At 37.6% G+C, this 144179-nt stretch overlaps 1 protein-coding gene across 2 annotated transcripts; it reads left to right on the top strand.

The window, feature by feature from the left end:
- The first annotated feature begins 41551 nt into the window (after positions 1–41551).
- Positions 41552–139047, top strand: smyd5 (SMYD family member 5). 2 transcript variants are annotated; one of them, XM_051928483.1, is made up of 13 exons: positions 41552–41691; positions 48413–48521; positions 54738–54877; positions 62763–62884; positions 68182–68251; positions 74449–74553; positions 79737–79799; positions 86959–87029; positions 92495–92601; positions 93293–93349; positions 99545–99639; positions 102059–102129; positions 138503–139047. In XM_051928483.1, exons 1-13 carry the CDS (start codon positions 41599–41601, stop codon positions 138624–138626), a joined length of 1227 nt encoding a protein of 408 aa, XP_051784443.1. In that variant the 5' UTR covers positions 41552–41598; the 3' UTR covers positions 138627–139047. The 2 variants fall into 2 exon arrangements, with proteins under 2 accessions (XP_051784443.1, XP_028657305.2); XM_028801472.2 differs by lacking the exon at positions 138503–139047 and adding an exon at positions 116245–117068 and having other exon boundaries at positions 41555–41691.
- The last annotated feature ends 5132 nt before the right edge of the window (positions 139048–144179 follow it).

Here is a 144179-nt window from a genome sequence, read left to right as displayed (position 1 = left end):
TGAAGCCACTCCTTAGTAAAAGGCACATGGCAGCCCACCTGGAGTTTGCCAAAAGGCACCTGAAGGACGCTCAGACCATGAGAATGAAAATTCTCTGGTCTGATGAGACAAAGATTGAACTCTTTGGTGTGAATGCCAGGCGTCACGTTTGGAGGAAACCAGGCACTGCTCATCACCAGGCCAATACCATCCCTACAGTGAAGCATGGTGGTGGCAGCATCATACTGTGGGGATGTTTTCAGCGGCAGGGACTGGGAGACTAGTCAGGATAAAGGAAAGATGACTGCAGCAATGTACAGAGACATCCTGATGAAAACCTGCTCCAGAGCGCTCTTGACCTCAGACTGGGGCGACAGTTCATCTTTCAGCAGGACAATGACCCTAAGCACACAGCCAAGATATCAAAGAAGTGGCTTCAGGACAACTCTGTGAATGTCCTTGAGTAGTCCAGCCAGAGCCCAGACTTGAATCCGATTGAACATCTCTGGAGAGATCTTAAAATGACTGTGCACCGACGCTTCCCATCCAACCTGATGGAGCTTGAGAGGTGCTGCAAAGAGGAATGGGCAAAACTGGCCAAGGATTGGTGTGCCAAACTCGTGGCATCATATTCAAAAAGACTTGAGGCTGTAATTGCTGCCAAAGGTGCATCGACAAAGTATTGAGCAAAGGCTGTGAATACTTTTATGTGATTTCTCAGTTTTTTTGTTTTTAATAAATTTGCAAAAACCTCAAGTAAACTTTTTTCACGTTGTCATTATGGGGTGTTGTGTGTAGAATTCTGAGGAAAAAAATGAATTTAATCCATTTTGGACTAAGGCTGTAACATAACAAAATGTGGAAAAAGTGATGCACTGTAGCTAAGATAAATGAAATGAATGTCCGTGTAGAATTAAAGAAAATGAACGCCTTTTATTAAACTTACACACACGCACGCGCACGCGCACACACAGACACACACTCGCATATACATTCTGTGTATATGTATATATATATATATATATATATATATATATATATATATATATATATATATATATATATATACTTATTTTACAATACATGAATGAAAATTGTGTTTTGATTTAATAATGCATAGAGTCTAAATGTCGTTATGCTTGTAGTAGTTCAATTCGTATAAGTGAACAAGTTTATTTTGCGTTATTTTGAGTTTAACATTGTCGTATGGGAAACATATAAAACAGATATTTTTTCTGATGTGCGGTACACGCAACGTGTTTCTAAAATGTAACAAAAATAACAGCAAAACCCATTTAGAAAATAAAAAATAAATTTTATAAAAGTCTTTAACAACCTGTCCAAGTATAAAAAGGTGTGGGGATCCCTCAGTAAATGTTGTCAACAAAAGGAACGGATTTTTATGCAAAATATAATACTTTATTCAAATATGGGATTGTAATACATAACATTTGGGGAAATCGGAATGCCATGTTTTGAAGATTAAAAAAGTATTAATTTTGAGCAAGATTAACATAAAATACGTGTGTAATGACACCCGTCCCTGCATGAGACTGAAGAATGAAAATAATTTCATGGCTTTGTTTCAGCATAAGTTAATTGTGCTAGTGGGACATTTAACAAATTAAGTCAATGTAACTAGAAAAAGGTAAGTAAAACTTAACAGCAAACATATGTTATTTTAAGTTTAAGTAACTTGAAAATAGATACATACATTGACCATCCTCAATAGTGAAACGTATGAGTGCGCGAATGAATGAATGAATACGTCAACTAAATTTGGACGTAAATGAATAAACGTACGAAGTTAATTAAACTTCGCAAAAACAGACTTCATGTGCGCCCCGATCTGTTTTAACAAGACATCGTATTGAGGTGTGAAAATTCAAGCATCACTTGAAAAGCGGGTGCAGTAAGTGGATGGATGGCTGAGTGAAAAGGTGAACATTGTCTGATTAGATGTGCACCTTTATTGATATTCTAGAGGCCTATTAATGCTTTTCTCGATTAAAAATCAGAGAGTTGTACTACCATAATCACATAATGTGTATTTTTAGTTCAGCATTATAAGGACACCTTAAGTACTGCAGCATGATGTGTGGTCACGATAAAGTGCACGCTTGAATCTTAATTGAACTGTTGCTGTTTCCGTTAACTCCGATTTTAAAACATGACAAAGACATTAGGAGTATAATAAACAAATTGAGTCATTACTGGCAACCATAAATGAAGATTCTTTTGGTTATTCGGTCGAGATTCTTGTGCTTCTTTTTGTTTAAGCATTCTTTTTTGCATTCTTTTGTCTCTTAACTAAGTTCCATGTCTCGGGTCCCATATGTTAGCTGTATAAAACCTGGACACCGGAGATGAGTTGCGGGAAATTAGTAATGTAAAGTAGATTTTCCTATTATTAGTTCCTAATTAGGGACCTTAAAAGGACAAGATGAAAAGAAGCGCGGCGTCTTTAAAGAACGTTTCTGCTTGTTTACACTATTTTAAGACGCAGCGTCCTCTTTTCTTGGAGGTGATTAAAGTCAGCTCTGCAAACTTTCGACTTATTTCCATCTCTGTGAATTACTGCAAAAACCACCTTCACAGACTTTAAATAACCGTTAAAACACGTTCAAACATTTGCAGGAACAGTAATTCCCTTTAACTTCTGAACTTTCCAATTATTTGCCCTGCCTGACACCGCACTGCAGAAAGGATAAAGTAAATACGCACTGTTCTGATGCGGTTAGTTAGACAAAGACGACCACAAGACACACGGTCCCACCTCTTCCCCTAGTCTAAGATCTCTTCTGTCTCGCTCCCCTGTTTATTATCAGAATCCCCACCTGGAGGTACTGCCTCAAACACCTGTGTTTGGCAGAGCAGTTGATTACACACATACACAAACACACGCACGCACACACACAAAGGATGTCAACAGGCAAAGGTATTCTTAGATAGTTATTTGACTTTATATTCAACTGCATGCAAATTAGAAATGCAACTATTGAGTAACTTTTTGCTATTGATATGATGAGAATTATCAGCACAAAAGAAGAAGAAAGAGAAGTAGTATCAGTACTGGGCAATACCTTGAAACATTGGCTAGAATTCAATTTTAAGAAAGTGAGTTCAAATCTAAATCAGTGTCTATGTAGAGTTTACATGTTCTCTTTGCATTTGTGAGGATTTTTATTGACAGGTAAATCCTGACCTGCTGGTGTATGAAGTAAATTCAATGGTAACTCTAATCCTAGCCAGATATGAAGAAATGTGTGTGGATATGTGAATGAGTCCTTGGATGGATTGGCACCGTTCCAGGTTTGGTTGCTGCCTTTTGCCCATACTAGACTCTGACTCTCTTTGAGAATATAATTAGATCATGTGGGTTTTAACAATGGATGGATGTAGAACACTAGAGGAAAATAGCAATGCACAAGCAATCTTTAAATTACTTTGACAAGATCAAAATTAACAGTTATAATAGTTGAAATGGCAATATCTAATGCCATATTTAGGAGCAAGTACTTTTGTCATACAATATCCATCATTTTAATTTCTAGCCTTGCAGATTCACAAAGTCTTGCCATTTTGCATTCTATCATATTTATTTCAGCTGCTGAATATTCATCATTTGTGTAAAAGTCATTCTTAAAGACTTAAATAGGATAGTATATCTTGTTTTGTAAGAAAAGTGAGAAGAAAATCCATCCCACTATTGGGATCAAAGATAGTGCCTTTCCTATGTAGTGTATTCAGAAAGTATTCAGACCCCTTCATTTTCTGCAGTCTTTATTGTGTAGATTGAATTTTAAAGGCAGATTTGCCATTTTTGCCCATCGATCTTCATCAAATAGATGGTTCTGGTTTTGGCTATCTGGCTCTGACCTCTGTCTTATTTTCTGATTTGAGCTCCATTTAGCCCTTTACAAAAATATATTTCTGGTTGGAAAACTCCTAAATAACAGAATAATACACATTGTAACTCCTAACAATCTGTCTCTTCATGTGCTCAAATCCCTTCTTTGAACAATGTGGCTTAACATACACTATACTTGTGTTATGTTTGAAATTATAAATTTTATTACCTTTATTCCTTTTTGTTTCCTATTTTTAAGTTATTTTCCTTCCATAGGTTTGTAGTCAAAGTAGGCCAAACAAATTCTTGGTGAATAGAGGATCATGGGAGAAGCAGTTTGGACTTTTGAATCTGTATTTTAAATTGTGCGTTATTATGTTTGTTGAAGTCAGTTGTAATTTATTGTATGTGTTTGCTTTTATTAAATTCATTTCAGTTAGCTTTTTGAAATTTCAACTAAGGATGAAAGGTTGAATGCTCAAGACTATTTAAACCTTCTGTTTGGTCTACGTAGAAGAGAATGTTAGGAAGAGAAGTGAAATTTTTTTTCTCCCTCGTCCTTCCAAGTAAACCTCACAGTTTATTGAATGTCCTGTGGTTCTTGAATGGGTGGACATTCTACAGTCTTAGGAATTTAATTATTTGATTTAAAGTTGAACATACATATTTTTTTATTATTAATATATATTTTATATTAAACATTTTTTATTTAAAGTCACTGTGTCTGGTCTGGTGTCAGCTCTTGCTGCTCTGTTGACATTACAATCAGACTTCCATCACTCATAAACACACTGTTCTGACTAACAGAATCTTTTGTTGTTTTTTTTTTTTCTGCTCACCTTACAGTATATTTAATCGAAGATGGCATTTTTTAATGATTGGAAAGGCACCAATTCCAGTAATCCTGAATAGAATTAAGTAGGTTTAAAAATTGATATGTTTTTTAACTTAAATTATGTTAATATTGACCAACATTATGAAGTTAACAAAGTTAATATAAATCTCCAGATTTATTTTCATTCCTTTCCTAGTTCAATGTGAGATTATGGTGCCTCTGGTAGTAATAAACTGAAGTTAACTGCCTAACTGAGCCTCCAAACAGCCCATCATTACACATACATGATAACTCTACTTCATTAAAAGGCTGTTTTTTTTCTTTTAGAATGGTTCTTCTAATTTACTCAGTTTTGTTAATTTAATAAACTGATTAATCCTAAATCTCAGTTTAGACAGCAATTCTCAGTTCTTTATATCTCCAGTAGCGCATGTGCCTGCAAAATTTGTTGAATAGTCAAAAATTGTTATATCATTGAATTAGCACATGTCAATATACAACATAGATTATTCCAAATAACAATCAAAATAAATGCAGTTAAAGCCAAGTTATATATAACAAAATGTAAACACTTGAAACAGTCAAATTAATAAAGACAATGAGAAATAAAATAAATAAATAAATAGAGGGTTAATGGAAATCATAACATCAGAATAACACTAACCATCTAATAGTAGTAGTTTCATGGACTTGGTCCTGACTTTGTGTTATGCGTTATGAGTATTGTACTGGGAAAAAATAAAAAGAAACCATATTTAATTTAATTTAAACTTTGCTTATACACAGTGAAAGAACATGCCTTGTACTTTCATCTCATTAGCACAATATTCCATTGGTTTAGTTTGCATCTTCTCTTTGTGCATCCTCAAATTACTCAAACCTTTTATATCTCATTGTATGTTTTAAATAAGTCTTTATAAGCCAAGCTAAGTTATTTTATAAAAACTGTACAGTGAACAAATCACAATGAGAGGGAAATGCATATCTGCAAAAGAAATTCTCACCCACCATAACTGAATATTAAATACATATCGTATGATGGATGTAGGTTAGCTAGTCATGTGTTGGCTCATTTTGATCTCATTATTGTTTGGCTGCTAATTAAGAAAAAAGGAAGCAATTAGAATGTTTAAGTTTTAAATAGCAACTCAATTAAAATTAAGACAAAATATGTTAATGAGCAGCTAAAACTGGTCATTAATTACAAAAAAAAAACTGTTAGAATGAAAATTTTCAGTCACAATAGTGATCCAGGGTCGGAGTTGGACACCCCTGCTCTATAGTGTTTACTATTTTAGATAATTTAGTTCTGTTTTAAATTTAGCTTGCAGGAGTACCTGACACTGCCTATGGTGGAATAAAGTGCAGATGCAATCCATAAATAAATTCCCCAGGGGATACAATTTTTTTCTCTAAATCCAAATTTTACAGACTAATTCCACGGTGGATAACAGCTTTTCATAACTGTGCCAAGTACCAAAACTGGCTTCTGGGCCACTTCCCTCATAAAGCGCTGGTGCCGTCACTTAATATGTTTCACAAGGGGAACAATTTCAGAATGAAACATGGGCTATGGTCCTCCCCTGTACGAATGTGGAATCTGAGTAGGAGGTGGAAGAGACAGGATCAACAGTGTTGATTTGTATACCTGATAAACCCACATTTAGCTTTACAAATTAGATAAAAGTTAAAAGTGACCTAGCACCGATCTGATCTGACTATTTATATCACCAAATGCAGAAATAAAAATTTACTTCATATTTTATTATTATATATATGTAAAACCATTCTGAATCCTGCACAACACACTCATGGGTTATTGCATTAAAATTGTTTTGCAGGTTAATGCAGGTAATGTCTTTCTCACTACTGGTATTGAATAAAACTGTTTTGCATAGAATCCAGTATATTCAACAACATGATCTCTGCCTTTCCTGTTTAAACACATGTTGGCTGTCTAGCACACTAGTACAGAATAGTTTATATTTTGCAATCACCATCCATTCACGTATTTACTAAATGTTCACAGTTGTGCTAACTAGCCAGTAACTGACAGAGCAGCACATTCACCTTTTTAATATGTCATCTTCCTGTCCATTACACTGTCCTGTCACATCGATATTATTGCAACAACTCCAGAACACATGATGGATCGCCCAGGTAACTGATTTGTTATTAGCCTGTTTAATGTTTGTTGTGCTTAGTTCTATATAATCTCCAAATTATTTAATGTGATTTTAATGTAGCTGGAAGTGAAAAGGTGAGGAGTTTCACAATTCTGGAATGTCCTTGGAGCACAAACACTGTGTGGATCAAGAAGAGTCAGATGTGGTGGTTTGGGAACCTAGTAAGATGGCTTCAGGGTGCTTCCAGTGGAGCTTTACCAGCTGTAATAAATAATATACAGTACAGTAACTATTATTTTGAAATGCACTATATTTGTGGCTGATATGTTCTGTTAGTTTGTTGTAAGACAATATGTAAGTGCTGGTTAACTTAGCCTTCTATACTGTGTGGTAATACAGTAAAGAAAAAACCTTCTTTGGATCTCCTGTTGTTGGATGTGTAAATGTGTAAAGATGTGTTAAATGTAAATATTGCAATAGTATCATTCTCATTTTAAATGTTATGATGTCCACACATTAATACAAGGCTGAGAAAAAAAGCCAGAGCATGCTGGAACAATCATATATTCTGGGATCTGCTTGAGGATATACACAGTTGTTGAGGATAAGCTGGATAACTCTCTCCAGCTTATCATGTTCTCACTGAGATCCTCAATTGGTCAAACAGCTCAAAACTGAGTGAGTGAGCTGCTGGCATATGCCTAATGTCTTTACAGCTGAACAGTTTATTCTGTTTTCAATTCCCTTATCTTTTTAAATTTTATTTTCCTGATATTGTTCTCAGTAAAACATACAGTAGTTCCCTGTGACAGTTCTCTTACTGATAATAGCTTTTGCTATTTGTAGTTGCATTATTAACAGCATTTTTCCAATCTTGTTTACAGGATTTCAAATTTTCTTTCATTCATGGGTCTTAATTTTATTGCTGAATTAACTGTTCTTATCTGTCTTACTAGCTACATTACAGGTAATAGAAAACATATAAAAATATTTAATATCTCTTGCCCTACATGTACCTTCAACACCTTTCCCTTCTACCATCATGTGTCTGAAACTCTCTTGCTCGGCGCTCCCTCACTCAAGTGCGTTTCTGTAAAGCCTGCTTCTCTGACTGTCATTTGGGGTGCTTTGCTCACCTCCTGTTTGCTTTTATACTTCCCATTTTTTAGTATGCCTCTTTCACCTTTACTCCTTCTTGGGTGTTTCACACTTGCACTTCCTCTTTCAATTGCATCACCAAAACCAAACTAATCAGTCACATCCAGGGGCTTTCTGACCACTCAGATTGCTCAGAGGATCAGGACACACACACACAGATCATATTATTATTTATTTTATTATATTTATTATAATTTGTTACATATTTCATTACATAGTAGATAAAGTTGCCTTTTCTTTGTTGTTGTTTTCTCCTGGTGCATCTAATGTCAACATTCAATTTATTTTATCTATTATCTATTCAGTTCATGCTGTCTATTAGTTATCCTACTGGTTCTAATTCTTGAAATAAAATTACCTTGCATTATATAGGACTATTGATCCCAGTGTTTCTAAGTGTCACGCCAACAAAAGAAAAAAGAAGCCAAAAAAGGTTTGGGGTAGCTGCCCCGTATATTGTAGGTTGTTCTGTTAAGGCAAAGAAATTAGTTTTTTGAAGTTCAAAATAGAACTGGTTTACAGGATGCAAAATTGGTGATTTTATGGTCAGGCAGAGGAAATGAGGTAATTGGGGCTAGAACCGGAAGTGGTGTCATTGGGTCCGGAATCATAAGTGATGTCATCAGGGCCAGAACCAGAAGTAACATCATTGGGGCCAGGCGGAATTTCCCATAACTGGTCTGCAGAAGAAAGAGAGAAAGGGTTAGTGCAATCTGCCACCACCTGGTCTGGCATGTAATTACCCTCCTTCGAGCTGTCTCCCAAGAGCATGTTTGTGACACAAAATAATGCCTGTTTATTACTTTATGAACTTCTGAGTGTAACTTAAAATTCAAATTATTTGTGAAATTTTAATTTAATACATTATGTATTTAATTTCTCTGTATATATATTGGGACTCACCCTCCATCCCCACAGATATGCATGTTAAGTTGATTAGTACTTCCAAATTGCCTTTGTCGGTATGTGTTCAAAGCTGCCCTGTGTCCAGTGCTTCTGAAGTAAGTCTAGCCTCTTGGACCCAAAAGTAGATTAAACAAGTTTGCTCTTTTATGTTTTATTTTTTCTGTATTAATTATCTGTATTCACCCTTTTGTTTTTAGTTGACTAGATTACTGTAACGCACTCCCCTCAGGAGTAACAAAAAAATACATCAATCGATAGCAACTAGTGCAGAATGCAGCTGCCAGAATCTTAATTAGGAAAAGAAAATCCAAGCACATTTCTCCAGTTTTGATGTCACTACGTTGGTTACCTCTGCCATTTAGAATTAGAATACTGCTTATGGTTTACAAAGACTTAAATAATCTCGCTCCATCCTATATTTCGGAATGCCTCTCACCTTAGCTCTTCAAATGAGTTTCTGCTTATAATTCCAAGAGTGAAATTTAAAAGAAGTGGTGAGGCAGCCTTCTGCTGTTATGCACCTAAAATCTGGAATATCTTACTGATAGAAATTCGCCAGGCTAATACAGTGGAACACTTTAAAAAACTATTAAAAACCCATTATTTTAATATGGCCTTCTTATAGCTTCATTTTAGTGTAACCCTTTAGTGTAACCTTTATATTCTGTATATGCATTTAATTATCATTTTTATCATGGTTCCACAATCTGTACTAACCCCTACTTTCTCTGGTGTTCTTTTTCCGGTTTTCTGTGGTGGCAGTCTGATGCAGTCTCTACATTAATGGATTGAAGGCCAGAGGTTCACTTGACCATCGTCAGCTAATTCTTCCATGTGAAGCCTGAAAACCGTGAGGACTGATTTAGATCATTTATGTTAGGTAAAATGCCCAGGGGGAGCTGGACGGTCTTGTGGCCTCGGAAACCCTGCAAATTATTTTTTTTTTGTCCAGCCCTCTGGAGTTATGTTTTTTATGTTTTTTCTGTCCTCCTAGCCATCAGACCTTACATTATTCTTTGTTACTTAGCATTGCCCAATCTTTTGTTATATCTTTCTTTTTTCTTTCTTCATCTTGTAAAGCACTTTGTGCTATATCATTTTTATGAAAACGTGCTATATAAATAAATGTTGTTGTATTCTAAAATCTGTGTTAATTATTACAGAATGTCAAATGAAAACAGGCATTTCCACTTGCTAAAACTCTGATCTTCTTCTTCTTTCGGCTGCTCCCATTGGGGGTTGCCACAGCGGATCATCTTATTCCATATCTTTCTGTCCTCTGCATCTTGTTCTGTTACATCAATCACCTGCATGTCCTCTCTCACCACATCCATAAACCTTTGCTTAGGCCTTCCTCTTTTCCTTTTCCCTGGCAGCTCTATCCTTAGCATCCTTCTCCCAATATACCCAGCATCTCTCCTCTGCACATGTCCAAACCAATGCAATCTCGCCTCTCTGACTTTGTCTCCCAAACATCCAACTTGAGCTGACCCTCTAATGTACTCATTTCTAATCCTATCCATCCTTGTCACACCCAGTGCAAATCTTAGCATCTTTAACTCTGCCACCTTCAGCTCTGTCTCCTGCTTTCTGGTCAGAGCCACCGTCTCCAACCCATATAACATAGCTGGTCTCACTACCGTCCTGTAGACCTCCCCTTTCACTCTTGCTGATACCTGTCTGTCACAAATTACTCCTGACACTCTTCTCCATCCATTCCACCCTGCCTGCACTCTCTTTTTCACCTTTCTTCCACAAACCCCATTACTCTGTACCTTTGATCCCAAATATTTAAACTCATCCATCTTTGCCAACTCTACTCCCTGCATCCTCACCATTCCACTGACCTCCCTCTCATTTACACACATGTATTCTGTCTTGTTCCTACTGACCTTCATTCCTCTCCCCTCTAGAGCATATCTCCACCTCTCCAGGGTCTCCTCAACCTGCTCCCTACTATCGCTACAGATCACAATGTCATCAGCCAACATCATAGTTCACGGGGACTCCTGTCTAATCTTGTCTGTCAACCTGTGCATCACCATTGCAAATAAGAAAAGGCTCAGAGCTGATCCCTGATGTAATCCCACCTCCAACTTGAATGCATCCGTTATTCCTACCGCAAACCTCACCACAGTCACACTTCCCTCATACATATCCTGTACAACTCTTACATACTTCTCTGCCACTCCCGACTTCCTCATACAATACCACAGCTCCTCTCAAGGCATCCTGTCGTATGCTTTCTCCAGGTCCACAAAGACGCAATGCAACTCCTTCAGGCCTTCTCTAAACTTCTCCATCAACATCCTCAGAGCAAACATTGCATCTGTGGTGCTCTTTCTTCGCATGAAACCATACTACTGCTCACTTATCATCACCTCACTTCGTAACCTAGCTTCCACTACTCTTTCCCATAACTTCATGCTGTGGCTCATCAATTTTATTCCCCTGTAGTTACTGCAGTCCTGCACATCCCCCTTATTCTTAAATATCGGCACCAACACACTTCTTCTCCACTCCTCAGGCATCCTCTCACTTTCCAAGATTCCGTTAAACAATCTGGTTAAAAAATCCACTGCCATCTCTCCTAAACACCTCCATGCTTCCATAGGTATGTCATCTGGACCAACGGCCTTTCCTGGCTGTCCTTACTTCCTCCTTGATAATCCGTTGCACTTCTTGATTCACTATCTCCACATCATCCAACCTGTTCTCTCTCTTGTTCTCTTCATTCATCAGCCTCTCAAAGTACTCTTTCCATCTGCTCTATACACTCTCCTCGCTTGTGAGTACGTTTCCATCTTTATCCTTTATCACCCTAACCTGCTGCACATCTTTCCCAGCTCAGTCCCTCTGTCTAGCCAATCGGTACAGGTCCTTTTCTCTCTCCTTAGTGTCCAACCTCTCATACAACTCATCATACGCCTTTTCTTTAGCCTTTGCCACCTCTCTCTTCACCTTGCACCTTATCTCCTTGTATTCTTGTCTACTTTCTGCATCTCTCTGACTATCCCACTTCTTCTTTTCCATCCTCTTCCTCTTTATACTCTTCTGTATTTCCTCATTCCACCACCAGGTTTCCTTTTCCTCCTTCCTCTTTCCAGATGTCATGCCAAGTACCCTTCTTGCTCTCACCCTTACTACATCTGCTGTAGTTTCCCAACTGTCTGGTAACTCTTCACTGCCACCCAGTGCCTGTCTCACCTCCTCTCTAAACTCAGCCTTGCAGTCTTCCTTTTTCAACTTCCACCATTTGATCCTTGGCTCTGCCCTCACTCTCTTCCTCTTCTTGATCTCCAACATCATCCTACAGACCACCATCTTTTGCTGCTTAACTACACTTTCCCCTGCCACCACTTTGCAGTCTTCAATCTCCTTCAGATCAACTCTTCTGCATAGGATGAAATCTACCTGTGTGCATCTTCCTCCACTCTTGTACATCACCCTATGCTCCTTCCTCTTCTTAAAATACATATTCACCACAGCCATGTCCATCCTTTTGGCAAAATCCACTATCCTCTGACCTTCTTCATTCCTCTCCTGGCCTGGCCTTACTCCCCTTCCATTTAGTCTCTTGCATGCACAATATATCAGCCTTCCTTCTCTCCATCATATCTACTAACTCTCTCCCCTTACCAGTCATACTGCCAACATTCAAAGTTCCTGCCCTCAGTTCCACTCTCTTTATTTTCCTCCTCTCCTCCTGCCTCTGGACATGTCTCCCCCCTCTTCTTCTCCTTCTTGTTCTTCTTCGGCCAACAGTAGCCCAATTTCCACCAGCACCCTGTTGGCTAACAGTACTGGTGGTGGTCGTTGTTAACCTGGGGCTCAACCGATCCGGTATGGAAATTTGTATTGTTGTCTGCATATTGATTTGGCAAAATTTTGCACCGGATGCCCTTCCTGATGTAACTCTATCCATTTATCCGGGCTTGGGACCGACACAAAGAAACACACTGATTTGTGCATTCCCTGTGGCTGGGTTGCTAGAACTCTGATACCCAGAGTTAAATATCAATCTATATGTACAATTATGAATTCATAAACCATTTTTTTGTTTTCATCATCTGATAGTTGGGTGATTATTGTTACTCGTAACTATGACATTCCTGCCAAATCTTGCTTATTATTAAATTCTTTTTTAACCTTGCATTCCACAGAGTATACACTGCCACTGTTATAGCTCTGTCTTTGCAGCTTTATAATATAACTTAAATATCTTCTCTGCTACTCATTTTCTATTTACAATTGCACAGTTAATGTAAATACTGAGTGATCTGTAAAAATTTTCCCTTTTATTATAACAGGAATGGTGAATGATGAGTGTGGAGAGGATATCTGGTGAACATTGTATGCAACAGCATACTATTACTGTATTAAGGCATTATAAAACTCTTTACTGTGTAAAAAATGAGCATAAAAGGTGAAGTTAATGGAATGTTTGCTTTGGTCAGACCAGGAGCATCAAGAGTTGGCTAGAGTTTAACTGTACTTTGACACATTGGAGGTTTTTCTGGCCATTTAGATAAATACAATGACATTTATCACTACTGCCTGTAATGAGTTTGCATAAAGTCTCATCCATGCAATGACCTTTTAAGCAGAGGTGTCTGAGCTCTGGAAGGACTGGGCTGGTCAAAATTGGAAACAGAGCACAGCTGGAACAATGGCCTCATGTTGTAGGGCGTGACGGCCAATCACCATACCTTGACATGTAACGACCTGTCTGGCTCGAATACACATTGGGCTTGAATATGTAAAAGGTGGGGAGCTGGTTAGCCTAAGTTTGGACTCATTAGCGCTCAGAATGACTGTATGTTTGCATTTAAATGTCTTGGCATTTACAGTGAGGTATTGTTTCTTTTCAGCTGTGATTCAGTTTGAAATAAGAAGACATCAAGTGGCTTCCATGTGTATAATTCAAATAGGGCAGGTGTCCAGGACATGTTTGGTGGGTCTGTCCTTATGAATGTTTTGTGAAATTTGGGTGGAGATAAAAATTTCAGAAGAATTAGCTTATACATAAATATTTCCTATATTAGAATCTCTAACATATTGCAGTATATTGAAAAATATGTTAATGCATAATTAATAATTACTGTAAAACATATTTGTTCTAAAATCACTCTTCCTTAAATATACCTGAGGTATAACTAACAACAGGTTTCCAACAATATAATGCAAAAAGTATAGGATTGTTTTTTAAATTGTATTATATGCAAAAGGATTGGCTTTTATTTAATATGTTTTTGCATGGAATACTAAACTTAAGTTAAAAATATAAACAAAAACAACACATGGGAAACTTTAGGTTATCAGTTGAAATAAATAAGAAGATTCCACAATGACAACAATGTTATTCTTCAAGTGGGCAATATTAAAAACATTGTTTAGTCACTTAGTTGTGTTTTGCCAAATACATTTCTGGCTCTTTTGGTAATATTGTGCAATTTAGTTTTTGATAAATTCTGTATTTGGAAATACCAGGAATGTAGCATCATTTTAATTGTTTCACAAAATGACAGAAGTACTGATCATCCCTATGCAAAATGACTGAAATGAGGAAGATGATTTCAATTTTTATTATTTTAATTTTTATGTAGTAGTATTCATTTATGTCTTAAACAATAGACTAGTAACTTTCACTGCAAGGGTACATGATTTGTCACATTTTGTTTGGTGACAGACAATTTATAGATTTATTGCCATGTTTGCAGGAAATTATTACTTTAATTTAGTAAAATAATAATAATGTAAATCTGAGGTGACTTTGTCCTTATTTATAGTACATTAAAAGTACAGGATTTGGTGTGAATTTACTGAAATATAAGGAAGATACGTTACCACTGAAGTTTATTTTTCACATCTCAGTTTTCACATTTAAGTACACAAAAGGCAAATATTTTTTTAAAATACCATACCATACAATTTTCCCAACCCGCTGAATCCTAACACATGGTCACGGCGGTCTGCTGGAGCCAACCCCAGCCAACACATGGCGCAAGGCAGGAACAAATCCCAGGTAGGGTGCCAGCCCACCGCAGTTTATTTAAAATATTAATTCATATTTCATGTAATTAAAAACATGAAATGTTTTGAATGAAATTTTTCGTCTTAAATCTGAAAAATAATTAATAAACCAATTCACCAGTAACTGTTTACATTTTGCATTAATCCCTTTATTCACAGTGTGTTTCATTGAAAATGTTAAAAATAAGCACATACGGAGTAGAAATCCATAAATCTGAGTGGTCTTGGTGCTAGCACCCCAACTCACCCCAACTTTATGGTATAAAGTTGAAAATTTGGAGTGGAAATTTTTTTGTAAACAAACAACTACTTGTCACAAACAGATATTTTGATAATTTAATAATCTCATCCAATTAATCAATCTTAATATATACTTTATACTTTGAGTTTAGTTGCTGTGATTACCCTGTATGAAACTGAATTTTAAAAGCTCAATGCTTAAGCTTTGGAGTAAACTCAAAATTCACAGAATTCTTTCTTTCCATATTCTAAATATGTGTGCCAAATATTATGATCTTCTGAGCAGTGGGCTTTAACGACTTTAAAAATTTGAAACCTCAAAGCGGAATAGTTGTAATACACCCAAAACCTCTCCACAAATATTATGACAGACACACAAACACATTTCCAATTCTGAGCAAAACAAAACATATTTTTCTATTGAAAAACCGAAAGCTTTCATGAAAATAATATCTCATCCATTTATAAAATATAGAGCAAATAAAATTGTCTAGTTCTATTGTACATCATGGAATCCAGGGCCATCTGTTTTTGAGCAACATCTACGTCTTTTAGTCTTTCTATAGATTCTACATTACGAGATTCTGTAAACAAATGTCCAGTTTCCATGGATAAATAGAAACACTGATCAGCCCTCTTCAAATGGAGATACTTCAAGTTTAGTTTCCACAATGAATGAAAAGTTATTTCCCTCATGAATTCCAATCTCACATATGTTTTCTTGTACAATTTTTGATCTCTGGTAATCTTTAACAAGACATACAGTACCTACAAAAATGCCTCATTTCTTACTACACAGATATGGGATGAATATCACAACTTTAGATATTTGTAATAGCTAAATTTACATATACAAACTATTGTGGATGGGTTAACGTGTTTTACTGGGGCAAACCTATGGAATGTGTGTGGCATTTAAATCATTTGTAATGTTTTTTAAAACTAGTTTCTTAACTGTTTTCTTTTGCATCATGCAAATGAATGCACTGATTACACTTGCTTAAGTGAGGTGTCATTTGTAGATGTATGCATTTAAAATTAAATCTACAATGCAATAAAGTCTGCAGAAAATGAAGGGCCCTGAATATTTTCTAAATCCACTGTACAAAAAAGGCACTACATTTGATAGATAGATAGATAGATAGATAGATAGATAGATAGATAGATAGATAGATAGATAGATAGATAGATAGATAGATAGATAGATAGATAGATAGATCATTTAATCCACTTATAGTGAGTAAAAATTAGACTAGCCAATAGTAAGTCACATTCTGTCACAATTTACTGTATATATTAATATGGTAAGGGTGCAGAGTGTCAGATTTGGCATGTTTATACTGCACTTGGATATTTCAGCTTTCAATTGTGAGGCCAATGTTGTTACTGTTTACAGAGAAGCCTCTAGTAAGCATCATTTGCTTACTATCTACCAAGTCTGTACACACTATGCATGTAGAGATGACTGTGGTCAGTCTTGGTGAATCCTGTATCCTAGCTGTTGCCTCACTTGTCCGGGAGACTGAATTAGCATCCAGGCCTAACACTGTTTGCATGCAGCTTGCAGATTCCTAGCCTGTTCATTTGGATTTCATTTGTGTGCCGTGGTATCCTTCCGCATCCCAAAAATATGAATGTTACGTTACTTGGTGAATCTAAAGCACCCTTGTATGTGTCAATATGAGTTGATGTCCAGTGACAGATTGGAACCTTATTTTTGGCCAGTTTTTGCCTTCTGTCCGTTGAGGTGGGACAGGCTCAGGCATGAAAAGCATTGTATACTGAGCTGATTGACAGAGTGGTTTGTGCTGACTCTGTGTAAAGTGAATGATTTCTACAATTAATATACAATAAAATGTATTCATGTAGATTATATCTTTGTGCATACTACTCATAAACACACATACACACAATTAATCAGTTTAATTTGATTACATTTTTCTTATTAAGTGCATTTCTGAGCTCAGCATGCTATACAAATATAGTCTGAATAAAAGATAAACTAGATAATCATACTTTTTGAAGAAAGAATCATGCAATATACGCAAAATATGCATTTATCATGCATAAAGATTTAGCATAAGACTACTAACATAATTTTTGCAGTCCAAAAAATGGGACTATTATTTTATTTAACTGAATATAATTTTTGTGTTACAGTTTAAAATGGATGGATAATTAAAACCAATTAGAAGAAGATGGAAGTATAAATTAAGATTTATATGCTACCTGTGAAAAACTTTATGCCTATAGCAGCACACATCTAAAAGTCACAGTGATGAATATAAATGGTAGATCAAATAAAAGCCAAAGAAAAGCAAATCCAGTGTACACACAGAGACTTGCTGCTTCCCCCCGACCTCTGTGGCAGTGTTAGAATTGCATTTCCTGGTCACACAATGAGTCAGTAAATGAGAGTTAACTGCTAAACACATCAGAAAAGCCTTCTGTTTACTTTGCACCACAAGTTTACTGAAGAACATCCTGATCACTGTGTTGCTAACAGAACCTCAATTCTATGAAATGTCCCCTTTTACTGAAAAAGTCTACTTTTACACTGCCTTTCCATTTCTGAAAATGGTTTTTGAATATTCAAAGGAATTCAATGGAATTGAAGTTCAGAATAAATTCCAAAAAAAAATGGAATAGAGATTAGCAATAAATACCAAATATATAAGAGATTAAATAAACAATATATACAATAAACAATTTTTTTTAAATTGAGTAACTGTTTGACATTTATAATCTACAGATTTTTTTTTCTTTTGATATGGTAACAGTAAAATAAATCTGTATAGAATGTCTAGATTTTCCTCCCTTTACCCATCCAGGCTGCAAACAGGCTGATTATTTGAATATTAGAACAATCTAGACAGGCTATTCAGCCCAACAAACCTCGATAGTCCTATCCATTTAATTCTTTTAAAATAACATCAAGTTTAGTTTCGAAAGTCCCTAAAGTCCTACTGTCTACCACACTACTTGGTAACCTTTCCATGTGCCTATGTATGGTTTTCTGTGTAAAGAAAAACTTCCTAATGTTTGTGTGAAATTTACCTGTAACAAATTTCTAACTGTATCCCATGTTCTTGATGAACTCATTTTAAAGTCTTGATCAACTGTACTAATTCACTTCATAATTGTTAACACTTCCATCATGTCTCCTCTTAGTCTTTTTTTTGCTTAAACTGAAAATGCTCAGCTCTGTTAATCTTTCCTCATAATTTAACCCCTGTAGCCATCGAATCAGCCTAGTCACTCTTCTTTGGTCTTTTTCCGGTGCTGCTATGTCTTTTTTATTTCCTGAAGACCAAAACTGCACACAGTACTCCAGATGAGGTGTCACCAGTGCATTATAAAGCTTGAATATAACTCCCTTGGACTTGTACTCCACACATTGTGTTGTATAACCTAAAATTCTGTTAGTCTTCTTAATGGCTTCTGAACACTGTTTGGCAGTTGATACTAGTCCACTATGACTCAAAAATCCTTCTCATAAGGTGGACTTTCAATTTTCAGACCACCCATTGCATATTCAAACCTGACATTTTTACTTCCTACATATAGTACTTTACATTTATTTACATTAAATTTCATCTGCCACAAATCTGCCCAAGCCTGTATTCTATCCAAGTCCCTCTGTAATGATTTAACAAATTCTAGATTATCTGCCAATCCATCTATCTTGCTATCATCTGCACACTTAACCAGCTTCTTATTTACAGGTATATTCCCATCCAAGTTATTTATATATTAAAATAGCAGCAGCTCTAGAACTGACCACTGTGGGGCACCACTCTTAACATCAGCTAGTTCTGTTAGGGTTTCTCGCACCATAACTCTCTGCTTCCTGTTTCTTATGACTTGATACAGCCACCCACTTTATCCAGCACTAGGACACAGTGTCCAAAGTCTGCCCCAGCAGTACTCAACACAAGATCTTAACCAGCTGTTTAGAACTCTTGATGGAACACAAGTCCATTGCAGAGTATGCTTAAAATACCCCCATTCACATATACAGGGCAAACATAGAGTCCCCAAATTTAACCTAAAACATATCTTAAGGATATGGAAGATAAGACCAACATGGATGCTTTGTAGATCTAAATTCTTCAGATCTCATTTCATATAGTATACATAGCTTTACTTACTAATAAAACCGAGATCACCAACCATAGCAAAGATGGTGTGGAGTAATGGCTATGGCAGTTACCACAATTTTCAGATGCACCTTTTCTAAGCAAGTCACTTAAATCCTCTGCCCTTCATTTGTAAAAATAAATACAAACAATTATGCTGTTTCCTAATTGTGTAACTCTACATAAAAGCATCAGTCCAATATATGATTTTTTTAAGCAACAGTCTAAAATAAATCATATGGACAAAAGGAAACACAGTAACCATAGAAGAAACCACTACTGTAAACCACAAAGCTATCAATAGCCAATGTGCACTACAGCAAGTCACTTAACCTGCCAGCACTGCAGATGTAGAAATATGGAAACATTTTTACTGAGCATTTGTTTGATGTTATTACAAAATATAAATAAAATAAACACAAAGTAACTGTAGTGGTTAATAAATTAATCTTCCTTATCGTTCATGGCTCAATCAGTTAATAGGACATATCTATAGATCTAGAGGAAACCATTCTATAGACTATTTCCTGTAGGGGGCAATAGAATAAGTTCTTTTGTAATTGCGGCGTTTTAAGTAACTCAAAACTATATAGATATAATGTAAAAAGGCAATATCCCTCCCATAGTGATACGGCGGTAAGAAATCATATAAGAGAAACTTATATATAACTTAGCTTTCTTTAATGATGATTTAACATCATAACAGACGAACGGAAGCCAAATGACAAACCCTTGTAAGAGTCTGCCATTTTCGTCGCTGCGCTGAAAAGATTTTCAAGATCAGATGATGTAATCTTTCATCCGTCCATCGGCTTCAAGGTGTTTGGCTGCTGTCCAAGTCTTTTGTACTGTTTTCTCCACGTGCAGGCCCTTACTTAGGTAAATAATGCCATTCCAAACAAGGCAAGGAGAGGATTCAATTTCATCTCTAGCATACAGAAATAGAACAATGCCCATTTTCGTAGTTGTCCCTTTCTAATGCTTACCTAGCAATTCTAAATGATGAGCCCCTGTGTTTATAAAATTTTTTTGTACAGAGCACAGCAACATTAAACTTATTATTCTAATTACTTAGTCAAATGCTGAAAACAAAGACAAATTACAATCTGGTATATGTACTGTTTAATGGTATCAATGGGATCTTTAAAAACAGGTCACAGAATTTCAGAACAAAGTTCATAATTTTGAATTAGGCTAGATACATTATTTTTACACATGTACAATATTTTCAACAATGAGCCAGATTATTAGTCAGTTTTCAAACATAACTTCACAATATCGTGCTTACTATGACCCTTTCTGTAATTCATCAATTGATTAGTAATTTGGAATTAGCCCTGTATGAATTTGCGTTTGTGCATAAATAGAACCAGCAATAGACTTGCTGCCTGTTTAAGGGTTGGTTTCTGTCTTTCTGACTTGTATCCAGCTCTGCTGACACAGCAACTCCCCCATTTAAGAAAGTTATTATTAAATGGAATTTGATTGTGTATTGATGTACTTCCTTTTAAAAGAACACAACAGTGAATTATAGCATATACTGTATATTGTTCAAATGCAATAAATAAGAATTTAAAAGTAAATTACATTTGACAATGAAGATTTTTCTTCCCCAACACCTTTTGGTGTGTCTTATGAATTGTTTGATCTCAAAAATCAACTTTAAAATTTCCTATCATATACCATTTTACTTAAATCACCTATTTTTGCAATTTCCTCTCATATTATAAGTATACATTTACAATACACCAGCTACAACTGGGACATCTGTGGTGATGTAAGAGTGGTGGCACTGCTACTAGGCATAGCGTAAGGCCTCCATCAGTCAAAGATGACTTTGGAAAGTTGGGCTCTAGTTTCCCTTGCTGTTGTTGTTTTTGTCATTTTTGCAGTGTCGTTGCGGGAGTGGCAATCTCTGTTACAGAGGTCACACTTGTGGGTGGACTCAGTTATGTCTGTGGAGCAGCATTGCTTCCTGTGGCCTTGCTTATCCACTGCTGCTTTCCAGACTGTTTCTTCTCTGGACTTGAGGTGCTGCTTCATGATGCCTCTCCACTTTGAATGATTGGCTGCAAAGTCTTCCCAGGACTTGGTGCTGATGCCCAGGCCCTTCATGTCCCACTTGCAGATGTCCCTATACCATAGCTGTGGGCAGCCTGCTGTTCTCTTGCCTGATGCCAGTTGGCCATAGATGATGTCTTTGGGGATGTGACTGTCATCTATGCGGCGGACATGACCAAACCAGTGCAGTCTGGATTGTCTGAGAAAGGTGTACATGCTGGGTAAACCAGCAAAGAACAGAACCTCAGTATTGGTCACTTTTTCCTTCCAGGTGATGCTCAGGATGCAGTGGAGGCATCACAGGTGGAAGATGTTAAGTCATTACTTCCACCTGGCATTTGTTGTCCAGGTCTCTGTGCTGATCACAAAAGCGCTGTAGACAGCTATCTTAGTATTGATTATACATAAGTTTGGTGTTCTCCTAGATGTTTGTAGTGAGGTGGGCAAGAGTTGTTGCGGCCATCCTAATGCATTTGTTGATTTCATCATCAAGGGAGAAGTTGTCACTGATGCTGGAATCCAGGTAAATGAACTGGTGAACGACCTCCAGTTCGTAGCTGTTGATGGTGATGACTGGCCATACCTCAGAATCCTGCCCCATCACATTGGTCTTTTTTTAGACTTGTGGTTAGACCAAAATCCTTGCAGGTCTGGATAACGTGAACCATCAGGCTCTGGAGGGCCCACTGTGAGTGGGTTCCAACTGCTGCATCATCAGCGAACAGCATGTCTCTGATGATGGACTCGTCCACTTTGGTTTTGGTTGTAAGGCAGGCTAGGCTGAACAGCCTGCCGTTGTTGTGGAGAAATCTTCAAAGACATACGAGCAAAGTCTTCAGAAAGGCAGTCAGAATTTAGAATTTTTTGCATAGCATAGGAAACAATTGCAGAGCACATAAAGCTGTCTCAGTTCATGAAATGAGGCCGTTGAATTGGGCATGGTTCTTTTTTATTTCAGTTCTAATCACAAAACATCCCTGTTTCCTTCATAATTCTCATCATCCACTTTACATATTGTCTTCATAATAATGACCTTGTGCTGTACCCATTTTCATAACAATTACCTAGCCTTGTAAACTTCTTTTCCCTAATAATCATCAATCTTTTCATAACAATCATTAGGACTCGAAGGTCATACTTTCCGCCTGGCTTGGAGATGACCATCACTTGATCATGTTTTACATTCTTCATTCCTAATCTTGATCTAATAAAAATTGGAGGCCTTTTAATTGATCAGTCCTTATCATTAAGTTGGAAACGGGGTGACCCACATATGAGAAACAACTGTTCAATTAATAATTGCTTGTTGCACTAGCATTCAGTAAGGCTAAAATCATAGCCAGTTCATTGATAAAGGCTAAGCTGATGGAGCTGAATGCAAATGGCTGTTTTGATAATCAACTCTTAAACTCCTATATAGCTCAATGTTAGCATTTAGAGATATCTCAAAATGAAGTTCAGATATCTTAAAATGTACAGTAATTTACTTTTTCAATATCTGAAACTTGCTTTGAGATATCTTAAAATAATTTCCTTCACATTTTAAGATATCTGCAATACATTTTGAGATATCTCAAATGCATTTCAAGATATCTCAAATACATTTTCAAATATATCAAAATAATTGTGTCTGCATTTCAAGATATCTCAAATGAATTTTCAGGTATCTTAAATTGACCTTTCATGCATTTTAAGATATCTTAAATGCATTTCAAGATATCTCAAAATCATTTCCTGTAAAACTGCCTATTATTTCAATGGAACTTCTTGTTTATTATAAGATATCTTAAAATGTATTTGAGATATCTTGAAATGAGCAGGAAGTGATGTTGAGATATCTAAAAATGTATTTGAGATATCTGAAAATGGACAGGAAGCTGTTTTGAGATATCTGAAAATGTATTTCAGATATCTTTAATTGTATTGTAGATATCTGAAAATGTGAAAATTGAGATATTTTGAAATAATTGAGTGTCCTTTTAAAGATATCTTTAAATACATTTTAGATATCTTGAAATACAATTTGAGATATCTTGAAATACATTGTTAGATATCTGAAATGGAGCAGAGACCCATTTTAAGATATGAATTTAATTTTAGATATCTAAAAATGTATTTTAGATATCTCAAACAGTGAATTTTAATTTATCTTAAATGCTTTTTGAGATATCTTAATTATATTTCGAGATATCCTAAAATAACTTCCCACTCATTTTAAGATATCTCAAATTCATTTTGAGATATCTTAAATGCAATTCAAGATCTCGAAATAGGTTCCTGTGCATTTTGAGATATCTCAAATACATTTTAAGATATCTTAAAATAGACAGGAAGTCCAATTGAAAGAACAGGAAATTTTACAGGAAGTGATTGTGAGATATCTCAAAATGTATTTGAGATATCTTGAAATGCACAGGAAGTTATTTTAAGATATCTTGAAATGTATTTGAGATATCTCAAAATGCGCAGGAACCTATTTTGAGATGTCTCAAATTGCATTTAAGATATCTTAAAATGCATTTCAGATATTTCAAAATATCATAAAATGCTTTTTAGATATCTTAAAATAGATGCATTTTTAGATATCTGTAATTCAATTTGAGATATCTAAAATGCATTTCCAGACATCTTAAAATTCATTTTAATAATAATAATAATAACATTTATTTGTATAGCACATTTTCATACAAAAAAGTAGCTCAAAGTGCTTTACATAATGAAGAACAGTAAATAAAAAAATATAACAACATAAGAAATTAAAATAAGACAATATTAGTTAACATAAAAAAAAGAGTAAGGTCCGATGGCCAGGGTGGACAGAAAAAACAAAAAAAAAACTCCAGACGGCTGGAGAAAAAAATAAAATCTGCAGGGGCTCCAGGCCACGAGACCACCCAGTCCCCTCTGGGCATTCTACCTAACATAAATGAAATAGTCCTCTTGTGTCTAGGGTTCTCACGGAAGGACTTGAGGATGATGGACATGCAGACTTCTGGTTTTTAATTCTTCACTGTTGGAACATCATGGTGCTTTGAGTAGATGGTGGTAAAAGGACACCGGAAAAAGAAACAGAAGAGAGAATAGGGGTTAGTACAGATTTTAGAGCTACCATGGATAGTTATTATAATGAATTGGATATACAGAGTATCAGGATTAAATTACAGTGAAATTATGAGAAGGCCATGTTAAAATAATGTGTTTTCAGCAGTTTTTTTGAAGTGCTCCACTGTATTAGCCTGGCGAATTCTTATTGGTAGGCTATTCCAGATTTTAGGTGCATAACAGCAGAAAGCCGCCTCACTATTTCTTTTAAGTTTTGCTCTCGGAATTCTAAGGAGACACTCATTTGAGGATCTGAGATTACGATTTGGAATATAAGATGTCAGACATTCCAATAAATAAGATGGGGAGAGATTATTTAAGGCTTTATAAACCATAAGCAGAATTTTAAAGTCAATCCTGAATGACACAGGTAACCAGTGTAGTGACATCAAAACTGGAGAAATGTGCTCGGATTTTCTTGTCCTTGTTAGGATTCTAGCAGCTGCATTCTGTACTAGTTGCAAACGATTTATGTCTTTTTTGGGTATTTCTGAGAGGACTGCGTTACGGTAATCTAGTCGACTGAAAACAAACGCGTGAACTAGTTTTTCAGCATCTTTCAATTATATAAGAGGTCTAACTTTTGCTATGTTTCTTAAGTGAAAAAATGCTGTCCTAGTGATCTGATTAATATGCGATTTAAAATTCAGATTACAGTCAACAGTTACCCCTAAGCTTTTTACCTCCGTCTTGACTTTTAATCCTAATATATCCAGTTTATTTCTAATAGCCTCATTGTATCCATTATTGCCAATCACTAAGATTTCAGTTTTCTCTTTATTTAGCTTGAGAATGTTACTATTCATCCATTCTGAAATACCAGTCAGACATTGTGTTAATGAATCAAGAGAATCGGGGTCATCAGGTGCTATTGATAAATACAGCTGTGTGTCATCAGCATAGCTGTGGTAGCTCACGTTGTGCCCTGAGATAATCTGACCTAACGGAAGCATGTAGATTGAGAAGAGCAGCGGACCCAGGATAGAGCCTTGTGGAACACCATATTGGATATCATGTGTCCTTGAGTTGTAATTACCACAACTAACAAAGAATTTTCTCCCTGCCAGGTAGGATTCAAACCAATTTAAGACACTGCCAGAGAGGCCCACCCATTGACTAAGGCGATTTCTAAGAATATTATGATCAATGGTGTCAAATGCGGCACTCAGATCTAAGAGGATGAGAACAGATAAATGGCCTCTGTCTGTTTTTACCCGCAAGTCATTTACTACTTTAACGAATGCAGTTTCTGTGCTGTGATTTGTTCTAAAACCTGACTGAAATTTATCAAGAATAGCATGTTTATTGAGGTGGTCATTTAACTGCATAATGACTGCCTTCTCTAAAATTTTACTTAAGAAAGGTAGGTTAGAGATGGGTCTAAAATTTTCAAGAGCAGAGGGGTCAAGATTATTTTTCTTAAGTAGGGGTTTAACTACAGCAGTCTTGAGACAGTCTGGGAACACCCCTATATCTAATGACGAATTTACTATATCAAGAATATTATCAATTAGAACGTCCAATACTTCTTTGAAAAAATTTGTTGGTATTGGGTCAAGGGCGCAGGTGGAGGGTTTCAATTGAGAAATTATTTTATGTAAATCTATCCTAGTGAAAGAGTTTAATTTGTTTACAACGGAATACTGGGGTTTAGGAGGATCCTTAGTGTTGGGGAGATAAACTATGTTATTTCTAATATCAATAATTTTTTGATTGAAAAATACAGCAAAAGCCTCACAGGTTTTACTGGAAGTACTTAGGAGGCATTCCTTTGAGTTACCTGGGTTTAGCAAATGATCAATTGTCGAGAATAAGACTCTGGGATTACTAGCATTGTTATTTATAATCTTAGAGAAATAGCAGCGCCTCTCAAGACGGACTGTGTTATTGTATTCTGTTATTTTAACTTTTAATATTTCATAGTGGATAGTTAGTTTAGTCTTTAGATTTTGAGATATCTCTAAATGTTAATTTGGCTTGCCATAAGCTTCTTTTTAACTTGACTATCTGGAATATTCATAAGCCTTAAAATATTAAATTAAATGCAATTTAAAAATGTTTATATGTTAAAAGTGTTTATACACTAGTGGGCAAGTTTACTTAGTTTTTTTTAAATTTAAGGGCCTTGAATGTTTGCAGAAACTTCTTTAGACTTTGGTTAGTCAAAAGGCCCAGTAATGTCGGAGCAAGGACAGAGCCTTGCTTCACTCAACTGTGGATCTCAAAGGGCTCAGAGGTGCTTCTGTCATACTGCACTGTCCCCTCCATGTTGATGTGGAAGGATTTTATCATACTCTGCAGTCTGGGCGGGCAACCTATCTTGATGAAGACCTGGAACAGTTCTTTTCTACTGACAAGGTTGAATGTTTTTATCAGGTCTGTAAAGGCAAGGTAGAAGGGCTTCTTCTGTTCTCTGCACATTTCCTGGAGTTGTTGGAGGGAGAATATCATGTCTACAGTTGATCGGCTAGCATGGAAGTTGCACTGTGACTCTGGGTAGATGCAGATGTGTCAGGAGGACGTGAATGAAGACAATGACACCCAGCAGAGAGATGCCTCTATAGTTGTTGCAGTCGCTACTGTCTCCTATTCTTGTACAGGGTAATGATTCTGGCATCTCTCATGTCCTATGGTATGGCTCCCTCTTTCTAGCACTGGCATGGGACCTCATGCAATGGCTGCAGTAAGCTGCTCTTGCACTCAATTGAACTAAAAAAATGTGTCAGCATCATTAAATGACTGAACAATTAAACACTAAATTTTGCAAACAGTAATTTCAGGTTTTTCCAAATTCCTACATCACACAGTCAGCCTGAAATTATATTTGTGTTCAGTTTGAAGCTGTCTATCATAGTCACAAAATTTTTCAGAAAGCAAAACGTTTCAAAAAATGTGTTATCCAGTGTCATAGATATGAGAATAATAAATACAGTGAGTACTTTATATTACATTATGCCTTCGATATTGAGCACCATAGCAAGGTACTGTATTTTATGAATATTTGAACAAATGGGTCATTTGGTAACTCAACATGTTATTAGATTTCTGATTTGTATGAACATTCATTATGTAGGTGTTAACTTCTCATTGAGTGCTTATTGTTGTGCTGTGTGTTGGCATTTTAGATGCTAGGAAAAATGCTACATAAAATACATAAAATCAGTCTAAAAAGAGAGTAAGAAAATACACTTAATAAAAACTGATTTCATTGATTCAAAAGTAATTTTATATTGTGATTTTCATATTGTATATAACTAGAAAAGTGTCCTGCAGAGCAATCTAGAGCTTTATTGAAAACCATCAGTAAGCTCAATAGGACAAGTTAATGGGTTAGGGCTGAGGAGAGCCTGGTGTTAATTGAAACTTTTTTAGCTCTTTGAATAACAATAACAGGCCATCAGAGTCCCTACAAGAGCCAAGAAGAGGGGTCATTACCAAGTTAATCACAGCTTAACCCACCTCAGATCCTGGATACAAATAAGTGTGTATACATACAAGGGTGGAGGACTTGGGTTGCAGATTTTGTGTATTGACTGTCTGGCCTGGAAGAAAGACAGCACTCTTATTCCATGTCCACTTACATTTTCTTGTTTGACTCAGTAATTTAGAATTGTGAGCCTGCAAAGAGAGTTTCTTTATGAACTGCAGGCAATGCAATGTTTAGTATGAAAGGCTTTAGAGAAAATGAAGATTAAGACACCATTACATAAAGTAAGGTTAGGGTTAGGGTTTATTACAGTGGTTTAGTTTTTCCAATGTTAGTTAGGCCCCTACACGAACTACTTATTGTATGCAAGCAAATTGATTTATCTGATAGTGCTTCAACTATTGAAATATACACATTTCTGTGCTATACTGTGGCTGTACAGTTGCCAGGAATGGTGTTTTGGAAATAAGCTATGACAAGTAAAGTCTTACCTCACAGTATCCTTGGTTCACTGTCCTGTGTTGACATCCTGCTCATTGTCAATTTGGAGATTGTTTGTCTCCCTGTGTCTGTGTAGGTTTTTATTTAGCATCCTAGACTCACATGCTAGGGTTAACCAATGACTCAAAATCGTTTTTGTGATATACTGGCATCCCATCCATAGTGGCTCCTTTCCTTGCACCCAGGGTTGCCAGAACAGGCTCTGTCTCTTACAAATCTGAATTAGATCATATAGGCTTAAAATGGTATGTCATTTACTTAAGAATTTTGTAACTGCCACAGAAATTCTCTCCAGTCCTTATCAGGGAATGCAGCTAAATCAACCTAAAGTTTTCTAATGATATTCCATAGACAGCCATACAAACGTCATAGCCAATTTCAGCACTGTATGTATGGAATGGCATTATAGCATAATGTCAATACCAGGAATGTGGATCCAATTTAACGTCAGCTCACTATCAGCATGAAGTCTGCATGCCCTACTTGTGTCCGTGTGAGTTCTCACATCTCAAAAATTTGTATTTTAGTTAATTATAAACTCTAAATTGGCCTAGTGTCAGAAAATATCTGTTTGTGCATGCATGTGTACACAATGATTGGCAGACATCCCAGTCAGATTTGAGTCCTACCTTATGATTGATGTTGCTGGGGTAAACAAACTCCACACAAAACTATAATGGAAGATCAGGTTTATAAATTAGGTGAACAAATTTATGGGTACGATAAAAATGAATAGATGCTGGTGTGTGCCTGAGCGTTCCTTATGATGGACCTTCCACCTTGTACATGGATGACTTCTTAATAAATGTGGAAACATTTCTGGAAACATGCTGTCACTTAGTCATTATAGGTTATTGAGTGTAGACTGATGGGCATGAATTGGAAACTTTATCCATTTAAAATTAAATCTATGACACAAAGTGTGCAGGAAGTGAAGGGGTCTGCTTAGCTAGCTAGCTAGCTAGCTAGCTAGCTAGCTAGATAGATAGATAGATAGATAGATAGATAGATAGATAGATAGATAGATAGATAGATAGATAGATAGATAGATAGATAGATAGATAGATAGATAGATAGATAGATAGATAGATAGATAGATAGATTAAAACAGTTAAATAGGCAAAAGAACATTGACATTGGATGGTGGATTCCTGGAAGATCCCAAACTTTTACCTGTTTTAACTTTTTTCTTTTTATTTGCCAATTCCAGATACGGCTTTCTCTTTGAAACTCTGCTTCTAAGGCTAGCATCTTGGAGTCATCTTTTCAATGTTGGTATTTTAGGATATAGCCAAGTGAAGACCTGTAAGACATCTGATTCTCAAACTACAGACTCTAAATGTGTAGTTGTGCATGTGAACTTTCTACTTCATTTTCTGCCTTGGTTTGAACCAGTTTGCCCCCTTCTCTCAAAACAGTAGTAAACAACTTTGTATGAAATTTTCTGTTTCTTGGCAAACACAGAATAATCTTCATTTCACAACAAAACGATAGTCTGACATTGTTCTGGGACAACTGCTTTTTGGCCATTTTTAACTCAGAATTGAACTTTAGAAATGCCAGCATCTTGAAATCAAAGGAAGGTGATTTATTTACTTTAATAAACAGAACAAAAGGCTTCATCGGTACTAACAACATTTAAAAGGTTTATCTAATAACCAGTTAGCATTTAACATTATTAAACAAGGATGCACTAAGAGAGTATTAGGGCACCTCAAAATGGGGCGTTCCAGTACTAAATGAATGGAAAATTATAAATCAGTCACTTCAAACAGTAATAGCCATTTGAAACATCAGTAATGTCTTGACTATATTTTTAAATCATTTTTAGGGTACCTTAATATAAATTGTGTATTAATATCAATTTCTGTGAAAAATATGAACATTTCTTGGTGATTCCAAACTTTTGAATGCTAGCAATAATATACCAAAGCAGCCAATGCAATTAACCATTTTCTAAACCCGCTTAGCGAACATTGGGCACACAGCAGGAATAATCCTTGGGCAGTGTACCATTCCATTTCACCATGAACACACATACTCACTACAGCTAATTTTGGATCACTAATCCACTTAACCTGCATGTCTTTGGACTGTGGGAGGAATTAGGAACATCCAGAGAAAACCCATGCAGATACAGGGAGAACATGCAAACTTCACATAAAGAGGACTCAGGATGTGAACCCTGGTCTCCTTTTTGTGAGGCAGCAGTATTACCACTGTGCCATCATCACTAGAATTACTTTCGGCAAAAAGTGTAATCTAAAATAAACTAAATAAAAATAAAATAAATAATACTATACAGTGATCCCTCGCTATATCGCGCTTTGCCTTTCGCGGCTTCACTCTATAGCGGATTTTATATGTAAGCATATTTAAATATATATCGCAGATTTTTTGCTGGTTCGCGGATTTCTGAGGACAATGGGTCTTTTAATTTCTGGTACATGCTTCCTCAGTTGGTTTGCCCAGTTGATTTCATACAAGGGACGCTATTGGCAGATGGCTGAGAAGCTACCCAACTTACTTTTGTTTCTCTCTCTCTCTCTTGCGCTGACTTTCTCTGATCCTGACGTAGGGGGTGTGAGCAGGGGGGCTGTTTGCACACTTAGACGATACAGACTCTCGTCTAAAAATGCTGAAAGAGTTGCTACCTTCTGTGTGCAGCTGCTTCGTGAAGCGACATGCTGCACGGTGCTTCGCATACTTAAAAGCTCAAAGGGCACGTATTGATTTTTGACTGTTTGTTTTCCTCTGTCTCTGTCTCTCTCTCTCTCTCTCTCCCTGCTCCTGACGGAGAGGGTGTGAGCTGCCGCCTTTAACAGCTTTGTGCCACGGTGCTTCGCATACTTAAAAGCAAAACAGCCCTATTGATTTGTTTGGTTTTCTCTCACTTTCTGACATTCAGTGCTCCTGACGCGCACTCCTTTGAAAAGGAAGGTATGTTTGCATTCTTTTAATTGTGAGACAGAACTGTCATCTCTGTCTTGTCATGGAGCACAGTTTAAACTTTTGAAAAAGAGACAAATGTTTGTTTGCAGTGTTTGAATAACGTTCCTGTCTCTCTACAACCTCCTGTGTTTCTGCGTAAATCTGTGACCCAAGCATGACAATATAAAAATAACCATATAAACATATGGTTTCTACTTCGCGGATTTTCTTATTTCGCGGGTGGCTCTGGAACGCAACCCCCGCGATGGAGGAGGGATTACTGTATTTAACAATGACTGACTGAATACCAGAATTAGTTGGGAAAGTTTGCAGATTGAATAGTTTCTAGTATTATCAACTGGATTTTACGAGTCTCTTCTTGTGACACCTGTTGGTGAAGGAGTTAGACTGCTAGCCACAAGGCTACAGGCCAAATTCCACTGTTGACTATAAGCAACTCATCCATCCATCCATTATCCAACCCGCTATATCCTAACACAGGGTCTAACTGTAATCCACTTGTGATGGCATGGATAGAAGTATTGTGGATTTTGAGTTGGGCTTCACCTTTAGAGGTGTTGTATCCTTTACTTTATTTGCTTTTAATTAATGCCACTGGCTTTAATTATCAAAAAGTAAGTGTGACCTTGTGCTATGAATGCATGAGCACTCTTGTGCCATATAATTACAAATTGTTTACACAGGTTAAACTTACACTTTCCAGTACAAAGGAAGCAGGTGCACCTATGGAAAAGAAGCCATAACTTGCCATAAGAACTGAATGTCTGGGTAGTCCTAAGAGTGGAGAAGCAGATGGACACCTGATCAAAGGAGAAGTGTTTTCCATGAACAAAAGAGGACTTTCTTTTGCAACAAATTCAGCTGTGTTCAGTTTAAGTATCTCATTAACAAGGCAATGGCTCCGGTTCTAAGCTTTAAAGGTACACTTGACTCACTGAATGAAACAATGGGCTTAATTAGTGCAATGTACTCTATTGTAGACTTTGCTGTTTATAGCAGAGGACCACACAGCTTGAGAATTGTTTTTCTAGGATCTCACTGGGCCCTCTAGTGGAGGCCCCTTGTATGCATCATCCACCTGACCTGCTGTACAAATCGGTGTAGTTCAGAGAGTAAATTAGTTGACTGTGATAGAGTGCAGGTGGTCCAAAACTCAGGATCTTGAATGTTACTTCATCGCAATGTCTGAAAGCCTGCCATGTGTGCTGTAATAAAACGTATGTTTAATTTTCTCCAGGGCAACCAGCCTTTGTTGTTTTCATTTTACAGCAAGACAAAACTGAAAGAGGCAAACCAAACATGCCAATATTCTTTTAAACTAATAGTAATGTGGTGAGTCACAGTGGGAAGGAGGCTTTGAAAACTGGTGTCTCTCTAATGACAGCATCACATCTCTGGCATTTACAAGCAGTCAATGAGCAAGTCAGACATTTACCATGTAATGAGACATACTTTTCAACTGATTGCTATTTGATCCTCTGGAAGAATGGCAAACCAGACAATATGAGAAAAGAAAAAAAAAACCACCAAATAGTGATCTAAATGTTTTTGAGCTTTCACTAACAAATGACAAAAGTATAAGGTAATTGTTTTTATATATTGGCAAACTGAGATTTTGGAAGTGGAAGGTCACATGCAATGAAGATATTACTATGTAGAAGCACAAACAACTGCATGCTTTGCAGTTTAACACATTTGAAAACTGGGGGTGAGGGACGGGTCTGCTTGACATAAAAGCTTGAAACAAGGGTTTTATATAGTGTCTTCTCATACTGAACAAGCTTCAATGCTGATTTTACTTCTTTTTTTAAAAATGAGTATAATACTACTAGCGTCATTATTTCTACCTGGTAATTTACTATGTATTCAAAGATCCCACCTCGCAAATCAAAAATTGGATTAAGCATGTTAAGAAAATGGATGGGTGGATTAATGATGCATTTTTCTGCTGTTTTCTGTATACAATAACTTATTATGGTTATAGAGATAGATAGATAGATAGATAGATAGATAGATAGATAGATAGATAGATAGATAGATAGATAGATAGATAGATAGATAGATAGATAGTACTTTAAGAAAGGTACTTTATAAACTTGATTTATTTATCAAGTTGACTTTCCATCAGGCTCAAACACCTGAGTTTCTTATCTATATTACTAAACCACAGTTTTAATTTATGCATGGACGCACCGAAATGCATGCGCACTGCGCTCAAACGCAGCGACATCCCACAGTCAGTAGGTGGCGCCCACTTCAGACACACCAGAAGCAAACACGTCACGGCTCCACAATGAAAGAGCTCAACTAACGGAAATACAAAATGAGCCCGTATGGATAGACACAATGAACGAACGCAACAACAATGAACGAAGGCGCCCACACAAAGAATCCGCTGTAGTACAAATGTGCCGCGGCGCCCCAGAGTCAAACGCAGCGGCTTCCCAGAGTCAGTAGGTGGCGCCCACTTCACGACCTGTGAACTAAACATGAAGTAAAGCGTGCATGCCAGGTTCTACAGCCGCCCGGACACGACCGCCCACACCTAAACTTCCTGTGCTCCACTCTTCTGGCAGTCGGTGTCAGCAAAGGCAGCGGAATCACGTCTCCACAAAACGAAACCACCTTAGTACGGATGCGCTCAAACGCAGCGGCTTCCCACAGTCAGTAGGTGGTGCCCACTTCAGACACACCAGAAGCAAACACGTCACGGCTCTACAATGAAGGAGCTCAACTAACGGAAATACAAAACGAGCCCGTATGGATAGACACAACGAACGAACGCAACAACAATGAATGAAGGCGCCCACACAAAGAATCCGCTGTAGTACAAATGCGCCGCGGCGCCCCAGAGTCAAACGCAGCAGCTTCCCAGAGTCGGTAGGTGGCGCCCACTTCACGACCTGTGAACTAAACATGAGGTAAAGCGTGCACGCCACGTTCTACAGCCGCCCGGACGTGACCGCCCACACCTAAACTTCCTGTGCTCCACTCTGCCTGCAGTCGGTGTCAGCAAAGGCAACGGATTCACGTCTCCACAAAACGAAACCGCCTTAGTACAGATATGTTTATTTAATTAAATGACATTTCCCCAGACGCACCCACCCTCCATGATATGTCATCCATCCAAATATCGGATGGAACAGAAACTGATTGCCATTCTTGGATTTACGATTCTCTAGAGAATCGCGGGCTTACTTGTTCAGAGCAGAATCCTCACAGTGCATTTTACTCATTGAACAGCCATGTATGTTAGCTTAAACTAGATCCATGTTCTTTGTCTCAGGTCAAAAGCTTAGAAGTTATTGTCACAAAAATCCTAAAGATTGTTTTAAGTTAAATTTTTGCAATATCATGAAAAGTATTAAACAAAACATTAATAAATGTTCACTTCTTCATCTAACTTTACCCTGGACAATTAATACTGATAAAATGAACATCTTTCCAGGATTTGTATTATTTTTCTCACATTGTTTAAATATTCTTCTTCCTCTTCATCTTCTCTCACTTCTATGTAGGGTTGATATGTTTGATCAACCTTCTCCATACAGCTCAGTCATTCACCTCCTCCTCAGTCAGACCATTTTCCTTCAGATCTTCTTTTACTCTGTCCATCCACCTCTGCTTTGGCCTACCTCACTTTCTCTTCACCTGTACTTCCATTCCCATCACTCATTTGTCCACATATACACAGTCTCTCCTTATCACATGTCCATACTACTTCAACCTACTTTCCTGTACTTTCTTAAATAGCTCTCCCAAACAGATATATTTCTAGGACCTTCCCTGGCCAGGAAGAAAGGGAAAAACAGGGAAGATCTGTCTCATGGGGGTGTTAATTCACCCAAGTCACTAAATGACAGCATCCCTTGATACCAGTGCCCATTTGGGAACCAGCAGTGAATGCCGGGAATTGTAGTCCGACAGTGCAGCCCTGCTGGGGTTCATGTGTGCTGCAAGAGGGTGCTGCAGGGAAACTTACTCCCTGTTATGTGGGAATTCTGTGTGACCTAGAAGTGCTTCCAACGAGCAACAGCTCTGACACCGGAAGTACTCCCGGGTCCTTGATAAAAGGGACCTCACTTCCTAGTCCAGGTGAGTCAAAGCTGGAAGAAAGGAAGGCAACACTCAACTGGAGGAGGGCAGTGCGCAGGAGAGAGGAGAGGTGATTGAAGGAGAGATGGCTTGTGCTTGTGTATACAAATTATTTGTAATAAACACACCCTTTATTTGAACCCATGTGACTGGTGTGGTCGTATTTGGGGTTCTTTGGCGCCCCCTTGCCTTCACAAAACGTGATTCTTACTGGTAAGAAACTATTAACAGATTTTCAATGTGAATACATGAACATAACTAACTCTAAAATAAAGTTACATTATATAACACCCTTCTGTAGAGAACACCACACTAAGGCACCCTTCTGGTATTTCACATTTGCTCACATACAGTATTTGCATGTGGAACATGGGGTGATTAAGTGCCCTGGTTCTACTTCACATAATGACTGATGGATGGCACAAAATGGTGTTGAAAGATGTAGTAATACTTTCTGATTACGGTGCCTAAGAGCTGCAGTATGTTGCATGTTGATCAGAAATGCAAGTAAGAATTTCATTCCACTCTGTTGAGAAAAGCCAAGCAAAATGACCATCTATAAAATAAAATGAATATAACCTAGAGGTCTTTTGGGCTCTATTCTTTGTAATACTGAGACCTCATCCATCTATTCTTAAGGCAGTGTGGCTTTAAGTCTTTGGATTTCAAACCCAGAAATTATGGGTTTAGATCCCGCTATTGATACTGCTACTGCGACCATGTTCAAGTCATTTTAACTGCATGTACTCAAACTGGAAAAACAGAAGAAAATGTAACCAACATTATCTTAAATGTTTTAAGTCACCTTGAATAATGGCATCAGCCAGATAAGAAAATATAAATCTATTGTCTAATTCACATATCCAGTTCAAGGTAGTGGAGAGTCCCTGTCCTGACAGCTTAGGATACAAGGTAGGAACCAATAATTGGTCAGGGTGCCAATGCACTGTAGTGCACACATGCTCACTCATACTGGACTGGTTTACAGTTACTAATTAGCCTACACTTCATGTTCTAGGGATGTTGGAAGAAAGCCAGAAATTCAAACAGAAGATACAGTACATCACAGAAAAAGGCTGTGACTTTGGGAATATACTGCAGATGTTCTGATATCAGCTCATGATATCATAGTAATCGTCACTTCTTTATGCCAAGAGTTGTGGGACTCTGGACCAAACTATCGAGATATGTAGTGGAAGCAGAAACCTTGACAACCTTTAAGAAGAACCTGGATAAGGTACTGAGACAGCTTAGCAATTTGCTAAACAAACAGGCTAAATGAACTGAATAGTCTCCTCCCGTATGTCAGATTTCTTATGTTGCATTTTCTCTTTTGAGTTATGCATGTTGTAGAGCAAAGACAAAAGGAAACAGAAAAAGGTTTAGGGTAGCCACCCAATATACTTGAAACAGTGATAAATGATCAAAAAGACAACAGGGTCTTTACAGACTGGAGTCCACAATAGAACTGAAGTGATAGAGTAAAAATGGTGTTTATATAGGAAGGCTGCTAGAAGTGACATTGATGGGACCAGAACCAGAAGTGATGTGAATAGGACCGGAACCAGAAGTGACATCCTTAGACTCGGGCAGGATTTTCTTTGGCTGGTCTGCAGAGGAAAGAGTGAATGGTCCATGAACACTGCCATCACTTGGTCCATGTACATGTGTGTGTCAATATAATCAGTTTTAAGATCAAAATTACCAGATAACCACATTACTGTTACAATATATTGGAATTCAGTATTTGCAGTTGTACGGCTGCACTTGGATCTCAATGTAATCAGCACATTCCCAACTATCAATAATATTTGGAAAACAGATTGATTGGATAAAAATGTTAGTTCTAAATTGTTTTAAATCTGTTAAACAAGCTTTCAGTAATGTCACTTTCAATGTACTGCCTTGCTCTTTTTCAGCCCCCCTATAGGCATTAGTAATACAAAAGAGAAACAATCCAAATCTGTCCAAACATACAAAAGAGAAGACCATTTTGGAGACAGAGATGGTTGGATGGCACCAGCTATATAGTGAATGAAGCTTGAAACATTGCAGGTAATTCAGATTTGGGGAATGGAGAAGAGGTGGAATGGAATTTAGCTAGTACTGAAAAAAATAGTGATGACTGATCAGGATCTGAAAAAAATGGACATCCAATTAAATGACTATGAGCTGGGCCTCCGTATGAATCAGTTTAAAAAGTAGTGATTTCCTTCATAAATGATTCCGATAAAAAATTTGCATAGCTTTGAACTGACCTAGGCAATTCATAAAGAAATTGGAAAAGTGAAGTCAGCAGTATTCCTTAGTATTGGAAGGGAACTGATAAACTGCACTGATCAAAAGAAACAAACATTAAGAATAATGTAACAAACATTAACAACGAAGATTCTTAATAGGAGTAAGGTTATATGTCCAATGGCCAGAAAGGTACCAAAAACTAGAGGTGTTATTGTAGGAGTCCTTATATGTGTTTCTTTAGGAAAAATTGTGAATAGTTTAAGGAGAGCTAAGGCAGTACTAGCCAAACAGTCACAAACCTGGAAGGAAGGTAAAAAATGTTACATACTTTCAGCATTGTTGAACTTTTTTGAAGAAACAATTCTATCAAAATTATATGTTGGATATATTTGTTTCTCATTTTGAGATTTTGAACTATTTCCTTTGAGATGTTTTAAATGTCAGCGTACAGGACACATACAGTTGTGAAAAGGTAAGCACACTGCATGGAAATTGTTGTCAACATAGTTGAACAGGTAAACATTAGACCTTTATGCAAACAGTGCCTATAGATAAAGGTGATGTACTGTACTTGAAAAAATGACATATAAAATTGACATAGTGTATTCATTGTCATATTCTAAAATTAAGAAAATGCAGATTTTGCATGTTGAATAAAAAGATAAGTAGATCTCTGCATTTATCACTACTTCAAATCCATAATATTAGAATCAGGTATTTCAGATTAGGTAGTATGCAGATAGAACCTAAGTTATTTAAACCAGAGATTCCAAGATTCTGGTGCTTTTTTTGCTATTGAAGTGTCTGATGTCATCAAGATCAAAAGAGCTCTTTAAGATTTTCAGAAAGACGTTTTTGAATAACTATGAGTTCGGCAAGGGATTTAAAAAGATTGTGTAATTATTTGAAACCTATCATTTCTCCGTGAGGAAAATTATCTACTGTACATGTAGTGTAAATTTTAAATCACTGCTAATTTTTTTTAGGACTGACCAGCCCAACAAATTCAGCCAAAAAAGCTGACCATTCAGTACTAAACGAAGTTTACAAGAACTCCAACATTTCATGGAAGAATATGCAGGTAACTCTAGCAAATGTGGGTGTAAAATGTGCATTAATATACCATCAGAAACAGATTGCACAAATGTGACCTGCAGGTGAGGTGTACCAGGAAAAAGAATTTGTTGTCCTAAAAGAACATTAAAACAAGACTACAGTTTGCAATTGAACATACAGGCAAAGACCTGGCCTTCTGGAATAATGTGCTCTGGACTAGTGAATCAAAGATAGAGTTGTGTGGCCACAGTAATAGTAGACATGTTTGGCTCAAACCGATGACAAGGTTTCATGAGAAGCCTTATACCAACTGTGAAGCATAGTGGTGGAAATGTTATGGTTTGGGGTTACTTTTATGCCTCAGGGCCTGAGCAGCTTTCAATCATCGAGTCAAATGTGAATCATATCAAGAGTGCTTGAGGAATATGTGAAGCCATCTATTCAAAAGTTGAAGTTTGACTTGAAAATTGACCTTTAATCATGGTAATAATCTGAAGCACATTAACAAATCCACCCAGAATGGCCTTAAAAGAAAAAAATGGAGAGTTATGGTTTGGCCTAGTCAAAGCCCTGATTTGAATCCCATTGAAATATTGTGGGAGGATTTGAAAGAATACAGTACATGTACATGAAAGAAGGCCCACAGACAGGCAATTGAAGATATTTTACATGGATGAGTGATCAAATATTTCACTGCATCAATATCAGAGAGAGCAGACAAGTGCATCCTAGAACTTAGGGACATGTTGAATGTTGACAGACTTAGAAATTAAATTGTTTAGTCACAAGCAGTGGACACTATGTGGAGACCTAATCCAGGTTTATACAATTCTCAAACACATTGATAAAATAGATCCAGAAGAATTCTTTCAACTTAATGGTGAAATGCATACTCAAGGACACCAGTGTAAATTAAGGGGTAAAGCACTTAGGATGTAAGCCAGAAAGCACTTCTTTACAGAAAGTATTGGGGGAATCTAGAGCAAACTACTGAGACATATTGTTGAAGTAGAAACTCTGAGAATTAATTATTAGAATAACACACAAGGTTGATGGACTAAATGGTTTGTTGTTGTTTGTCAAATTTCTTATGCTAATAATAATAACAATAATAATAATACATTTTATTTAATTGAGCTTTTTAAAAATAAAAAAAAACACACACCTATTAAAAATACAATAAAACAACGAGTAATCAGAACAATTTAGAGGATAACATGTATGGCACTAAGAAGGCAATTTTGAAAAGGTGAATTTTAACATGTTTTTTAAATAAAGAAATGGAACCAAGATTCTGGATATAATGAGCAACGTAACTGAAAGCCTGATCTCCCAAGGAAGACAGGTGGACTGAGGGGACAACAAGAAGGCCAGAAGTAGAGGAGCACTGGTGTATAAGGTGTTTTAAGTAAGTGGGAGTTTTGTAAGTGAGGGCTAGAATCTTAAGGTCAATATGTTGATTAACTGGAATGTCAATGAAGTTTGTATAGAATATGTGCAATGTGGCTATGAGCTTCAGTTTAACTAAATAAGTGTGTAGCAGACTGCAGCTTCTTTATGAATTTAGTCGGAATAAAAGACAATAAAGTGTTACAATAGTCTAGTGTGGATATGATGAATGCATGAATTAGTGTCTCAGTCACAGAGATGGACAGTGAAGAAGAAGTCTTGAAATATTACAAGGCTGATAAAAAGCAGCATGGGCTGTAGTGTTAATGTAAGATTGTATTTAAAACAATAGCAAGGCTCTAAATTTGAAAATGTAAAGGAATAGGGGTGTCATCGATACATATGTGAACATTACCAAATTTTGAAAGGGTAGCTTTAGAACCTACAAGGAGTATTTCAGACTTGGCACTATTATTCTCGAACAGATAATGCACCATCCAGATTTTAACATCATGGAAACAACTAACCAAAGAGGACAGAGAATAAGCCTGAGATTATCTGGTTGAAATATAAAGTTGGATGTCATCAGTATAACAATGAAACTGAACACCATGATAATGCATAATTCAATGTTCTTATCTTATATGTCAGAGACTGGTAGGCAGTCATGCAAAATGCTTACAAGTCATACCAGCTTCTGACACCAAGAGTGAATCTATTTTTTCCACAGTAGACCATTATTGTTTATTGATATTTTAGTTGAATGAATGATTAAAGAGTCAGTTTTTCCTTGTGCTTTTATTCAAGTATATCACCTATATATGCAGATACTGTGTGCATGGAGATCTACTGTTTGCCTGCTCAAATATGTTGAAAAAGTCAACAATTTCCATGTACTAATCTTTTCATAACTGTATGTGCATATTGTAAACTTACTTTAGGAAGCGTGAAATATGGGGGAGTAATGAGTATGGTAATTTTATAGGCCTGGAGAAGAAATTGCAAAGAATTAAAGAAGACGCAGAAGTGGTTAGTGTAAAAGATATTCTAGAAGAAAACATATGGCCATGTCTTGCGTTGTTTAAATTTATCATTAAATCATTGTTGAGTGAGAGAGTCTGATTACGCCATTTCTTTTTCACACTCCGAACAGTAGGTGTCGATAATGCACCTTTACGTTAGGCGCGATCCGCCAGAAATGAAGCTTAACAAAAATAATAAGAACAAGAAGGGCAGGCGGGTGGCGTGCGACACGGGAGTTAAGCACGCATTTTACATAAAAAATAACCGATTTTAAATCCATATATATTGGTCGATTCAAACTAAAACATGGGATCAGTTTTTTCGACAACCAGTTACTTTGTCCAAAGTGTTAATTAACATGCACATGCACATGCACAGAGACACACACAAGTCTCATCTGACAGCGACGTTGCGACTTTTCTAAGCCACAGACTGGCGCGCTGTGACGTCAGTGTCAGAGATCAGAGGGGAAAGGCAGCGAAGAGATGGCGGCCCCCGTTGGCGACGTGTTTCGCTGCTGCGTGGACCCGGCTAAAACAAGTCAAACGGTAGAGGTTCGGCTTATCGACAATGTTAAGGTATATGAAGGACAATCTTGTTGGCAGAGTGTCGAGACGCAGAAAGATTACAGGATGTGCTTGGCACTACACTACCTCTAGAAACGGTTACTGAAACGGGGTGTCCTCAGCAATCGGAAGGGTGGGCGTCGTTCTTTTTAATGGGCCTTGCTTTGTTGTGTCCTTGATTTTTTTTGGCTCCATAATAAAGAATATCAAATCAAATAATAATAAAAATATATATCACTGTACCGACACTAATTTTGCTTGTGTTTGGCTTGTTGGGGGAGTGGTCGCGGTTATCTTTTGTTTTTTGGGCTCCTTATTTTATGATGCAGTTTCAATCTAGTTTGTCCCTAGATGTACATGACAGACAGATGATTACCGTTATACCAGGTGTCGTGTTTTAGTGACTTTTCATTGATTTTAATTCCATTTATTAAATCTCCGTGCTCTTATAGGTGGGTTATTGTAGCACATTGTCTCATGAAGTAGGATCCCTAGACAATATATTTATGTGGATTGATGACCTAGTTATCTTTTTTTTTTCCTGAGGGGATTTTTTACATTGAAATTTCTACTGACATGGGAGGTGTACCACGCATAACCTAAGGGAAAAAGATTTGATGAACAGATTCGGGACATGCTGAAGAGGTTTTATATCGTGAGTTTTTGGGGAGGCTCGAGGAGATTGCAGGGATAGGAAGGTCTCGTGAGCCCACGTCAGAGTCGAACAACAGATTTTAGAAAATATAACCGACTAAACACCCCCGATTTGCTTCATATGTTCTGGAAATAATGTTATACCCAATAACAGTGTGCAACATTTTTGGCATTTACCTTCAGTAGTTTCCGAGATTTATTTTATTTTTTTTCATTAGCAACAACAAAGTACAGTATAGACGAGAACATGTATCACAGATCAACTGCAACCATCCATCCATCCATTTTCCAACCCGCTGAATCCGAACAGGGGGTCTGCTGGAGCCAATCCCAGCCAACACAGGGCACAAGGCAGGAAACAATACCGGGCAGGGTGCCAACCCACCGCAGTACACACACAAACACACCCACACACCAAGCACACACTAGGGCCAATTTAGAATCGCCAATCCACCTAACCTGCATGTCTTTGGACTGTGGGAGGAAACTGGAGCCCCCGGAAGAAACCCACGCAGACACGGGGAGAACATGCAAACTCCACACAGGGAGGACCCGGGAATCGAACCCAGGTCCCCAGATCTCCCAACTGCGAGGCAGCAGCGCTACCCACTGCGCCACCGTGCCGCCCCATTGCAAACATAAACACAGAAAAAATATAGTTTTTAAAAAAAATTTTTTTAAGCAATTTAAATACGAGTAAAGTCCCGATTGCTTGCGTATTTTTACATTCTGAAATAGTCCCAATGTGCCCTTTGAAATTTTTGTAATGGATGTAAAACACTGGTTTTATTTCAAGTTCATTTTGTGTATATAGTAACATGCCAATATAATAAAAAAAGATAATTTATAAATGTCATGTTCTTATTATTTTTTTCACTGGGGTTGTAGTTTAATGTTAATATTGGTTTTCGAAGAAATATATACGTTAAACTTTTTAAAGGTACTTGTGTACTAAACGGACAGCAGTGAAACCTCCCCCACAGAGCCCAACACTAGAATGGGTAGGGGGAAACCTTCCAACCCCAAAAATTCTGTGATGAGGAGCTCATCATGAACGGAAAACAGTAATAATAAGTTCCAATTGTACGTATGCATTTCTATAATATTCCAATTTCTGTAAATTTCTATATATTTTTCTTTTATCCCAATAAATGTTATGAATTCGTCAAAACATTGTTTTCCATTGTCATGCCGTTCGTTCGTTCTTTCGTCCGTCCGTCCGTCCATCCATCCGTTTAGTACACAAGTACCCTTTTTAATGTAAGTTTATCCAGAAGTTTTTTTTTCTAAATATACTGTAACAGCAGTGTGGTTATCTTGTAGTAATGACCTTAAATTTGATTACACCCATAACTCAAAAGAGAAAATCGAACATAAGAAATCTGATAAACCAAAGCATATGTTGGTAGTTCATTCCAGATTCCTGCAGCTCTTGCTTAATGAGGTGCTTTCTGGCTACAGTCCTAAATGCAATTCCCCTTAATTTCCATTGGTCACCATTAAGGTAAAATTTTTCTGGATCTATGGTACTTTATGAATGCCTTTGAGGATTTTGAAGATCTGGATTAGGTCCCCACACAGTCTCCTCTGCTTGAGACTAAACGGCTTGTCAGAGTGCAACATGTCCTTAAGTACTGAGGTGTTCTTGATTGGTCTTCTCTGTACAGCTTCAAGTGGTGCTAATTATTTCTTGTGCAGTCTCACTGGTGAATTATATAGTTTTGAACATGGCATCCCTTGATTTTTGTTCACCAGTTTTAACAATATATAACCTAACATTTTATTTGCATTTTAATAGCTCCTGCACATTATGTTGTCAGCATAAACTCTTAAATGCTTTCCAGTGGTTGCTTCCTGTTGGACAGTGTCTTCCATCCTGTATTTATAATTGATGTTCTTTTTGTCCACTTGTAGCATTTCACAATTTTCTACATTAAACTGCATTTTCTAATTATTTACCACTTTCTAAAGCTTGCTCAAGTCTTTTTGATTTTTTGTTTTTGCTACGTCCTCAGTGTCTGCCATTGTTGTACATTTAGAATCATATGTGAATATTGCAAGTTTACTAACTGTACTGGAGTCAATGTCATTAATATAAATCAGAAAAAGTAATGATCCAAGGACAGAACCCCTGAGGGACTCCACTGATGACCTCGGTTCATGTGGTTAATTTTCCTATCTGTGTTCTTTGTCTTCTGCCAGTTAACCAACTTGAAATCCAGTTTTGTAAGTTACCTTTGTGGAAGGATCATTTTGAGGTGTATTGTCACAAAAAGAAAAATAACTAATTTATTTTTATAGAAAGTTACCATCAATTCACATAAAGAGTCACTTTTAGAAAGGTTGTTTCTCAAGTGGCTATAAAAGTGGATAATAACTTGAAGCTTGTTGGGTTAGTCATTAGTGTGCAATGTTGAGCAAGGCACTTAACTTGCCATTACTCCGATTTGTTTTAACAATTTTCTGTACCTGTACTTGTAAAGTGCTTTGGAATGGTGTTTTTTTTTTTTTTTTTAAGAAGGTTGTTACAAATTAAAGCGTTGAAAGTATCTTTCAGTGTGCTATACATATATTCACACACACACACACTCAGTGTCCACTTTACTACGTACATCGTTTTAGCACTTTGTAAGGTCTGGTTTGCCTCAAGAACACCCTAAATTTATAAAGGCATGGACTCTAGCAAGATGCTAGAAATATTCCTTGGGGATTTTGGTCCATGCAGTTATGCAGGTATCACACAGTTCTTGCACATTTTTTGTCCACATATTCCTGCTGCAAACCTCTACTCTACCTACTTCCAAAGGTGCACTATTGGGCTAAGATCCAATAACTGTGTAGGCTGTTGAAATAAACATGCTTTTAGAACTATGCCTTTGAACATTCTACTACTGAAGTATCCATTTGAAACAGATACTGTGGCTAAGGGTGTTCACATGATCAATAACAATGCTTAGATATGTTGTGGCATTCATTTAACATTTTCATTAAGATCATTAGTATATGTGTTTACAGGATGTGTTTTGTATGAGTATTCCTGTCTAGTGGGTAAGATGTTAAACTGTGAACCACAGAATTACTGGTTAAGTCCCAAGCACCGAACCTTAGAAACCCATCTCACTCGCTACACTATCAAATGTTAATATATGAAGAACATTTTCCAAGCTGCTTTGGATTAAAGTACTTATCTAACAAATAAATATGCCTGCAGACAATAAAGATGCCTGGCCCATTAGTAATTTGTAGATTTATAAATTAGACCATAATATAGTAAATTATGCCACATACAATGTGATATAATTTCTCATGTAATATGAGATTGTAAATTTTGTTTTTCAATGCGGGGTAAATTCTTTGTGCCTAATACACAGCCTTAGCTGTATTTAGTATCTCTTGTGAGTGGTTTATTCACATTCCTGGCTGAATTATAGTTATCACATTGTTGCTAAAATATTTTTAACAGGATTAGGTACTACATATGTGGTCAACACAACCTAATCTTTAAATGCCTTTGTTATTTTATCATCATTACGGTGTCATTTGTATTTGACTTGGTGAAGATGAAAAAAACTATTCAAGTTAAACAATTCAGCAGGTGAATAACCATTTCTCAAATGTCTATATTCAACTATTAAACAAAAACATGCTTATACATGTTTATTAAATTAGCATTGAACACTTTTAAAGTCAAAATAGTAAGTTCCACTAACTTGTCATGGACATCTATCTGCCTATCATTAAGGATTTTTAGACTGCAGCACTCGCAGTCTTTTTAGTCATTATTACAGTTACATTTAAAATAACTATCATTATGGTAAAAGCACAAGAAGGCAATATTTTTTAATGGTACCTCTAAAATATAGGCTATGCTGATGTTTAACTCTGAAGAAGTGTGTATTGTCACATTTTCTTTTTCAGTCCATCAATTTCTTTTTATCCTGTTTATTCTTTTTATAAAGCTAAGAACCTCCCCTTGCAGAATTTAGCACAAGGCAAAAACCAACCCTGGATAGCACTTCATTATAGGCCATACTCATGGGCACATCCTTTCAGGCACTAAACACAGCCATTCTTAGTGTTGCCTATTAAACTGCACATTCATAATTAGGTAGGAATCTGAGGTGCCCAGAGAAAAGCCATATTGACATGGGAGAAATATAAGTTAAATCTAATAGTGAGTAATCCAAAATATAAATCCTACTTTCTGAATAACAGTAACGGCAATTTTTGTTTACCTGTTTATTTACTGTATTAATATATTTCTTATAATATGTCCAGAATGTAATGTAAAATGTTGTATTTGGTGTTTTTTGTATTATGGTACAATCAGCAGTCTATGGAAGAGATGCAAGTAAGAGTCTCAATGTACTATATATATATATATATATATGATGATAAACTTGAACATGCATATGGATCTCAATTTTCCTTCTCCATACAACTGCAGGTATACCTTGTTTTGGAGTTTTTAGAGGTGCTTTTACTTAAAGGCAAGAGTCTAGTGGTAATTTTATTGAAATTGGTACCACAAAACTGTGGTTTTAATTCCTATCTTTCTTACATTGACAGCTTTTCTGTAAATAGCTCTGTAACTTGTATGGTATATCAAAACTTAGCACTTGGGGTAAATAAAAACAAGACATGCTGTTTTGTAATTCATGTGTCAATGATAATTATGTCATTCTTTCTGAAACTCTAATGCTCTATAGTTGTTTTTATTAAACTGATTTTATTTAACTTGGCTCCTCTGTCTGTCTGTCTGTCTGTCTGTCTGTTTGTTTGTTTGTCTGGATCAAATCTTGCAACTGATTTTTAAACTCACTTTTGGCAAAGCGAATTTCTTCAAATTTTGCATACATGTTCAGTATTGATGACAATACAATAATCCGTCAAAACCAATGCAATTATGTAACAAATTTTGCCGTAATTAATGGCTATGCTATTCCAATTAATGTACACACAACAATGACGGAGAGAGTATATAGTGAGATATAGGAGCATACAAGTGCGAGACCCATCAGATTGTGCCCACTTGCCACTTCCAGTGAATAGAGTGGGTAAATATGCGTGCCGACCAGTATCTATCTTGGTGAGGAGCTATTGCCATAAGCTTGCCGTTCTGTCGTCGATATATTTTTTTTTTCCACAGCGACCAAGCGCTAATCCCATAAGAGCCTGAACAGAAAAATAAAGAGGAAAATAAAATTTTTTTTAGTATTAAAATAATTCTGCAAAGAAGATGTATTATGTAATACATTTAAAGAAGCCTCCCGTTCATGAAAAATGATTAACGAAAAATCATTTGCAAAAAAATTCAAAACTAAAAAGTAAAAAATAAAATATATAAAAAAATTTATTTACTTTAGTTATAAATGCACTAAAAAGCAAAAAAAAAAATTCTTTAACCACAATTTTCATGGTTGTATGTGACTAAATAAAATCGTGGGGCGCACATAAATTCATTCAATCAATTAATAGAATAGCTACTTTCATCATAAAATATAAAAACAACCAACATTGGTAATTACCCATCCTGCTAAGCAAGTTTCAAAAATTGTTTGAATCAATTTATTTATGTATGCCCCACAATTTTATTTAGTCACATAGAACCACAAAAATTTTGGTTAAAGAAATATTTTTTTTTTTTTGCTTTTGAGTGCATTTATAACTAAAGTAAATAAAATCATTTTATATATTTTTACCATTAGTAAGGCATTATCCTTCATTCTGTCAAAAGTGAAGTTTAGGTGCCCGTTAAGGGGTTATTACTGTGGCCTCACAGCTGTAGAAACAACTACCAAATTACAGTCTATGTTGCGTTTGTACATTTGTCCTGTGTCTTTGGGATTTTCTCCAGATATTTTGTTTTTTTAGGATATCTCAAAGTTCTGCGAACATTTTTAATGGTATACTTTCTGCTTGTGTGCGCATTTTTTGGGTGGATAAAGTATTTAACCATCAGATCGCATACTGTATATTCCTGTATTTTTTTCCAATCATTATTGTACACTCCAGTTTAATTTTACTTATGTTTGAAGAAACAAAGCCCTTTGCAGCTAATCCTTGTTTTAATTTACAGGGTAGAGGTTTATTTGCCAAGAAAGCCATCCGAAAAGGTGACACATTGTTCATGGAACGCCCTCTGGTGTCTGCTCAGTTTCTGTGGAATTCACTGTATAATTATAAAGGTGAGATTCATGCTTACATAATGATTAGTATTATGTGTTTTATATGCATAAATCATCTTAACGTAACTGCTTTCATGGTGAACAAAAGTGCAGTACAAACAAACACAGCATGGTGAACATAATGAACATTACAAGGAATACATATACAGTTGAGATCACTGCTTTTGTTAACCTTGTATGTACAATATCTTTGAAAAAGGTGTGCAGTGAAACAGCTTTGACCTACACAAACTCATTTGTCTGATACAGAGCAGCATAGTAACAAACAAAAAAGGAAATGTGTGGAAATAGTATAAAAACTCTACTACAGTTATTGAGTGGTTAGTGGGTCTGCACCTATATATATATACTAGTCATTTAGCCCGTTACAATAACGGGCGCTAGAACAGTAGTGCATAAACATTAGTAGGAACAGTCTATATTAAATGGCAAGAGACTTTGACCTCATTCTTTTTGTTGCTCGTATTTTTCTTTCTTTCAGCCTTTCTTTTGTTGATGTTTACTTGCTGAGCTGACCGTTCTTCGTGGGCTGCCGCCTTGTATTAGGTGTCTTTAATTTTCTGTGACAGTAATACTGTCTTGTACGTCCGCTGGCTTGTACGTCCGTAATATACCTTTAATTTTCTCTGGCGGTAATACAGGCGTGCGCGTCGGTAATATGCCTTTAATCTCCTCTGACAGTAATACTGGCTTGTATGTGGCTGTAATATGCATCACTGTATTGTGTACCTTTAATTTCCTCTCGCAGTAATGCTGGTTTGTATTTCCGTAAAACGCCTGTAACTTTCTCTGACAGTAATATCGCGCATCGCACCGTGCCCCGCGCATGCGCACTTCACCAGAAGACACACACACACGGACACCTGGACGCACACAGGGATTTTATTAAAGAGGATATATATAATGAAGACATTTCTGAGGTCCTATGCTCCTTCTCGACTACTAAGGTCTGCTGTGGAACAGCATCTGGAGATGCTACCTATGATTGGTATCAACTCTCAGTCTAGACTCTTCATGTGTAGCTCCTAGCTGGTGAAATGAGCTGCCCCTCTTCTCCCAAAATGCTGACTTACTCAATGTGTTTAAGAAGTGTTTGAACACCGTTCTGTTTGGTAAATTTCTTTATCTTTCATGTTAGATTTTTTTGAATCTAGAAATTAGGGATTCATCGATACCATTTTTTTCAGACCTAGTACAACTACCAATACTTTTTTTTTAGTATTCACTGATATTGATACAATTGTAGTGAGACTGAAGGCTGGAAGATAGTATTTATTTATTATGTCCATCTACCGTCAGCTTCACTGTTAACATCAAATATAAGACTCATATTTTGAAATAAAATAATTCAAAATTGAGCAAATAACTCAAAGTAGGGTACAATGCATAGAATACAGCTGCATTTTTAAAAGTGGCAGATTCCTTCTGATGAACAGAAGCATCTTTGCATGTTCAGCTATAAGCTTATTTCTGGTTTCATTTACAATATATGACAGAGTAATCTGTCACTCTGTGTACTACTGAATGAGGCTGAAAGGTATTCCATTGAAATCTGAGACAAAGTGAGGATCCACACTTTAAGTGTTGTCTTTTTTTCTCCAGGCTAACAGGAGGTTTGTTTTTTTTCTGTTTTCCTGACCATCTGACCTTACCTGTTTTGTTACCTAATTGTTTAATATTATTGCTTAATTGTTTTCTTGTAACTTTCTCATTATTATCTTGTAAAGCACTTTGAACTGCATTGTTTTATGAAAATGTGCTATATACAGTAAGTAAATGCTGTTGTCTGAATGAAATACTGTGGTCTCTCCCAGGTATGTTTCCAGCTGTATGGCAGCAGGTACTGGAACAAACCTCATTGATGCTGCTACATGTTCATCTACATTCACATTAAACATATACTCCAAACTACTACTCAGCTGGTCCTTCCAGGGATCCTGTCCAGCTGCATCTAGGCCACAAAATTCCTGTACTTTCAGCAACACCATCTCTTTGACTTCCTAGGCTGTATTGGTGTTTGAAAAGTACCAATCCTTATACAGTATCTATAACAGGAAACATTTTGTTTCTGATTATATGATGCCAGTTTTATCTCCAATCAATAGACAATTTTTGATACTTAAAAAGCATTTTATTTAAGTAATTTAATTAGCCACCCTTGAAAAGTAATTCATAATAAATTTGTCACATATATGTACACAGTCATGGTAAGGAGTTGGGACAATTTGTGAAAAATCTGTTAATAGTAATAATAATAATAATACATTTTATTTATATAGTGCCTTTCCCATGCTCAAGGCACTTACAGAATATAATAAAGAACGGCAGCGTATACAGTATATAGCATTGTACAAACCAGATAAATAAATAAAGAAGATTAAGACAGTGAATTCTGAAAAAAAAAGAAACAGACAACATAATTGATGGTCTAGCACACACACACAGGTTACATTAGCATCTTGACAGAGAAGTAAACTGAGAGAAGGGTAATAAAGTCAAATAGAGCTAAAAGCCATCCTGAACAGATGAGTTTTGAGTTGTTTTTTAAAAGAATTCATGGAGTCAGCTGACCTGATTAATTTTGGCAGGTCATTCCAGAGTCTGGGCGCTATACAGCTGTCACCCATGGAGTGTAGATTAGTGAGGGGCACAACAAGATTGCCAGAATCAGAGGACCTTAGTGGGCGGGCAGGCACATAGTGATAGAGAAGGTCACTGATGTAGTTTGGCGCAAGGTTATTTAAGGCTTTGTAAGTTATTAGTAGGATTTTATATTTGATTCTGTAAGACACAGGGAGCCAGTGGAGACGGAGCAGAATGGGTGTGATGTGCTCGCTGCTGCTGGTTCGAGTAAGGACTCTTGCAGCTGAGTTTTGAATAAGCTGGAGCTGTGATATAAGATTAGAAGGGGCACCTGCCAGTAGGGAATTACAATAATCGATGCGGGATGTGATAAAAGCATGGTCAAGTTTCTCAGCGTTAGAAAAGGAGAGGAAGGAGCGAACACGGGATATGTTATGGAGGTGAAAGTAAGAAAGTTTCTTAATGTGATTTATGTGGGCAGAATAAGAGAGGGAGGAATCAAAAATGACACCAAGATTTTTTACAGTAGAGGCAGGTCTGATGAGATCACTGCCAAGATAGACTGGGAAGAAGCTCATTTTATTAAGTTGCATTTTAGTCCCAATTTGCAGGAGTTCAGTTTTATTGCAATTTAATTTTAAAGAGTTCTGCTCCATCCAGGTTTTAATTTCACTAAGGCAGGTTGAGCTGAGAAAGCTCTGATGAAGTTCCACTTTTAACATTGAAATAGAGTTGAGTATCATCTGCATAAAAATAATAAGCCAGTCCATAGCTACGGATAATATGACTAAGGGGAAGCATGTAAATACAGAAAAGCAGAGGACCGAGGACAGAGCCTTGAGGGACTCCTTGTGTTACTGGCGCTGAGCTGGATCTGCTCTTGCCAAGACTAACAAACTCTTGCCTATCAGTCAGATAGGACTTGAACCACTGGAGGGCAGTGCCAGAGATAAGATGTCATGTCTGACAGTGTCAAATGCTGCACTGAGGTCTAACAGAATTAATATGCTGGTTTGTCCAGAGTCTGCTGCCATAAGCAAATCATTGGTTACCCGTAGCAGAGCAGTTTCACAGCTGTGCCGCGCCCTGAAACCAGACTGAAAGGGTTCCATCAAATTATTAGAGGTTAGGTAATTGGTGAGTTGGGAAGCTACAACACGCTCAACAACTTTTGACAGGAAAGGTAAGTGGGAAATAGGCCGGAAATTGTTAAGATTGTCAGCATCAAGACCAGACTTTTTTAACATTGGGGTTACAGAAGCAATTTTAAAAGTGAGCGGCACAGAGCCAGTGTCAAGGGATGAGTGTATTATTGTTGTAACAGTTGGGATTATGGCATGAAGGCAGGATTTAAGTAGTGTGGTGGGGATGGGGTCCAGTACACAAGTAGTCAGCCTCATCTTACAAAGCAGGTTATTAACAGACGCAGATGTGACTAGTGAGAACATAGAGAAGGAGCTGGATGGAGTGGGAAAACAGGGAGAGATATAAACAGATGATGTATTTATGTTAGTTGAATTATTTAGATCATTAATTTTGTTACGGAAAAAGTGGAGGAATTCCTCACAGACTTCAGTAGAAGAGGTAGTTGGGCCAGATGCGGGTTCGAGTAGTTTATTAACTACATAGAACAGAACCCTTGGGTTATTGTGGCCACTTTCTATTATTCTGCCGTAATGGGTGTTCTTGGCAGAAGTTAGTATTTCTCTGTAAGCTCTTTGGTGGTCAGAGAAAGCCTGGATGTGCACTGTTGTTAACATATGCAGTTTGGAAAGAATATCAATCGGTCTGTCTATCGCTCCATCTCTCTATCTAGATATATACATAAAAGAATGTGATATATGCCACTGAACAGATTTTTAATAGTGAGTATATGGAAAATTAAAACAATGAATTGGGATTGAATATGTGAACTTTCTTAGAGCTGGGATGTACTTGACACTATGTGACGTATCCCCTTGTGGATGCTATGCAAGCAAAGTACTGAGTATACTTGTTCATCAGGTGGCAGTGTGAGATACTGTTGGAAGGTGCATGAAAAAGATGGCAGCAATGAAACAGAAGATAGTATGCAAGACCTTTAAATGTATTGCGTCATTATGATTGGGAATATGTGGCACTTATATTGTTGTGCGAGAAATGGATGAAGAAAAGCACCATGAATACTTTGGTATGTCAGTATTTAAGTTTGATGATTTGCTTCACCACATCAAACCATTCATCAAACATTGAAGAATGCACATTGATCTGGTTGGATCTGCAACATGGTTTGATGTCACACTGTGTTATCTTGCAGCGGCTGAATCCCTACAGTCGTGGCTAAAAGTTTGGAGAATTACACAAGTATTGGTTTTTACAAAGCTTGCTGCTTCTGTGTTTTCAGATCTTTTTGTCAGATGTTTCTATGGTATACTGAAGTATAATTACAAGCATTTCATAAGGCTTTTATTGACAATTAGATTAAGTTTATACAAAGAGTCAGTATTTGCAGTGTTGGCCCTTCTTTTTCAAGACTTCTGCAATTCACCTTGGCTTGCTGTCAATCAGCTTCTGGGCCAAATCCTGACTGATGGCAGCCCATTGTTGCATAATCAATGCTTGGAGTTTGTCAGAATTTGTGGGTTTTTGTTTGTTCACCCCCCTCTTGAGGATTGACCACAAGTTCTCAATGGGATTAAGGTCTGGGAAGTTTCCTGGCCTTGTAACCAAAATTTTGATGTTTTGTTCTCCGAACCACTTAGTTATCACTTTTACCTTATGGCACAGTGCATGTTGGAAAAGGCATTGTTCATCACCAAACTGTTCTTGAATGGTTGGGAGAAGTTGCTCTCTGAGGATGTTTTGGTTCCATTCTTTATTCATGGTTGTGTTCTTAGACAAAGTTGTGAATGAGCCCACTCCCTTGGCTGAGAATGTGTGTTAATAGTATTGGTTATAGGCATTGGTGCATTTTTTCAAGTACAAGTACATGAACACTGTATCGGACCAAAACCCAAAATTGGTATTGTTGCATCCCTTCTAGGAATGGTAACTAGCTTGTATTTTGTTCTGATGTATTCACTCGTATTAATCAATGTTGCATCCTTGCCCTGTAACACTTGTTTCCCAAACAGTCCCAGACTGATATTTATTCTATTATGTGGACTTCCTTAATAAGTTTATTTGGATAAAAGCATCTTCTAAGCAAAAAAAATGTAAATGTAAATGGCTACATTCACAATGACAACATTTCATGCTTTTTATTCCAGTGAAATATAGTATTTGAAAACTGTTGAAGTATGGTTATTTTTATTTTTAGATCACACTTTCTGTTATGTAAAATTATTTTTATTCATAATTTATTTAGTACATTTGACATATTAAGGTTAAATAAACAATTTCTTTGGGAAGCATTCTGGGTGATAAAATCCATATGTAGGGTCTTTGATATACAGTTCTGTCTAGTTGCCCTGAATAGCCATTTGCTACTGACTCAAATTTAAACACATACATCTGTCAAAAGTCTTCTTTATTGATCACACACGTTTTAAAAGATACTCACTACAAAGGTGCTGTATAAAATGAAAACGGTCTGAATCCAGAACATGTGTTCTTATACTTGATATTAATTTTGTTCTCTCCCTTTCATCACAGCTTGTGAGTATTGCTTGTGCTCCTTGGAGACAGCTGAGGAGAATGCACGAAGGCTCAGTGGAAATACATGTCTGTCTCTTCCGCATCCTGAACTATGCAGAGTTCGAAGAGAACTTCATGATTCCTGTCCGCAGTGTCAGGTTGTTTTTTTAACTAGTAGCAGGCATGTTATTATTTTTTTAATTGCTAAGATTCCCATTCTTACAACAAGTTGCTGGATTTTGTATATATTATTAAAACCGAAATACAAGTAAAAATACAATCAATTTTGACATGTTTAGCTTTTTAATTATCGAAACAACCTGTCAAGGTCTGATGCTTACACAAGTCAGTATATATTCCCCTGCATTTCCTTGTTCTGAAGTATACCACATAGCTAGTCATATGAGAGGCATCTGGCAGTTGTCAAAATCTGCCCTACACGTTGCTTTTAATAATAATGAAGCAGACACTTAACTGCTGACATTTCAACTACAATGTGGCATGTTGTTGGAATATTAATTTAAGTTTACTACATTCTTTTCAAATCTTGACTGCAGTCAAATTTTGATGGAGTGTTGTAAATGCAATTATAAAGGGTTTACATTGCTTAATAAGATTATCAGGTGTCGCTCATACAATTTCCCTTTCCTGCGCCAAGTAAATGATACCAGTTACAGTTAATTTTAAACCGTATGCAGATGAGAGGTTTTTATATGCAGTATGTGTGTGTTTATACATCAGTGTATGTTAATGTGACCTGCTAATGAAGTATTTTCTTTTTTTGCCTTTGTTGTGAAATAATGACTACCTCAAGGTTTTAGGATAGGGGACAAACTATTTTAATAATCTTTGGTTCCCCTCTATATGCATCATATAGAAAAATAAGTATTGTAAAGAAAAATTAAATTAGAAGATTAAATACATTTTGGGTTATACAAGTGAATTTATGAGCTTCTGTTAGAACATGTGCAAGACTGTTTTTGGCATACTGTAACTTCTGAATGATCTTTTTCAGGGACAACAAACAGAGAATTATAGTAGTCCAGACAAGATATGATGAAAACATTAACTAACTTCTCAGTGGCATACATTCCTAGAATAGATCCAATTTTTGCTATTTTCTATAAATTATAAAATGAAGTTCTGGACAAGGATGCAATTTGAAATAAAAGTGTACTATCAAATTTAACTGCAAGATTTGTAACCAATGAAGAAACAGGAATTAAGTGACTGTCAATACTGATATGTTTTATGCTGGACTTTTTTTTTTTTTTAAATAACCTGAAGTGCCCATAAGTATAACTTCTGACCTACTGCTATTTAATTGCAGGTAATTATTATGAATAACTAGCAAAATCCCCGCGCTTCGCAGCGGAGAAGTAGTGTGTTAAAGAGGTTATGAAAAAGAAAAGGAAACATTTAAAAAATAACGTAATATGATTGTCAATGTAATTGTGTTGTCATTGTTATGAGTGTTGCTGTCTTTTATATATATAATATACACACACACACACACATAAACATATATATACATATACATATATACATATATATGCATATCTACATATACACATATCTACATATATATATACATATACACATCCACATATATATACATATATATATATACACATATCAACATATATATACACACATACATACACACACACATATACATATACACATACATACATACACACACACACACACATATATATATATATATATATATATATATATATATATATATATATATATATATATACACAGACATATATATACATAAATATTTACATATCTACATATATACACATCTACATATATATATACACATATATATACATATCTACATATATACACATCTACATATATATACACATATATGTACATATCTACATATATATATATATCTAGACATACATACATAGATAGATTGACACATATATATACATATCTACATATATATATGTAATTGTGTTGTCATTGTTATGAGTGTTGCTGTCATATATATATATATATATATATATATATATATATATATATATATATATATATATATATAGCAAAATACCCGCGCTTCGCAGCGGAGAAGTAGTGTGTTAAAGAGGTTATGTAACCATATATATACATAAACATATATACATATATATATATACATATGTACATATACACATATCCACATATACATATATATACATATACACATCCACATATACATATATATACATATATAAATTTGCATATCTACATATATATATATATATATATATATATATATATAGATATAAATATAGACATACATATATACATACATACATTCACATATAATGTATATATATATATATATATATATATATATATATATATATATATATATATATATATATATATATATATATATAATCTACTTATTGGCTCCTGTATTTAGGATATAGCGGGTTGGATAATGGATGAATGGACATCTGTGTGCATAGCCCTATTTGCCCGTTTTCGTTTTTTTTCTTTCTTCAGTAATATTTCAGTAAACCCGGAGCTTGTCAGTTCAAATCCTGGTACTGACACCACTGTGTGACCCTGAGGAAGTCACTTCACCTGCCTGTGCTGCAAAAAACAAAAGTAATGTAACAAATTGTACCTCAGATGTTGCAAGTTGCTGGAATAAAGGCATAAGTAAAATAGATAAATATGTATTATACACATAGGAACTATTCATTTATTTTCAGTGAAGTCATCTGCAGCAAACTTTTATAAATGAGGGTTTCTCATTTTTAGATAGTGCAAACTGTTTCTTCTTCATTGACGTTTTCTCTTGGAGAGGTTTTTTCATTTCATTGAAAATTAAAGCAGCAGCTGCCAAAATATGCAGCTTTCTTATTAATTTTTCAACATTGTGTAAAATAAATTTATAAAGTAACATAAAAGGTTTAAATACTGGTTATCCTTTTACACTAAAATATTACTAAAGAGATACAAAAAAAGTAAAATGGATATGTTCTTTTTCTTTAAGGAGATTAAATATTACTGAAGAAAGAAAAAAAAAAAAATTAAACAGCCAAATGGGGCTATGCATACGAACTTAAAAGGTTTAAATAAAACAGAAATATATATTTTATTTTTACTTGCTTAACTTGTGGAGGGTGTATCCTGTAGCAAAGCCCTAACTTTTTTCGTGAAAGCCCGTTTCAGTCAATAAGTCTTAAAAAAAGGTGTAAAGATATTGACAATAAGCTAAGCAAACCCAGGAAGACATGGAATCGTTTAAATCAAGTATCATTACATCTTCCTTTCTTAAAGAGAAGTAAGGCAGTACTTATAAGCTTACATATTTATATATAGACATACATACATATATATATATATATATATATATCTATATCCGAAGCCGTGCAAGCACACTCTTGAGAATGCAACGTATAGTTGTACAGAAGAAAAGCAATCTTGCCTCAAATGAATGGCAACCTTTTGTAGGTCTATGAACTTAATTTAAACTTTAGGTTTACACGGTGCTTTCTTTCCGAAGTACCTGCACTCATGAATATGTCTGTTTGTGTCAGTCGGTCAAATCCACGCGCTTAGCACCGGCGAAGTGCCGCTTTTAAATTTTTATTAAGAAGAAAATAAAACCTTTTTAAATTGAGGGAAAATATACTAATAACAGCTTGTTAAGGATCTGTTTTTTTGTGAAGCTGCCTTTACTCGAGTGATCACTTCGACCTGACTTGGTGGCCAACTATAAGCGATACCTGGTAGGTAACCACCCATACAATCAGATTGTGAATCAGACTACGAATGCCGTGAATGTAATTACACACTCACTGCACTTGCTTATGGTAATCGAACCTCGGACGTCAGCACTAGAGGGGCTTAGCAGCGGTGAAGTATTGCTTTTAAATTTTAATTAAGAACAAAAGAAAACCTCAGAGGTTCGATTCCCGTAAGGGTGTGAAGTGAGTGGCTGGTTACCTACCAGGTAACACTTATGGTTGGACAGCGAGTGACGTAACATCAGCCACGGTGCCTTCAGTTGTGGGAAGCAGATCATAGAATGATTGAAAATAGTTTTGCATTTACCTTTTTAGTAAAAGGCGAGCTTTTAAGCCTGAGAAATCACCCCGTAAATGCACACGTTTAATTGTGGCTGGTTACCTACCAGGTAACGCTTATGGTTGGACAGCAAGTGACGTAACATCAGCCACGGTGCCTTCAGTTGTGAGAAGCAGATCATAGAATGATTGAAAATAGTTTTGCATTTACCTTTTTAGTAAAAGGCGAGCTTTTAAGCCTGAGAAATCACCCCGTAAATGCAGACGTTTAATTGCACATGTGTTAATATGTATGGTTACACAGTATTAAAAGACAGTGAACAACGTCATTTACCTTTGTTCCCGCGTTTGATAAAAGGCGAGCTTTTAAGCCTGAGAAATCACCCCGTAAATGCACACGTTTAATTGCACATGTGTTAATATGTATGCTTACACAGTATTAAAAGACACTCAAAAATTAACGTCATTTACCTTCGTTCCCGCGTTTGACTCTTGCTGTAAATCTCTTCCTTGTTTTTAGTTCACGTGATTACGTAGGAGGCGTGATGACGCGATACGTGACTCCGCCTCCTCCATTAGAGTATATGGACAAAAAACATGTTCCAGTTATGACCATTACGCGTAGAATTTCGAAATGAAACCTGCCTAACTTTTGTAAGTAAGCTGTAAGGAATGAGCCTGCCAAATTTCAGCCTTACACCTACACGGGAAGTTCGAGAATTAGTGATGAGTCAGTCAGTCAGTGAGTCAGTGAGGGCTTTGCCTTTTATTAATATGTATAGATAAAGACAACACGTGACTTGAGTTTGTTGAACTTGGGCATTTTGAATGGTCTGAGGATAAATCTGAGTATTGTCAGTACAACTGTGGAAATACATGTTATGATGATGCAAGACTTTACCAAAGGTAGCAAATAAATAAAAAAGGGGAAGAATACGGATCCCTCTGGATCTCCAGAAAAAAAGCACAGATAGAATTTGACTGATGTTTCCCAATAGCAACAAACGCCTTATGACCTGTATGGTAACTACTGAACCACTTCAGTATAGTACCAGAGACTTCAGCATTATTTAAACGATTGAGTAAAATGCCATAATCTGCAGTATCAAAAGCAGCAGTTACAAACAGCAAAATTAAAAGGCTTGGTACTTTTGAATCTGCAGCCATGTTACAACCCAAAGACAGTTTCTGTGCTGTGAAAAGCTTGAAAAGCAGAATGACAAATCTCATACCACACATTCAAGTCTAAACAGGACTACAACTGAACAGCAACAGTGTTTTCGAGCACTTTAGATAGAGAGATGTTAGAAATATGATGGTAATTAGACAATACTGCAGGATCCAAATTAGGCTTTTTTAAAATTTTAGCTTTATAACAGTAAGCTTAAAAGAGAGATCTTTGCCAGAACTCAAACTAACTAATAGTGGCTAGAAGAGGAAAGACTGCTGTAAGTCAGAATGGTTGCTGTAAGTCAGAATGATTCAATTTGAGACACAATACGCAGTACATCTGCCTGAGAAAAGCAGAAGTCATGGAAGAGCACAATAACATGTGTTACAAAGATATCATAGTTTATACAAAAATGCAATGTGCACCTTGTATTTATGCAAAGCCTTCAAATGTGTCAGTAGTCTGTTTGTTACTTTGAATGCTTATATATTTGTTTTAAAATTTCTATATATACAGTTCTGTCCATAAATATTTGGACAGAGACAACTTTTTTCTAATTTTGGTTCTGTACATTACCACTATGAATTTTAAATGAAACAACTCAGATGCAGTTGAAGTGCAGACTTTCAGCTTTAATTCAGTGGGGTGAACAAAATGATTGCATAAAAATGTGAGGCAACTAAAGCATTTTTTTAACACAATCCCTTCATTTCAGGGGCTCAAAAGTAATTGGACAAATTAAATAACTGGAAATAAAATGTTCATTTCTAATACTTGGTTGAAAACCCTTTGCTGGCAATGACAGCCTGAAGTCTTGAACTCATGGACATCACTAGATGCTGGGTTTCCTCCTTTTTAATGCTCTGCTAGGACTTTACTGCAGCGGCTTTCGTTGCTGTTTGTTTGTGGGCCTTTCTGTCTGAAGTTTAGTCTTCAACAAGTGAAATGCATGCTCAATTGGGTTAAGATCAGGTGACTGACTTGGCCATTCAAGAATTTTCCACTTCTTTGCTTTAATAAACTCCTGGGTTGCTTTGGCTGTATGTTTTGGGTCATTGTCCATGTGTATCATGAAACACCGCCCAATCAATTTGACTGCATTTAGCTGGATTTGAGCAGACAGTATGTCTCTGATCACCTCAGAATTCATTCGGCTGCTTCTGTCCTGTGTCACATCATCAATAAACACTAGTGTCCCAGTGCCACTGGCAGCCATGCACGCCCAAGCCATCACACTGCCTCCACCGTGTTTTACAGATGATGTGGTATGCTTTGGATAATGAGCTGTTCCACGCCTTCTCCATACTTTTTTCTTGCCATCATTCTGGTAGAGGTTGATCTTGGTTTCATCTGTCCAAAGAATGTTTTTCCAGAACTGTGCTGGCTTTTTTAGATGTTCTTTAGCTAAGTCCAATCTAGCCTTTCTATTCTTGAGGCTTATGAGTGGCTTGCACCTTGCAGTGCACCCTCTGTAGTTACTTTCATGCAGTCTTCTCTTTATGGTAGACTTGGATATTGATACGCCTACCTCCTGGAGAGTGTTGTTCACTTGGTTGGCTGTTGTGAAGGGGTTTCTCTTCACCATGGAAATGATTCTGCGATCATCCACCACTGTTGTCTTCCGTGGACGTCCAGGTCTTTTTGTGTTGCTGAGTTCACCAGTGCTTCCTTTCTTTCTCAGGATGTACCAAACTGTAGATTTTGCCACTCGTAATATTGTAGCAATTTCTTGGATGGGTTTTTTCTGTTTTCGCAGCTTAAGGATGGCTTCTTTCACCTGCATGGAGAGCTCTTTTAACTGCATGTTGTCTGTTCACAGCAAAATCTTCCACATGCCAGCACCACACCTCAAATCAACTCCAGGCCTTTTATCTGCTTAATTGATAATGACATAACGACGGACTTGCCCACACCTGCCCATGAAATAGCCTTTGAGTCAATTGTCCAATTACTTTTGAGCCCCTGAAATGAAGGGATTGTGTTTAAAAAAAAAATGCTTTAGTTGCCTCACATTTTTATGCAATCATTTTGTTCACCCCACTGAATTAAAGCTGAAAGTCTGCACTTCAACTGCATCTGAGTTGTTTCATTTAAAATTCATTGTGGTAATGTACAGAACCAAAATTAGAAAAAAGTTGTCTCAGTCCAAATATTTATGGACCTAACTGTACAAATAAATGCCATACCTATTGAATTAACATTTAATGGAATTTGTAACATTTCATTGTACTACCTCAGAAACAGTATTTGTTTTCTGCAAAGTAAAGTCAAGCAAAATGACACCTTTTATTATTTTAGCCAATAAAAGGTGTCATTTTGCTTGACTTTTCACTACGTTCATGGTGGCTAACACGGTACAGCACCCTAGTACTACAGAAATATAAAAAAAATTGTTGACCGGAAATAAGCATCTTTTTATTGTTTGCAAAACTTTACTCTTTCTTACCTTTTACAAATGATTGCTGTACTTTTAAGTATTTCCATATGACTAAAATGTATATTACTATATATATTTGTTTTATAAATGTAAAAATTTTTGCATGCAGAATTGCAATTTATTTAAATACTTTTTTTTATCAAGTTGAATAATATACTGTATTGGGGATTGAAAATGGTATTGAATTAAAGTACTTATCTCAGTATCAAAGTTTGAAATTTTGGTATAATGATAGCCGTAATCCAGAGGTAAGTACAATAGGTAACTACTTGTTACTATTATTTTTATTTGAAAGTTCAGCATTTAAAAAAAGCTGCACTTTTTTTTGTTGTTTCAAAAGGATCTCTAACTGAAACAGTGTCTATTTGTTTACTTAATGTTTCTTTTTCCAGGTGATGTACTGCAGTAGTGATTGCCGACGGGCTGCTTTAGAACAATACCACCAGGTGCTGTGTCTTGGTCAGTCTCGAGAAGATCCAAAACACCCACTGAACAAATTAGAAGAGGCTTGGAGGTTAGTGGAGGACTAAAACACATAAATTATAGATGTATAGACAGAAGTACTGTATATTTGTCCGTAGGGGGACGTTTGCCTTTTTACAGAACCTCAATAAATAAATAAATAAGGAAATACATACATACATGGATTAATAAACAAATATACATACAGAGAATCGTCTAAACACACACCAGAATGACAAAAAAGGAAGAAAATTTAAATGAAAGAGAATTTTCTGACTTGGCTGTTACAGTCACAGTGAGACATTATGCGGGCATGTTGTGCTTGGTATAAAGAAGCCCCAGTAGTGTTTCTTGACAAACTTCTGCTGAATAATTCATTGCCTGAAAAGACCTCAGTGTTAGTTTGTCAGAAAGAGAATGTGCAATATTGTTGACAATGGCAACAAGCTTTGTTTATTTTTTCTTCTTTGCTACTACCTCTATGGGTTTCACAGTGCATCACATAACTGAGCCTGCCCTTTTAAATAGTTTGTTGATTTGGTAGGCATCTCTTGAAGTGAAATTACCGGTCCAGCACACAACAGCATAGAGAATTTCACTAACCATCACAGAGTTATAGAATATGAAAGATATTAATTACCACATCACAGGAGTGCAGTCTCTAAGGAAAAAGGTCCTGCCCTACCCTTTCTAATTTTATCCATTGTTCAGCTATAGCAAGGAAAGGAATACAAAATACATGGCACATTATACTCTCAAACCTACATAATCTATTAAGGAACAAAGTGTTTTATTAATATTTTTAAAAAATAGAGGTGCAGAAATTTATTAATTTCATGTCAAATCTTGAATATACAGCAAACAAAAAAGACTTACCTGTACCAAAACGTATGGAGAATATTAGTTACTGGCCAACCCGTGGCGTAGCATACGCCGCATAATTATGTATTGATGGGTGAACACTTCCTGAAAGACACAGTTGTCCAGATGGGGTTGGTTTTGAGGATACGACTGTAGGTGAATGAAAAGATGTAACTCTGGAGAGGGCAACATACAATACGGCGTTTTACATGCTGCATACAGCGATTCACATCCGCGACAAATATGATTCTTCTTAGATGGTGCTGTCGCGTCCACCCTCGCTCTCGAAGCATACACACTGCCTGGTCATGTGCCCGCTCGCAAGAGCAACTAACAGAGACCCGCCCACCAACTGTAAGACCATGGGATACCCCTCGCAAACTGTTCTACACACCGCATACAGTGATTCACATCTGCGACAAACAAACTGTTTTACACGCTGCATACAGCGATTCACATCCGTGACATGATTTTTCTTAAATGGTCCTGTCGCGTCCACCCTCGCACTCGGAAGCATACACACTGCCTGGTCATGTGCCCGGTCGCAAGAGCAACTGACAGAGACCCGCCCACCAACTTTAAGACCATGGGATACCCCTCGGAAACTGTTTTACATGCTGCATACAGCGATTCACATTTGCGACAAACAAACTGTTTTACACGCCACATACAGCGATTCACATCCGTGACAAACATGCCTCTTCTTAGATAGTCCTGCCGCGTCCACCCTCGTTCTCAAAGCATACACACTGCCTGGTCATGTGCCCGCTCGCAAAAGAAACTCACGGAGACCTGCCCACCAACTCTAAGACCATGGCGTGTAAAACAGTTTGCAATGGTGGACGCGGTCGTGCGTCATAACCGAAAAGAATACAGTGGAACCTTGGTTCACGACCATAATTCGTTCCAAAACTCTGGTCATAAACCGATTTGGTCGTGAACCAAAGCAATTTCTTCCATAGGATTGTATGTAAATACAATTAATCAGCTCCAGACTGTACGAACTGTATGTAAATATATATTTTAAGTTTTTAAGCACAAATATAGTTAATTAAACCATAGAATGCACAGCGTAATAGTAAACTAAATGTAAAAACATTGAATAACACTGAGAAAACCTTGGAACAACAGAGAAAACTAACACTGCAATAGTTTGCGCTGTAGCGCTACCAACCGCTGGCTACAAACACTTTTTTTTAATGAGTTTTAAGCACAGGGAAAAAAATGAACATTTGAAAAAATCCGTAATTTAATAAACCACCAAGAAAAGTAACATTGCAACAATGCACACTACGAACCGATCGCTGTAAACAGAAGTGAAAACAAAATCAAGCCCAGTGCATTCTTTAACTGCCTTCCTACCTTATGAATCCAGCCCCCTCTCTCTCGTGCTACCTGTGTGTGTGCGTCTGTCTCTCTCTCGCGCTGCCTGTGTGTGTGCGGGTCTCTCTCTCGGGCTGCCTGTGTGTGTGCGTCTGTCTCTCTCTGGCACTGCCTGTGTGTGTGCGCGTCTCTCTCTCTCGCGCTGCCTGTGTGTGTGCGCGGCTCTCTCTTGCACTGCCTGTGTGTGTGCCTCTGTCTCTCTCTGGTGCTGCCTGTGTGTGTGCGCGCACGGCTCTCTCTCGTGCTGCCTATGTGTGTGCCTCTGTCTCTCTCTGGCGCTGCCTGTGTGTGCGCTCTCTCTCTCGCGCTGCCTGTGTGTGTGCATCTGTCTCTCTCTGGCGCTGCCTGTGTGTGTGCCTCGGTCTCTCTCTGGCACTGCCTGTGTGTGTGCCTCTGTCTCTCTCTGGCGTTGCCTGTGTGTGTGCGTGGCTCTCTCTCGCACTGCCTGTGTGTGTGCGCCTCTGTCTCTCTCTGGCGCTGCCTGTGTGTGTGCGCGGCTCTCTCTCTCGGGCTGCCTGTGTGCCTCTGTCTCTCTCTGGCGCTGCCTGTGTGTGCGCGGCTCTCTCTCGCGCTGCCTCTGTGTGAACTGTGGTTTCACTGAGGTTGACTAATGAAAAGTCAACGTGGCTCAGAGGTGCATGTGGAGTCTAGCAGAGACGAACGTGAATGACGCCCGGTGTTGTGAGTTGCTGCGTCCGAGTTGGTGGGCGTAGCTCTGCGAGTTGTCGTCGTATCCAATGGTCTTAGAGTTGGTGAATGTGGCTGTCTTGCGTGCTTTCCATGGGTTGCTACTTGTCGGCGGCTTAGTGAATTATATACGGTGGGCGTGGCTGTCTTGCGTGCTTTCCATGGGTGGCTACTTGTCGGCGGTGCGTGCATTCCATGGGTGGCTACTTGTCGGCGGCTTAGTGAATTATATATATAGATGTTAATCACTGTGTATATTAATTGTAGATATAAGTGCTTTTTAGTAGAGAGCCCTCGACAGTCATGTTGTGTGATAGTGTCTTTGTAACATGAAGGTCCTAAGTTTACAATTAGTGGGCACTGTTTAGCTGCAATGCCTCAGAGTGAATTCCTGAGCAAATCCACTACATAAATTTCAAATTTATACCTTTTAAAAATAATTTTAATTGTCCCTACTGATTTTCTTTTTCTGATAGTTTTTAACTGCTGTTATTTAGTTTAAACCATTGTGCTGGTTGTTCCTCTTATTCCCTTCATGCCAGAAAACATCTTTTAGTGAAATTAAATACCTGTACTGCAGCTGTTCTAATCCCAGTTTACAGGCTTAATTCTCCACTCTCCAATGATAATTTTATCAAGTACTGGTTTGAGCTGTGATTGTAGCCATGTTTTCACCCCTGTGATTTTATGTAAATATTATGTTGAATTAAAATTTTCTTCAGTATACAATACATTATGGAAACTGCAGCTGTTGGTACATTTTAAGAACTATTGGTTCAAATCTGAGGAAATTGTGTCAGTCTTTAGTTAACAAGATATATTTTGCAATTTCAAGTTATACAATTTTATTTTCACTGTTTTATTCTGCAAGTTTCCAGCATGATGATTTCGTCACAGAGTGTTATGGGTACACAGCTGCCTTCCGTTCATGACATTTGCAACACTTACTACCTAGAAATATAATCATTATTATTAAAGACCTCAGCCATGCTTTACAGCTGCTTCTCTCACCCCTGCTTTCTGGCAAATGGTACAATCTTGTTGGTACTCACACTAATAGATTCAGGGATTGTTTCTTCCCAGAAGTTGTTAATGAACAGCCAGTCATAATATCAAATTTTGAAACATAACTAACTGTGTTCATACAGTATGTACAGTATATGTGTGTCTGTCTGTGTGTGTATGTATATATTTCAGTTTCACCTTATGAGAAGGATTAGGTGTCATAGTGGACTCTGCGCTATCAACTTCCGGACAGTGTTCAGAATCCATTAATAAGGCAAACAGAATATTAGGTTATATAGCACAATGTGTGGAGTACAAGTCCAAGGAGGTTATGCTCAAGCTTTATAATGCACTGGCTAACCCTCTTCTGGAGTACTGTATGCACTTTTGGTCTCCAGGCTACAAAAAGGACACAGCAACGCTAGAAAATGTTCAGAGGAGAGCGACTGGGCTAATTCTAGAGCTACAGGGATTGAATTATGAAGAAAGATTAAAAGAGCTGAACCTATACAGTTTAAGCAAAAGAAGATTAAAAGGTGACATTTAAGTGTTTAAAATCATGAAAGGAATTAGTACTGTGGATTGTTATTTTAAAATTAGTTCATCAAGAACATGGAGACACAGTTGGAAACTTGTTAAGGGTAAATTTTGCACTAACATTAGGAAATTTTTCTTTACACAGAGAACCATAGAATCTTGGAATATGCTACCAAGTAGTGTGGTAAACAGTAACACTTTAGGGAATTTCAGAACTAGACACAAGTGGATAAGACTGGCAAGCTTTGTTGGGCTGAATGGCCTGTTCTCGTCTAGATTGTTGTACTGTGAACAGTTTGCTTTAATGCATACTCCTAAGCTTGTTAGTGGTCTGTGCATTACTTTTCTGAAGAATTGCAGTTCTTTTCTTACTATCACATTGAAGTTTGAAATTTTGGTATTGAGACAACACTGTATCAAAGTAATAATTTTTTGTTTGTAGTTCTGTAGCACAGTCATTAGTACATCTACTTGACAGCTTCAGGGAGCAGGGTTTAATTCTCCTAGTTTGAACATTATTCTGTTTTTTTTTTTTCTTCTTTTTGTCCCCCCTAGATGCTGTAGTTTCAAGGTTGGTTTGTACTATAATTAAAGGGAAAAAATTAATCCCTTATTTTAAAGTTGCATGCATTTCACTGGATGTTCCATTCACTTTGCAAATCAATTTCTAGCAAAAATATCAAAATAGACAATGTCATTTTATATAATAATACTTAAATTGTAGTGTTAAGTGTTTACTTATTAACATTCACCCCTCCTTCCAATTTGATGTCTTAGCCTTTCCTTTATTTTGATTTAGTATCCGATGCAGAATCTCTAACTTTTGTGTATTTACCATTGGACTCCCTCTTACTCAAGGTGTCTGTCTCTTTTTAGAAACATGCATTATCCCCCAGAAACTGCCAGTATCATGCTTATGGCTAAGATGGTTGCCACTGTGAAACAGGTATTATCTCTAATTTTCATGAAGTATGTATTTATATGAGGCTTTCTTATTCTACTCATTATCTGCTAGTTCATTTTATTCTCTTAGGCTTTGTTCAGTGTTGTAATTAAACTTGTAGTGAAACATCATTTGTATTTCATGTAGTTTTGTACTCTTGTTAATTTCAGTTTTCAGGAAAATATATATTTTCAAAGCAAACTGAATACCACGTTTAATACCAATTTTGAATGAATAATGTCTAATAAATGTGAACAGTTTACAGAGTATTATAGTATGTTTTACTTCTGTTTAGATTCTGGAGCAGTGTTCAATGTAGAATTTATATGTCTCATTAAATGTGAAGAACTTTCCTTTACTGAATGTCTTAAATATTTGTAATATGTTAATTACTTGGTTGATTGGACTTTTTTTATAGAAACTTCATTATTAATATATACGAATGTACAGTTTATAGAAATATCAGATGAGACAGAAATAGGGATGGTTATCAGCTCCTAAAGCAAGCTGCTTCCTGAAGAGGAAGCAACCAATGGGCAAGTAGGCATTTGGTCCTTCACAAACTACACTGTCAGAAAGAGCTGAGAGAAGTTTTTCATTGTAAAGTACCTCCTAATACTTTCTTGGTACAAGTACAATTTAATAAAATCTCAGAGACTTTGTTTTACTGAAATCTTCACAATATTTTTTTTATGTTCACATAAAATGTGCTAAGTAGGTTTAATTATATTGTGTACCCTGTGGTAATCTGAAACCCAGAAACGCTGAGATTTTACTGTCATATTTTAATCAGGGAAACACAAAATAGCTGTGTTGCACTTAATTGTGTTTTTTGAGCAAAATGTTACTACATTTTCAGTAATGAAGGACAATCTTTAAGTTTGTGAAATATGAATGCCCCATATTGCTTTTTTCTCAGTTACTCCTCATCTTTATTGCTTTGCTTTTTTTTTATTAGCACTGTTCAGTCATTTACATAAAAGCACTAGGGTATATTAAGTACAAATGAAAAAGTAAGATGTATAGTAAATTAAATACAAATGTAAAAGTAAGTCTTGTTGTTAAATGGTGTGTGCGTCAAACTGATGTGTATGTGGCATCAAAGCCTAATCTCCGATAAAACGGATGAAGCAGACCAGAATTAATGTAGAATAACACCATTAACTGCTGAACATTGCAAAGGAAGGATTCGTTGGAATGGCTTTGTGAAGCTAAATATTATTTGCAGATAAATGTGTGTGTGTGGTTTCGGAAAACGGAACAATTACAATAACATTAAATAACTGTCACAAAAATAAAAGCCCACAGAATGCTAAAAACATGTAATGTCCAAAAAGATCAGCAGATGCCGGCAGAAATTAACAGAGCGCTATGACGTGCCATTGTTGACAAAGACCCTGAATAGAAGTTAGCACTGTACAGACCTGAACAAATCACTACTTAAACAGCCATTGCCAAGTCTGTTTTCTAGAAGCTCTTATATATTAATAAAGAAATAACATTTCTGAATGTACTTTATACAGTTTTAAACATTAAACTGTACTGAGAAGTCAAGCAAAATGGCAGCTTTTTTTGGCCAACTAAAAAGATTACAATATGCAAGCTTTTGAGGCAACTCGGGCCCCTTCTTCAGGCAAAGATGTAAGTTGTCATTTTGCTTGACTTCTCATAATGGCTAACACGGTACAACACATTACTTGCAGAAAAATTGTTATATTTCAAATAAAATCAACAAAGTGTATAAGCTACATCAAATGGACGCACACAAAGTCACCAAACAATCGAACAAATGTGGCAGACTCCTGGAAGTACAGTGTTTCTGCGTGCCAGGTATATAACTAAAACATGTGCATGCTCACGCATAACCTATGAGCGTGATAACGCAACTGACAGCATGCTCAGACTTTTGTACACTTGTTTAAATTAAAGTGACTACAGTCTTCTCCTGTGCTGTATTTTTACACTATATCATTAGTTGCCAGTTGTGTAACATTTGAAGAGTGAAAAGAATAAATGAAGTACAGATTTATGTTGAACGTGTTAGTGGTTCTATTTTATTTTATTTTATTTATTTTTTTAAAAAGTTAGGTATTTTTAAAAATGATATTCAGGAATAGTGGAAGGGGTTGGGGGGTGCACGCTTACATATTAAGTGTTATGGCAAAAGCTTATAGGCTGTAAACAGCATACAAAATGGCAATTAGCTTTGAATGGGCATACAGAGAAAAGTAAAAATTTGATAATGGGATGGAGAAGTCACATTGACTGCAGTGACAAGAAGATTCTGAGCTCTCTAAGTCATCAAAAATATTACTTAGGCATTTTAATACCTTGATGAACCCAGGGCAAAAGGGAAATAGAGCATTAACTAATTCAAAGCAATTATATTGAAGTATGCAAGTCTAAACTAGTACAAACCACCCAAGTGTCACTCAGTGCATTGCCACCCCCTTAGTGCTTAAAAGTCAGAGGACCAAGGAAAAGATTTCCATTTCTGGAAAGGAAAAAAAAGGGACTATGGGGTAACCTAATTATGTTTGGTAGTAAACCAATATAGAAAGCTAGTGTACACCCTGTAAAATGATTTGCAGTCAGTAAAGATCCTCCTCATTCCCAGCCATGTCAAAGCTGAATGCTTTTTATAGAGTATTTTTGTTTCCAAGGGTAGAAGGGATCTGATCTCAGGCCAGTATTGGATAGGATAAGAGAGAGAAGAATCAAAGTGCTGACAAAATTAAAATCGGGAAAATACTTTTTAATAACAGGTAATTATGAGCAAAAATTAAATATATGGGGGAGATCTGCAGAAAATTACCAAGAAAGAAAAACAGAATAGTTATTGGTATACAGTGATCCCTCGCTATATCGCGCTTTGCCTTTCGCGGCTTCACTCTATCGCGGATTTTATATGTAAGCATATTTAAATATATATCGCGGATTTTTTGCTGGTTCGCGGATTTCTGCGGACAGTGGGTCTTTTAATTTCTGGTACATGCTTCCTCAGTTGGTTTGCCCAGTTGATTTCATACAAGGGACGCTATTGGCAGATGGCTGAGAAGCTACCCAACTTACTTTTCTTTCTCTCTCTCTCTTGCGCTGACTATCTGTGATCCTGACGTAGGGGTGTGAGCAGGGGGCTGTTCGCACACCTAGACGATACGGACGCTCGTCTAAAAATGCTGAAAGATTATCTTCACATTGCTACCTTCTGTGTGCAGCTTTTAAGTATGCTGCCGGTGCTTCGCATACTTAAAAGCTCAAAGGGCACGTATTAATTTTTGACTTTGTTTTCTCTCTCTCTCTCTCTCTCTCTCTCCCTGCTCCTGACGGAGGGGGTGTGAGCTGCCGCCTTCAACAGCTTTGTACCGGCTGTGCTTCGCATACTTAAAGCCAAACAGCCCTATTGATTTGTTTGCTTTACTCTCTGTTTCCTTTGAAGAGGAAGATATGTTTGCATTCTTTTAATTGTGAGACAGAACTGTCATCTCTGTCTTGTCATTGAGCACAGTTTAAACTTTTGAAAAAGAGACAAATGTTTGTTTGCAGTGTTTGAATAACGTTCCTGTCTCTCTACAACCTCCTGTGTTTCTGCGCAAATCTGTGACCCAAGCATGACAATATAAAAATAACCATATAAACATATGGTTTCTATTTCGCGGGTGGCTCTGGAACGCAACCCCCGCGATGGAGGAGGGATTACTATATAAGTAATTTTTGCAGTATGTATGTATAGTAGTGATCAAGCCTAATTTTCTTCAATTTAATGCCAAGAGATTCAGCAGCTTTTGTAAATACTACATTTTTGAGAGATATACAAATTAGTTAAAACAGCTTGGAATAGAGGTGTTAATCATTTCAATAAACTTCCTACCAATCCCCATTAAACTTCCAATCTGGCAGAAAAATCCACAGTTCATTTGTTCACATGTATTTTCCACATCACATGAGAGACAAGCAGTTGGACAGGGTAAAGTTGGGGCTACATCAATAATCCTCTTTAATAAAATCCCTGTGTGCGTCCAGGTGTCCGTGTGTGTGTGTGTCTTCTGATGAAGTGCACATGCGCGGGACACGGTGCGATGCGCGATATTACTGTCAGAGAAAGTTAGAGGCATTTTACGGAAATACAAACCAGTATTACTGCGAGAGGAAATTAAAGGTACACAATACAGTGATGCATATTACAGCCACATACAAGCCAGTATTACTGTCAGAGGAGATTAAATGCATATTACCGATGCGCACGCCTGTATTACCGCCAGAGAAAATTAAAGGTATATTACGGACGTACAAGCCAGCGGATGTACAAGCCAGCAGACGTACAAGACAGTATTACTGTCACAGAAAATTAAAGACACACAATACACGGCGGCAGCCCACGAAGAACGGTCAGCTCAGCAAGTAAACATCAACAAAAGAAAGGCTGAAAGAAAAATACGACCAACAAAAAGAATGAGGTCAAAGTCCCTTGCCATTTAATATAGACTGTTCCTACTAATATTTATGCACTACTGTTCTAGCGCCCGTTATTGTAACAGGCTAAATGACTAGTATATAATAAAACACTAAGGTCTGTGTGTCTAGTCCCTCAGAGCAGTCTGATTGGTCAGTTTAGCTTTGGTATGATTGGTCAGTTTTGCTTAGGTGATGCGACGAAAGAGGAGGTGCGAGTGTGGGATGCATGAGTAGGAGTAAAGGTTCTGAGAGGGTCACCTGGAAAGTATTAAACCAGACAGGGCACAAGAAAGTAATGACAGAGTCTGAAAAGCAAGTTTTAAGGGTACAAGTGCAAGAAAATTAGCTCTCAGACACATGTGAATACAAAGGAAAGGTGCTCAAAGTGCACATAGGGCTAGAAATAGCAAATATTTTTAAATTATTCTGTCTTCAGCAGGTACCGTGGGTAGAACTTTTTAAAAGATGTAATAGGTCTTGGCTGTGGTATGGTGTGATTCAGTTGATTAGTTCCTTAAAGTCCCATATTTTTCCAGGATTTGAAGAGAATATGGAAATTTGAGTTAAAAGTAAGTCTATGGTTTATGGTACAACATACCTTTAGTCTCATTTTACCTTATCCAAATCCTTTGTTTAAATAATAAAAAAAAAAGGCAAAGGTTTGGGTATCCACCCCATATATTGTAAACACTGCTGAGTAGTCTCAAAAGACTGTGTCCAAAACGGGACCTACTGGGAAATCAAATTGCAGATTTTATAGGTTGTGGGAAAGAAGAGGAGGATCCAACAGGGAACAGGTGAAAGTGAATACAGTTGGAGGGTTTTGCCTGGAGACGAAGTGGAACCTGGTTGGAGTTTAGGTGGTCTTTCCTTCTGGCGATCTGCAGAGGAGGCAGAAAAGATATTATACACTTTGTCAACCCGCGACCAGGCGTGTGTGTGACACGTTTTAGAATTTACAGGTATATGCTAGAATTCATCTTGATTTGATTAACTGGTAATACATATTGTTTTGTTTGCATTAAAATTATTTTTCCTTACAATACTATTCAGGGGCGGCATGGTGGCGCAGTAGGTAGCGCTGCTGCCTCGCAGTTGGGAGATCTGGGGACCTGGGTTCGATTCCCGGGTCCTCCCTGCGTGGAGTTTGCATGTTCTCCCCGTGTCTGTGTGGGTTTCCTCCGGGCGCTCCGGTTTCCTCCCACATTCCAAAGACATGCAGGTTAGGTGGATTGGCGATTCTAAATTGGCCCTAGTGTGTGCTTGGTGTGTGGGTGTGTTTGTGTGTGTCCTGCGGTGGGTTGGCGCCCTGCCCGGGATTGTTTCCTGCCTTGTGCCCTGTGTTTGCTGGGATTGGCTCCAGCAGACCCCCGTGACCCTGTGTTCGGATTCAGCGGGTTGGAAAATGGATGGATGGATACTGTTCAGTCTATTTATGAAATGTGTAACACAGAAACAGTTTATTTTCAAAGTTTGCCAGACAGTTTTTGCAGAATTCCTTGTCAGTTAGTAAATTGTTATTTTTAAATAAAATAAAATAAAAAAAAAAAACATATATATATATATATATATATATATATATATATATATATGTATGTGTATATATGTATGTATATATATGTATATATATATATATATATGTATGTATATATATATGTATATATATATATATGTATATGTATATATATATATGTATATATATACAGTGTATATTTTTTTTAAACAGAGATGTTTATGTTTTTCAGGCCCGAGACAAAGTGTTGTGGCAGAATCTTTTTTCTCAGTTCTGTAGTCGAACTGCCAATGAGGAAGAGGAAATTGCACACAAGCTACTTGGGGAAAAGTTTCAGGTAAGAAAATATGCCAAAAATTAAGAGAGGCTGTATTCTCAATAAAACTGAGCAGCTGTAGATCAGAATTAGTTTATCAACCATTATGATGCACTTGAAGAAATGAAAGAGGAAGTTTTCCACTATATCCTGTCAGTCAGTGTCATTTAAAATGTAATCTTGAAGGCATTCTAAGATGACTGTTTCTTCATGAGTGCATATTATTCCTTAAGTTGAAATATGACTGTATGTTAAAGTGAATGGCATTGTCATTCATATCCTCAGTATTCAGGTAGTTGTTAAGAAAACCACTCTGTTTCACTCATTTTATTTTTGTAATTCAATACATTTTTCAATATGTTGTTGCCCCTTATTGTTATTACCTTGGAACCTGGAGTGTTTCAAAAAGGAAATGATTATAGTAATTGCAACTTAGACTTTGATTCTTCACTTGTCATTTTAGGACAATTTTATGTTTAGCTATAAAAAAGTAGGGCCTAGGTATTGTATCAGTCACTATTGAATTCAGTAATGTAGAGGCTTGTTTGTAATATCCATCCATCCATCCATCCATCCATCCATCCATCCATCCATCCATTCTCTTCCGCTTATCTGAGGTCGGGTCGCGGGGGCAGCAGCTTGAGCAGAGATGCCCAGACTTCCCTCTCCCCGGCCACTTCTTCTAGCTCTTCCGGGAGAATCCCGAGACATTCCCAGGCCAGCCGGGAGACATAGTCCCTCCAGCGTGTCCTGGGTCTTCCTCGGGGCCTCCTCCCGGTTGGACGTGCCTGGAACACCTCACCAGGGAGGCGTCCAGGAGGCATCCTGATCAGATGCCCGAGCCACCTCATCTGACTCCTCTTGATGCGGAGGAGCAGTGGCTCTACTCTGAGCCCCTCCCAGATGACTGAGCTTCTCACCCTATCTTTAAGGGAGAGCCCAGACACCCTGCGGAGGAAACTCATTTCAGCCGCTTGTATTCGCAATCTCGTTCTTTCGGTCACTACCCATAGCTCATGACCATAGGTGAGGGTAGGAACATAGATCGACTGGTAAATTGAGAGCTTTGCCTTACGGCTCAGCTCCTTTTTCACCACGACAGACCGATGCAGAGCCCGCATCACTGCGGACGCCTCACCGATCCGCCTGTCGATCTCACGCTCCATTCTTCCCTCACTCGTGAACAAGACCCCGAGATACTTGAACTCCTCCACTTGGGGCTGGATCTCGTCACCAACCCTGAGAGGGCAGTCCAGCCTTTTCCGGCTGAGGACCATGGTCTCGGATTTGGAGGTGCTGATTCTCATCCCAGCCGCTTCACACTCGGCTGCGAACCGATCCAGAGAGAGCTGAAGATCACAGCCTGATGAAGCAAGCAGGACAACATCATCTGCAAAAAGCAGTGACCCAATCCTGACTCCACCAAACCGGAACCCCTCAACACCCTGGCTGCGCCTAGAAATTCTGTCCATAAAAGTTATGAACAGAATCGGTGACAAAGGGCAGCCCTGGCGGAGTCCAACTCTCACTGGAAACGGGTTCGACTTAGTGCCGGCAATGCGGACCAAGCTCTGACACCGGTTGTACAGGGACTGAACAGCCCTTATCAGGGGGTCCGGTACCCCATACTCCCGGAGCACCCCCCACAGGATTCCCCGAGGGACACGGTCGAACGCCTTTTCCAAGTCCACAAAACACATGTAGACTGGTTGGGCGAACTCCTATGCACCCTCCATGACTCTGCTAAGGGTGTAAAGCTGGTCCACTGTTCCGCGACCAGGACGAAAACCACACTGTTCCTCCTGAATCCGAGGTTCGACTATCCGACGGACCCTCCTCTGTAGAACCCCGGAATAGACTTTTCCAGGGAGGCTGAGGAGTGTGATCCCTCTGTAGTTGGAACACACCCTCCGGTCCCCTTTCTTAAAGAGGGGGACCACCACCCCGGTCTGCCAATCCAGAGGCACTGTCCCTGATGTCCATGCGATGTTGCAGAGACGTATCAACCAAGACAGTCCTACAACATCCAGAGCCTTGAGGAACTCTGGGCGTATCTCATCCACCCCCGGGGCCCTGCCACCGAGGAGTTTTCTGACCACCTCGGTGACCTCAGTCCCAGAGATGGGGGAGCCCACCTCCGAGTCCCCAGGCTCTGCTTCCTCATTGGAAGGCATGTTAGTGGGATTGAGGAGGTCTTCGAAGTACTCCCCCCACCGACCCACAAAGTCCCGAGTCGAGGTCAGCAGCGCACCATCCCCACCATATACAGTGTTGACACTGCACTGCTTCCCCCTCCTGAGACGCCGGACGGTGGACCAGAATCTCCTCGAAGCCGTCTGAAAGTCGTTCTCCATGGCCTCCCCAAACTCCTCCCATGCCCGAGTTTTTGCCTCAGCAACCACCGAAGCTGCATTCCGCTTGGCCTGCCGGTACCTATTAGCTGCCTCCAGAGTCCCACAGGACAAAAGGGACCGGTAGGACTCCTTCTTCAGCTTGACAGCATCCCTCACTGCCGGTGTCCACCAACGGGTTCGGGGATTGCCGCCACGACAGGCACCGACCACCTTACGGCCACAGCTCCGGTCAGCCGCCTCAACAATAGAGGCACGGAACATGGCCCATTCAGACTCAATGTCCCCCACCTCCGTTGGGACATGGTCGAAGTTCTGCCGGAGGTGGGAGTTGAAGCTACTTCTGACACGGAGCTCTGCCAGACGTTCCCAGCAGACCCTCACAACACGTTTGGGCCTACCAGGCCTGACCGGCATCCTCCCCCACCATCGGAGCCAACTCACCACCAGGTGGTGATCAGTTGACAGCTCCGCCCCTCTCTTCACCCGAGTGTCCAAGACATGTGGCCGCAAGTTCGACGACACAACCACAAAGTCGATCATCGAACTGAGGCCTAGGGTGTCCTGGTGCCAAGTGCACATATGAACACCCCTATGCTTGAACATGGTGTTTGTTATGGACAATCCGTGACGAGCACAGAAGTCCAATAACAAAACACCGCTCGGGTTTAGATTGGGGGGGCCATTCCTCCCAATCACACCCTTCCAGGTGTCACTGTCATTACCCACGTGAGCATTCAAGTCTCCCAGCAGTACAAGGGAGTCCCCATAAGGTATGCCGTCTAGCACCCCCTCCAGGGACTCCAAAAAGGGTGGGTACTCCAAACTGCTGTTCGGCGTATACGCACAAACAACAGTTAGGACCCGTCCCCCCACCCGAAGGCGGAGGGAGGCTACCCTCTCGTCCACCGGGGTAAACCCCAATGTGCAGGCTCCAAGTCGGGGGGCAATAAGTATGCCCACACCCGCTCGGCGCCTCTCACCGGGGGCAACTCCAGAGTGGTAGAGAGTCCAGCCCCTCTCAAGGAGATTGGTTCCAGAGTCCAAGCTGTGCGTCGAGGTGAGCCCGACTGTATCTAGCCGGAACCTCTCGACCTTGCGCACTAGCTCGGGCTCCTTCCCCTTCAGAGGGGTGACATTCCATGTCCCAAGAGCCAGCTTCTGTAGCCGAGGATTGGACCGCCAAGGTCCCCACCTTCGGCCACCACCCAACTCACACTGCACCCGACCTCCTTGGCCCCTCCCATAGGTGGTGAGCCCATGGGAAGTTGTTTGTAATATTTAGCAGTATTTTTCTGATTAATATCTTTAATAGTTGTTGTATATTGGTTATGTTCTGACATTGTTGCAGCAAACATTAGAATTTGAATGTATTGTGTGGCTTTTTTGTCAAATCAATTTGACTATTACTACTGTATACAGTCAGTACAAAACAGCATCACTTTAGTTTCTGTGCTACTGCTGTTGTTTTATGCTATGGTTGTCTTGTTAAATGAATAAACAAATCAGATTTTTAAAGATTTTATTTACTTGTACATTAAACATGTATTCTGAGATAGACAGGCTATTGGTCAATGTGGCTTTGTAAAACCTTTCCAATTAATAATAATAATTCTTTGCATTTATATAGCGCTTTTCTCAATACTCAAAGCGCTTAGCAATTGCAAGTTAAGGGCCTTGCTCAAGGGCCCAACGGAGCAGAGTCCCTTTTTTTGGCATTTTACGGGATTGGAACCGGCAGCCTTCTGATTGCCAGTGCAGATCCCTAGCCTCAGAGCCATTCTACCACTGAACAATCAAAATAAATTACTATTAATATTGGCATATAGGTCTTCTATACAAATAGATAAAAAAATAATCTATTGATGAAATAAAATCAGTCACTTATTTTTTTCAAAGCTAGCTGTTTTGCAGTCACTAAACACATGTGAGAAAAATAGAGTCCCGATAGTAAGCTCAAGCAAACAGAAGGGGCACATTCAAATTCCATACAAAGGGAAATCAAACTTGTACCCAAGCACAATGGATGTTTCCTACAGCTTCCTACACTGTTGTAAGTCGCTCTGGATAAGAGCGTCTGCTAAATGATGTAAATGTAAATGTAAGCTAGTGTCCTAGCTGCAAGTCAATTCTAGTTCTGTGCAGGTTGCAGCAACAACAGTCAAAACCACCCAAGCTAAAGCAAAGTCTTTTCTCTCCATAAACTGGGTCTTTGGTTTTTGTAGAAAATACTTACTAATTAAAGTTCAACAATGTTAATACAATGTCAGTTGTCAGACTAATGTTTAAACAAAATTGGTTACTGGTAAACATGAGCATTATTTCTTTTGTCTTCAAAAAAAAAAAAAAATCTTTGTATTGAAAGCCCATTTATCCTCTTTTACTTTTGGTATGTCGATTAATGTTCACACATTTTTGGCACTTCAGAATAGATATAGGCCCAGTTGGCTAAAGTTAATTTTAATTAATAAAGGTTTTTTAATTGAATTTTTAGAATATGTTGAAATTTTCATATTAATAGGCTATACAATCAACCTGAACTCAGTTAATAGTGCCTTACAAAAATAAATTGAATTATCAGAATCTGGAAAAAAGACATTTTTAGTTTTGATCACTATCATGATTTGATTTCAGAGATTATTTTGTAAAGTTCTGCTGAACGGCGAGATATGGTGATTCTTAAGTTGTAGGTTGAAATTAAGAAATAATTTAAAACATGATTATCAAGTTCCCATTTTTGTTGTTATATCTAAGCTTTAGTTGGTAAAAACCTGTATGACAGAAAAAATATATTTTTTATTTCCCAGTTAACATCTTTAGCTGCTGTTGACCATCCTTCTGGTTTGATTGTAGGGGCAACTCGGAGTCCTGAGGCAACTGTTTACTTCTGTTCTTTATGATGAACACCTCAGCAGGGTAAGTGATACTTGTCAGATTGGAATTCATGTGTGTGTTGTGTTTATTTTTTTTGCGTCTTTATTTTGCCTGGGCTGAGCACTGCCATCGTCAGCCAGAAATATCACAGTTGCAAAACAACAGTGGAGGAGTGCTACAGCTGTAACAACTGTACCATCCCTCCATTACTGGCTACTTTCTTGTTCATTTTGTTGGTTTTAATACCACGAGTCATCTCACAAATAAGTTTTTGTTGTTGGTAACACAGATGGCTCATGCATAAACACGTTCACATTGCAGTTAGATACAGGTCACTTGTGCTTACAGTTAGGTCCATAAATATTTGGAACAGAGACAACTTTTTTCTAATTTTGGTTCTGTACATTACCACAATGAATTTTAAATGAAACAACTCAGATGCAGTTGAAGTGCAGACTTTCAGCTTTATTTCAGTGAGGTGAACAAAACGATTGCATAAAAATGTGAGGCAACTAAAGCATTTTTTAACACAATCCTTTCATTTCAGGGGCTCAAAAGTAATTGGACAAATTAAATAACTGGAAATAAAATGTTTATTTCTAATACTTGGTTGAAAACCCTTTCCTGGCAATGACAGCAAAATCATGGACATCACCAGATGCTGGGTTTCCTCCTTTTTAATGCTCTGCCAGGCCTTTACTGCAGTGGCTTTCAGTTGCTGTTTGTTTGTGGGCCTTTCTGTCTGAAGTTTAGTCCTCAGCAAGCGAAATGCATGCTCAATTGGGTTAAGATCAGGGGCCTCATGTATAACGGCGTGCGTAGAACTCACACTATAACATGGCGTAAGCACAAAAGCGGGAATGTGCGTACGCACAGAAAAATCCAGATGCAGGAATCTGTGCACACGCAAACTTTAACGTTCTTCCACTACATAAATCCCGATCAGCGTGAAAAGTAACGCACGTGCACGCGCCTTCTGTCCTGCCCCAACTCCTCCCAGAATTATGCCTCTTTGAATATGCAAATCTATATAAATAGCCTGTGAAAAGCACGGGTGAAAATATAAGAATTTCAGCGAATACCAAGTGGAGGCAAAGGAAAAACGTACTATTTGTTGGTTTAAACAGTGGTATAATCAACAAAAGAAAGTTGATCGAGTGACATAGTGTCGGAGAAACTCGAAAGCTCAAGTTCACAAAGTCGCACAGTGCCCGAAATAAAAAAGAAGTTGTCACATATCAAAGTCGCCGTGAAAAGGCGACTCGTAGCGGACCGTCTGAGTGTCATATGAAAGCTTATTAGGGTACAGAGAAAAAAAATAGGCACACAGTGGGGAAAAAAGCACGAAATGTCAACTTTAATCCCGAAATTTCCACTTTAATCACGTAGTTTATTTTGTCATTAAAGTAGAACATCATAAACTTCATCTTAAAATCGTTTATTTTACTAGTTTCTCAAGTAGTACATTAAATGCTTTGTTCTGTATTTGATCTTCTATGTGCTCTATGTGTGTGAATCACTACGTGCTTCCGTTCTTTCTCTTTCTCCAACAGGACACAGAATCCATTGCATTCGTGATATTACAGCTCTCTGAATAATTAAAATACTGAGATGTATATGTGATATCTTTTTCATGATGATAGGAATGAAAGCATGTTATTAAACATGGGAACACGGTGGCGCAGTGATTGTTCATATCTCACGCAAGAGGCTTGCTGCTCCATGTGCGACCTTCGATGAAGTAATTTATTACAGAAGTACTGTCTCTTTCAAACGTACTAACCTCCAATTCCTGTCCTTACATTTCTTTCTCCAAATACCCAATCGCCACACAATCAGCTCTGTAACAGATGTTAAGCCATCTGTAAACTTAGAACGCCAATTCTTCAAAACTTTTAAGGAACATTGAAATATCTTCATAGTACATGTTTAATTATTCTATCCGTCTATCCTTCCAGTATCGCGTCAGCACCAGCAATAATACAGCGCAAGGCAGGAGCTATCCGAGGATAGCACCGTGTCCTCACGTTTAATTATTAACAATACAGATTATTTAAATAAAGTTAATGCTTTATCTGTATACTATAAGCAACATATTTTGCTGCATTTCATCATAAAAATGATATCGTCATCATACACGCTTTATAAAGTGGCGCAGGTTGTGCAATATTATAACTGTAGTGCAAGTTTACAGTGGGGTACCGGTAATTGTACTTATAAGTACAAACAGTTCTACAAGGAGCACTTGATGGACTGATTGAGTGTGTTTATAATTCTTGGTATGAAACTGTTTCTGTAACGCGAGGTCCGTACAGGAAAGGCTTTGACGCGTTTTGCCGTGGTTGAGGTAGTCTGTGCTTGAAACTGTATACCGATAATTCTCTTTCCGATCAGCTGCTGCTGTGATTCCCCACTCAGATACAGTGATATAAATACTCTGAGTGGTGCAGTGAGAGTAATATGGAAAAAGATGATCCTCTGTGGCAACCCTTAACGGGAGCAGCTGAAAGAAGAAGATGCAGTGAGCGTAACAACGCTAAAGCAGTTATCGTATTTGGGATACTATGGCTATTCCCTGGACCATTATATTGCTACAGGTTAATTACAATCAGATGCATTACACTAATAAACAATATGCAGTTAATCTCAGTGTATTTATAAAGCCGCGTCAGGAATGTGGGTCTACGAAAGAAAGGGTGACCACACAGAAACAGTAGCACTGCTTTGACGCTGGGTGCCGCCAGTCTGCAAAACCGAGCGGAGAAATTGCGTACGCCAGGGTATGAGGTACCATGGAAATGTGCATGGCTTTACGCCAAGTTTAGGTTTCATACATCGCGATTTGAACATGGAAACGTTCGTACACAACATTTCTGTGTGTACGCATCGTTTATACATGAGGCCCTAGGTGATTGAATTGGCCATTCAAGAATTTTCCACTTCTTTGCTTTAATAAACTTCTGGGTTGCTTTGGCTGTATGTTTTGGGTCATTGTCCATCTGTATCATGAAACGCCGCCCAATCAATTTGACTGCATTTAGCTGGATTTGAGCAGACAGTATGTCTCTGAACACCTCAGAATTCATTTGGCTGCTTCTGTCCTGTGTCACATCATCAATAAACACTAGTGTCCCAGTGCCACTGACAGCCATGCACGTCCAAGCCATCACACTGCCTCCACCGTGTTTTACTGATGATGTGGTATACTTTGGATAATGAGCTGTTCCACGCCTTCTCCATACTTTTTTCTTGCCATCATTCTGGTAGAGGTTGATCTTGGTTTCATCTGTCCAGAGAATGTTTTTCCAGAACTGTGCTGGCTTTTTTAGATGTTCTTTAGCTAAGTCCAATCTAGCCTTTCTATTCTTGAGGCTTATGAGTGGATTGCACCTTGCAGTGCACCCTCTGTATTTACTTTCATGCAGTCTTCTCTTTATGGTAGACTTGGATATCGATGCGTCTAACCCCTGGAGAGTGTTGTTCACTTGGTTGGCTGTTGTAAAGGGGTTTCTCTTCACCATGGAAATGATTCTGCGATCATCCACCACTGTTGTCTTCCGTGGACGTCCAGGTCTTTTTGCGTTGCTGAGTTCACCAGTGCTTGCTTTCTTTCTCAGGATGTACCAAACTGTAGATTTTACCAATCGTAATATTGTAGCAATTTCTCGGATGGGTTTTTTCTGTTTTCGCAGCTTTAGGATGGCTTCTTTCACCTGCATGGAGAGCTCCTTTGACCACATGTTGTCTGTTCACAGCAAAATCTTCCACATGCAAGCACCACACCTCAAATCAACTCCAGGCTTTTTATCTGCTTAATTGATAATGACATAACGACGGACTTGCCCACACCTGCCTATGAAATAGACTTTGAGTCAATTGTCCAATTACTTTTGAGCCCCTGAAATGAAGGGATTGTGTTAAAAAATGCTTTAGTTGCCTCACATTTTTATGCAATCGTTTTGTTCACCCCACTAAATTAAAGCTGAAAGTCTGCACTTCAACTGCATCTGAGTTGTTTCATTTAAAATTCATTGTGGTAATGTACAGAACCAAAATTAGAAAAAAGTTGTCTCTGTTCCAAATATTTATGGACCTAACTTTATGAATGTGAATTGACAAGATAGTCAAATCCGATTTGAATAAAAAATTAGACTTGAGCAATGAGGCCTATGTGTTCATAGCCTTAGATGGTTCAGAAGTCAATTTCTTAATTCATGGTTCAGTGGGGGCAGAAAATTCTATGTGAGCATTTTATATACCTCTGGCTTCTCCATCAATATTTGCCTCTGACTGCCACTTAATAAGTCATGTTGTCTCATGTATATCCAGACATCTAGTTTATCAAATTTAACAAGTTAATTATTTTTAAGCCCTTCACAGTTAGAAACATGGTTTTTCTCTCCTTTGTTTTTTATATAAAATTTTGAAAAATCATTGAATGTGGTTATGAAATTAATTAATTATTAATTAATTGTTCTTAACAATTTGGGTACCTAACACTAAGCACTCTGGATACCTAAATCACTTGTCCTGCATCTTTTTAATTTTGATTTATTCATTTTTTAATTTTAATCAAATTTTCTAAAACTTTTTTTTTATTTAAGCTTTATAAAAAGTTAATCCACTATCTTTGGTTTTAGGCGGATCCCATATTTTTGCCAAAGAAAGCTTTTTCCCTTTCTAGTAGTATCTTAGACCCATTTCACACTGCATAACCAATCCAGATTCTGATCTCCTTCCTGCCAACCAGGATAACAGCCTGTAGAATACTTGTAATTTTACACTGCATTTTATAACTATTCTCTTCTTGGAACCTGTAGAATCACATTCATACAAGTGTTCAGTCTTAACGTTCTTTTGCCATTAATGCTAACTTACTTTGGCCAGTTGTTTTATTTGATAACATATTTTTTCAAGTTTAAATAGTAAAACATTACACATGATTCATGAACAATGTCTAATCAACTTTCTTCTAAAATTCTTGTTAGAAGGTTCATTTTAATTCAGAAATTATTATTACAATATTTTTGTGAAGTATAAGTTGTGCATTTTCTTATAGCAATCAAGCAATCATTTTCATAGTAGTTATCACAGCAAGAATGTGATAATCATCCCAACAAAGCCAATAATACCATTGCATTGTTTATTATTATGAAGTGATTAGCTAAAATGTGTAATAACAGATCTAAATACAGTATATAGGGGATAGGTTATGAGGACCAGTATTAGATTGTCATTGAAGAAGAAAAAATAAAAATTATTACAATTGTAAGCTATTTATGTATAGTGCACTTCACTGAGTTCAGGCACAGAGCACTGTGTTCAATTATCTTTTAATATACAAATATAGATTATATTAATGTCTAAATACTGAACTAGTACACATAAAAATACAGGTGTGTTACAGAGAACAAGGTAGAAACTGTTTAAACAAAAATGGAAACCAACATTATCTGTCCATTATTTAATTGAAAAACTATGGCCAGTTGGGAATGGAGGAGATTTATAATTGTAAAACAGAAAATCAAAAACAAATGTCAGACACAGTTCTGGAGACCTCAGCCAATTAAACTCCTACCCCCTCCTGGGCATTTTACAGCAGAGTCAGTGCTGGACCATTCAGTCTGTTGAACGTACTCTTTGATCCAATAATTCTAATACTTTTGTATCGGAGATTACTTTTCTATATGAAGGACAGCAGCCAACATCCAGATACCAAGAAAAGAAATAAAATTGAGGAGTATTAGTAATGGTTAATAAATATTGTATTATTTGTGTTTCTATACAAATGATTTACAAAACAGACATGCAGTTTGCACAGCTAATCAGCAGCTCTAGTCAGGGTATGTTAGAGTAAAGTAGCAAGTCTTCAGCCTGGATATAAAAGCTGAGACTGAAGGGTGTCTCTTATATTAGCGGGTAGATCATTCCACAGCTTTGGGGCCCTGAAATCCTGATTATTCATAAAGAATAAAGGGTACACAATTTGCTATAAATCACATACATCACAACTGTATAGTCTTGGTAAGGAGCTAGACACAATTAACCTCCAACTTTTTGTTTTAATTTTGGAGTTAAAAGAAATTAAGTTCCTGTTTAATATTGCTGGAAATAGATATCATTAGTGCCGTCATGCAACATTATGGTAGACACTTCATTTTTGTCCAGAAGGTCCAATTTAGCCCCTATGGCTTATTCATCCCCAGAAGCATTTAATGTTAACTGCTGGATTAACATAGCTTGTAATTGTAATGTTCCGCACTATAGAGTCACCTGTTTTGAGCACTTTATTGTTCCCAGCCTCAACAGACACACTGCTGATTATTAACTGCTGTTTTTTTTGTCCAAATTGTTGAACTGAGTGCCAAGAGGCAAAATTTTGACTTTCTAGACCTCTGTCTCATTGTTACCCACTTGCCATGTGGCTAAATTGGTGTTGGTGATTTTGGCTGTGCATCGACTTCAAATGAGACCTGGAGAGACTAAAGCGGAATCAGAAATGACCGAATTGTCTAAACAAATGGAATCAATCCAATTTTCGGGTTGTCTGATCCCTATCAGATTATTAACGTGGTCCTCTAATGTGCATATTTTCTTGACCAACTTTGTTAACTGTGCGGTTTTGGCAGATGAAGCTGTCTGTGTTGTCAGGTGGAAAACCTGGACTGTATGTACTAAAGGACGAATAACATATAAACTTACACCCAGTGGGAAGAGAACTAGTTATACTCGCATTTAGCTCCAAGTTCATCTTTGTTCTTATGTCACCAGTTGCTTCTGTGCCTTCAGGAGTTCAGCCAGTGTGCTGGAAGAGCCTTATGTTAAAGCTTTTACCTCCACTGGCTATTTACTTTGCACTGCTGGTTTCTTCTCCTCATTGTATGTTGACTTTTACTCAAGTTGTAATTTTTCTTTACTGAAAGATTGGATTACTGTTTTGCTCAATTATGAAGGTTTGTCAGACTGTGATGCAAGTTTTTAGCAAATGGATGGTGAAGAATAAAACATATCCAGCTTTATGGCATCAGTTTAATTATTTTTTCTTTTTCAGTTTGAAATTGAGTGTTTTAAGAAGTAGTGCTCATCTATATTCTGTCATAAGTAAATAAATGCTAATGTAGAACTTTTGTAAGGTACTTTAATGATGGTAAAAATAACGTATGCAATCTTTTTTTATTTTAATGTATTATATCTATTTCAGTGGTTTACACCTGAAGGTTTCCGCTCACTATTTGCACTAGTAGGAACAAATGGTCAAGGAATAGGAACCAGGTAAGGTCATGCCTAGTGTCTGTCAAACGACCCATGTATTTGTGTATGTGTGTACATATTTGTATGTATCTTGAAATAATACTTATTATTCCTAGGTTCTGAAAAATAATTGTATGTTCATATAAGTAATGAACCAATGCAGTGAATCTTTTGTATCTCAGAACTTCCTTGTTGAAGTTGGTTATAAAGTTAATTGTGCATCAGAATAGTTTTTTTTTAATTTCAGATTATTCTTTCTTAGCACACTTGTATAATTCAGGCTTGCACATAGTAATTACAAATAAAGTATGTCAGAAAGAAGAAATTGTTTTGAAGTGTAAAGAGAAATAATGACTATATGCAAAGGAAAAATATGTGGAATATAATATATTCAATGCCGATGTAGTGGTTATAGTGCAGTTAGTTTTGTGCTTTCTATTTATATTGAATTTAAGAATCATGTTAATACAGTATGTATGTACTGTAATGTTGCTACATATATGTGTATATGTGTAAGTTTGTGTATGTATAGTATGTGTACATGATATATATACACACCCACAGTATATGTGTATATACACAGTTCAAAAAAATTAAGGGAACACTTAAATCACACATCAAATCTTGATGAACGAAATATTCATTACTGTGTAATTCATTGAGAACAATTGGAAAACGAAATCATCAACCTATTAAGGGCTGGATTCAACATCACAATGAAAATCAGTGCCAAAAGTTGAAATCACAGGCTAATCAGTAGTGTGTATGGCCCCCACATGCCTGTAGGCACTACCGACAACATATGGGCATGCTTCTGATAAGGTGCCGTATGGTCACCTAGGGGATCTCCTCCCAGACCTGGGTAATGGCATCAGTGACCTACTGGACAGTCTGTGGCACTACTTGGTGGTGTTGGATGGGGTTTAGGTCTAGGGAACGTGTAGCCTGGTCAATGGCATCAATGCCTTCATCATCCAGGAACTTACCTACACACTCTGGCCACATGAGGCCAGGCATTGTCCTACACCAGTGTAAAATCTAACAGTGGCAGCAGTCAGGGTATATTGGACTAGCACGTGAAGGCCTGTGTGACCCTCCAAGGATATGTCTCCCTAGACCATCACTGACCCACCGCCAAAACGGTCACACTGGATTATGGTTCAGGCTGCATAATGTGCACCATGGAGTCCCCAGACTTGTTTCATGTCTATTGTATGTTCTCAGTGTGAACCTGCTTTCAGGTGGTATTATCTGTGGTATTCTCTGGTGAGGGGCGGCACGGTGGTGCAGTGGTAGTGCTGCTGCCACGCAGTAAGGAGACCCAATAGTATATAAAAAATAAATAAATATATAAATACATACTCTCAAGAGCATGGAGGAGATGGGCTGTTACATGAGGAGAGCTGGACAGGGCCCTATAAGACACCACCCAAGCAGCAGGACCGATATCTGCCCCTTTGCGCAAGGAAGAATAGGAGGGGCATTACCATACCCTACAAAATGTCCTCCAGTTGGCTACTGCATTTTTCTGACCAAACTGTCAGAAACGGACTCCTTGAGGGTGGCATAAGGGCCCGACATTCTCTAGTTAGACCTGTGTTCACAGGCCATTGCCGTGCAGCTCAACTGGCAGTTGCCAGAGAATCCATCCATCCATTTTCCAACTCGCTGAATCTGAACACTGGGTCGTTGGGGTCTGCTGGAGCCAATTCCAGCCAACACAGGGCGCAAGGCAGGACCAATCCCGGGCAGGGCGCCAACCCACCACAGGACACACACACCCACACACCAAGCACACACTAGGGCCAATTTAGAATTGCCAATCCACCTAACCTGCATGTCTTTGGACTGTGGGAGGAAACAGGAACACCCGGAGGAAACCCACGCAGACACGGGGAGAACATGCAAACTCCACGCAGGGAGGACCCGGGAAGTGAACCAAGGTCCCCAGGTCTTATATATATATATATATATATATATATATTGTGAAGGACAGCCGGGTCCCATGGCCGGCAGGGACGCCCCTGCTGCATCTGTTCCGGGGGAGCAGCCATGGACAGTTAAATACCTCCCCTGGGACGCTTGGTGGCAGCCTCCCTGGCGGACGATGATTCCCCAACCTGGCGCATGGCTCCATGGGAGATAGAGTCCTCCACAGCCTGGTTGGGGGCTCGGATGGCCGCTAGGGGGAGCTGCATGGAGTCTGCAGCCCGGCTGGTCGAATCTTCAGCCCCACCCGGAAATGCAATTAGGACCAGGTGATCAAGCACCTGGAACGCTTCCGGGTGGGGTATAAAAAGGGCCAGCCACCACCACTCAGAGAGCCAGGGTCGGGAGGAGGAGGACTACGCTTGCGGAGGAGTGGTGGGAGAGGAGAAAAGAGTGCTGTTGTTGTGTGGAAAAGAGTGCTTTTGGGACTGTGTATTGCCTGTGGGTCACGGGGAAGACGTGCGCCCACGGGTGAAGAAGAAAAATAAAAAGTCCTTGTTTTATACGTGCCTCTGTGTCCTTCTGTGCCGGGTCAGGCGCATATATAGCACCTTTTCTACAATAATATATATATATATTTATATACACACACATATATGCATGTGTATACATACACACACACAGACACTGTGGATTCAGAAAATATTCAGATCTTTCCAGTGTCTACACACATTGTGTTGTAAATTTAACTTTTTTTTATTTAAATATTTTTGTCCATCAATCTTTACTCAATAACCAATAATGACAATGTGATATTTTTTTAAAAGGTTTGGAAATTGTATTAAAAATCATAAATTTAAATATTACATTCAAATTATCTTTAGTACTTTGAATAACCCCCTTTGGAAGTAAATACAGCTTTGAGTATTCTTGGGTCAGCCTCTACAGGCTTTTCACACTTGGATTTGGGCAGTTCGTCCCATTTTTCCTGCCAGATCCTCTTAAGTTCCAATTAATTGGAATTCAGGTGCCTGTAAACTGTCATTTTCAGGTCTCTGAACAGATGTCCTATGGGGTTTAAGTCTGGGCTTTGGCTGACCCACTCAAGGGCAGTCAGGAGCCTGTCCCAAAGCCACTCCAGTGTTCTCTTGGCTGCATGCTTTAGCATTCACTGCTGCCCCAGTCTGAGGTCATGTGCACTCTGGAGCAGGTTTTCTTCAAGGCCTCTCTGTATTTGGCTACATTCATCCTTCTCTCAATGCTGATCATTCTCCCTGTGGCTGATAAATACCCCAATAAGATGATACTGTCCCCACTATGCTCTACTGTAGAGATGATAGTAGGAGTGAGACGAGGAGTTCTTGGTCTTTGCCAGACATAGTGCGTAGAGCTCTGGCCAAAAAGTTCCATTTTTGTTTCATTGTACCAGCAATGACATTTGGCAAACTCCAAGTGGATAGCATATTTGTCTGATTGATTGAGTGCTGCTGATATGGTCGTCCTTCTGACTGGTTCTCCCATCTCTGTGCCTCCCTGACCAAGGCCATTCTTGCCCAGTTATTCAGTTTTAACGGTCAACTCTGGGAAAACTTCTAGTTGTTTCAAACTTTATCCATTTCACAATTATTGAAGCCATTGTGCGCCTTTGAACATTCCAAGCTCTATAAAGGATTTTATCCCCTTGCCATGATCCGTGCTTCACCACAATTTGATTGCTGAGAACTACAAAGAATTTTTTTTTTTTGTCCTGACATGCAGTGCTGTGTTAATTTCTGGATCCTATACATGCAGGTATGTGCCTTTCTAAACAATATCCAGGCTATTCCATTTGCCACAAGTTCTAGACACATCTCAAAGATAATTGAAGCAAACAGGATGCACTTGAGCACAATTTAAAGTGCTATGGCAAAAGGTTTGAATACTTACATAAATGTGAAATTTCGGTTTTTGAGTTTTAACAAGTTTGTAAACCTTTGCTAAAACATGTTTTGACTTTTTTATTATGGGTTATTGAGTGTAAATTGATGGGCAAAAGTGACAAACTTCTTGTATTATATATTTAATTTTAAATGGATAAAGTGTGCAGAATGATAATCCATTGTGTTTGTTTGGCAATAATGGTGAAATGTGGCAGTTTTCATTGCCAATAGATTACAGTTTTGATCACTGCTGCTCTAATGAGTTTCCAGACATGTCAAGGTCAACTACTCCCCTGAAAAGCTTTGTGGTTTAACATCTTCTTTGTTGTATTTGTGGTTTTAACTGTGCATTATTATGCATCAGCCTTGGTGCTAGCAAATATTTAAAATATTAAACAGTACATCAATGGCACTAGTTTAGTAGGCTTTCTAGGTGCATGTAGTGCTAGGCCAAGGTACTGAAGAGTCATTTTTTAATTTGTATGCTTTATTTATTTATTGATCTTCCAGTGCTGGGTATTGTGGTTTTCTTTATGTGTGAACCTGTTTGATTGTAGATGCCCACATAAGTATGTTTAGATAGATAGATAGATAGATAGATAGATAGATAGATAGATAGATAGATAGATAGATAGATACATACATACATACATACATACATACATACATACATTCATACTTTATTAATCCCAATGGGAAATTCACATTCTCCAGCAATTAGATTTTTCTCAGGATTTAGACAAATAAAATGTAATTTTATACCCACTTGCATACAATCATACGCACTTTGTCTAACACTAATTTAATTTACAATGGCAAATTTACATAACTTGAGAGGAAACCCCATACTCACTCAGGGAGAACATGCAAATTCCCCACGAACAATAACAGGGCATGCGATTTAACCCTAAGAAGAAAGATCATTGAAATAATGGTGCTACTATGCTTCCCTACATAAAAGCATCTACAGTATTAAGGTCACTAATAAACATTTCAATTGTAAATACTTAATGGCTCTATTTTCCACAATGCTAAACAGCTTTAGGTCTGTGTGTAGTTTAGTGCTGCTTTACTTCCATACTTGATGAAAATATGTAGCATTCAGACTTGGGTAATGCAACCGTGGATTTTTTTTTAACTCCTATTGCATGTGGGTTTAGTTTATTCACTTATGTGGAGATATTTATGTAGCTTGGCATTTCACTTCAGTTATGAGTCATTTTATCAGCATCTTGTTGCCTACCACCAAGTAGACAGGCTTTATCCATGCCTAGGTTTCAGGTGGTCCCCATATACCCTGTCATTTTTTTTCAGTCTACAACTTTGGTTCTCAGCTTTGTCTTATTCATTCTTTCAAAAAGAACATAAGGCTCACTTTATTACAATCAAGTCACTAAGTACATTGTCCTTTTATTGCTTGGGCAAATTATTTGCACAGTCACTACCAGCCTGGGTGTTTAACTTCAAACATAATGCAAGTTAAAGAAAAAAACTGGAAAATTATGCAAACATTGTTAAAATGTGCATTTTGGGGAAAGGATACAGAAGGAAGTAGAAAGACCTGAATTATTCTCAGCCTTCATCATGTTACATGGGAGAAATGCTGCATTCTGCTCTTTTTTTTTTTTCTTCCCGTAGCTCTCTGAGTCAGTGGGTACATGCCTGTGATGTGCTGGAGCTCCAGTCCCAGCAGAGGGAGCAATTAGACAGTTTCATTGACCAACTGTACAAGGACATAGAGAAAGGTAATGGACATTTATTCTGTAGTGGCAACCATCATCTATAAATTCGCTTATCTTAAAAATAATTATTTGAATTAATAGAGAATGTAAATGTTTTAGAGGGTAATTAAAAATATTTTTTCACATTTTTAATATGCATCTTTTAGGCTTACTAGATAGAAATTTAGCAGGTTTTTTTTTTGTTCTGAATAAGATGCACATTTCACTCAAGGTTGCATCAATAATTTAGATTAGTTGAGAACTGAATTGGGTATCTGCTTATTTTAACATTTTGACTCATTAAGCCACCCTTGCATAAAATGCCACAGAATGAGCTAAGATAACTTGTGTTTGGGTCATACAGGATTCCCATCTCTAAGCTTCTGTTTGAAATGGCTATGCGATGGTTTCAAAATGTGTTGAATCTATGTCATATAAGCAATGAAAAGCTCATAACGAAAATTGCTTTTGGACACATGATTATGATGCTGGCGTAAGTTCTAACCTAAAATTCTGATTTGTGTATACCCTTCATCACTGACAGTAATGACCCTATTTGATGTCCTACACTAGTTTTGTGTTATCTTTTTTTTTTTTTTAATAATATTTTCACTTTTTTTGTACTACTACTTCAATAAACATGCATGTTAAGTAACTGTTGACTTAATTAAGTGGCACAAAAGATTGCTAAACTTTGTCTTTCTTTGAATTGCAGAAACTGGTGATTTCTTAAACTGTGAAGGCTCTGGTCTTTTCCTTCTTCAGAGCTCTTGTAAGTTGTTTAAATCATTTATTTCTTAAGTGTGAGCAGCAGTGTATTTCAGCATTTGTCCTTCATACTATTCAGTGAACAGCATCTTTTAACCCTCTGGAGACTGCAGCATGGTCGACAATGCTGAGCAAGCTTAGAAGTACTTTGCCTTCTATTTCCATTAATAACTCAATACTACTTTAAATAGAAATTAGATAAAAACAGTTAGAAATTTAAGAATGTACATTTTCAAATGTGCCAACTGTTAAAAAAAACAAAAGCATGATTTTTAAAATAAAGTGAATTAGACAAAAATTCCAGCTTCTTTCTTTTGTCAGAATCAGCAGAGTTTGAGTTGCAGTTTGAGTGCCCAAGCAGGAGGAGAGCTGTATTCACATGCTAGCAACATGTACGGTGAAATCAGCTTTGAAACAGGAGCACAGATACAGTGCAGTGTTACCCAACCTGTTGAATGTTGCGGCATTGTAGGTGGGCCACCCCCGTATTCACTGGATGAATCTCCCCCAGCTCTGATGGTCACACTTGATTCACCTAGGGGAACCCAACTGTTCTGAAGATTGCACTTGATTCACCCTCTTGTGGGTCGCGAAGAAACCTGTGTGGGGGAAAAACTGTGTCCCAGCACCGTAAATGTTGGAAAACACTGTTGTAGAGTGTAACACGCACTTGATCATTATGATAGCTTGCAGATCACAATGCATGTGGAGAGCGCAAGCTTCGGCTGCTAGCCGGGCAAATTCACATAGCATATTGAGCTTAATTTGGTGTGCTCAATTTGGCTTTGGTGAAAATGGCATTGCATGTGGTGGTGGCCCGTCTCACCAACACATGCTACCCTGCCATACAATGGCAATAATTATGATTATTTTTCCAGCAGTTGATTCTGCTGAACAATGCATATTTTGATCATTATGCTGGCATACTTAGCTTATATGCTGTAATCAGCACACGGTAAAAAGCTATTCACCTTTCCATGTTGAGCTAAAAGGAAGATGTACAGTGCTATAACTTTTTCCATGATTCCAGTCAGCTTGCATTGCCCCAGTCTCTAACCGAATGTGCAGGAGTGAAGTGAACAGTACAATGTGAAAAGTAATGAATCAGCACTCATGATGTGATAATTAAAATAAATATTAAGACACAAATAATAATTTTATATAGAGCCTATGTAGCACTCAGTGAAAAAGTACAGTATAACAAATGAAATCCTACAGTTTAAGGATTTTGAAATTGTTCTAGGCTTGGACACAAAAGCATTCATCAATCCCTTTCTTGATAGGTCTCCAGTCTCTTAATCAGTGTCTGCCCCATATAGAAGATGTTAATACAGTATGTATTTATTAAATTTGTGAGTTTTGTTGATCTCTCACTAGAAATTTAAATTCTGTGTGGAACTGTCATCGTATAAGCAGGATTCCTATTGTTAATTGGTAAAATTGCATAATTTCAACTCACCGATCATTTGAAGTACCCAAAGTAAAAGAAGCACGGCAGTTATATTACATACCCTAGAGAACTGATCATTCTTTATAATCACTGTAAACAGACATTTTGATACGTATTTTTCTAGTACCAATTGAAAGCTGCTGCTGTTGTTATTGTGAAACAAATCACACTCATTAGTGTGTGTATTAATTTACAGTACATTTAAATCACTAAAATGCCATTATCAATAAAAAATTAAATAAAAATTCAGAATTGCTTTACAATGGATTGAAGACTGAAAGTAAATCAGAACACTGTTGTTCTCCTTATGCAGCCACTGTTATGGTTTACAGTAATCCCTCCTCCATCGCGGGGGTTGCGTTCCAGAGCCACCCGCGAAATAAGAAAATCCGCGAAGTAGAAACCATATGTTTATATGGTTATTTTTATATTGTCATGCTTGGGTCACAGATTTGCACAGAAACACAGGAGGTTGTAGAGAGACAGGAACGTTATTCAAACACTGCAAACGAACATTTGTCTCTTTTTCAAAAGTTTAAACTGTGCTCCATGACAAGACAGAGATGACAGTTCTGTCTCACAATTAAAAGAATGCAAACATATCTTCCTCTTCAAAGGAGTGTGTTTCAGGAGCACAGAATGTCACATAGATAGAGAAAACAATCTCTAGCAAACAAATCAATAGGGCTGTTTGGCTTAAGTATGCGAAGCACCGTGGCACAAAGCTGTTGAAGGCGGCAGCTCACACCCCCTCCGTCAGGAGCAGGGGGAGAGAGAGAGATAGAGACAGAGTTTGTTTTTCAGTCAAAAATCAATACGTGCCCTTCGAGCTTTTGTGCAGCATGTCGTTTCAGGAAGCAGCTGCACAAAAGATAGCAACGTGAAGATAATCTTTCAGCATTTTTAGACGAGCATCCGTATCGTCTAGGTGTGCGAACAGCCCCCCTGCTCAATCCCCATACGTCAGGATCAGAGAAAGTCAGCGCAAGAGAAAGAGAAAAGTAAGCAATCTAGCTTCTCAGCCATCTGCCAATAACGTCCCTTGTATGAAATCAACTGGGCAAACCAACTGAGGAAGCCTGTACCAGAAATTAAAAGACCCATTGTCCGCAGAAATCCGCGAACCAGCAAAAAATCCGCGATATATATTTAAATATGCTTACATATAAAATCCGCGATGGAGTGAAGCCGCGAAAGGCGAAGCGCAATGGATCACTGTATTCACTTATACCAGATTATAATTTAATTGCGCTTAAATTATATTATATTAAATCAGAACAACACAAACTAATACAAATTTGTGAATGTTTAATTTTTATTCTAATGTGCAGCAAAATTGAAATGCAAGGCAAATAGAACAAAGTTTATAAGAATAAAGAAAATTCCATTTAAATATAAGTATTGTATGTCCTAATGCACTTGTTGGTTTGAATATTTTTTTTCCTTTTTATTCTAAAGTCTGTAGCATTTAACCTTGGCCATGCTTCAGAAAATAATGCAGGGGTAACCACATGTCTAGCCTTGCTTAAAATGAACTAAGCAAATGTTCTTTACACTCACATTCACATTAAAAAAGAATTGAGGGTTCTGGAAATGTACTTGTACTAATTGGAATAAGCAGTGCAAGCATACACACTCCCCTTCCATTTAGTCTCTTGTAGGCACAATATATCAACCTTCCTTCTCCATCATATCGGCTAACTCTTTTTCCCTTACCAGTCATACTGCCAACATTCAAAGTTTCTACCCTTAGTTCCACTCTCTTTACCTTCCTCCTGTCCTTCTGCCTCTGGACACGTCTCCCTCCTCTTCTTCTCCTTCTTCGGCCAACAGTAGCTCAATTTCTGCCAGCACCCTGTTGGCTAACAGTACAGGAAGCGGCCGTTGTTAACCCAGGCCTCGACTGATCCAGTATGGAAATTTGTATCATTGTCCGCATATTGATCTGACAAAATTTTATACTGAATGCCCTTCCTGATGTACCTATTTATCTAGGCTTGGGACCAGCACGAAGAAACACACTGGTTTGTGCATCCCCTGTGGCTGGGTTTCAGCGTTTATGTCAACAAAAAATGTAATTACAACAGGGTTGTTTAAACTTTTAATACTCATTTATAGACCATGTCACATTGTAACTTTTCCCTTGATTTTCAGTTGTAGTCTGCATTTACTTAGCAAGTCAGAGGCAGTCAGTGGCGCCCTCCTGTGAATCCAGTTACATAATGTGCCCAGTGACCAACTCCATCTAGTCCACACCCCACCTTGACTGCCTTTAGTTGTAAGGGAGGTGTCTGTGTGCATGAAAGCTGACAACCATTGAACACTCATACAGAAGTACAATGCATACAATAATTCAGTAAGAATAAATAAGGAATTTGCACAGACAGAAGAGGTGCTTGTCTGTCTGTCTGTCTTGTGTTTTACATACCTTGACAGAATGGAAAAAAGAAAAGGTTTTGATTCAAAGAAAAGAAATAACTGTATTTGCTAAGAGTTTGGCTATGTGCATTTCCACAAACTGAATGCTTTTATGAGTCAAGAATTATCTGTTAGAATTTGCTGCTATTAAGACACTTTTTATAGCCACATGTCCACAAATCAGTAGACCTGCAAACACCACGCCTTAGGGGACTTTTGTAAGTAATTATGAGTCAATTTAGTGAGTAGTATCCATAATTCCTCAAAAGAGGGCCCAGTATGAGGTTTGTTGATAAAAAAGGCAATGTATTGCTATGTTAAAGATTCAGACTGCTGTTTTTTCTTTATTTAATAGCCAGTAGTATGGACCATAAACAAGATAGTGGCCACAACATTTGGTACAAAATCTACTGCAGCACTAAAACCATAGGTTCACTGTAGTAGTTGTTTTCACACACAGGGCAACCACGTGTGCTGTGTCACACTAGAAAGTTTAATATGTGTAGTTGCTCGTGCCATTTATTTTTATTACAGTTTAACTTTCAAAACATAATGCAGTGCACAGAGCCTATAGAGTTTTTTTATACATTCCAGAGTAATTGGACATCATATTGTGGTCTTCATCTCCTCGCATAATAAAACAACATAGGAGTACTTGTCAAATTTGTTGTCACAATTGTTGACACTTTTATTTAAATCTTGTTGCAAAGATTCCAAGAAAAATGCTTTGTTAAATTTGGGCTTACTGTTTGCTCATCATTACAGAATGAGTTTAATTACATACAGTAAATAATTTAAATTAATGTCGCTTCTGCTTTTTAATAAATGACATTTTTCTCATTGCGCAAGTAATTCTGTTCTCATTGTACTTAATTATGAAAGTATTAATCTAAGTACAAATTGATACAAGTGTACTTCAGATAAAAAGCAGAAAAAATCATGCATGATTTGTTGTTTCATTCTGTTGTTTAAGACACATTTAAAATAAAAAAAAAAATCATAAAAGTATGGCTTGGATTAAATTACACCTTACCAAATAACAGAAAATAAATTCACTCTTATCAGTCTTCATTTAAACTCCTGAAATTTACTAACTGGTGTTTTTGAAAAGGTAATTAAGAGATTGTAGTTATTTAAATTGTAAGCAATCAGACTAGTAAGTAAATCTGCAGTATCATAGCCTAGTAGTTTTGTTGATTTGTTGTACTGAGTTGCCCATCTGATTTTGAGGGTTTGCTGCTGATACATAACTCTATAAATAGTACATGCTCATGTTTCATCAGTATACTTTTCTTTTGCCTGTTGATGCATCCTCTGACTTGCTGTGAAAGATACTGTTTATCTTTAAAGAAGTAGAAGAAAAGGGCACCATGCTTTCTCCTGCTATGTCCATATGTACAGTATGTAGAATAATTGTGAATTTCCCATTGGGATTAATAAAGTATCTATCTATCTATCTATCTATCTATCTATCTATCTATCTATCTATCTATCTATCTATCTATCTATCTATCTATCTATCTATCTATCTATCTATCTATCTATCTATCTATCTAGAATACTTGACAAAGGACAGTAACAATGCACCCATTTGATGTTTCTTGTAAATGAATCTTAGCAATGCACTTTTATTCACTGGTTTATAGGTATTGTTTGGCTTCTGAATTCCTTACTAAAATTTGTTTTAAATATTCTGTAGTTATTTTTTGTCATCAGGTTGAAATGATGGCAGTGTCTTACATCCTCAATACATTAATTTTTGTTTTGTATGTAATGTCTATATTTTCTTTTATAACTAAAATGTATTCTGTACTCAGTAATTTTTACAGCTGTCTGTGACCCACAATTGTATTGGGCAGTTTTATGAAACACATTAATGAATTTTATCAACTTTTGTCATTACTTGTAGATAAAGCTTGTGATATTTTAAAGCCGTAGATACATAAAAGTAAAAATACAAAAGGATTGCATATTTTGCTCCACTGGTGTAATTTCAAAAGCTTTCCTTTTGTTGAAATTCATCGGTAATGTGTTTTAGCTATTATGTTACTTTCTCTGCTTCAGAGTCACACCGATTGTCAATTTGAATTTTATACGTAATAGAATTATAAAGCTACATAGTCAGCAATAATTTAATATATCGACATAAGCTGTGTTATCAAGTGATGGACAAAATCTGCCCATCACCACACATCATTGCATTTTAGTTATTTGATATGATTTTGAAACAAATTTGCTACCCTTTGTAAAATGTGTTTCTAACAAATGTGAAAAACAGGTTTTAAATTTCTAAGGCCACATGTGTAACCAATGCTGTTTGTTGTTGTCTAGGTAATCATAGCTGTATCCCAAATGCTGAAGCTTCCTTCCCAGAAAACAATTTCCTACTACATCTGACTGCACTGTCTGACATTAAGCAAGGAGAGGTAATTTCTCTATTAAGTCACCTGAAATGACATAAAGCTAGACAATATATTTTAACATTTAAGAAACCGTGTCACTGATCTCCAGCCACACTTTGCCATTTAGAGTAATTGATCAGAGCAATAATGTTTATAACATTGGTTTATTATGTAACTCTTTATAATAGACAGGTTGACTGCCTCACCAGATACTTGGTAGTCAGTCAACTAAAATATTTGAGTAATTTTTAACCATTACAGATTTTTTAAGGCATTTATCAGGTTTTCCACAGTCATTGAAATCCTTGAAAAGTTATGGAAAATTACATTTAATTTTCCAGTCCTGGAAAAGTTTCCAAAAATTAACAAATGACAATTAAGTTTTGGAAAAGTCATGGATTTTTTATTATGCATACAATAAGGTCTCTGTCGTGTAATTTTGTAAATTCAGCAAAATGTGGAGGATTACTTACATTAATGTTATAGGATTACATAACAGTTGTGTAGTGATCTGTAACACATATGCAAAAATGATAGCTAAATGTGTGTTCAGTAATCTGTGCTAAATGAATTAAAAATACAAGCTATACAGTATATAGCTTCATAAAGGTGAAGACATAGGACATGCAAAATGTAAGTTATGCAGGAAAATGTTTAACATGAAGAATATGGGTTAAGCCACGCTAGCAAGTCACTGGAAAGGTAAAAAACATATTGACAGTGAGAAGGTAGCAAGAAAAATAATTAGGAATTGAAACCTTGATTAACTCCTCTTCAATTATCAAAGTAAAACTTAGTACAATTTACTTATGCAATTTAGTAGCCAGGAAAACAAACAAATCCATGTCCAACACTGATGTACTGTCTACTGATGATTTGTAGGTGCTGAAAATAATTGTTTTGAATAGTTGTCCGAGACTGGTGCCAAATTTGTAAGAATAATGCAAATCAGTGTTTAGTAATAGCAAATTCACATCTATTTTTTCATGTAGTGAAACAAAATGTGCATATTTTACTACATTTGGTATTTCTCTTTACTGTAAATCATTGTTTGTCAGAGGGGAGTCACAACAAGCTGAGAATGCCATTCATTTTGACGAGACACTTAATCACTCAGCTAAAATAAATGGATATAAAGTTGAGGATTTGGTATGGTGGAGAAGTGAAGATTAAGTACATAGGCACAAAGTTTATCAACTGGGAAGTGTTTGACTTGTTACAGCTTTTGCGTGATGCGAACAAGACATTTATCAACATAGGATCCATGTGGATTTCATGTTTTCTGCGATGCATTTCATGATCATTTCATGTAAATTGAACAGATAGGAATTGGACCATACCATTTCCAGGCTCTACTGGCTGTTCAAAGACAGTCTTCCATATGCAGAGGGCATTGTTAAAATCACAGATTGCAATCCATTTGTGCTGAAATTTTGTCAGCACCACTAGATAGAAAATGTGGTTGTATTTGAAAGAGCATTAATGCTCCGGATAATAATGCTATCCACTAAACACCATAATAATATTTGAAATTTAATTCTAATATTGATATTAAGCAGTATTTCTTTTTTTAGTTACTGAACAGAAAATGTCTGCTAACATATTCATTACGTACACATGGTGATATAAGTGATGTAGTCCATGAGGATCATGTCATTCTTTATATAGCCCATTTGAAGCATCTAGCATCAAATGTCCATATTTGATGGACATTACCAAGCAAATTGAATTAAATAAAGCAGTAGTGATTGACACTGATCTGATTCACAAAAACACTTCTCAGTGTTAATATTCCTCTTAACATATTCAGTTTTTCAGGTTGTTATTCATACAGAAAATAGTTTGTGTTTATGAAGCATTTTATGAATGAGAAAAGTCACATAACAGTTGACCTACCTGTTTTGGCTAACCATTAAGAAATGTTGCTAATTTTATTGGAATGAACATATTATTGAGATTAAAGAGTAATGCCATGCAAGTGTATTTCTAATAAGTTTCAACTCTTGAAAATCTTTGAGAACTATAGAGCGTTTTATTTTTTTTTTTTTTCTTTTCAAAATTTAATAAATCATATGTTTGACCTAACACTCTTCAAGTCTTTCTACACGTTGTACTTCATGGTTTTAGCCAGATTGCCCACTGAAAGATGTAATTATCAGATCATTAATCCCCTAGTGGAAACAGGTGTATAAGAATTGAGCCAGAGGAAGATTTGTAAAAACAGGAGCCTAAACATATTATTAATTAACTGCCACTATTATAAATCCCACAAACCGGTCACATCTGTATTATCTTTGTAGCAGTTGTAAGGGCAATTTTATTTGCATATGTGCAAAAATTAAGTGATGGAAATCTGGTTAGAAGCTATTTAAAAGGGTGAGAACCTTGATTTATGTCTTAATCTCTCTCTCTCTTTTTTTTTTTTTTTTTTTTGCTTTTCTAGGAAATCTGTATCAGTTATTTAGACTGCTGTCAACGGGATCGAAGCAGACATAGTAGACACAAAATTCTCAGGTATGTAGCTAACACATTCATTAGTCATACCATTAATGTTACAAGGCTATTTCTCAGAACTTCCAGCCGTTTAAAACATTAACTTCTGAATGCATGGTTTGAACATTTTGTGAATCTGTCGTCCCAATATGAATAAATTAGCTGTTGGTTTATTATGTAACATTTTCATATCTGTATATAAAAATGTAATTAAATTGTTGTATTACAAAAAGCAAGATCACATTTACATGTGTAGAATAGTTCAGGTTTGGTCAGCCTAGGTATATATAATATTTCAAGTCACATGGCAGACACTTGTTGTCCTAAATAAAAGTGTGAAAGATCTCTTGGTTGTGAACATATGAAATGTGTCATAATGACATACTACAGTACTATGCAACAAAAATTAAGCCAATGCATAAACAAGCACACATTTGGAGATGACGTGTTAGTCTGTAGCCTATTAAATAAGTGCAACTTTCAGTGATGTAATCTATTTAAACTTTTGTGACATGATTCAGTTCCCTGGAGTCTTAAAAAATATCCTTTTACCTTGGTGGTTTAAGGAACCATGTTGAGAATCAGTTTCTGTGTGCGAGACTTAAAATAATTCAGCCCCTGTAACACTACAAAGTTGTGCTTCACATAAATGTTTAAACGTAACAATTTAAATGTGGCAAGGTGGAAGGTGTGGTGACATAACTTAATAATGGTAAGTGGAGTAAACTTGTACCTCAGTGTCAGCAAGTACAGTATGCCTTGTGCAGTCATCTTTGTCCAAAGTGATAGAAAAGTTTAACTCAATGTCTTAAAGATGTTAGGGTTTAGGGTGAGTGTAGATTAGTGGATTTAAACATTTGAATAGAGGAGCAAAGATTAAAATAAGTGGCATCACTAGCATACAAAAGACATGCCAAAGACATGTTAAGAAGCAGAGTGTAAAAAAACTGTCACCTCTCAAAGAGGAGGTGGTGGTTGTTGAATAGATGTTCATAGTTAGTAGTCATCATTTTAGGGAAAGTCCTGTAAGTTAAACAGCAGCTTGAAGACAACATTTTTATGTTGTGGGACTTTGTCAGGATGTTTTTTTTTTTCTTCTAATCAGTTTATAAGCAGTATACAGACTAAGTGTTATTATTTGTTGGCAATTAATTATTGTAATGTCTCCAAAGTAAAAATGTTTAAAGATAAAATTTTAATTTTATTAAGTGTTATAGTTTGCTATTTAATAAAGTGCAAACATAATTAAATGAGTTAAAGTAAATGGCATTTAACTAAGTAGTATAGCACTTATTTGCTCAGATAATAAAAAGAGAACATACTAAGGTACTTAATCTATGCAAACATATATAAAGTAAGCTTTGTAAGCATAAATTCAACAGGAGAGATTGACAAATGGCTCTGTGTGGTGAAGAGGAGAGAGAAGGAGAGATCGGCTAATTGACAAGAGATGGGTAGTGTTAGTTACCAGTTTGGGTCATCAAAGAGGAATATACTTTGCATGGGGTAGCCTAATGTTTTCTGAATGTGCTTGTTATTTTGGAATTGTTTCTTGTAGTGTTTAACAGCAGGAAGAGACCTGCAGGTGTGCTAGACTGAGCTCCAATTGACCAAGCAATCTGATTTGCTGTTTGTGCCTCACTTCAGTCATCTCAGTTGTCATTACAATAATTTTTTTGTGTTTCACACACATTTACACAAATCCCTGTCTTGTGTTAAGCCTACTTACAACCACATCACTAAGGCACAGACCTTAACAATGAAAATATCTAATTCCAGGATAATTGTTAGCACTGTGAAGTTTGAAGTTATGCTACCATGACAATCCAGTGAACTCAATCACATGCTGTATACAAAAATCATGATACACTATTGTTTTCGCAGCTATGTTTGAATACGCGTAGAGCTCTAATCCTAATACAGGTCAAATCCCATTATAGTGAATACTGAAGTAATGAAGTTTTCAAAATAACAAATACTTTTTGTTGAACCGAACAAATGTTGAGACAAAATCATGTTAAAAAAATTTTGTTTTAAAAAATTTCAGTGTAAGGAACATTTTTACAACATAAAATGGCCACTGAAGAAGATAATGCGATACAAAAAATACTTAATGCTGTGCCTACGCTTTCCATGCCGACTCTTGAGAATCCTGCAACAGGCTGTCTCAAAGAAAGAGTCTTGGGCAGTCACAATGATAGTGTAGATGCAACATCATACACAGCCGAATTCTGAGTCAGTACTTCACCTAGCATCTGCATGGGCAGTTGTGTTTGCATTTCATAGTGGTTATCAAAGTGTTCTTTGATGATGAACAAAAAAGTAAGAAATGGCGCCAGTTTATGCTGGAAAAAAAGTTAACAGTCCTGGAAAAAGTTTTCATTCTGTATTTTCATACCTGTATTTCTAATGTTTCATATTCTTTCTGTTTTCATACCTGTATTTCTATTTAAAAAAAAAAAAAAGTTACATCTAACATGTCGATTTCAATCTGTATTTTCATACCTGTATTTCTATTAAACAAAAGTTACATCTAACATCTCCTTTTCATTCTATATTCATATTTGTGTTTCTATTAAAAAAGTTAACATCTAACATCTTCTTTTCATTCTGTATTCTTACCTGTAATTTCTATAAAATAAAAAAGTTACATGTAACGTGTCATTTTCAAATAAAATATTTTTTGCAGTTTAAGAAGCATTATTTTTTTATCCAGGTGTTGTCAAGCTTGGGTCACAGAGTTGCATGAGAGACAGGAAAGTGAGTCCAGGTTTTCAAGCAAAATACAGGTACTTTATTACTGTATAGAGAATGCAGGTACAGTCTGTTTTTTCAGCACTCAATATTCAGCACCTTGGCAAAGAGGATTTAGTGTCCTTTACTAGTTCTAGCACACTAGAAATCTGTGTCATTACACAGAGAAAGCACAGATTAGGTCTATCTAGATTTATGATTGCATTTAGAAGATAAGACATTCAGTTTTTTTGATGGTTGTATCTAAATCCTGTGATCTCAGAAATTTTATTTAATCTAAAAAATATTTTTTTTTTGTTAAACCCGTTTTAATATATGTGTATACACACACACACACACACACTATATATAAATATATATATATCTATATATATATATATATATATATATATATATATATATATATATATATATATCCACACCACACAGTAGACCCCCACAAAGTTCGTGGCCTCAGTTATTTGCGGATTTTTCCTTAGAACCTAACTAATAATTGTTAGTGGAAACTGCAAATACCCTCCGCAATTTTTTTACGGCTTTTTTTGTGGCAATACTGTACTGTAGAGAGAACACAAAGCAACTGTAAAGGAAAGCACGGCTTGTGATGGTGAAAGTAGCCAATCAGAGAGCGTTATACATTTCTCCTTGCTGCCGATTGGCTGCTGCTCTACGACGCATCTCTGGCAGTACAGCCCAGCATTACCGTATCATAACAGTTTACCATGTGTAGCTATCTCGAGTGTTTCGCTGAGCGTTCTCGTGTTTTTCGTTTTGTTCATCTTAAAGCCCTAAGATGCTGCCCAAATGCCCTGCATGTTCTAAGACTTCTGGAAATGAACCTAAGTGATAGAAAAGTTTAAGACAGTCCAGGAGAAGGTTGAACTACTGGATTTGCTCCAGGAACTAAAAAGTTATGCTGCAGTAGCCACCCGAGGAGCTGTAAATCCTCTGCTTTGCTGTGCCATCATTATCTCCATTACATACATTCATCATACTGCACAGCTAATTCATCAACATCATCTTCAATCAATATCATTCATTATTGGTGAGTACCCGTACATTTTACAGTGTTTTTATTAAATTAAATGATTACATATTTACCCTACTTATACCAAAGAAAACGACAGCGCATACCAAAGAGAAAACAATTGCTTGAATTACAGTACATATAGGGGTAACATCGGTATTTTACATTCCAGCACTACGGGAGACATAGCAGTACAGTACTGTACAGTATATGGGTTTACCTTTACATTCTTTTTTTTTAGGGTAATCCTGTGGGGGGGTACTCCGAGAGTATGGGGTACCGGCCCCCTTGATAAGGGCTGTTCGGTCCCTGTACGATCGGTGCCAGAGCTTGGTCCGCATTGCCGGCATTAAGTTGAACCCGTTTCCAGTGAGAGTTGGACTCCGCCAGGGCTGCCCTTTGTCACCGATTCTGTTCATAACTTTTATGGACAGAATTTCTAGGCGCAGCCAGGGCGTTGAGGGGGTCCGGTTTGGTGGGCTCAGGATTGGGTCACTGCTTTTTGCAGATGATGTTGTCCTGTTTGCTTCATCAGGCCGTGATCTTCAGCTCTCTCTGGATCGGTTCGCAGCCGAGTGTGAAGCGGCTGGGATGAGAATCAGCACCTCCAAATCCGAGACCATGGTCCTCAGCTGGAAAAGGGTGGAGTGCCCTCTCAGGGTTGGTAGCGAGATCCTGCCCCAAGTAGAGGAGTTCAAGTATCTCGGGGTCTTGTTCACGAGTGAGGGAAGAATGGAGCGTGAGATCGACAGGCGGATCGGTGCGGCATCCGCAGTAATGCGGGCACTGCATCAATCTGTCGTGGTGAAAAAGGAGCTGAGCCGCAAGGCGAAGCTCTCAATTTACCAGTCGATCTATGTTCCTACCCTCACCTATGGTCATGAACTATGGGTAATGACCGAAAGAACGAGATCGCGAATACAAGCGGCTGAAATGAGTTTCCTCCGCAGGGTGTCTGGGCTCTCCCTTAAAGATAGGGTGAGAAGCTCAGTCATCCGGGAGGGGCTCAGAGTAGAGCCGCTGCTCCTCCGCATCGAGAGGAGTCAGATGAGGTGGCTCGGGCATCTGATCAGGATGCCTCCTGGACGCCTCCCTGGTGAGGTGTTCCGGGCACGTCTAACCGGGAGGAGGCCCTGGAGAAGACCCAGGACACGCTGGAGGGACTATGTCTCTCGACTGGCCTGGGAACGCCTTGGGATTCTCCCGGAAGAGCTAGAAGAAGTGGCCGGGGAGAGGGAAGTCTGGGCATCTCTGCTCAAGCTGCTGCCCCCGCGACCCGACCTCGGATAAGCGGGAGACAATGGATGGATGGATGGATGGATGTATTAAGCTGAGTTTGAAATGAAATGAAAGTGTTCTGGGGGCATATTTAGGGTTTAAACTATAAAAATAGGCATTTATAGGCATTTTGTTGACCACATCCAAAATTTGCAGTTTTTCACAATTCGCGGGTGGTCTTGGAATGTAACCCCCGTGAAATTTGGGGATTGTCTGTATGTGTATATGTGTGTGTGTATATATAATACATACATATACACACACATTTATATATACAGTGTGTGTGAGTATCTGTATATATATATACAGTGGTGTGAAAAACTATTTGCCCCCTTCCTGATTTCTTATTCTTTTGCATGTTTGTCACACAAAATGTTTCTGATCATCAAACACATTTAACCATTAGTCAAATATAACACAAGTAAACACAAAATGCAGTTTGTAAATGATGGTTTTTATTATTTAGGGAGAAAAAAAATCCAAACCTACATGGCCCTGTGTGAAAAAGTAATTGCCCCCTTGTTAAAAAATAACCTAACTGTGGTGTATCACACCTGAGTTCAATTTCCGTAGCCACCCCCAGGCCTGATTACTGCCACACCTGTTTCAATCAAGAAATCACTTAAATAGGAGCTGCCTAACACAGAGAAGTAGACCAAAAGCACCTCAAAAGCTAGACATCATGCCAAGATCCAAAGAAATTCAGGAACAAATGAGAACAGAAGTAATTGAGATCTATCAGTCTGGTAAAGGTTATAAAGCCATTTCTAAACCTTTGGGACTCCAGCGAACCACAGTGAGAGCCATTATCCACAAATGGCAAAAACATGGAACAGTGGTGAACCTTCCCAGGAGTGGCCGGCCAACCAAAATTACCCCAAGAGCGCAGAGACGACTCATCCGAGAGGTCACAAAAGACCCCAGGACAACGTCTAAAGAACTGCAGGCCTCACTTGCCTCAATTAAGGTCAGTGTTCACGACTCCACCATAAGAAAGAGACTGGGCAAAAACGGCCTGCATGGCAGATTTCCAAGACGCAAACCACTGTTAAGCAAAAAGAACATTAGGGCTCGTCTCAATTTTGCTAAGAAACATCTCAATGATTGCCAAGACTTTTGGGAAAATACCTTGTGGACTGATGAGTCAAAAGTTGAACTTTTTGGAAGGCAAATGTCCCGTTACATCTGGTGTAAAAGGAACACAGCATTTCAGAAAAAGAACATCATACCAACAGTAAAATATGGTGGTGGTAGTGTGATGGTCTGGGGTTGTTTTGCTGCTTCAGGACCTGGAAGGCTTGCTGTGATAGATGGAACCATGAATTCTACTGTCTACCAAAAAATCCTGAAGGAGAATGTCCGGCCATCTGTTCGTCAACTGAAGCTGAAGCGATCTTGGGTGCTGCAACAGGACAATGACCCAAAACACACCAGCAAATCCACCTCTGAATGGCTGAAGAAAAACAAAATGAAGACTTTGGAGTGGCCTAGTCAAAGTCCTGACCTGAATCCAATTGAGATGCTATGGCATGACCTTAAAAAGGCGGTTCATGCCAGAAAACCCTCAAATAAAGCTGAATTACAACAATTTTGCAAAGATGAGTGGGCCAAAATTCCTCCAGAGCGCTGTAAAAGACTCATTGCAAGTTATCGCAAACGCTTGATTGCAGTTATTGCTGCTAAGGGTGGCCCAACCAGTTATTTGGTTCAGGGGGCAATTACTTTTTCACACAGGGCCATGTAGGTTTGGATTTTTTTTTCTCCCTAAACAATAAAAACCACCATTTACAAACTGCATTTTGTGTTTACTTGTGTTATATTTGACTAATGGTTAAATGTGTTTGATGATCAGAAACATTTTGTGTGTCAAACATGCAAAAGAATAAGAAATCAGGAAGGGGGCAAATAGTTTTTCACACCACTGTATATATATATATATGTATATATATATATATATATATATCATCCCATATATTATATATATATATATATATATATATATATATATATATATAATGTTTATGTTTTACTTAATAAAAGTTTAAGTAATAAAAATTCATTAAAAATTACCATTTGGTGAGAAGTGTAAAATATAACAGATTTCTGGACAGCAGTGGACTGTAGTGATTTGGTTTTCAGACTCATCAAGTTAAATTCTCCTGGTAGATTCAGTAGTTTAACATCTGCTTTCGTATATACAGTATGTCTTTTATCCTAGTATTACCACACATCAATCTAAGTGCAAATTTATTTTCTTTACAGTAAAGTACTTTCTTAATTAAATTTTAAGCCATCAATCCGTCAATAGTGTTATATTAGTAGTCTGTTAGCGGCATGCAGTGGTAAGCTAAGCTCTTCTAAAGTTACTCTTGAGTTTATGTATAGGTCAAGTTGGGGGGCATGCACTGGTACCGCGCATTGCTGCACCTACCACATTACAAAACAGCTCAGTATCTCAGTTCGCAACCCTACAGGCTGACACACAGTCCAGTCCCACCCTCCGAAATTACCATCTGTCTGCCGCAGCCAGGTGTTACATGGGTGTCCCCTTGGCTTGGTCCAGCCTCTCGTTCCTCAACAATGACGACCTGTGAGCTGCATCACCCTCTGGGAATCATGCCACATGGCCATAGTGCAGTAACTGACACTCCCCCACAATGCAGATAATGTGTCCCTTTTGGGACTCTGTGATCAACCGCTTGTTCAACACAAAGTCAAACCAGCAGTACCCAAGAATTCTTCGAAGAGACACAGTACTGAAGGAGTCCATTCTTTGTCTCAGATCACTGGATAGCGTCCATGTGCCTCAATGATATAGCAAAACAGGAAACACCAGGACTCTATTTAAGACTTGGACCTTGCAAAGATATCGGGAGCGCCACACACCTCTTTCCTGTAATCTTGTGATCCCCCCATGTTCTCCCAGTCTGTCTGTTGACTTCACAGTAAGAGTCACCAGAGATATCGCTGCTGATGTAAGTTACCTCTTGACAAGGTGCACATTCTCTCCGCAGACCGACACACTGCAGATGGCTGTGCTCAAGATGTAATTAAAGCCCTGGATCTTGGTTTTTATCCAGGATACTTGCAAGCCCAGACACTCAGACTCATCGCTAATTCTCTCGAGAGCCCTGATCAGAGCCTCTGTTGACTCCACGAACATCATGGCATCGTCAGCAAAGTGTGGATCAGTGAATCTTTCTTTACCAACAGATGCCACATAGCCACTGAACCCCACAACCCTGTCTAACACCCAGTCCATGTAAGCATTAAACAGAGTAGGAGCAAAAAGACAACCCTGATGAACCCCAGAATCAACTGCCTCCTCTCTGCACAGCACTCACGGTACTAGTGTACAGGTCTGGCCGTGATATCCAGCACCTGTGGACGGACCCCACTAAGTCTCAGATTGTCCCAAAGGGCAGCTCGATCATCTGAGTCAAACACTTTATGAAAATCAAAAAGGACTGCAAAGAAACCCTGCTGATATTCGTGTTTGCTCTCAATGAGAACCCTTCGTTCCAGGATGCAGTTGATGGTAGACTTCTTGGGCGTAAAACCAGCAGCTCCAGTTGCTGGTAGGTGAGCAAGTGATCATGGATCCTATTGATGATGACCCCAGCAAGGGCCTTACCTGGCACCGAGAGCAGTGTTATCCCCCTTGTAGTTGCCGCAATCCAGACAATCACCCTTTCCCTTCCGGATAGGGACATCATGTCCTGTTCTTCAGTTAGTTGGGATGATGCCCATCTCCCAAATGGAAGGAAAGATTGCCTACGATCCAAAAAGGACAGCCTTACCACTAGCCTGGAGAAGTTCACCCCAGATACCACAGATCCCTACAGCCTTCCCTACTCTTAGCTGGTAAATCATTTGTGCAATCTCAGTGCCATAATTGCACGCACTGAATAAGCATTAGCACCTGATCTGCAAGAAGATGCAGGTGGCCAGTTGCTGTGTGCTACAACATGCTGGTGGTGATCAATGCACATGTATTGTGCAAGGCATGCATGGGGGCCACTGAGAAAAGAAGAGTGTTCATGGCTCAGCTTGCAGAGAAACTTAGTTGTCGCATCTTACTGGAAAAGGCGATGGAAAAAGAAAAGGAGGATTCAACATCGACAAGCTTCTGTTCCAGACAGTGGCTTTACCCAGGAAAGTAAACTGAGCCAGTGTCACCCCACCCCGCCCCTCCTGATCTGACTCTAAGTAACAGCGCCAGCATAAATTCACACCCGATCTGCCGCTGTTCGTTTTCAAATAATATTGCATTAGTGCGATGATGTTTTCACATATATTGTCTCTTTCTTTCAGGTTTGTAATAGAAACCACAGCATAGAGAGAAGTGTGTACACATGTTGTAAATGTAGGAAAGACGATCCTTACGTGTGTGAACTGTTAACATTTGAATCTGATGATTGCATATAGTGCTGAACTTACTGCTCTGTACTGTTCTTTCCTCTGCATGTCCTGGAGTACAAAAGAAACAGCATACAGCAACATGTGGGAACTGGCAATATCTGGGGAAAAAAAAAACACGCGGTCACTGATTACAAACGCAAGATGTTATGCGAATGAATATGAATAATGTTGCATCCGTGCCACAAAGTTTTCCGAAATGTACTATACAGGTCATAAAACGAATAATTCCATATGAAATATATACCTATGTCTCTGTTTTGTTTTGTTTTTTTTGTTTTTTTTTGACATCATAGACCATAAGGCGCATACTAATTCAGCGTGAGCAGGAACACTCAATAAAATGGAATAAAAAAAAATCAAGTGACGGTGAGATACGAAGAAGGCGGATTCGCCAGCGTTTGTGTGTCAGCTTTAATCCCTCCAGATGAGAGAATGTCCAGTTCCATTGTCTCAAAACACCACTCACATCTCCAGCTACTCCCAGTTTCAAATAAAAACTAACAGCGTCAGATCCCTGGGTGGGGGGGCGGTAGTATGTATCGTGATTGTGATTTAGAGAGAATAAAAGTGAAAAAAAACAGTAATTTTTACAAGTCCTGTAAATGTACACCGTGTGTTACAGACGCAGACCAAGTGTATGTGTGTACTGTATAATATTAACAATAAGAGCAGCTCACTACAGAAAACGGCAAATATAGGAGTGAGTTGGGATCGAACCGGGGACTCTTGATTACAAGTCAGCAAATCTTACCGCTACACCACGGAAGCTGTTGTCTTTTCCTTGAACCTTTTGTGAAAGTGTTTAATTGATCTTTGGACTTCAGGCTTCATACATTATATAGTTTATGCCTACATTTTGTCATTTACTACTAAAATATGAAAAACGTTTCTGTTTTAAAAATGTGTTTACACAGATTATTGTAGAAATGGAACACACATGAAATGCGTGTGTTCCAAATAACGATCTATTATTTCCATCTGTAAAACTCCACTTCACTCCCAGATAATCAATCAAGGCATGAGCTGGGAGAAGTTCGTGCACGTTCTAAGTCGGTGGGGGAATGGAATAACCGGCTGCTTGATTTTATCAGCACATTTATAGGACAAAAGACACTGGCGGAGAGGTGCGAACGGATTTAAGGTGGGCCGGATCTACGAGTTTTTTCGTAGGCTCTGGTAATTCTAGTGTTAATAGCAGTAATTGGTTACTAATTACAAAGAAAAAAACAAAGACGCTGATGAAGAGTTGTAAAGGAATTTAAAGTGGCCCATCATTACGACTTTTTTCGTAGGCTTTAGGGATTCTAGTGTTAAGAAAGTGGGTGGAGTGAAAACCTGAAGCCACTGTGGCCCTCTAAAGTTTATGTTTACTGGCGTACATTTAGTTTGATGTGTACTGAGATGACAACACTGTTAGCACATAAAAATGTAAACTGCCAAAACTATCTGGTCATTTAGCTGATACATTTTGTGTGAATTCTTGTTTTGTTCTACAGTTTCTACTATGATAGATAGTAATAGCAAAATAATCAACCAGTAAAGCCCCTGCATAAACTGTTAAAACTCTTATCAACTTTATTTCAAGGAACTTGTACTTATCTGACACTTTATTAGGTATACCTGTCAAGTAGAAAGTCGGATACTCTGTTTTTCCTCTGGAAAAACTTGAATTTTGACATCCATCTGGAAACTCAGAAGTTTTATTGATCACAAGCTGATATGTAGCCTTATAAACTTGTTCCTTGCCGACAGGACTGGATCCCTGTCATAGGCTGCTGCAAACAGTCTGCATAAATATCTGATGTATTTTGGTGTCAGAGATTCTCTTCTTCACAACACTGTTGTAAAGAATTGTTATTTGAGCGTGTGTCAGCTTTTTGATAGCTTGATTAAATCTTTCCATTTTCCTCTGATGTGTCATTCTTTGTAAACTGTAAAGACTGTAGTTCAGAAAAACTTGAAGAGGGTATCCATTTCTGTGATGCAGGAACCACTAAATTAATACCACTGGTCTAATTCATTGTAATTTCTGCTTAGGCCACGGCTAGAGACCTTCTCTGTATCTCCATGCTAAATGCAGCAGATTCAGAAAGTATTCAGACCCATTCACTTTTTTTCACATTTTTCTCTGTTGCAGCCTCATGCTAAAATTGTTTAAACAAATGTTTCCTACACACAGCAACACTTAATACCCCAGAGTGACTAAATAAAAAAGGATTTTAAAATTTTTTGCAAATTTATTTGAAAATAAAATGAAAAATATAGTGATACAAGAATTCAGACCTTGACACTTGAAAATTGACTCTGGTGCATCCTGTTCTGTTTATCATCATTGAGATGTTACTACACCTTGTTTGGAGTGAATCTGTGGTCAGATCAAATGATTGGACATGATTAGGAAAGGTGTGTACCTATCTACAGAAAATTCCACAGTTGACAATATGTATCAGAGGAAAAACTAAGCCATGGGGTCAAAGGAATTGCTTGCAGAGCTTAGAGATAGGATTGTGACAGGGCACATATCTGGAGAAGGCTATAAATAATTCCAGCTGCACTGGAGGTTCCTAAGAGCACAGCTGCCTTCATAATTCTTAAATGGATGAAGTGTGAAACTTTCACAACTCTTTCTAAATCAGTCCACTTGGCCAAACTAAGCAGTTGTAGGAGAAGGATCATGGTAAGAGAGGTAACCAAGAACCTAGTGGTTACTTTAGCTGAACTTCAGAGAACCTGTGTGCAGATGAGAGGACATTCCAGAAGAACAACCATCACTTCAGCATGTTTTGAGGAAACTGGGCACTGCACCACAACTGCGCAGGACCATTCTAGTGGTAAAGCATAGTAATGGTAATATCATGGTGTGGGGTTGTTTTTCAGTGGCAGGGTCTGAGAGACTAGACATGGTTGAGGGAACGCTGAATGGAGCAAATTACAGCAATATTGTTAATAAAAACCTGCTATAGAGATTCTCTAGACCTAAGAATGGGCCAAAGGTTTACTTTCAAACAAGACAGTGACACTAAGGACAAATCAAAGACAGAAAATCTAAAAGCTTCAAAGCTTGTTGTGTCATACACAAGACGATTCCCAGCTGTAACCGTTACCAAAGTTTCTTCAGGAAAACATTTGTAATCAATGTTACATATACCCTATTGTTTTTTCTAAGACTCTGTGAAGCGCCTTGAGCAGGGGAAAGGCGCTATATAAATAAAATGTATTATTATTCAGCCTGAGTAAAGGGCCTAAATACTTCTGTCAATGTATATTTCAGTTTTTATTTTTAATAAATTTTCTTAAGTCCTGTTTCACTTTTTCATTATGGGGTATTGCATGTTGGTTTGTGTGAGGGAAATAATGAAATGATTTTAGCATAAGGCTGCAATATAGCAAAATGTAAAAAAACTGAAGGGGTCTCAATACTTCTAAACTGTCTGAATTCACGGGGGTTTGGGGGTTACAAAAATTCCCACATTTCTTTAAAAATAACTATTATACAACTTTCAGCAATTCCAATTTTGTCATTTTCAGAATTCTCCCTATCAGATACAAAGCACTTGTCCTAATGCTTCTTCCATTTTTTTCCCCTGTATTTCTTCTGTGGTAGCAAATTGTCTTCCTTTTAGACTCAGTTTTAATTTCAGGGGGAAAAAAAGTTGCAGGGAGCAAGAGCATATTCGGGAGTGCAAAGCAACAACCACACAAAATAGTCAATGACTACACCATATTTCCTTGTATTGACCAATTCTAGGAATATTTTAGTCCACCAAATAACCCCCCAGTATAAAGTTATGGTCATATGATTGGCTGTTGCAAGGATAGGGCATTTGTATTAGCAAACAGGTGGACACAATGAGGTACAATGAGTTTAACTTCTGATATTAAATATCTTTCAAAATATTTTGAACTTCATGGAGATTTTGAAAGATATAACTTTTGTGTTTTGCTATTCCCAAAAGTGACTCATTCACTAGATCAGGAGTGAGCATCATTGGTCCTAGAGATCCGCAGTGGGTGCAGCTTTTTGTTCAATCTAAGTTATTTAATTGGAATCCAATAATTAACAGTAAGATATCTTATTTAATTTCATGGTTTGTTAGTGTTTTAATTCTGCAGTGTCAGGTCATTCTTATATCATAGGTTTTGTGCTTTCTGGGATAAATATCCATATGATTCGAACAATTAGAAAAGAGGAGCAAGTCTCAGTGTTTCACTTTCTCTTCAGTTTCCTTCCAAATGTTTTATTAAACCCGATAGTTCACAATATGTACACACAGGTGTAAGTAGAAACAAGTTAGACTGAGAACTGTTGGTCCTTTTGTCATTTACATCTTATTGCTAATAACAAGCAATTAACAAAACGTGAATGCAGCAAAGACTAAAATAAGCAGTTTTCAGTGGGAAATTTTAACAAGCAAGACAAATAAAATGAAGCATAAAAATATTGCTTATGCAACAAAGTGGTTCATCAGCAATAATTGATTCCTCTTAAGAAATTGGGTTAGAATAAAAAACATTTAGCCACATCAGCCCTACAGGACCAACTTTACTCACTCCTGCACTAGATAATACAGTTGTAGTACCGTATGGTTTGTTTCCTTCCATGACATTTTTATAGCCTTCAGAATGCTTACTGGAAATATGTGTTCATTTTCTAGGGAGAACTACCTTTTTGTTTGTTCCTGTCCAAAGTGCGTCTCGCAAGCAGATGATGCTGATGTGACATCAGAGGAAGATGAGGAAGGTGATGGAGATGCAGAAACAGAGGGTGATGATCTAGAAGATGAGATGACGGATGTGTAATAACAGCATAATAGCATGTCATGACTTATGTAGCTAAGATGCAAACTTCATAAAAATAGCAATTTTACTGGATATGTTCATTGTGTTTCATATTCCTGGTTGTATACATGATAAGAAGCCTATCCCTCAACACCTAGACAGCAGTAGTTGTCTTCATTTGTACTTCTGAACTTTATTAAAAAAAACAAACAAACAAACAAAAACAAGAGTTCACCTTGGCTCCAGATCTTAGGTATTGTACATATACATACTTATTTTATATTCTCAATTTACAAAAGTTTAGTCTCAGTGTCCTTATATGTAGTGCCATATAATATGTCTTAAAATATCAGGTGTCCTCAGATCTGATTCTAGAAAGTAAAATTGTTTCTTTAGAAGACCAATTGCTAATCATATAATTTACACTTTTCATAATAACATTTTTTTCCTGAATGGCAATAGATTTTCTCCAAGCAAAAGTATTATTAAAACAGTAAGGAGGTAATAGTTGGTGTGAATCCAGTCTCTGGAATGCTGTGATGTGTTGTCCAGTCCAATTTACTATGTGCCTTTCTTCCTCAGCATATCATCCTGGTTATGGAGAATTTTGAAAAGTCTGGTAAGAAGGTAGGGTGCCCTTTAGTCTTCTCAGTTCACATTACATTGAATTATAAGTTTGTTCATTTAGATGATGTTTTTACGCAAATCATTTTTGTGAATGTTTGCACCATTCTTCAGTTAGACTGGTAATGAAGTGTTTTTTGTAGACAGGCCTAGGTTGAAAATTCCAGAGAAGTAGGAACCACAAAAGTGAACTCTTGAGTGTATGTAGTGACCCTGGGAAAAGCAGTATTGGAAATGAGGCAATGATGTGGTATTGTCTGGCTGTCTCTGTATCTGAAACAGTGGAGAGGTGATTTATTACAATGGGACCTAGTCAGAACTATACAAGTAGAATTTTAAACCTGTGGCATGTTTTAATACTTTTTGTAGGAAAGCCATTGCTGTTGTGTCAGAAGAAGGGAATGAAGCACCTCTGTTTTAGCTGTAGATGAAGTATCCTTGCTCAGTTAATTTTTAACGCACACAAGTGTGTGGTTATCCATGCTCTAATATCACTGAGGCAGGCAGCAAAATTGGTTCTGTATGATATGTATCTAGGAGTGATCTTCATATATAGCCAGGTAACTTTTGCATATGCATTTGCAACATTAAATGGTCCCTGTAAACCTCTTTGAAAACATGAAAATATATTGTTTTGTTTCATGAAATAGATCCCAATGATGTATGCCAGAAATATCAGTGTCAAAAGTGTTCAACTTTATGATGTTTAAGGAGGAGCAGTGGATAAAGTTATGATGGCACGGAAGCCTTAGAGAAAGCCACCATTAACCAAAGGCAATATGGGACAAAATATGAAGTCTGTACATTGATTACATAGGCAAAGAAAAACATAAGGATCTTTATATCATTTGACAGGACATGTCAATTTAAGACCATAGCAGGCAGTGTCATTGATAACTTGTCAGAGAGATACATACATATATATATATATATATATATATGCAGTGCATAACTCAATTATCATACTACACATTAAAATGTATGCCTGTGGGTAAAGTAGTGCAAATAATACAAGCTGTTGAAAAAAAATCAACTGATCAGATGAATCATCTTGCATCTAGTTCTTCACAAATTTATGACTCTTCCCAAGTGAAATTTGCTTCCCATAGAGAAGTGTTCTGGCATTTTCCTTTCTTGGTTTTGGTTTGCTAATATCCTTATAGGAGAGTAAATGTTCTTTTTTGTTATATTTTGCTTTCCTTTGTTTTCATTCTGGTGCTGCATCAGTCTGTGAGAAGGCATTTTTTTTGCACTTTGCCAGGAGAAACATCGAGAAGGATCCCTTTTTCCCTCGAGCTTTCTAAAAATGGGTTGGTTACAGCAAAACAGCATTATCTTAAAGTTACAAATAATATTACTATGATCATGGTATTTGACACCTTATCTCTGCTGGACCTGGGGTGCACTGGAGCACCACAACAGTGATTTGTTTAACCTTGGGAGTTTGGAATTGGTCTGCTTTGTAACCTTATACTACAAACCTCAAGACACTTCTACAGCAACTGAAGAATGTAACAGGAGCACAAAGAGCACTTCGGCTAATTGCTGCATTCTTCTCTTCAACATCAATTGAGTAGTGGTGGTGTGGTTATGTTGTCACTTTTGTGGCATTATAAGCAAAACAATGTTTCTACAGTGGTTTTCCCAGCATTGAACATTGAAGTCTGTTTGTGGAGCTAACACTTGAGAGACTGCAAATTCTATGTTATGTGCTTTCAGTCATGCTGAAGCTCATGTCTGTCCAGATTTGTTAATGTTGTGAATATACAGTTGTGCTTGAAAGTTTGTGAACCTTTTAGAGTTTTCTATATTTCTGCATAAATATGACCTAAAACATTATCAGATTTTCACTCAAGTCCTAAAAGTAGATAAAGAGAAATCAGTTAAACAAATGAGACAAAAATATTATACTTGGCCATTTATTTATTAATAATAGCTGATTCCATGAACAGATCTACCTTATTGGTAGTCACTTTTAGATATTCTGTTAAATTTAAAATTGATTCTACTTATTTGATAAGACATGTTTTGTGAATAAAAAAACCTCAATATTATAATGTCACTGTGGGATTTCATCATTGACACCTGACATGAATACTAATATTTTTACAAGTTGAGAATATATTAAATAGTTGCAAATTATATAATATGTTCTCAAATTGCATGCTGAAAGGATCATTCCTGATCTGACTCACCAAGAGCACCACGTGTTCCAAAGACTTAAACATGTGCAATTGTTCTGACTAACCAGGTGTGGGATTCCAGTCAATATACCTGAATAACATGGACTTTTTTCCCTTTTCATACAGTATTTTATTATAGTTTTTCTCTATTTTATCTGTTTAAATTTTGTGTTGCCCTTGTATGCTGCATCATATTTTATCTTTTTGTATTTTGAGTTGTTGCATCAATACTAACGAGAAATTCCTAGTATGCTTTTGATCAGATTCTAAAAGCTTTATTAATCCCAGAAGAGAAGTTCACTTGCTTCACCTTGTACTAACATAACATTTAAATCATACAGTAAAAAAAAGTATGTAATATTTTAACCAAATATTTATGTTAGCTTCCATTGCTTAAAAATAACAGGTCATTTGGCCCAATTAGGCACATTATGTTCCACTGCCATAACATTTCTACAGTATTACTAGTATGAGATTTGATGATGCCCAAAATGCCACTTTCAACTACCCTACTTTATAACTTGTTCCATGCATCAGTAGTTTTCTGCATAAGTGCCTTGCAAAAGCATTCAGTCCCCTTGAAAATCATCACCATTATTTGAATTTCAGAAGAAACATGCATATATTCTTCCAATCATTATTTCTGACTAACTAATTGTTCAGTTTATTTTTAAAGTCAAAGTAAATACAGTAATTTGCCAAAAGTATAATTCTAAAAAAATTAAAAGTGGAAAACACTGCATGTCATTATTTAGGGCAGACTTCTTTTGCTGTAACAATGGCCTTGTGTCTTTTGGTGTAAGTTTGAAACAGTTCAGGAGTGATTTTTGCCTCATTCTCCCTGGTAGAGTTTCTGCAGATCATTCAGGTTTGTTTTCAAAGTGTACCACAGATTCTTATTGGGGTTGAGATTAGTAGTTTGATTACGCTGTTGTAGGAGTTTATTTTTTTGTTTTTCAGTCACTCTAGTGTTGTCTTGCAGGTAGGTGAAAATTTTCCAAGCCTCTGTTTCTCAGCCAGCTGGAATAAGTTCTCTTCCACTATTTTCCTCTAGTTAGTTCCATCCATCTTCCATCACTCTTAAAAAGATTCACAATCTCAGATGAAAAGCATCCCCACAGCATTATCCTACAACCACCATACTTCACTGTCAGGATTGTATTTTTTTCAGGTGTAGGGTCTGCATCAGCACAATCTTTTGAATTTTGGCTGATAAATTCTATCTTGGTTTCATCTTACCATTTGACCAGTCATTTTCCTAGATCCTACCTCATTCTCTCTGATGCATTGTGGTAAACTTCTTATGTATGTTTTTATGGATATTCATGAATAATTACTTCTATTTTTCCTCAATCCCAAATAGTCCACTGTTATGGAGAGCTCTTGATATTGTGGACAACTGCACATATACTCAGTTTCAGCAACTGATTTTTGTACTTCTTTCAAAGTAATGGCTGACTGCTTTGTTGCTTCCCATATCCGTGTACATCTAGCTTGGGTGCAAAGTTTTAACGGATGGCCTTATTTGCATAGTGACTCAATGTTGTGTTGCACCTTCCACTTCCTGTTAATGGATCCTGTAGTGCTCACTGTAGCATCCAAGCACATAGATATGTTTTGTGCCCTTTTCCTGACTTATGCATTTGTATCACTTTGTATCTTACTCCTGTGGTATGCTTTTTAGTCTTCTTTTCTGCAGTGGGTTCACAGCCTGGCTAATGACCTCTACACAGTCATTTCTATATCTAGAGAAACACCAGTTGTTCACAGGTAGAAAGTAATTATTCAGTTTGGTCCAAATTAAAGTCAAGTGTGTCATGTTTAGGAACAGTTTGGCGCTTAAACGTTTTGAATACTTAGGCAAACTGCATTTTTTCAGTTTTTATTTTCTAGAAATATACTTTTGACAAATTATTTTCTTTGATTTTAAAAGTAAACCATTAGAGCACCTAGGGTATCAAAATAACTTAATGGAAATGTATGTGTATATATCTTTTGAAATTAGCACAATAGTGATGACATCCAGCAGTCTGAATACTTTTGCAAGGTACTGAATGTCATAAAAATCAAAGTAAGGTAGTTCAGTTTTCTAACAGACAAGTAAAACACAAGTTTCATCAGCCTGTGTACTACTTAACAAGTAGCAATGCAGTATTTGTTTAAAATTTTGTACATCAATGTCTAGTGTTGCTGTAATGCACACTTTACTGATGTACAGTACATGTTAGTTCACTTACTGACTTAAGAAAGATTTAGAAAATTCTAGCCTATTTGCAAAAAACCTAAAGGAAAACATTTGTACTAATAGATCACTCACATGGCCCTAAAATCCAGAAACATCCATTCTGACAGAAAGGTTTAATTATTCATGATACAACCAAAGGAAACCATAATATTTTATATTTAATTGCAAAAATGCTATGTTAATTTTAGAGCGGTTGCGGAACAGTGCAGATGGTAGCATGCCTGCCTACAAATCGGCACCATTGTGCCTGTATCCTTACATTCATCTTATTTATGTTTTGCATACAAATATATAGACAAAACCTTTTATTCTGCTGGTATCCTGGCACTTTCAGGCAGATGGCACAAGTGCATTGAGAAGGGTGGAGACTACATTGAGCAATAACATTATCAGTTTTATTAAGGTTTGTTCCTTTTTCTAATAAAACCTATTTGCTTACTTTAGCTTGACTTTCCCTCGTATAAAAAATATTGTAACACATTTCTCTAAAAATTCAGACATTCAATTGTATGTTCTGTTAGTTTCTAATGTATTAAGATTTATTTTGCTATTTTATTGTCTTGAAGCACAGCAACATCTTTTCATATCCTTTGAATTTTCCATATCTGTACTTGCAATTTAAACTGATTGCATTACCAGTGTCCCTTAAGAAATTGGCACCAAAAAATCATCTCGCCTGTTCATAAATCTATCACTTGTATTTTGAGTTCATATATGTACTACTAGCTATCCCCTGTGTCTCTGCCCGTGTAGTAGTGAAACAGGACAGTGAGGAGGGCCCTTCCTGGCTCCCTACTTCTGATGTCACACTTTCCTCTCCCCTCAGCCTACAGCCTTTGTCTTGGATTAGCACAAATAAACCACTCCTGCAAGCGAACTATGATCGTTTCAATCTTAGTTTAAAATTTCCCCATGAGTTATTGCATTTTAGCCTATTGTTGCATTGACATTTATAGTTATAGGGATTAGAAGAATAGATTAGATATAGCCTGCTCTCCTCTCCCCCCTTTATCCCCCCACCCCCCCATTTTGCCTCCCCACATGAGGCTTGATCCCACTTCACGATGTCCCGGTCCTCTGACATACGAAGAGACAGAGCACGTCCGAAACAAAACAAACCCCACCCTGCAGCCGTGTTAGAGAATTAAAACAAAGAGATATCTATTGCAGCTGAATTCTTAATACTATATGCCGAAAATATAATCATTAAAAATCTAAGCTTAAAATAATCTTCAGCAATTTTAAAAATTAAAATACTATGATAAAAAAAAATGAACCCTGGGAATGATTTTAAAAAGTAGTCTAGGATAAACATGGTAATTCCTACTTTAATAGTATAAGTAGCAATAAACCAAGTGTATGATGTTAAACAGTCTACTTTAAGGTAATAAAAAAAAAAAGGTATAATGTAATAGTATAAATAGCAATAAACCAAGTGTATGATATTAAACAGTCTACTTTAAGGTAATAAAAAAAACGAATCCTACTTTAATTACTTCCACACTCACGTCTATAACTCTGATTAAGACATAAACATACAATGTCCAGATAATGAAAAGGATGTATAATTATAATACCAGTCTCTTTAAATATGGATCCAGAGAGCAGATGACAGGTCCTTCCCATGCCGTGATAGAATACGGCTCCTTATTAACTTTCAAAAGAGTGTCGGAAACAGCTTCTTTAATTCCTTTTTGGCGAACTATGATTGTTAGTGTGATGAGAGAAGTTGCAAAATCAACTGGAATGTTCAAGCAAATTATAGTAAAAAACCCGATCTAAATCCGTTAAGTAGTTCTCTTGTTTGCTAGCAACGCGTAGGTAAAGAACAACCCAAGGCTGGCGCCCCTTGGCCCGCTGCAAGTCTCTCGGATTTGCGCAAATAACTCGGTACCACAAGCGAACTATGATACATAGCACAATGAGAGAAGTCACAAAATCAACCCTAATGTTCAATCAAATTATAGAAAATAACCCATTATGATCTAAATCCGTTAAGTAGTTCTCTTGAGAAAATGGACAGATGTTGGATTTTATACATATAGAGATTATGATAATTTTTTTATCCTTTCTTTGAGAAAGAATAAATGACTTGCAGAATGCAAGCTTTGCTACTACTAGTATTTAAACATTTCGATAAATAATCATGTAATTTGCATTTGTTTTTATGTATATTATTTCTGCATAGATGTAGTTAGTCCATATGCATATACTGTAAACATACTGGCAGTTAATATCAGCTGTAATTTTATTTTGGTGCATATTTTGCCTAAAATTAATAACAATAAAGTTTAAAGTTTTATTCATTTTGCTCATCAAATTAAAAAAATATGGAAGTAAAGTCTTTAGCCATAACTGATGATGAAAACTATTGAACATTTGTATGTGCTGTCGAGCTGGACAATTGCAGGGTGAAACAGAAGAGATCATTCAGATAGTTGAAGAATCCAGACAATAATTTTCCTATTCCTTGTTAGCATTACATAACACAAATAGGATCTTCATGAATATGCATATGAATGTTCAATATAGGTCGTAGTTTGTTAAGTGGGTGGGTGGGGGCTCACAGCAAAGGGAGGAAATTGGTTTTGAAAATTCATGACAAACTAGTTTATATGTTCTAATACATTGTGTGGACAACTAGGGGGTGTTAAGACTTCATAGCACAGTATAAAGCATCAAATAGCACAATTACACAGTCCTTTCTTTCTTCCTTGTCTCTTATTCTCTCTTTCTCTGACGCCTCCACTCCTCCTTGCAAGCTTTGTCCACCTCCTCTCGACTCTGACTCCTTGACTATTGGTGAAGTAGTTCCTTTTATAGTACATCTGGAAGTGCTTCAGGTGTTTCTTGACAACCTTCCGGCTGCACTGCTGGGAGTGGTGCAAGTGGTTCCACTAAGGACTCAACTCCACCTGCGGCACCCAACAGGGCTGCTACAAACTACAACTTCCGACATGCCCTGCATGGATCTGTGGTGCTGTAGCAACCCAGGGCGGCTGCCCTCTAGTGTCTTGAGGAAGATAATGACCCCAATGTGGTCTAACCCTAGGTCCTTTCACCCAGTCGCCACCCCAGCCGGGTAATGGCCCTGGCTATCTGACACAATAGTCATGGTGCTGACCTTGTCTTAGCAGTACTGGGTGCACAACCAGAATCACTTGAACAATGAACACATTTCTTTGAATAAATTAGCACTTGATAATTGATCATCAAATATAAAGGTTTTCATGTTATGATAGTGATGATCATTGCTGCTTTATGGATCCAGCATCCTTGGAATTTAATGTCCGACTTTTATCCTCATTGAGTCTGAATGTCCTACACGTATCTGTGCATTTTCTTCAAACATAGTTTAATTGCCATTAACAAAACGGCTTGTATGGATATGTGCATGAATGGTTCCTGCTGAGCAGTATACTGGCACCCTGTCTGGTGATGGTTTCTGTCATGCAGGATCAGTGGGTTTGAAAGTGTTATGTTTGTATTTTATATATAAAATTTTATTTTTTTGGTATATAATGTTACAGATGGAAGTGTCTACAGACTTAGTATTTTATCCATCAACCTTTTAAACTTAATACTGTACAATGTTTTGGTATAGAGTCTGTCCTGATCAAGACAGCAGTCAGGTCTGGAAAATACTTCAATAAATGAATAGTATAGCAGTACATTTATTAATCTTAAAACATCTGTTTATCTTCATTAAATTTACAATAACTGCAGTAGACACATCTAATGCAAATACTATTTTTCCTTTATTTAGCCCTCTGGTCCACAGTTTAGAATTGCAAGTTAAACCATTCAGATGTGATTAAAGTGCACAGTGCAGACTTTAATTTAAGTGTATTTATATGCAATTCGGTCACACCATGTAGAAGTGACAGCCCCCTTTTTTTTATTTTTTATTACATATCCCCTCACCCCAAATTTCAGGACATGTGACAATTAGTGTCACATGTGTTTATGATTAATCAGGTTTTTTTTCATTGCTCCATTAGTGCAAATTCCACCTACACATTACATTTGGAGCCTGTAATTGCTGTTCTTTAACATGAGGACAAGGGCTTTGCCAATGAAAGTCAAAGAAGAAATTATGAGACTGAACAACAAGAGTAAAACCATTAGAGACATTGATAAAACATTAGGATTACCTAAATCAACTGTCTAGAATATCATTAAGAAGAAAAAATTCACTGGGGAGCCCAGTAATTGCAAACAGGCTGGTAGGTCAAGGCAGAGCTCCATTGTTGATAACAGAAGAATCCTCACTATGGTAAAGAAAAAGCCCCAAATGTCTAATAATCTGAGTAGTTAAACTCCCCTCTTTTTTCAATTGCTACATAAATCTGAATCAATTTTAAGGTATGCCAACAAAAACACACAACTATAAATCAGTGTGAAAGTATGTGCTGGAGGAGTCAGCTGAAAACAACAACTTTAAAAAGACTTTTGAAATGGTAAATGTAAACACAAAAAAAATAAATACTGGTGTCTTGAAAAACTTAATTCCTATCTATTATATGAGGCAAGATCAAAAGATTTTGAGTCTGGACTAGACAGTAACAGGTTTATGACTTTTTTGGTTTATAGTTTTTTTGTTTGTTATTTCAGAACCATGTCCACCTGAAAACTGCAAAATCAAGTATGATGCTGTCATTAAATGTCTAATGGTAGAGAACAATATTCCTTCAGTTATTCATTCTTCTCTAATCAACATGTGCCAGTTTCATTTAAATTCAAATGCTATACTCAATAGATGTGCTGCAGAATTTTGTGAAAATGATCAAAGGTCTGCTTAGTCTTCGATGTCATGAACAGAAGGTGATGTTATTTTGAAGTGAATCATAATTCAGGATTTAAAAGTGATGGTGTATTTGATTGAAGATCTAATAGAAATTGATTATGGGTTAGTTTTCCATGTAAGTAAATTAGAGCAGCAGAAAATAAAGTTAGATTTGAAAAAAAATGAATGAACTTTTAAACTTATGAATGCTTTAGGTGGTGTATTAGTGTTCACATGGTTTACACTGAAAAGTAAATCTTGTTTGGTTTTGCTGGTGCTTCTGTTAATAGGTCAGGTTCAACATTTTCAGATCACCCCCTCACCGACCTTGCTAACTAAAAGCAATGAGTTTTGCACATTCCAAAGTGGTTCATGGGGGAGACATTGCCATCTGATTGAAGGACATTGGGGAAGTGACCTAGAGAATGTTTAATGGGGACTGGCCTGTAAGCTGAGTTAGTTTGAGGTCATTGTTATTCATCTTGGTCATCGACTTTCAGAACTGAAAGGGAACAGAAGAATATGTTATTCTTCTGGTAATTTCTACCAACTCTCATGTGTCTCACCTCAGTGGTCTCATTCACAAAAACCCGTTAAAAAGGTAAAAGAAAAATCAGATGCATTGACAGTTATTTTCCATTTTTGTTAATGAGAAAACAAACTGCAATATTTTGCTTGATGTGATAGCAGGAAGTCAGGCACTCATGCCCTGCTGTCAAAGGAAAAATTTAACTGACATTCACAACAAACACAGGTGTTTAATTTTAAGAAAACTAAGCAAGTTTTTGTATTTGCACATATAAACATTTTAAATAGCATTTAAATCTACATGTTGGGGCTGAATACCTTAGGTGATCAAGGTAAAGAAAAACACATTGTGTTAGCTAGCTTGAACTATATAAGAGTTTAAGAATGGATTATTGAAGGCTAGTGTTTTCCCCTCTCTTAAGCGGAAGCCTGTGATTTCAAGGCCGCCTGCTTCCATTCCTAGCAGCTCGGCCTCTGAGTTGGCAAGTCAAAGATATTGTTAGGATGCACACCACTGTCTAATAGCACAGCTGCACTTAAGTCTATATGTCAATGTTTCCTCATGAATCAATATAAATCAAGTTACAGGAAAATGTATTAACCTATACATAGCTTAAAGCTAACTAGTATTAATTGTTACAGACTTGTATTTTTTTCTTTCTTCCAAAGGGTCAGGAACCACTAAGCTTGTCTGCTCAAGGCTGGCCATAGCTTAGCACTTATTAGTGAAGCTGTACGCTTACCAGTACAGCTGCCTGTGATTTTTTAGCCTTAAGGGATGCTGGTGCAACAAGTAATTATTATTTGAGCAGTCCAGTTTTCACATGGAGGTCTTCCTTATTCCAGGTTAATGGTGAGAATTGATTAATTAACTAAAAACCCACCAACTTTTGACAGCCTAGGATTAGGAATGTGAGAATTAAGGGAGTGGTGGTTGGGTGATACCGCCAGATGGAAAGTATGTCCTTCAAGTGAAAGTGACTGTTATGAGAAAGTGTAGATTGGGAAGGAGATTGGTATGATGAAGTCTACAAAACTGGGTGATTGTTATGAGAAATGGTATGTAGTGAGGTAATTCTCATGAAAAACCGTGTAAAGCAGGTGTTGAGAAAAAGTGTGAAGCGGGGATGGTTTGTGATAAGAATTGTAATAAATATAAGGCAAGCCCAAAGCAAACAACTCGCTTCTCTGAACTGAGATGGCTTTGGTTTGCAGTGGTTTTATATGCTTTACAATAAACTATATTCTGGCTGCTCATCCATAGACTCTTTGTATTTCTTTCTGAGGCAGTTTTCTCCATCCATCCATCCAACCAACAAATGTTAGCTTTTTACATAACCTTAATAAGTATTACAACAACCCCATCAAGTGCACACAATGATTTACAAAAACATGAAAACATCTGACTTTGGTGAGATAAGTAGAGAAGTTACAATCAGGCATTATAAAGGTGTATTGCTGCAGGTCTGAAGGATCCAGAGTAGCACTTCTTGACACACTTCTTTCGAATGATTTGTTGGCTGAAAGTTCTCAATGCTAGTGTGTGTTAGGGGGTATGTACAGCATTGTTTATAATGGCAATGAGATTTGAATTCATTCTTTCCTCCACTACTACCCCCAGCATGTCCAAACAGCGTCCCATAAGTGATCTTGCCTTTTTAATCAGCTTGTTGATTTGATGAGTCATTAAAGATAACAGTCATAATAGAATTTAACTACATTTATTAATAGTCTACTAAATACGCAGTTTTTGCAGCATTATGATATTAAGAAATTGTGGTGGCTAAAAGAGCATTCATAGACACCAGACTCCATTTCAGATGATGTCAAAATGGTATCTTCTGATGTCCTGGGGTCTCATGTATAATGCCGTGTGTAGAATTCACACTAAAACATGGCATACGGACAAAAAAGTCCAGATGCATAAATCTGTGCATACGCCAACTTCCATGTTCTTCAGCTACATAAATCCTGGTCAGCGTGAAATGTAATGCACGTGCACACACCTGCTGCCCCACCACAACTCCTCCCACAATTATGCCTCTTTGAATATGTAAATCAATATAAATAGCCACATAACTTCAGCGTTCTGTGAAAAGGCAATGGCAAAAACACGAGGAAAAAAGAACAATTTCAACAAATACAAAGTTTAAACAAGGAAAAATGTACTATTTGTTGATTTAGTCAGTGGTATAAACAACAAACAGAAGTTGATCGAGTGATACAGAGTGGAGACACTCGAAAATTCAAGATTAGAAAGTCGCACAGTGCCCGAAATAAAAAAGTAGTGGTCAGATATCAAAGTCTCAGTGAAAAGGCGAGTCATGGCCCACCATCTGAGTGTCATAAGGAAGTGTATTAGGGTACAGACAAAAGAAAAAAAAAATAGGGACACAGTGATGAAAAGGTCGAAATGTTCACTTTAATCTCGTAGTTTATTTTGTCATTAAAGTAGAATGTCGTAAACTTAATCTTAAAATCAATGTTTAATTTACTAGAGTTTCTCAGATCCCATCGTAACTAAAGTAGCACATTAAATGCTTCATATTCTGTGTGTTTTTCTATGTACTCTATATGTGTGAATCACTATGTGCTTCTTAAACAGGCTTTCTTTTATGCCAACAGGACACAGAATCCATTACATTCATGATATTACAGCTCTCTGAACAATTTAAATACTAATGTATATTTGATATCATTTTTATGATGAATTAAAGCATGTATTAAACATGGGACCACGGTGGCGCAGTGGTAGTGATGAGCTGGTGCCCCGTCCAGAAATCATTCCTGGCTCCCACAAGATGGTTGCTGTGGCTTGCCTGACCCTTGATGAAATAATTTAATGCAGCAGTACTGTCTCTTTCAAATGTACCAACCCCCAATTCCTGTCATTCCTTTTTTTTCTACATGTAACCAATCGCCACACAATAAGCTGTTTAATGAATGTCAAGCCATCTGTAAGCTTAGAACGCCGATTCCTCAAAACTTTTAAGGAACATTCAAATATCTTTGTAGTACATGTTTAATTATTCCATCCATTTATCCATCCAGAGTCGCACCAGTCACAGCAAGCATACAGCGCAAGGCAGGAACAATCCCTGGCCAGGGTGCTATCTCATTGCTACTGCTGTGCCACCATGCCTACATGTTTATTTATTAACAGTAAACATTATTTAAATGAAGTTAAAAATGTATCTGTATAATGTAATATACATACTTTAATGCATTTCTTCTTAAAAATTATATCAAGTGCTCCAAAAAGATAGCGCTTGGGAATGGAAATCGACTTAGAAGGCAGTCGTTACCATCTGTAAATATGCACTCTCTTCTATTCAATTCAATTGAATTCCTTTATTGTTATTGCATGGTACAATGAGATTCAATATGCAAATCCTCCATAAACTTATTTTCCTATAAAATGATAAAATAACAATAATAATACGATAAAAAAACAATGGAAAAATGCACAATATGAAAGCATAAGTACAATATACAAATACATATAGTGCAAATGTTTCATAAAGTGGCCCAGGTTCTGCAATATTAAAACTGTAGTGCAAGTTTACAGTGAGGTCATTATAATTATTAAATACAAACTTCTACTGGGAGCACTTGATGGACTGATTCAGTGCATTTATAGCTCTCAACATTTTTGTGCGTATCCACCGTTTATACATGAGGCCTCCAGTGTTAGTTGTTGGTTGTGGAAGACCTACAGTTAGGTCCATAAATATTTGGACAGAGACAACTTTTTTCTAATTTTGGTTCTGTACATTACCACAATGAATTTTAAATGAAACAACTCAGATGCAGTTGAAGTGCAGACTTTCACCTTTAATTCAGTGGGGTGAGCAAAACGATTGCATAAAAATGTGAGGCAACTAAAGCATTTTAATAATAATTAATAATAATTCTTTGCATTTATATAGCACTTTTCTCACTACTCAAAGCGCTCAGCAGTTGCAGGTTAAGGGCCTTGCTCAAGGGCCCAACAGAGCAGAGTCCCTTTTGGCATTTATGGGATTCAAACCGGCAACCTTCTGATTGCCGGTGCAGATCCCTATCCTCAGAGCCACCACTCCGTCACTCATTTTATTAACACAATCCCTTCATTTCAGGGTCTCAAAAGTAATTGGACAAATTAAATAACTGGAAATAAAATGTTCATTTCTAATACTTGGTTGAAAACCCTTTGCTGGCAATGACAGCCTGAAGTCTTGAACTCATGGACATCACCAGATGCTGGGTTTCCTCCTTTTTAATGCTCTGCCAGGCTTTTACTGCAGCGGCTTTCAGTTGCTGTTTGTTTGTGGGCCTTTCTGTCTGAAGTTTAGTCTTCAACAAGTGAAATGCATGCTCAATTGGGTTAAGATCAGGTGACTGACTTGGCCATTCAAGAATTTTCCACTTCTTTGCTTTAATAAACTCCAGGGTTGCTTTGGCTGTATGTTTTGGGTCATTGTCCATCTGTATCATGAAACACCGCCCAATCAATTTGGCTGCATTTAGCTGGATTTGAGCAGACAGTATGTCTCTGAACACCTCAGAATTCATTCGGCTGCTTCTGTCCTGTGTCACATCATCAATAAACACTAGTGTCCCAGTGCCACTGGCAGCCATGCACGCCCAAGCCATCACACTGCCTCCACCATGTTTTACAGATGATGTGGTATGCTTTGGATAATGAGCTGTTCCACGCCTTCTCCATACTTTTTTCTTGCCATCATTCTGGCAGAGGATGATCTTGGTTTCATCTGTCCAAAGAATGTTTTTCCAGAACTGTGCTGGCTTTTTTAGATGTTCTTTAGCAAAGTCCAATCTAGCCTTTCTATTCTTGAGGCTTATGAGTGGCTTGCACCTTGCAGTGCACCCTCTGTATTTACTTTCATGCAGTCTTCTCTTTATGGTAGACTTGGATATCGATACGCCTACCTCCTGGAGAGTGTTGTTCACTTGGTTGGCTGTTGTGAAGGGGTTTCTCTTCATCATGGAAATGATTCTGCGATCATCCACCACTGTTGTCTTCCGTGGACGTCCAGGTCTTTTTGCGTTGCTGAGTTCACCAGTGCTTGCTTTCTTTCTCAGGATGTACCAAACTGTAGATTTTGCCACTCGTAATATTGTAGCAAATTCTCAGATGGTTTTTTTCTGTTTTCGCAGCTTAAGGATGGCTTCTTTCACCTGCATGGAGAGCTCCTTTGGCCGCATGTTGTCTGTTAACAGCAAAATCTTTCACATGCAAGCACCACACCTCAAATCAACTCCAGGCTTTTTATCTGCTTAATTGATAATGACATAACGACGGACTTGCCCACACCTGCCCATGAAATAGCCTTTGAGTTAATTGTCCAATTACTTTTGAGCCCCTGAAATGAAGGGATTTTGTTAAAAAAAATGCTTTAGTTGCCTCACATTTTTACGCAATCATTTTGTTCACCCCACTGAATTAAAGCTGAAAGTCTTCATTTCAACTGCATCTGAGTTGTTTCATTTAAAATTCATTGTGGTAATGTACAGAACCAAAATTAGAAAAAAGTTGTCTCTGTCCAAATATTTATGGACCTAACTGTATAGTTAATAGTAATTTGAAAAAATGACCTGCTACATAATTTAAATCAGTGCTGAAATCCACACATTTACGCAGCAGCCCACGATATGAAGACTTCCCACCTACTGTACTACCATGACTCTGCTGACAACTGAATCACTGGTATTGGCCACCTTTTTGTCATCAGGATTGGCTACCAGACATGTCAAAAGAGGAAATATGCAATTTGAAATATACTCATTTAATGTAAATTAATCAATAATTAAGGTTGCACAGAATGTTTACCTGCTTTAAGATAGATGTGTTTGAAAAATCTCCACTGTTTATAAATTAGGTTAGATTAAAGTGCATCCGGAAAGTATTCACAGAGCATCACTTTTTCCACATTTTGTTATGTTACAGCCTTATTCCAAAATTGATTAAATTCATTTTTTTCCTCAGAATTCTGCACACAACACCCCATAATGACAACGTGAAAAAAGTTTACTTGAGGTTTTTGCAAATTTATTAAAAATAAAAAAACTGAGAAATCACATAAAAGTATTCACAGCCTTTGCTCAATACTTTGTCGATGCACCTTTGGCAGCAATTACAGCCTCAAGTCTTTTTGAATATGATGTCACAAGCTTGGCACACCTATCCTTGGCCAGTTTTGCCCATTCCTCTTTGCAGCACCTCTCAAGCTCCATCAGGTTGGATGGGAAGCGTCGGTGCACAGCCATTTTAAGATCTCTCCAGAGATGTTCAATCAGATTCAAGTCTGGGCTCTGGCTGGGCCACTCAAGGACATTAACAGAGTTGTCCTGAAGCCACTCCTTTGATATCTTGGCTCTGTGCTTAGGGTTGTTGTCCTCCTGAAAGATGAACCGTTGCCCCAGTCTGAGGTCAAGAGCGCTCTGGAGCAGGTTTTCATCCAGGATGTCTCTGTACATTGCTGCAGTCATCTTTCCCTTTATCCTGACTAGTTTCCCAGTTCCTGCCGCTGAAAAATATTCCCACAGCATGATGCTGCCACCACCATGCTTCACTGTAGGGATGGTGCCAGGTTTCCTCCAAACGTGACACCTGGCATTCATGCCAAAGAGTTCAATCTTTGTCTCATCAGACCAGAGAATTTTCTTTCTCATGGTCTGAGAGTCCTTCAGGTGCCTTTTGGCAAACTCCAGGCGGGCTGCCATGTGCCTTTTACTAAGGACTGGCTTCCGTCTGGCCACCCTACCATACAGGCCTGATTGGTGTATTGCTGCGGAGATGGTTGTCCTTCTGGAAGGTTCTCCTCTCTCCACAGAGGACCTCTGGAGCTCTGACAGAGTGACCATCGGGTTCTTGGTCACCTCCATGACTAAGGCCCTTCTCCCCCGATCGCTCAGTTTAGATGGCTGGCCAGCTCTAGGAAGAGTCCTGGTGGTTTCGAACTTCTTCCACTTACGGATGATGGAGGCCACTGTGCTCATTGGGACCTTCAAAGCAGCAGAAATTTTTCTGTAACCTTCCCCAGATTTTTGCCTCGAGACAATCCTGTCTCGGAGGTCTACAGACAATTCCTTTGACTTCAGATAGATAGATAGATACTTTATTAATCCCAGTGGGAAATTCACATTCTTCAGCAGCAGCATACTGATACAATAAATAATATTAAATTAAAGAATGATAATAATGCAGGTGAAAAACAGACAATAACTATGTATAATGTTAAATGTTAACGTTTACCCCCCCGGGTGGAATTAAAGAGTCGCATAGTTTGGGGGACGAACGATCTCCTCAATCTGTCAATGGAGCAGAACTTCATGCTTGGTTTGTGCTCTGACATGAACTGTCAACTGTGGGCCCTTATATAGACAGGTGTGTGCCTTTCCAAATCATGTCCAATCAACTGAATTTACCACAGGTGGACTCCAATTAAGCTCCAGAAACATCTCAAGGATGATCAGGGGAAACACGATGCACCTGAGCTCAATTTCGAGCTTCATGGCAAAGGCTGTGAATACTTATGTACATGTGCTTTCTCAAATTTTTTATTTTTAATAAATTTGCAAAAATCTCAAGTAAACTTTTTTCACGTTGTCATTATGGGGTGTTGTGTGTAGAATTCTGAGGAAAAAAATGAATTTAATCCATTTTGGAATAAAGCTGTAACATAACAAAATGTGGAAAAAGTGATGTGCTATGAATACTTTCCGGATGCACTGTAAATAAACTTTAATAATCCCACTTTGAAATTCGAGATGCATACAGCAGTAAAAACGAAAAACAAGGATACAGACTCACAGGACAAATAATACAGGCAATCAATAAATCAGTACATAAATAAATACAAATAAATATATGTATAATCTGCAGATATTTCAAAATGAACTTAAACAGTACATTGGGAGGAAACACTGAATTGCCTAATAGCAATGGGCAGAAAAGACCCCCAGAAGTCCTTCTTAGAAGACTGTGGTAGAATGAGCCTGTGGATAACATTGCTCAAAGAGAGCACCTCCTGGAGGGAATGGAGGGGAGTTTTAATGATGGCATCCAGTTTTTCAACCATCCTCTTTTCCACCACAGTTTCCAGTGTGTCCAGGGTTCGCTCAGGCATTGTGCTTCTTTTAAACTCAAGTTGCTTCCTCAGGAGACTGCAGCGTAGTACACCACACTGACTACTATGAACTGGTATAACATTTCCAGCAGGTTGCTGCTCATCGAAAGTTCTGAGTCTCTTTAGGAAGTACAGTCTGCTCTGGCCCTTCATGTACAGCACCACTGTGTTGTCAGACCAGTCCAATTTGTTGTTTGTATGGAAAACCCTCAGGTACTTGTAACTTTGCACCAATTCCACGTCCTCCCCCTGAATAGTGACAGGTTTCAGAGGCTGCTTGTCATGGCAGAGGTCCACCACCACTTTTTTGACTTGCTGATGTTGATTAGCATTTGTTGTCCATGCACCACACAACAAACTTCTACACGATCTTTCTGTACTCTGACTCGTCACCATTACTAATGCAGCCTGAGATGGAAGATTTATCTGAATATTTTTCGTTGTTGGCAAGTGCTGATATTGTGCTGGAAGTCTGTTGTTTAGAGGGTGAACAGGAAGGGAGACAGGACAGTTCCCAGGGGTGCTCCAATATTATACACCTCCATTTCTGACACAGCCACACACACTGCTGTCTGATGGTCAGGTAGTCCATGATCCAGAAGACTGTGGAAGCATCAAAATGCAAAACCTTGAGCTTTTTACCCAGTTGATGATGTAGAATGGTGTTAAAGGCACCGAAGTAATCAAAGGATATTACCTTGATTCTGGTACTGGGTTTGTCCAAGTGGGAGTAGGCTCTGTGGAGCATGTAGATTTGAGCAGCCTCCTCACCTGTACGGGTCTGATAGGTAAACTGCAGAAGATTCAGATGTTTTGAAACAAGGGGTCTTGGCTGTTGTAGGACCAGCCTCTCAACATCATGTTGTATGAAGTAAGAGCAAGTGGCCTGAAGTCCTTGGAATCACTGGAATGTCCTTTCTTTGACACCAAAACTACACAGGCAGAGATGGCTGGCGCATGTTTTCAGTACCCTGTGGCTGAGTTCATCTATTAAATGGATGTTTGTCAAATTAAAGAAAAATCTGTTTGGCATGTTCTATCTGAGTGTAAACTTTCTCAACACATTTCTTTAAACAATACGTATAACCAAATTTCAAAAAATTTGTTTACTGGGAGCTGAGTTGTGTCATGCAGATAGACTGACATGATAACGACATTACATACTTTCACATTTTATGCTAAAACACCTATTAACTACAGATGTCATGCAAGACAGTTAGAGTGAAATGGGATCTCTCTCAATTTGAGGGTTAACCAAAATCATGGATTTCAGAAAGCATGGTGTGGCCTAGTGGTTAAGATACTAAATGTTAAAGTTTAGGATTATTAGTTGAATCCTCTCCATTATATCATTGTGGGACCATGAGTGAGTGACTTACATATCTGAACTCTGCAATGTATTAAGTGCCTAGGAACTGTTATCACTGTAAAAAGACACACAATAAATCCTTGTGTGAGGAAGTCAACAGTCCAGGAGGACTTTGAAGTAGAGCTGCTGTTTCTCCAGGTCGAAGGGAGACAGTTTTTTTGGTTTAAGGTTTGGTCATGAAGAGTGAATGTCTCCTTGTCACCTTTTGCAGGAGTTGTACAGCACTTGGCCACCACAAGAGGAACCATAAAACATTGGTGAGTTTAAGTTTTTTCTGATGGCCTGGGTTCACCTGGGAGTTCCCCACATTGTTCTGCAGGTGTTTTGGGAAAACAGAAGTCGAAGTGTCTAATTCAGGCTGCAGGAACTGTAACTGTTACTTGTAGAGAGGAACTGAATTTGGGTGGAGATGATTATAAATTTCTACACAGAAAAACTGAAAAGACGAATACATGCAGAACTTTGAAGATACCACTTTTTTTTCTTCAATAAAATATACAGGCTAATTGGTGTACTGTTTAATGCAGACACCTTCTTTGTGCCCATTGGTGCCTCACATATTTGGAAATATACTTTTTTTCATACGGTATTTCTACATTCATTTCATCCATTCATTTTTCAGAATTCACTCATTGAATGGGTGGGGTAACAGACATGATCCCAGTTACTGTAGGTCTGCCACCAGGGATCTTCTTTAAGTCCTGACCTCTTTGATCTGGATATGGATGTGTTGAGTCATGAGATAAAAGACCAATTCCCCTGGTACTTGCGTTTTGCAGATGATGTTGTTGTTTAGCACCAGAAAGAAGGAAGTGGAGAGGAAGTTGAAGTATGGTGAAGGGCTTTGGAAAAGAGAGGATTGAAGATAAGTAGGAAGAAGACAGAACTGATGATGTTTAATAATGGTCATCATTAAAAAGAATTGGTGCATTTAAATATCTAGGATTAATGGTAGCCCTAGCTGGAAATTAGATGCATAGGTAACCCATAGAGTGCAGTGTGGAAGGAACAATTGGAAAAAGATATCAAAAGATTTTGTAATTGAAGAATTAACATTGAGATTAAAGGTAAGGTTTTTAAGACAGTGGTAACACCAGCAGTGAAGCATGGGCAGTAAAGAGAGTGCAGGAGAAGAGCTTAGATGTGGCAAAAAATACATGACTTCTCTGGGAGTTATGGGACATCTGGAAAGACTGTGGAATAAATAACTCCAGAGACATTGTGTGCCTACCTGGGGTAGCTTGGGGCCCTTACAGAAAAACTAAGGAAAATGTAATGCGTGGGAATTGTTCCACATTTCCTTAGTTAAAAGATAAGTGTGCTAACCATCATACCACCGTGACAGCCAATGTGGTGCTGTTTCTCTGTCAATAGATCACAGTGTACTACTTCATTCTACTTACAGTACAAACTTGATCAAATTTGTTGGTACCCCTCCACAAATAAAAGAGAACCATAATTGTCTCCGAAATAACTTGAAACTGACACAAGAAGTTGGCATCCATCATTGTTTATTTCATATTCAACAAAAGTCAGACTTGCCTTAGAGATTTGATTCAAGAGAATATTTAAAATAATAACACAAATAAAAATGGCATGGACAAAAATGATGGAACCCCATAACCTAATATTTTGTTGCACAACCTTTAGAGGCAATCACTGCAAACAAGTGATTCCTGGAGCTTTCAGTGAGACTTCTGCACCTGTCAGCTGTCCTGAGCAAACTGCTCCAGCTGTATCAGGTTTGAGGGGGGCCTCCTCCAGACTGCATGTTTCAGTTCTTTCCATAGATGTTTAATAAGATTCAAATCAGGGCTCATACAGGGCCTTTCAGAATAATCCAGTGATTTCTTCTTAGCCATTCTTGGATGCTTTAAGGTGTGTGTTTCGGGTGATTATCCTATTGGAGGATCGATGACCGGTGAATGAAACAGAGCTTTCTGACACTGGGCAGGACATTATGCTCCAGAATGTTTTGATAGTCTTGAGATTTCATTGTTTTCTGCACAGACTCAAGGCACCCCATGCCTGACACAGCAAAGCACCGCCAACACATAACTAAGCTCTCTTCATGTTTCACAGTAGATATGGTGTTCTTTTCTTTGAAATACACATTTTTTCATCTGTGGACATAGAGCTGACGTGACTTGCCAAAAAGCTGTAGTTTTGTGTCATCTGTCCAAAGGACATTCTCTCAGAAGCATTGTGACTTGTCAGTATGCATTTAACAAATTCCAGTCTGGCTTTTTATGTCTTTCTTTCATCAGTGGAGTCCTCTTGGGTCTTCTTCCATTGAGTCCACTGTCACTCAAAAATAGATCAGATACATGGACATTGACCTTGGAGTTCAGCTTGTATCTCTTTGGAAGTTGCCCTTTTTTTGTCTACTAATCTCACTATCCTTCTGCCAATGCTGAGGTTGATTTTCCTCTTGAAGCCACATCCAGGTAAGTGGGGTACAATCCCATGGACCTTAAACTTCTTAATAATATTTGCAATTGTTGTCACAGGGGCATCAAACTGCTTGGAGATGGTCTCCTAGCCTTTGTGTTTAACCTGCTTATCTATAATTTTCTCTCTGATCTCCTCAGACAGCTTTCTCCTTTGCTTTTTGTGGTCCATGTTCAGTGTGGGATACATGAGGATATCAAACAGCAGTGTGACTACTTTTCACCCATTATAGTATTGGAGATGTGTGATACTAATTAAAGAAAATAACTAGTTTGAAAAATCATTTTAATCCAATTATTTATGATCTTTTCTCTGGGTACCAACAAATGTGTCCTGGCCATTTTGGAATATCTTTGTAGAATAAGCACCGATTGATCTCTTTTCACACTTGCTTTTCTTTACTTACTGAAATATCAAAGAAATGCAAGTATACATGGGACAATCGCTTTTCATTTTATCACTTTACAGGTGGTATACAGCACTTTTTCAATGAGCTGGAAGGGGACCAACAAATGTGTCCACATCTCTACCTTTATTGACACCAAAGTTCTTTTTCTTTGCTTAGCTTGGTATTATCCCTAAACTTCTTTATAAGTTTAAGGTGTGGTAAAAATATTGTGTTTAGACAAAATACAATCAGTGATCCCAATTTATTATGAGATGTAAGTCAGATAATGGGGTTATAATCACTCACTCCTGCACAAGTCAGTGAAGCATAAAGAAAAAGGTTTTCGATAGATAGATAGATAGACAGATAGATAGATAGATAGATAGATAGATAGATAGATAGATAGATAGATAGATAGATAGATAGATAGATAGATAGATAGATACTTTATTAATCCCAAGGGGAAATTCACATACTCCAGCAGCAGCATACTGATAAAGAAAATATTAAATTAAAGAGTGATAACAATGCAGGTATACAGACAGACAATAACTTTGAATAATGTTAATGTCTGCAGTGGGTTAGCACTCTGCCCAAGACTGGTTCCTGCCTTGTGCCCTGTGTTGGCTGGGATTAATGTTAACGTTCCCCCATGGAACTGAAGAGTCGCATAGTGTGGGGGAGGAACGATCTCCTCTTTTTTACTCATACAGATATAGAATTAATGTACAGTATGTGTTGGATCTATTTTGTTTAATCCAGGATCTTGTAGATTTTTTCTTTTACTTATTTGTAGCATTGAGGAGTTGTACCGTGTTAGCCATTAGGAATGTAGAGAAAAGCAAAGCAAAATGACACCTTTTATTGGCTAACTAAAAAGATTACAATATGCAAGCTTTCGAGGCAACTCAGGCCCCTTTGCTTGCATATTGTAATCTTTTTAGTTAGCCAATAAAAGGTGTAATTTTGCTTGGCTCTTTTACTTATTAAAAAGTGTAGGGTATCTGCCTTCATTGAGCAATGTATTTTATAATAAACTCTTTTTAACATTTAAATGCAAAAGCAAAGCTTTACAGCAAAAAAGGTGCTATGAAATCATTCTAAGTTTGCCAATATGAAATGCTGCGGTTTGTACACATAGATTGGGTCTGAAATAAATACCAGGTAAATAAATACTGTACCAGGTTTCTCACATGTAGTTCCACATATTTCCACAAGGTGTCCCCAGCAGTCTAGATTACCTAAGCCCGGTAAGGGAAACCCTTGAGGTAAATGTGTGGTTGCGCTGGTCTCATGGACGTTATTTGAATTGATACAAGTCAAGTAACAGCTTAGCACCATCTAGTGGTGATTTTCAGCATTTTTCTACAGGAATAGCCAGTGTTTTGTTAATGACGTTATGAAGCAGAACCTTAGGCATTGATGCGAACGGAAAACACGTGTATGTGGTGCGCCTTCAACTTTAAACGTTTTGGCTTTGCCAGTTGAAATGTTTGTTACTCAGTTTTGATTTATATTTGAGAGACTGTCACATATATTTAAAGACATGTAGTGGAATATTTTAAGAGAAAACGTTTCTGTAATCTTGGTTACGAGAGCTTACATTGTATTTGAAAGGATACTTGCGAGCATACCTGTTCAGACATTCTTACTATCCGTGACGGAATATAACAATGTTATTTATTTTTTATATATTTGCAAGTAATATGTAATTCTGTTTTGTGAGTTTGTGTCTAAGGATGTCCCGCGTTGTTGATTTGTTTGTAGCTTTTCTCTATCCTAACTGGCTTCAATAAGTGAAGCAAACTGGAAAGTGAAAACTGTTGACTGTGCGGTCTTTGGAAAGGACAGGACACTGGCCTTGCATTAAATCTGAATCATGGCTTTCCGTTATGATGAATTTGGTTAGGTCAGCTACTCTGAATGCGAAGTGTGAAACGAAACAAATTACTTTGGGGTGCCGTTTGTTTGTGTATGTTTTTAAGCTTCTCGTGTACACTTATAATGCGGAGTATTCTGTTGCGTGCTGAGTCCAGCAGGGAGCACTAGCTCCTCGGATGAACCACGTTCCGTGGTGGGACTCGCACTTTGGAAAGGTTCTTCTGATTACTGAGCCATCTCAAAGTCGCAGTGACAACTTTCACAACGCAAACATTTTACTCTTAGCTTATATTAAAGAATCGTCCAGATCCGCAAACAGGTCCATGGGAGATGAATGCAGTGAAGGTACGCTTGATGTTGAATGTTGATGTCTTCTCCAGATTATGAACTCGCGGGTAGAAGTCTGAAGTGAGGAAGGTTACAGAGGGCAACAATTCAAAAGTCCCACATGGGCTGAGCAGATCAGCTGCTGTTGTAATCCAGTGGCGATGGGGTCACAACATGGCAGAGTGAAGTAACACATTTTGTAGCTTTATGATAATATTGATTTGACACAATAAACCAACTAGGAGTTTTACCTTACTTTTTAACGTTTTTTTAAGCAAAATACATTCTCAGCACTCCTCCTGTAGAGCCCAAGAAATAATTTCTCATGAATTTACTGTGTCTTCAGAATGTATTCAGGCCCCTTCACTTTATAAATGTTTGTTATGTCGCAGCCTTATGCTAAAATAATTTAAATTCATCTTTCCCCTCACCAGATGGCGCTTAATATCCCAGAATGATGAATCAAAACCAGGATTTTGAGAATTTTTGCAAATTTATTAAAAATAAATTGGAAGAAGTGAAGGGGTCTGAATACTTTCTACAGGCAATGTACAGTATACAGCATAAAGTATGAAAGCAACAGCAAATAATGCATAATAAAGGAAAAGTGAGCATTACAGCGTAGTGATAATAATCAAAAGTAAAAAATATACATCTTAATTTTGTGTAAAAAAGAATAATATTTCATAAGTAAATTGTTTATATACTTGCAGAGCTTATTAAATATCACGGCACAGTGACACACTAAAAAAACATCTTTACTGTTGCCTACAGGTGCCATGGAGTTGTTGTGGTTATTGCTGCAGACTTTCCACTTCAGATCTGTGGACCTGAAAACTGCCTATTGCCACCATATTCTCTTGAGGTATTCCCTGGGTTCTCTGTCTAGTGCTCTGTAATGTGTTTTGGTTATTAAAAGTGTGAGATACAGTATGAGCAGCAAGGTGTCAAAGTGGGTAATGCTTTCTCCTCATTGATTTAGCATCCTGTATTTGCCCATGTGACATCCGTAGATTCTCCAGGTGCCCAAAAATGTACAGGTTAGGTGAACTGGCGATTCCAAATTGCCCCAATGTGAGTGAGTGGGATTTGATGGATTAGTAGCCTGTCCAGGTTGCTTTTTCCCTTGTCCTCAGTGCCACCACATTATTGGGAATTTGAAAATGTTTTGTTATGTTATTAATTTAATTCATATATCATGCATTAAGAAAGTTGCAAACTAAATACTGCAATTTTTCTTGTAATTAATCAGTGCCTTTGGAGCACTACAGTATCTGTATAAATGTATACTCTAAATGCGCTGAATAAACCTCACATTAAAACAAAACAAAATGCACATTTGTAGTTTTTAAAGTATTTCAAATTTAAACTTTTGTTTGTTATTTTGTACATTTGTTTTTAATTTTCTGTTTCTCAGATTCCTCAACGGTTTTAAATGAAACACAGTGAAGGGAGTACCTTGGTTTTTCAAAAAAAAACAAAAAACTGAAGCACTCAGTTTAAAAGGTAAAGGTTGGGACACTTGGCTGGTGAAAAACCAAGTACTGTAATTCTGTTTCCTCTCCTTAGCAGCACATGGATGTTTCTAGATAACCATATTTATTTACTTGTTATTTTTTTGTTTTTCAAACCCACTTATTACTATAGCATTTGAGACCATCCCTGAATAGGAGGCCAGCCCATCACAGACTTTAAAAATTCTCATAACCTGTGTTTTACTGGGGATAATGGATAAAACTGACAGAAACACTTAGAGAACGTCCAACATCTGTACAGAAAGTGGTCGGCCCATAAATTGAAATCTGGAGGTGTGAGGTAGTTGGGAATGCTGACAACTGTCCTAATTGTCAAATTTAATTTATTTTATAAAGTACCATTAACCAGTTTCACGCATTATGAATGTTCATTATAGTAAGAGTAAAGTTATTATTACTATTATGTGGATGTGTGAATGTGTTTATATTATGCATAATGCTGTCCGGATAGACTCCAGGACCACATGACACTGAACTGGATGTACTCAGATTTGAGAATATTTTGTTATGTTCTTCTTATTAATTTGACAATATGTACAAATTATGAACAACTTCCGGAGCAGATGCCAGTGCAATGTTTGCCAGCAATTAAGCATGTCTGCTGTAGTCCACTGTCTCATACAAAACATACAGTTTGTTAACAAAGGCAGGAGGGAATGGGGAGCCAAAGATCACCGGTCTGGGAAAAAGCCTGAAGCAGGTCCCATTAAAGTAACAATCTGATGACACCCACATGTTATAACTTGGCAATAGATAACACTAAAGTTCCAGTTTCAGAAGCCAAATCAGATGAAGAAAAGCAAGAATAGTATGAAAGTTATTAGTCAGACAGCCAGGTTCTGCATCTTGTCTGAGCCCTTTTTTACAGTCTGGCTGTGGTCCTACAGTTAGCTGATAAAAAAATATTATTGTTTTTCATTTATTTTAATTCGTTTCTACTTTGCTTTTGGATGTATTTCAACAAATCTGTATCCTTATTTGTGATGATTCTATATTTAGTAAGTGGCTGAGATGTCACCCGTTGCATGGCTGCACTCGGGGCCTAATCTGGGATCCTGAGTTGGTTTGTCATGTGGTGGGTACAGCAATGTGCTGTATCAGGGCGTACTCCTAACCTCTCACTCTCTCTAATCTATTTTTGCATTTTTGCCTTTAGAGATGTTGGTGTGCACAGTTACCTGTACTGGTGAGGAGTGCCATGCAAGATTGGCCATCTAGATCTTTGAAGAGGTTATTTGTGTTCTGTATTGTATTTACCCCATTTTTTGACACCCATTGCACACCCAACCTACCTGAATTACCCTTTTCAAGTGTTTGTTTCCTTTGTTCTTCTACAAGTTTTTTTTTTGGAGTTTTTTTCTT

This window comes from Erpetoichthys calabaricus, chromosome 5 (assembly GCF_900747795.2).
Source record: "Erpetoichthys calabaricus chromosome 5, fErpCal1.3, whole genome shotgun sequence".
NCBI lineage: Eukaryota > Metazoa > Chordata > Cladistia > Polypteriformes > Polypteridae > Erpetoichthys > Erpetoichthys calabaricus.
This window is presented reverse-complemented; position numbering and strand designations above follow the sequence as displayed.

Coding starts and splice junctions, on each gene's coding strand:
- smyd5 (XM_028801472.2), top strand. CDS start 41,599: ATGGCGGCCCCCGTTGGCGACGTGTTTCGCTGCTGCGTGGACCCGGCT. Junction 92,602..93,292: donor GTACAAGGACATAGAGAAAG/GTAATGGACATT, acceptor TTTGAATTGCAG/AAACTGGTGATTTCTTAAAC. Junction 99,640..102,058: donor CTGACATTAAGCAAGGAGAG/GTAATTTCTCTA, acceptor TTGCTTTTCTAG/GAAATCTGTATCAGTTATTT.